Raw genomic sequence first — 114,542 nt, 5'->3', positions numbered from 1 at the left:
ACAAGACAGAGAATTGTGTGAATCTGCAGCTGTAGAAAAAACAGTCTGAGTGAGTCACTGTTTCACAGGCTCGCTATTTAACCAGACCCTATGACTGTAGTGTTGATGGTTCAGTGGATGAAACCATGAATTCAGATGGAAGTCTGTTATGTAATGCACGGGTCCACACATGGTTCTGTCTTGATCCTGTGTACTGGCCACCCGACTTCCTCACCAACATGCACCAACGCCATCTGCCTGCTCCCTCTGAACACAACATACAGATCAGCCACACACACAATTCATGGGCTCCTCTAAAGGTTACCTTGGCAACACATTTTCTTGCATTTTACTACCCTTCAGAAAAGAAATGAAGGCTGAGAGTTGAGCTTGATGTTCAGTGTTCCTCTATGACCCAAATCTTTGATCTGCCTGAGTGGTTAAATCTGTACTCTCTCTCTTTAATAAACACACACACACACACACACACAAAAGGAACTAATTTTATCTCTAAAAGTTCAGCTGTATTGTCGCTCCCTGACTCATCTTTTATCAGCTTAGTTGTGTCGCTGCTGAACTCTTTTTGTGTCTCTTTTGTGTCAAAGATGAGTCATTTGTTTTAATTTGTCATTAGTGAGGGTGAGCTGACAGAAAAATGGGCCTGCTATTCTTTCGTCAAATAATGTGACTTTATTTAATCAAGCAATGATCAAACTACTTTGAAATAGGAAAATACAGCACATTACCAATCCTTGTTTTAAGTTACAATAAGTGCTAAATACAATACACTTTAAATAAAATCAAAGTAAAAAATTAATGAGCATCACATAAGTCATCAAAGACATTAACCACATACATTAACCAAAGCTTACAACCGGCAATATTAGCACTTAGGGATGAAAAATCAACAAATTCAGATTTGGCCCCAAAAAATTGAGCAAAATCATGAGGAAAGAAAGATGAAAAGACCAAAAGCAAACAGTGAAATGAACAAAAATAACTTCCCTTTCAGAGTTTCCATCACTGGATCTTGAGTCTCTCAGACATTTCTGTCTCAGGGGTTTGATATGTTCAGCATCTCTTCGGTTTGTCTAGTCCACCCCGTCTAGATAACTGCAACACACAGTATGATGGCAGTGCAGGTACACTGCAAACAACATCAGTCAGACACATCAGCTGTGCTAAACTGAAGGTTAACACAGCGAGGACTGATCATCCAACTTGTAGCCCCTTTAGAAGCAGGTTTCCCCTCCAGCCACAGATTCTGCTGCCTGTTACTTGTTCATCTACTCAGAGCCTTGGTGTAGTTTGGGGTTTTCTACATCACCGAGAGATTGTGGCAGGACTTGGATTTTAGCCAGAATGCCACACTGGGATTGTTTTTTGCAACCATCTTGTCAAGGAAGCGTCTGGCCTTCACAGGAAGGCTCTCACGGCGTCCATTAGAGTGCATGTGCCTACGACGTCTGTTGTCTTCTTTGGAGTCTCTGCGTAGACGCAACTGCCGCACGATACCATAGAAAGCCTCCCAGACATTGTGCTGCATGGCGGCAGACGTCTCGATGAATTTGCAGTCAAACACAGCAGCACACGCACGGCCCTCTGAAACAAGAGATCATGAAGTCAGAGATATTTAGCTGCTTTTGAACTTACAGTTAACTGAGTTCTTCACTTAAACAGACATGAATTGAGTTTCCTTACCACTTGTTGACACCTCCCTGCGCCGCACCAGGTCACACTTGTTGCCCACTAGGATGATTGGGGTGTGCCGAGCAGGGCGGAAGCGGCGCAAGTTTATCCGGAGCTCTGAAGCTCGTAGGAAGGAGGCTCGGTCAGTAATAGAGTATAACAGCAGGTAAGCATCACCTGTCTGCATGAAGCCCTCCTGGGTCCATTCGTGGCCAGTCTGCAAAGCACACACACTGTTAAATAGGGGTGAAGAGCACAGCATCCACAGTATTCTCACTGATGCGTACTCTCCTCTTATTCATTTTTCATCTTACCTCTGCATCCCATGTGTCCAGCACAATTACACTTGCAAGCTCTCCATCCACTTCGACTTCCTTTTCACATACTTCATCTGAAAAATAAATAAAACAAAATAAAAAAAAAGATATATTTAGGTGAGTTCATACAGCCAAGCAAAGGTTAAAATGCAGATTTTATATAGTGTTAAAAATAATTTAAACACTATAAATTATGAACAAGTTAACTTTTAGGTTTTTTTCTAACTTTACTTTTTTCCTGGAATCACGCCATCGCTCTTAACCAGAGGATTGCTGAACTGCTTATAGTTATAAAATATAACTATATATAACTAGAAATAATACGGAGCAACAACATAAGTCTCAAAAGGGTTCATTCAACAGTATTTCTCCTACCTCCGAACAGTTCGCAGTCATCGCTGTCCATGCTGTCCGCCGCACCGGCGAAGATGCTCGCAAACGCCGTCTTACCGACTCCGCTGGCCCCGAGGAGAACCACCCTGTATGGGATTCCGGGATCCACCGCCTCCCCGACGGAATCAGTGGAGATGACCGAGTCTGAGGACGACCAGCTCCCGCGACTTCCCTCAGATACCCCGGCGGAACTTGCGCAGGACTTGGAGCGGGAGATGCAGGCGGGGACCCGGGCGAAGAGGTTGTCCGGGAGGATGTGGCTGCCCGGGTCGCAGATGCTCCATCGGTGAATCTCATTCTGCAGGCGGAGGCTGTGTCGGCGCACACTGGATAGCATGGTGCCAGTGGCAAGAAAATAATAATAATAATTAAAATAAAAATAAAAAATAAAAAAAAGTTGAAGGGCTGGAACTGGACTGATTTTCAAAGCAACGTTTTCAGCTTTTACTGCAGGAAAAAAAAAGTATCCCTAAATGAAAAGCGAACGAATTGATCTTAAAAAGTGGCTTTCACGCCCTTTAGTGTATCTAAAGTGAGTCCTTAAATCAGGAAAGGACACTTCTTTCTCTAAACCATTCCTGCATATAAAGTCAGGAGTAAGTCACAACAAAGATGATCAAAAACTGATCCAACTGTTTGTACGACAGACTGACTTGAGACGTTCATCCAGCATTAAAAACAAAGTTTAGTTCGGGAATGGTAAAAAAAAAGAGGAAAAAAGGAAAAGAAAAAGACTGGTAAATCCCAGAGTGATTTCTACAATTTCTTGATCCGTGCGTGGCCTCCTATCTCAGTGGCTATCTCTGTAATCGCAAGCAGAGCGCGTCTCCAGTGCTGTGACGGGGTTTCCCTGTGGCCTATATAGAGGGAAGACGGGCGGGGCAGAGAGGGGATGTTTAGTGTTTTGATTCATGTGCACATGGCAAAGCAATGGGCCGCACTTGTGCCAGAAGAGACTGTGGGATTTAGGGCTTGAACAAACCATGACTTACATATACCCAGAAATAAATATGAGCCACAACATGCATGATAGGTTTTCTGCGGTGGAGGAAACTGATGTGCAAAGTTTCTGACATTGTGCTATATTTCAAACTATATATTTAAAAAATTCTAAAGGCTTTTGATAGAAAATGTATTTCCTTCAGGTTGCAGATTAAGATTTTTATTTTTCTTTGCATGCAAAGACTCAGTGCAAGTCCAGCAGATTTGTAAGTATCATTATCTTGTGAGTCAAACAATCTGTTCAAGGTAACCCTACACCTCAGGCTTGATAGCAACAGAAGGTATATCCCATAATCAGCAGGGATGGATTATGCCCATACCTGCTGATAAATAATGCTTATCAAAATGGCCATCTACAGTGTCTTGATCAATTTCAGGGTCCTGGTGTCCAACTTATTACCTGCAAAAACAGCATTGATAATGGTCATGTTGGGGCACCAAGCTGTTCACCTGACTGACAGGGTGTCCTATCAATGAAGGCTGTGGTTTCATCACTACTTGGTTAAAAGCCACTGGAATCAAACAAATCTTTAAAAAACAAAACAAAAAAAACATTAGCTGTGCTTTTCTACTGATCTAAACACACGACCAAGAATATGTAAATATTAATCTTATTAATGACATGTAAGATGAAAGCCTGTTATAAGATGAAGTATTCTTTCATTTTTGCACTTTTAAATATGCATGTGCTGCATTCTGGATTTAGTTGCATTTTGATTGTAACCCCGGTATGAACCCAGTCACCATCATAGAGTGGTATCACACACTGCTTTAGTCTGTAAGAGAGAGCAAAATAAAAGAGAGGCAGAGTTGAAAAAGTGTTTGGTGTTTTGTATCTGCTGTTCTGAGGTCTGAAAGTTTCTTAAAAACATATCAAGTCGGTATCTTGTAAAATATGACGATGCTAAATAGTTTCCATTCTCAGCATGTTTATCTGACAACCAAAATGCTTCTTCTGTCTTCAAATGATCAATTTAATTTCTTATGTCTTTCTCTTAAAGACATGTTAACAAGCAGCTGTATAATGCAGACATTAACTTTCCCATAAATCTGCTCCAATAGCAACAGGCACGTGCCAGGATTTTCTTTAAGTCCAAGATTACTAAAAGAGAAGAAAACCATAAGCCATTAAAAAAAATTTTACCACAAAATCCATGCTGGGATTTACTGATTTTTTTCCCTTATTCGTCCATTTACAAAGTTCATACAGTACTAAGATATTCAGTGCCTGCAATGAGGTTTTATGGAGCAACCAGCTCATGTTGCATGATTTCTATTGATTTTCCAACCAGTTCTGTTGATCCAGGTTACAGCTGCATAATATATGGAAAATGTATCATCATTGCTGTATCAACATGCACAATATCCATATTTTAAAGACAACTGCAATTAATAGTCATAAGATATTTAGACATAAAATAGGACTAGCACAAATACATTAATAAAGGTTGCATGTTCAGTTTTCACATGTTACCTGAAGTAAGCAGAATATAACAAATTTGTTTCCTTTTCACAGGTTATATCATCCTTTCAATATTTAACAATATTGTTTTCACTGTCCAGCCCCAATTAAAGTTTAATTAATTTAAATCTATAAGACGGTTTTTATTTATCTGGTCTTAAAAACTGCACATGTTTTAGTTAAATAAGATATTAAAGTCTGAATGTTTTGCTGCAGAATTCTGCAAAAGACACATGCCGACAAACCCTGAATGTTCCAGTCTGAAGCTGCTGCTATTAGCTATTAACTCATCAGTCAGGCAAGAAAAAAAGTTGTTACACTTTTTGCAGTGGTGAAAAAAGATGATTATTAAGATTGTACAACTTTAAATATGATTATCTCAAATAATTACAATTACACAATTGCTATTTGTGACAGCTCTATTTGATGCAATTACATCTTAACAGTCAGTTAACTGATCACAAGATTTACCTGCTTAAAAAAAACCCAAGCCTCTCTTTTAAAAGAGTGAGTAAAGGAGTTCCTCACAGGACATAATAACTGATCCACATCTCTTTTTCCGTCTGTCCACCCTTGCAGATGATTAACAGTTATTACCACACAAGCAAAGAAATAATAAGTTATTCCCATTCTCTTTTCTTGACCTGCAACAGGGGATGAGACCTTCACAGATGCCCATCATGAAGCCTGTCACATATTAAGACACATAATCTAAGAAGTTTTAAATTAAGTTTTGAAGTGTTTAATTATTCTGGAAGGATATAAGGTGCTACAACTTTCAGGAACATGTTCAAGACCAAATCATTTGTCTATCTTAGTGGTGTGAATTACTGCACTGAATGAAGCGGTGGGAGATGGGCCTTAAAATGAATGACAAGGTGTGGCTCATAACTGATAACTGAGTTTTATTTCAAGTAATCTACACACCCTGAATATACAATAAATTGAATTACCTTCAGTTCACAGGGGTAGTGTCTGTAGATTCTTATCTTTGCCAATTATAGTATTTACACATGTTCCTCACAGGAATAAGCAAATAAAAGCTTCAAGAGGAGGCTTAGTATTTAAGACTGAGATCTTCTGGCAGCAACACCAGCATTACAAAATGCTGAATTGAGAACAGTCACTATTTTGTGAATGACCCTTCTATCAATGAACACTTGCCCAGAGATCCTCCATGACATCGCAGGTTCATTCAGCTTGTAAACATGAGATTTATTATACATCTGCAAAAGCACTTAGAGGGCAAGAGAACAAACGGCAGAGTGCAGGGAGAGTTATTAGAGAAATTGCCAGATTATTCCGCTTTTTGTTTTTCCAAGACTTCTGCATCAGGCTGTGGCCTCGTCTGTGGGCCCGGCTGCTGTGTATTAAAGCTCTGATCTGATCGGCTTGACAGAGCCACATTAAAATCCTTGTTAAGTGCTGGAATGGGATGAGTGTCAGGAGGAGGGGATGGGTGCTCTGGCTGGCTGCAGACTAGCAGGGTGATATCTGGCTATAGATGGCAGCTGAATGTGAAGTGACCTCTTTTATCCCCCTTGTCTAGGACAAAGCAGTGTTTTGCAAATGCCCTGGCCAAGGCCATGCATTTATACACTTGAAAGCAGTCTAACTACAGTTTGATCCGATGTCCAGTTTTACATAAAATAATCTTCCTAAAGGTTTGACTACAAGCCAACCAAGAGCTGAACTGAATGAAAATTCTTTGGAAATGATTGAATGTTGAAATTTTAGTTTCAGTGTAAACGAATGTATGCATGAAAATAAGTAGCCAAGAGTGTGTATTTTGGTCTCACATGGATCTCTTTCTCAGAAATGGTTAATTCCCAAGCAGCTAGTAATTCATTTCCTGCCAGGAAAGTTGCAGACAACTTACAAAGGGAGTGGCGAGTCGAGAAGAGGGAAGTTATGTTTTGACAAAGGTCTCTTTTTGTTTCATTTTTCTTTTACCTCTTTCAGTTCTTATGTTAACCAAGCATATTGTTGCACAGAAGGGTTTATTTTCAGAGTGGGTGCAAAATCAGTGTCTTTGCATACAGTAAATTAATATACAGCCTGTTAGATCTGGTTTTGACATTAATAAGTAATCATTTTCTCTTGAAATCTTTACTGTAGTTAAGATTGAATTTTCTGTCAAAATAAATCAAACGTGGCAGAATTTTACAGAAAACATTTTTGGGATTGTATTGTATGGCTTATGAACAGGTTTTATTTTTTATCATTAGTTTTTAGAGTATACTCTTGTTTGATTGTGAGCAGTATAAATTACTCGTAGCTTTATGTATAAGGACAGCTGCTCTGGTGTTAATGGAAGATTTGTTAACATGAGTTAATAAGAGGACAAATGTTTAGAAATTGCTCTGTACTGGCATGATGACCGTTTGCTCATGTGATGCTTTATGGTTTCAAAAGCTGTTGAAGAGCCTACAAACAATGATGTGTCTTAAAATCAGTCTGCATCCTGATCAAGGCTGTATGAGTCAACTTAAAGGCTCTTTATCTGTTAAATTATCAGATAAATTTGGAGTTACTTGTCATTTTCTCATAAGCCCTGATTTTGTCTTGTGTGAGCAGTTATTCTTCCTGGCCCTTTTTTTGTAATCCAACCATTTACTTTTTATTTTTTGCAAGGTCTTTTACTTTGAGCAGTTGATTGCTACTGTTACTTTGTCCAACTGTGTTTTTCTTCTTTGTGATTCCACAAGTGAGACCATTTTTTTTTCTCCATTTCACTGCTGGTTTCAGTTTCACGTTCTGTAAAATTGGGCTACTTCTTTGTTGATTTTTTCATTGTTAGGTTTATTTAGTTGTGTTACAAACTGTGCTTTTGCATGCAAATGACTTACCAGTAGAGTGTCTGCATCCATTTGTGGCCAAGATAACAATGGAAATCAGGCTTGTGCACACTACAATTCATAAAGCAGAACCATATGTACACATGGTTTCATAAATATGGTAAAAAAAAAAATTGCATTTGCAGTTCTAATCATGAAACTAAACAGTTTTATGCGTCTATTTCAGCACCTGGTGCTCACATCCTGAAGCCCTGACGTTTTCTGTTGTATTGTGAGCACTTCCAGCTTTATTTCCTGGAACTCTCAGTTTTAAAATAAAAGATGTACAATTGTGAACCCAGTAGGGGTTAATGCAAAAAGCTTGGCTGTAAAGCTTTTTGAATCCATTTAGATCTTCCAATGAGGTCCTGGGATCAACATCGGCCATATTCGAAATAAAGCTCCAAAACAACTGTATAACTTCCTCCTCTGCAGCAAAGGAAAGTCTTTGAGCTGTGGAGCTGGAGCTCGGCTTAAAAGAGTGACTGTCTGTACAGCCAACAGTGGTTAGGAGCTTTACACAGACACAAATTCCATCCCATGCACACACCAGCACATGGCCCCTGAGACCATTAGCAATGTGATTTAAATCAATAACCTGCTTGGACTAGTGACACTCATCTGTCAGGCACATGCTCAATGACAACAGCAAATGAGTGTAACAAAAAATCTGATTGCTCTGGAATAACAAACCTCTTACACTGGTAAAGCCAAACCAGACCACAAGCTGTACTAAGTTGTTTGGTGACTGTTGCTTAGACACCACTGGTTTTGTCTTAAACAAATCTTTGCAATGAACCTCCTACCATTAAGAGTTAGTTCTTAATTAAATGCTTTACTGTAAAATTTTGTACAAACACCTTTTGTAACCTAGAGTCAATCCTTTGGATGAACTGAGACAGCAACAGAAGTTAGTAGTGTTCAGAGCTGAAAGGTCATGAGACAAAATTAAGGCGATCACTATTAAACCTGCTTAATTAGTTTATTTCAATTGACAATGGGTGAATAATTCCAGACTTTTTTCTTGTATTTTTACCTTTTATTTGGGCGGTAAGTTGAACAAAATACAAATTTTCAATATGGGGCTTTTGGGTTTGTTAAAGTCAGTCCTGGATTTTTTTTCTCTTGCTACATCATGTTAGCTTTAAACTTGTAGTAGCTCCAAGGGAGAAGAATGTATAACCACAAAAAGTAACTAACTGTTGTAGCCATGATTATAACAGGATGTTTTTTTCCCCATTCTGAAACAGAAGATATTCAAGAACACAGAAAACTTCAACCACAAATCAGAAAGAAGCCACATGAAGATAATAAATATTTAAAGAATCACTGGCTTTGTTATTTTGCTGCAGCCAATATAAAAGCAAGAAATATTGTGATTTTTTTCCTCATTAGTGTCAGTTTATTTGTCAATATGCATCCATTCCTGAAACACATTCCAAAACAGGTTCAAGAGCATTTTAGGGCTAGTAATGAGGTATAACAAAAAAAGAAAAATAAGAAGTGGCTGCAATCATAATTTGTTAGAAAAGCATTTTCCAGCAAAAATCTCTGAGAATTCAAGGGCAAAGGACCTCCACTTTGTCTACTTTAATAAAATTATTTCAAAGTTAAAACAGTGTACCATTGTGGTGGTATGGTGTTGTATAAGTGCCATATCATTTACTCTATGTTGGCAGCATGAATGCAGAAAAATATATTAACATTTTAATGGGGTTGTACATGCTTAACTTGTGTACAAATTAGAATTAACAAAAAACTGAACACTTTGAATTAAACAGTAGGAAATATGTTAAACGTTTAAATTTACAGTGTGATCACAGAGACATGGTCGGCATCATCACCATCGTCACGCAGTCTCCAGCAAACCAGTCATAAAGGCAAAGTCCCAGAGACCCATTTACAACAAAGTTACTTAACAATCACGCAGAGAGGTGATTATCAAACAAATAATAATTACGCCATTTGTGTACAGACTCATGTTGTATTGAATCCTGGTTAATATAACAGAGCTGAACACAAATCATACACGTCTCCAGGGTGCGGGCACACATACACAGATACACGCAACGACATGCTGTAACTCCCACGCAGCAGCTTTGTGTTGAAGGGCATGAACAGTCCAGTGTTATCCAAAATAACAGACTGAACAGATCGCAGTGTGGCCCACATTTAAAGCCCAGCAGATTCACACAACACCAATGTGTAAGGTCATTGCATAACAAAATGTGACATTAATTTACAACAATTTAAGCTAAACACACTGGCCTTGCCTACATTCTCTGGGTACCAAGCTGACATTTGTAAAGCAGTTCATTTGAACGACTGGCTAGATACAGCGTCTCCGAGACCAACTCAGCAAGCATATAAACCATTAATCTTCCACTGATCCAGTAAATATTACTCTATATGGACACCAACATACCTCTGTGTCTGTGCCTTATCTTCAGTATGTGGAAATAACCATACCTGCCCCACAAACAATGCTGCATTCACACATGTACATTTTATAATCTCTTCATTCCCTCACAAGATTTTTTTTTACCATTCTGCTTAATAATTCATTTTACTCATTTACAGCAAATTACGGTAGTCTTTAATAAAGAAAAATATTAAGAGGTTTGTGACAACATTACAACACTGTGGGAGTATTGTGTTTTTACCAATTGTGTTAGCAGGGAGACTAAGTCCAGAGAACCTGACAACAAACATGAAGAAGATATATACGCATGTGTGTGAGTTCATCCATGAACTGAATCCAGTGTTTATGTAGTTGTGTGAGAGATGGTGGTTTGGAAAGCAAAGGTGATGTGGCTTTGTGCACAATCAAGGTAGGGGTCTGAGAAGGTGTGTGTGTCACCAGAGAAGTGTCTCCACTGCATGAGCTCGGACATGCTGAGATGTTTCTGTGCCGCGCCCCTACGATCACCTTGACGACCGAGCTGGCACGGCCTTTCAGAAACGAGCTCCTCCTCCTCTTCTATGACATCTGATTACGAAGAGAAACACGAGTAAACAGGTTTAATGAATGATAAGCCTCAGTTTAATCGTACAATAGTGTGGCGCTTTGAGGAGCCTACCGCTTACTGTACCATCCATATTGCAGTTACAGTTTAGAAGGTCATGCGTTAAAGAGGATGTGTCCGTCAGGCTGAACAGATCTTGAAGTTGATTGGTGGAAAAACTTGTGTGCTCAGCCCCTTTTCCCACATCAACCACTGTCCCAGACAACCCCTGTTTGGATACCTGTCTCTGAAAGATGCGCTCCTCAATAGTACCTGAGAGGAAATAACAGACACACACACACATAACTCTTCAAATCAGTCTGGTTATACTGAGTTTTCTGGGTTATGATGAGGATCTTTGTATTCTTGCCTGCAGTGAGAAGACGATAAATGTGCACCATTTTCTTTTGCCCATCTCTCCATACTCGAGCCATGGCCTAGACACAGCAGAGGCAAAAAACACAGACTCAGAGCCATCTGGCGGTTATGGATGCAATTTGTTTAGTCTGCATAAAGAGGAAAAAATGATCCACTGTTGCAGATGTTTAAATGTTGTGTGTGCTTGAAAATGACTAATAAGAAGCTCATTTACTAAATGATTTTGGTGAATTGTACCATGTGTCATCAAACCTAACATTTCCTCTACTTCAACTAGCATACATAAAGTCAGATTACTGTGTTTTATTTAATGGTGGTTTCTGTATTCAGTAGCAGTGTGTCATTTTAATGTACATCAACCATCACAAAAATCTGTAGCTGTTTTCTTTTGCTTCCAGTTTGCAATCTACACCAGAGTCCCAGCAACAGCTTTCAAATCAGACTCCAGAAATGAATCAACTGGCTAACAAAGCAGAGTTAATTATAAAGAATTCAACAGCTTCATTGTGAAAGTCCATCAAACATGAGTATGTAGTTTTGAAAGATAAGACGACATGATCTGGATCGAAGAAAATATGACAGACTTTGAGCTTTGATGGCACGTTTGTGACTGTGAGTGTTTCTCACCTGAATGTCATTGGCAGGGTTCCAGTCGATGTCGTAGAGCACCAAGTGGGAAGCGCCGATCAGATTAAGTCCCACCCCACCTGCTTTAGAGCTCAGCAGAAACAGGAAGTTCTGAGAGTAGGGGCTGTTAAAATTGTCAACAAGTCGTTGTCTCTGGCTTGTGGGGGTGTGACCATCAAGTCGACAGAAGGTATAACCCATGTGTATACACAGGTCCTGAAGCAAGTCAAGCGTCTGAGTGTAGTTGGACACCAGGACCACCCTGCAGGGGTAACGTGTGCTTTGTCAAATTTGTACCATGTGTGACAAAACTAAACTCAGATCAATGCAAATAGTCTAATCCAAACACACCTGTCTGAAGGACTGATCTTTCTGATAGCACTCAGCAGGTCAGAAAGAACCAACAGTTTTCCAGATTCCGCAGCACTGAATCCTACTGAAGAATAAGATTCTGGAAATAGATCTGCCAGGCCCTCGTATAAGGAACTCTCCACAGATCCACGATCTGTTCTCTCCTGCACACAGATCAACAACATGATTCAGCCAAAACACTAAACATGCAGATAAACACAGAGCTTGATGTTCAGTAAAAAAACTACAGATCACATACAATAATTATAATAACTAAATCTTACTTCTTCAAAGACATGCAAATATACAAGAGTGTAACCTTGACAGTGACGTGGAGCAGACGGGGGTGGTTACAGAGCTTCTTCAGTGCGGTGATGCAGGCCAGGTGTGTGTTGGTCTGAGTGGAGCCCTGAAGGCAGGCTCTGAAGACACGGTGGCAGAGGAGATGTTTGTACAAGTCTCGCTGCAGAGGAGACAGCTCACAGAACAATGTCCAGTCAAGACGAGGAGGCAGATAGCAGTTGATAATCTCTTGCGTCCTCCTCAGGATGAACATGCCCGTTAAACAGGAAAGTTCAGCTGCTCGCTCCTCTCCTAAAACTCTCTCCTCCTGGTGGGAGTAGTAGAAATGAGACACAAGATAAAGCTGTTTGGGGACATCAGAGGTGACTATGAGGGGACAGCACTACCTCTGTGTAGGATGGCTGTCTGGATCGTAGGATCGGTTCCTCGTAGACTTTTCTATAGGCAGCTGATGACCCAAGAATCCCTGGGTTAACAAACTCTATAATTGCATAGAACTCCTGCAGATCATTTTGTACTGGCGTACCTTCAAATTACAAAGACAAACAAGTAAATCCACAGCAAGAAGTTGTCAGTGCCATACTTTTTAAAACATTTCCCATTTGAATTAAGTCACAAGCGAGTTTGAACCTGTGAGTATGACTCTGCGATTACAGCTGAGACTACTAAGGGCTGAGGATGTTTTGATGCTGCTGTTCTTTAGTCTGTGACCCTCATCACAAATTATGAGACCAAAATCCACTTTTTGTACCTAAAAATAAAAAAAAATAAAGATAACATAAGTTGATTTCTTTGTCAGATGCTCACTTATCTGTGAGACACAAGGCGAACAGACTGTACCTGCTCCACGCAGCGCAGCAACATTTCGTAGCTGATCACAAGAACACTTTGTAGAGGAGATGACACAAACTGTTCTATCCTGTGGTCCTAAACCAACAAAAGAAAAAATCTGACAGTTGAAATTCTGATCCATCATTTCTGTTTTGATGTTGCCTGAAGCCGGTATGTTTAAAAACACCCCAAGATCCCCTTTTCTCCAAACCTGATCTACAGTGAAAACGCTGATCCTTTCACAGCCCAGCCACTTGTTAAACTCTGCTCTCCAGTTCTGCACAAGGCTGCCAGGTGTAACCACAAGGATACGCTTAGCAACAGGTTTCCCACCATAAGGTCCCTGCTTAAGCAGTGTCCAGGACAGTGCCACACTCTGGAGAGTCTTTCCCAGCCCCATCTCATCAGCCAGGATGGCTCCATAGCGACCTACAGCTCTGAAGCACAAACAGATCAATATAATCCCAGTAAGTGGTGTTATACATCTGTTGTGCTAAAGCAATGTCATTTACAGTGTGTTAGAGAAGAATCATTACCTCATGCCCATGACACATTCATAGAGGAAAAGCAGACCATCTCTCTGGTGGGGTCGCAGGTGTGTGGTCAGATGTGGGTCAACCACAACATCAACCACAGGAAGCCCTGACTTGTTATTAAGCCACTGGTGGTTGGAAGAGGGGCGAGGCATCACCAGCGCACCTACAAACAACATTACTATATCATGGAAATCTCTTTATCCAAGAAAGAATCAAAATTTCATATTTAGTCTACATACCTGGAGCTAGTGGGTCATGACGAGGTCTGTGGGTCCGTTCTTCTGGTTTAGTTTCTGGAAGTCCTCCACAGCCCAACATGGTAGGAGGGCAGAAAGGTTTGGAGGCCATGCGATAAGAGAGAGGAGGTGCAGACTTGGTGTGTGACTCCGTTTGCTCCACTTGGACCTCCTGGAAACAACGTCCTCTGGCAAAGTCTTCAGCAGAAATAATTCCCATCACTTCCACTTCTTTCCCACCGACCATCAGAGTCTCTCCCTCGGACAGCGAGGCTAGCTCTGACACCTTGTAGCCACTACCTATAACACAAACACCTTCAGATTTCATTCATACTGGAAAAACGATCCAATACTTGTCTCCTTATCAGCTGAACACAAATCAGTGATCAACACTGAAATTTATAAATGTGATTTTTGATTACATCTGTATTAACACTAACATAAAACAGCCATAAACTATTAAATTACCACTGTAAATTTCAGTGATAACGCTGGTCAGGTAGTTTCAATAAACCAACAACAATATGTAAGCACAGGACAAGTAGAAAAAGTCAAACATAATAAAAATGTACCAGTAGCTGAGAGGAGCCATGTCATCTATGGTACACATCCTTTTAAGGTGGAGGATTTTTCTACGGGAGGGGGGGGGGGGCATCCACAAGAGCGGTTGAACTGTTTGTGTTTGAGCTGATGGCTCCAACTTCAGTTTGCAGAGGTTTGCCCATTTTAGGATTAATTTATAAAAACTGCATATTGAGTAGGCCTGTCACGATAACAAATTTAGCTGTACGATAAATTTTCTCAGAAATTATCTCGATAAACGATAATATTGCGCAAAGCGCTAATGTGTCATTTTGAGACCATTCTCAACTAATATAATGACATATGCCATAATAATGCAAGTACCCCTTTTGTAAAGGTCAATAAACTAAATAAATAAAAGCGCCTTTTTCACATACGCCGGGACACCGGCCCAAAAGTAATGCGACCCACTGGGAATCCTCCCAAACCTCTCGATTAGCCGGCATTGCTCTTAATGTGTATTTTGTCAAATACGCTAGTATATAGGCTGACTCTATTTGCGTAATGTGCCTGCGGATTACAGGGGTTATTACGGTAGACCAGGAAGTGGGGGCTTTGTACTGACGTCGTAAGCTAGAATGTGTGTGTTCTGCTTACATGTGGGGAGCAGCGAAATGATAAAAGAGGAGGTGCTTGCATCTATTATTTCTCCATTCGACTTATTTACATATTTTAGCATGAGAATCGGAGGTTTAGCGCGAGAGCGTGAGAAGCCACTTAAATGCGCAAGTCTCACGGCCATTGCGTGTTGGCAGCCCTGCAAAACAAATGCGGCTTACGGCTCGTGCTGCAACATGCTGCAGTCAAGTATGACACCAGAGAGATCACTCCGCAACAAACCAGAGCGTTGAGTCGAAATACTCCATAGTGAAACCTATTGTCATACACAGTCTATGGTAAAGGGGGGACTAATAAAAATTATCGCGGCCGGCAAACTTATCGTGCTCTTATTTTCTTATCGTTCAATTAATTGACTTATTGCTTATCGCGACAGGCCTATTCAATACATAAGACATATTTTTCAAATTTGGGAAAAATGTCCATTTTCAAAGCCGACACTTATGTTAGTCGTGGCATGAAAAGCTATTTAAATCTGCAAGACCTGTTTAATTTAACTAAATTAACTGCTTGATATGATAGGGTTGTTGTCTCAAAACACAATTAAATTGCTTTTTTGAACCTATACAAGATTTGATTTTTTTTTTTTTTTATTCCATTCTTAACTAAAACAAATCAATACACCATATGTTTCAAACACTTAAATGAAAAGGAGCAGAAAGAAGAAAATCTTATATAATCTGCCCCTCTCAAAGAAAAAATTAAACCAATAAGTCAAATTTATTTAAATAATAAAATTTAAATAAAATCAACTGCAGGACTTCATGCTGTTGATGTCTAACAGATACTTCCTATTTTACTCCTCATTTATTATCCCAAACTACCACAAAGCAAAACAGCACAAAACGAATTAACATAATTCATTACTTTTTCTTGTTATGGTGTCTTTAACAGTCTTTTTAAACACAGTAATTGATTTTGCTTCTCTAGTTTCTTTTTCCAGATTGTTCCATAAACTGACTCCGTACACTGAAAGAAATTGCTCCAACACTATTTCTGAATTGTTTTTTTTTTTAAACATCCTCGTCCTTTTAAACTATCAGTCTTTTTTAAAATGTTTTTTTTGTATATAGCTCGTCAAAGATCTTCTATAAGCGTTATGCATTAGCTTCAAAATACTATAATAAACTAGATCACCAAATTTTAACAACTGTAATTTAATAAATAATGGACCTAGTGGATTTCTGTATCTGCTTCGACTAATGATTCATATTGCTCTTTTCCATAGAATAAAAAAAAGATTAATGTATATTTTACATGAAGTTCCCCATAGCTCAATACAATAAGTCAGATGAGGGAATATTCCTTAGATATACTGAGGTAAAAATGTAAAAGGATATATAAAAACCTAAAAGCAGTATGTTTGAGCCTCACCCTTTCCAATATCCTTCCCCTCCATGTCTTTAAGTGTGACTGTGCGTCCTCTTGTAACCAGCACTGCATCACCTTCCCAGCGCTTGTGTTTTTTCTTACTGGCTTTACACCACACCACGCTGAAGTAACGCGCTCCCTCCTGCCTACAGCCAGAATCTGAGCTTGCAGGAGGCTGAGGAGTTTGAGGAGACGTAGGAGTCCACCGAGGGCTGTCATCTACTCCTGCAACACAAAGGCGTAAGAAAGTAGTAAACACATAATAAAACAGAATGTAGTCCTACACAAGTCAAACAAGCCACCAACAGAGGTTGCTGTTGCACTAAGTTGCTCCATGTGAAGAGGACACACATCAAACACTTGGCTCTCCTTCACTTATCACAAGAAACAAAAACAGCATTCATAAAAAGTAATCAGGTGTTTTTGTTTAATAGAAACAGGTAAGTATATAACTGGACAACATGAAGATATGAAACGGACAACAACCAGATATCAACAGTATAATACAAACAAAACAAAAATAGCAATAACAAAAATCAGTTTCACATCTCCCTTCTTTTATCTTCTTCAACTGGGCACTAATTCAGCAACTAGGGAAATTTCAGACTTTTAAAACATTTGACTTCACTTTAAACCATAAATGTTGAGATCGATATGATACTGTGTTAAGGCTTTCAAAAGATTAAATTGTGCTACAATCCTGGTTGATCTATTTTTTTTAATGGCTCTCTCTAATACTGTTCAGTTATGAAAGAGCTTGAAAGAAAACACCTCATATGTATGGCCTCTTCATTCCACAGAGGCCAGATATTTCATTTCCAGATAAGATCTGACCAAGCTCTCTGACTCCCTACACTTCTTTAAAAACAAAGACAAAAAAGTACAAATGACTTGCATGTGATGTAACACAACTTACACCTCCTTCCAAAATGTGGACCTTATCATTTAGTTCAACCAGTTAAAAGTTTTTAGGAATGTCAGCTTTTACTTTTGTCACCATGTCCATCAGCAATTTAACACTAACAATTTTTTAGCACTGACAAGTATTAAAAAAAGAGTGGCTGCAGTAAAAAGTTATCCTGCAATAAGCAAACAGGGTATCCATGTCTGTATGAGGCACTATTTTTGAAAGAAATTTAGGCTCTAAAAATAGCGCTCACACATTAATCTGATGAGTGTGATTGCTCATTAGAAACTCTGAACAGGTAGAGTCACTATTTTTCTAATAACAGCCACGTTACAATGTTATTGTTACAAAGGAATTGGCAGCCCATGTCTCAGTCGGGCAGCCTTTAGTTTCTCCACTTTGATCTTTGCTCTCAGAAGTTCTTCCTCCAGTTCCTGCTTCCTCTTCAGCCCCTCTCTCTTCTCTTCTAGGTACAGAGCAACCTTCCTGTGATTGGCTAACACCAGTTCATGCTCTTCTTTAGCCAGGTGGAGAGGGCGAAACCTGTCTGATTCATGATGAGGGTAGATGTCATTTGGGTAGAAGTTGTGACGCAAGGGCAGTGGTGAGGTAGAGAGGGGGATGTTTACAGAGGAGGGAGTGGGAGACAAGGATGCTTCGTAATCATGGGCACTACCCGAATCTTGCTCTCCGTCCTCCTCCTGGCCTCCATCCAGCTCTTGCTCCATGTGTGTGGTGAGGGTGGGAAGGTCTGCCGGTGGCTTTATATCCTCTTCAGGGTCCAGCTGAACCACCTCATGAGGGATACTGGGGATAGCTGCTGAGAAATCTTGCAGTCCAGTCAAAGAAGAGCTGCTGCCAGGATGCTCAACAGGAGAGTTATGCTTGCTGTATATTAATCTACAAATAGAAAAAAAGATAAAAACATATCAACTTATAGGACTTACAAATCATTTATATGTATTTAGGTTTTATGGGAGAAATGTGGAAAACTGTTCTTCTAAAGAAATGAATTGAAGGAATAATTGACCAAATCATTGTACTGACATGAAACGTAATCTTAATCTTGGTAGTTGCAGCATTGATTAATAAAAAGGAACTCATTCCTAAAGAGAATTTTAAGTCTTTTAACATTTTTAACATGTTAATCTCTCTCTCTCTCTCTCTCTCTCTCTCTCTCTCTCTCTCTCTCTCTCTATATATATATATATATATATATATATATATATATATATATATATATATATATATATATATATGTTGTTCTTACTCTCAAATTTAAGTCACTTTGGATAAACATGTCTGCTAAATGACTGTAGAATATATATATATATATATATATATATATGAGAACAGAAATGCCAGCTTCTCCTCTTTAACGAATTTAACTGAACAGTTTGGAACTAAATATGTATGTCTGTATGTTTTGTATATTAGAGCTCACAGGTTTAAGTTACACTGTACCTGCGCAGTGCCTGGTCCTTTTCATGAATGGGCACATGGTGAAACAGGTGAGGGATCATCTCCATAATCCTTCTGGTTGGCTCAGAGATGCTCGCTCTGTACTCAGGCTGGGCGTGTCTCCGCTGCATCACTTCCTGTTTAGCTGACTCTTTCAGTCTCTTGTAGAGGGTCCTGAGGCCCTGAGCAGTGCGGTGGGGTCTGTCCCCTCCCAAAGCATTATACTGCTCGGCCACAGTGTCCCAGCACTTGTTCTTGTCCACAATGACCGCATGCTTGTTTGTATGTTCCTCCAGGATGCGGATGTGAGGTCGAACCAGCTTCAACAGGTCCAGCTTTTCAGAAAGGGTGAAGTTGGACGAACGAGCTTTACCCACCATGCTGGACAGAAACACAGAACTGGACGCCATCTCATAGCATTGCAGGCTCACACAGATTACATCAAGCCTATGGCTGTCACCCTTCTGAAATCAAACTCAGTGCAGTTGCTCCTCCAGCTGTCTTTATTTGCACCCGCTCCGCTCTCCTCTTGGTCCACAGTGAAACACCAGTCTAACTCCCAAACATGCCTAATTTGCCTTCTTTTCTTCTCTGAAACAGTCTTAAGCAATGACTAACAAATACATGAATTCACACACTGCTCCTGGGTTCTCTCACAGCTACCTAGCACAACAAAAACAGGCTGTGCTGCACACAATAAGAATCAGGCTTAACTAGGCCAGCCTCTGTTAGGCCCCCGCCTACCGCGGAGGGCTTTGGATGAATTCCTCTCAGCTTAGACTGACGTAGTTAAGCTGCTTAAACCCAGCCCGACCTACTTACAGCTCGGTCTCTCTAAACCCCAAACCAAGCACAGCAGCACAGTCATAGTGTGTCTACTGCCTCAAATAAAATGCCAGCAACAGAGGGGTTGTGCTTTTCAGAGAGAGAAACTGTTTTTAATGTTGCATTGGAGCTTACGGGGGTCAGGGGTCTGCTTTCGTAAACAGAACGGAGCTTTTAAAATAACGCTGGCTTAACTGCGGGGGGAGGGTATGGCTGAATTGCGCATGCCCGTAAAAAATATGGTTCAACCTATTGCTTCAACCCGTTATATATTGTGTATGATAGATGCAAGGCAAGCTGTAAATCTCATAAATCCGCTGCAAACACACAATTGATAAAAGCACGTGCTCGGGGCGCGTGAAAACACCCTGTCGAATGAAGAGCGCGTATGCGCCATGAGTTTTCAGGAAGGAAAACGGAGGCACTAGTTGCTCGTGCCACAGAAGCGCGCGGCGGTGGCTCACTGATCCTGAGCACAGTTCTAATCTGGCTGCGCTCAGCCGCTAATTTGCATAATGCTAGACCTGCTGTCTCTTCTTCACAGCCCGCCTGGTTCAACGTCCATCCGCAATGATTGGGTGTGTTTCATTAGAGACGAAGCTATTAAAGCGTGCAGCGATCATTTGTGTAAAATTACTTCACAAACGAACAGTGTGATAGAAATACGTGAAATAAAGCGTGTAATCTAATGTGACAACAATTCCAACACTGTGTTGCCAGGCTGTGTAGGTAGGTAATGTGTAACAGACTGTCAAAGCAAGATAAGAAAAAGGCGGAGATTGGTGTTCCTGCGGACCAGAAACATCCTAAACGAAATGTTTTCTGAGAGAGAGAAAAAAAACAAACATTTTACAGCCAAAGTAGCAGGTATCTGTGCAAGAAGTGTGGACAAGACTGAGAAACAGGTTTCTATAAAAGTTCCTAAACCATCCTAAACCATTTCTTTGTGATCAACTTTAACATATAGTGTAACATTTTTAAGAACTGCTTAATATGTATTGTCATGGTATATCTAACAAACATTTCATTTGCCAATAGTGAGACATTTTGCTGACATTTTCATTTATTACAGAAAGCTTAACACTTTAACTGCAGAATAATATATAAAGAAAACTGCAATAGCTAATAGCAGTGACAAATGACTATACTACATGGATAATATTTAAAATAAACTAAATCATGGTCAAACAATATATTTATCAGTGGTTCCATTACCATTTCTTTTGCTCTCCACAGAGACTATCTAGGTGCACACAATTGAAACCTACTCTAATATGATTTGGACAATGTAAACTAGAAAGCTATCTGTATTAAAACTTTTGTGCTTTGCCAACAGATTTAGCATATGCTGTTATGCAATTAACCCAGGTGTAATTATACACAGGGGGTAAGTATGTTGTGGGACACAATTCTGAAACTGTTTTGTTAAGACTTGGGTTTAAGAAGTTAAGTTTTTCAACACATCTACAATTAACCAATATTTTTTTATTTAGATGCAGTCATCATGGGAGGAAATAATAGAGCTTGAAAGTTTTTTTTTTTTTTTTTAATGACTTTTCATTCCTGGTTGGAACAGAGAACCACTGATATTGTTTTCATTTCACTGGTCTTCCACCTTCAGGGTGATTTTTTGAGTATCACTGAAGCAGTGCTTGGAGATACCACCATAAGTACAAAGCACAATTATGACATGTCTCACCTGTTGGATTTTTGCCTTCTGTACAGTCTCCTGATCCAGTGTTTCGATATTGTGCGTCTGCCTCATTCTCGTTGCTCTCTGTTGCGCTGAGAACACGAGAAAGCACCCTGGACAAAGCTGGAGTATCCTGACTTGCTTTGGCCAGGACATTACATCCTGTTTTATTTAAAACTGGGGCTGAAAGACTTCTCTGGACCTGCAAAGCAAGAAAAGGAATTTCTTATAGTGGGAATGTTGTACAAAAAAAGAATGCAAAACAAGAATAGTGTACAGTCTGCAAAACACTGAAACTTACCTTGTCCAATGCATTGCCTAGAGTGGGTCTAGGGGCCAAAGATTTTGATTCAGCTCCAGAAAATGAAGATGTTGCTCCAGGTGGTGCAAATCGAGGTTTTTTCACTGCACTGCCTAAAAGCTGACTGGGAGCTCCTGAACGCCGCATTTCTCAAATGGCAACACGAAATAATCTTTGTGTCTTAAAACAGAGAGAGCAATGCATATTAGCTCAATGATAACTTTTTATTTTGTATGTCATCAAAATAGTTGGATGTTGTTCAGAAACACACGAGGATATTTCAAAGATCCCTAATAAAAAGACTGTCTGTCTGTGTGCCTAAATAAGTGTACTCTGCTCTTTTTAAATCGTATCTTTGACAGTCCGTGATTAGCTGCAAACCACAAAACGCTTATCATAAATTAGCTAGCTGCCTACATTCGTGGCTGTGACAAGTTAGCAAACTAGCTAGTACGTTTGAAACAAAGTCGTTAACACGGTTGATGCTGCCACAGCTCGGCTACACCATCATATTGGATAACCTGTTATACATACCGATACGAGTTAAACGTTTTGTAAAAAGTCTATAGATTACCTATTTGATTAGCTGTACTACAATTTCTCTAGAACTCGGTTTGTTTCTCCCGCTGAACGTTTCAAAGTATGATTGGATGAATGCCGGAAGAAGGCGTGGCCAAATTGTACAGTTGACGTTTTACAATTATGTCCCACTTAAATTTTAGCAACTGTCAGTCTCAGCTATATAAACTCCACCAGTGTTTCTTTTCCAACAAATGTCACTGGAAAATATTTTGTTTTCTTTTAATGTAATTTTTTGTTAAAATCTGCTTAAATATAACTTAATATTTTACTCTGCTGTCTTGTAAATGTTTGTGCCATAGAGGTTTGCACATAGACTGAATATCTATGGATTCACTCCTGTCCACTTAACTAAACTTTGTTTTTACAAAGCCTACTTTGGTACAACTAACTTAAACTAATCCAAAAGAGATATCAAATGAATGTAATTAAGCAAATTCACACAAGCGGTCTACACGTAATGTAATGCGGTAGTATCTTAGTTTTGTTCAATTGTCTAGTATATTGAAGCTAAAAAATTTTTTCAATACTTCATTTGCAGTTTTACATTATACTTTTTGCTTATTTCATCACTGAATTTAACATTGCAGATTATGTAGGGAAAAGTAAGATAAGTCTGGTCATTTGAGGTGACTTTTGATTCCTGTGCTAATGTATTTTTGTGCCATCTGATGTTGTGTTCTCTGTAATCCATCTCAGGGAGGGAGAGAGTGTAATCCATGTTAATCCGTCATTCAAAGACAGACAGAGAGAGAAACCACAGCCATTAAAGAGAGACAGAAACAGCAATGATCTATGGAGGCTATGTCACAACCGTTTTAGTGCTTAGGCAGTAAGTAAGTGAAACAAGCTGCTTCAGAGTTTTTGCTGATTTGACTGAGTGTTTCTTTTGCTGTAATTCTGTCTTTCTCTCTGATCTGATCTCGTCTGACAGCTGCCTGGCTGTATCCTGAACCTTTGTTGTCAGGGATACCTCTCCATAGAAACACTCTCCCAAAGGTAATGGGAGGGCTTTGAAAGAGAAGAGACCCTCACCTTTATGACAAAAAAGGAGATGATGAAGAGGGAGAGGCTGTAAAACAGAGGAAAAGATACCTGTGGTGGAGAAAGTGAACTCAAAGTCTGCAGAGGAAAAGAAGGAAAAGTTGGGTGAAGCCAAAGTGAACTCCTCAGGTAGGAATAATATTGTCAGAGAAGAAACAAATTAGCAAACACGGACAGGATTGCACCACAATTCCCTTCTCAACTTCTGCCATGTGTTGTAAACTCAGTTTAATTTTTGTATTTACAGGATGGGCTATGATCTGGAGAGGTTTGTTGGCTATGTGAATGAAGGTTTGCTATGCTGTGTATGTCGAGATGTGTTGGAGCGCCCCCTGCAGGCACCCTGTGAACATGCCTACTGCAGCTCCTGCATCAGCAGCTGGCTGCTCCATCACCAGTCCTGTCCCGAGGACAGACTGCCGCTGGATGTGAGCACTCTCAAACCACTATACAGGTCTGTCTTTACCTCTACAGCTGTGTAAATGGTATTCTCTAACTTTTAATAACTCATTAGGTTTCACAGATTACTTGTCCAACTATTCAGCTACATCATAAGTGTATGGTAATTATAATCTAACAGAGGGTTTTTGGTTTTGGATGTTTGATGACAGGTACATGCGTAATGACCTGAACCGTTTGCAGATCCGTTGTGTGAATGCAGGGCATGGATGTGAGGTGGTTTGCTCATTGGAGAGTCTGCACACACATGAAGATGAGTGTGAGTTTGCCTTCATATCCTGCTCTAATTCAGGTATGAAAAACACTCACTGATGGTTAGACTACATATAGTGTTGTTTGATGTGTTGTTTGAATTTTATATATAACAGTATTTGTAAAACAAAATGGTTATTTTAATAGATGTGTATAATAGAAAGGAAATGTGATACCTCTGTGTGGGTGAGCAACAGGTGGCTCATCTGTTGTCATGGCTGCCCTGTAAACATGTATACCTGTGGGACTGAAGACTCCAAAGACCTTACAAAAAATGCAATTGAGTTGCATAATTCTTTAATCAGCAATTCATAAGCCTGAATGTAAAGTATATATGATAATAATAATGTACTTTCATCATGTGACTGTAGCCTGTCATTGGCAGGTGGAGAATACATATGTTACCACTGTGGTAGGTATAATAACAAGGTGTGAACATGCAGTGTGGCTTTCTTTTGCAATGCTCGGCAGTACAGTCATGAACTCTTTCAGGTGTTTGTGCTGCAGGTGTGTCTGTTTGCTGTGCTATTTAAAAGGATTGTTGTTTCTGGTGGAAAACATCACAAATATTCTATTAATTTGTGCAGCACTGTCAGTGGAAATCATGTTTTTGATAAAAGTCACCTCTTCAAATTTAACTAGTTGTTTCATGTGAACTTAATATGACTCTTTGATCTCAGGCTGCCCTGTGCAGGTAGAGAGGCGGGGTTTGGAGGCTCACCTGTCAGAATGTAACTTCCGCAGCAGAGAGTGTCCCAATGGCTGCGGTCACACTCTCCACTCTATCGAACAATCACAGCATAATTGTGTAGCTGAGCTGCGTACAGAGGTGGAGATGCTGAGGTAAAAAAAAAAAAAAAAAAACTCAGTATTTTTCTATTATTGGTCTTTTTGATCTCATTAAATGTTTACTTCAGGGCAGAGATGCTGTGTAAGGTGGAGGAGGTGAGACGAGAGATGGAGTCTCGTTTGGACTCACAGAGGAGACACATGGTGCAGAAAGAGTCACAGCTGAAGAATGAGGTGGAAGAGCTCAAGGTGAACCAATCATCCACCTCTTTCAACAGCTCTATAAAAGTAGTGCAGAAGTACACATTTGATTCTGTTTACTGATGGTCTTCATACATTTACCTCAACATAAGATAAAACATATACACTTAAATTACCAGGCAGAAGAGCTCTATAGATGTAAAACAAAGCAATAGGTAGTCATATGTGTATATATACATATTTGACCTCAGCCTCACCCCAAGTTTCACTGAGTAGTTGTCAAAAGCTCTTAGTCACATCTCATGAGCTTCATCAGATCAAAGTTTCTGATGATGTGTCCACTCTGTGCAGAGTCAGTTATCACGTGTGATGTGCGACATGCGCACCCTGTTAGGAGCAGAACGTCTGAGGAGACAGGAGCTTGCAGAAGCTGAGCTGGAGAAGAGGGAACTGTTGGAGCTCCTCAGAGACCTGCAGCCCACCGGGAGTCAGCGTCTTCCTGAACAGCCAGACAGGGACCAGCTTCAGAGAGACCAGCAGACATCCTGCTGGGAACTGCACACCGAGCCAACATCACTCCAGCAGAGAGAGGCTTCTTTTCACGCCTCCAGCTTGTCACTGCATTCAGCTCAGGGTACTCATGCTGGGGGTCCACCTCCATCACCTCTGCTAAGAGAGGGAGTGTGCAAGGGAAGCACTCGGAGTCTGACTCTGGACTGCATCAAAAGGAAGAGCCGGGAGGTGACAGTCATCTAAATACACAGGAGCTGATGATTAACCTGTCTATAAAAAAGTGAAGTTATTCTTTTTGTGTTTAGCAAATTATTTGGAAAAGGGTTTAGAAATTCAAAAATGCTCTTTGTATATCCAGCTTAGTCATTTTTAGAAAAACATATTGACCAACTATCAATGAAAAGAGAAAAATGTAATTTTGTGAGACTTCAAATGAATCTATGAAAAACAGGTTGTGAAAGAAAACAACCATTTTGTTGTGCTACCTCTACTCATGAATTATTTCCTCAAGAATCACTGGTAAAACCTCATTGGATTTATTTTTATATTGTTTTCTTGAACTTATGATCAGGTTACTTCTATTATTTCATAACTATGCCACCTTTGAGGTTTTTGTTTTACATAGAAAATATCTGAAGTTTCTGGAAAAAAATGGCATCAGTTTAAATATTCTTTGACTCACAAATTGGAAGTTTTATTATAGTTATTAGATTAAAGAATACTAAAGTAAAAAAGCAAACCAAAATTCCTGAAGGATGACTGGGTTTTATTACAAGTTATACAATTATTTTTGAAATCCGATGTGTTTTGCCTGTAATGGTCTCTATAAAGAGACTAATATAATCTACATGTTCAAGTCTAATTGGGCTCAGTCATCTTGTCCGTAATGCACCTTTCTTTTTGCCAACAGGTTTGTATGTCTCTTCGAACAATACCCGAATACTCATTGTCACCTTGAGCTTTAATGTAAGTGAATCTTGTCACACCAGCTCTTTACTGTTTCTGAAGGACTTTTAGTAATGTGTAATTTTTACTCTTCAGTGGTAACAATTGGACACGTTTTAAGGATAATGTAAATAACTGCTGTGATGAAAGTCTGTTTCATGAAATGTCCAGAGTCTTCCCCAGTTCATTTGGTGTTGCTTGAAAGACAGACTCAAATACTACTGCCTTTATTCTCTGATTATGACTCATAACAAAACAATACATCAACACAGTCATTGTGACAATATTATACCACCACGTTTCCATGGAGACAGCATACATAACATCCTAATTAGTCCATCTGTAGCCATGACAAGCTGTAGTCATTGCCCAGGTGAATTTACCTGGTAAAGGAGCGCACATGTCTGCCCCTTCCACCGCCACTACCTCCCCCACCACTGAATTTATTGCCCTGAGATCCTCTTCCTCCTCCTCCGCCACCTCCTCCTCCACCAGCACCACCAGCACCTCCTCCTCCGCTAAGCCATGACAACCCAGCGCCTCCTCTGCCCCGTGGAGCTCGATCCCTAATAGCCAGCCGGTAAGCACCTGAGAAAGGGAAAAATTTAGTTGTGTGTGTAGAAATATGCTATATAAAACGTAGATAAATGTGAATATGCACGTTACATACTTGCTGGGAGTTGTCGTGAAGGAAGAGGTCCTCTTGTGAAGTTGCTCTGGCCTCCACGGGGTTCACTGTAGTTTCCTCTGTGAGTGATAGCTGGAACTTGACCACTCCACGATGAGCCACGACCTCCCTCTCTTCTAGCGTAGTTCCCTACAGGACCAAAAAGTATAATTTGTCACCCTCTACTGGTAAATTTAGGAAATACAGATTCAAGTAAGATAAAAAAAAAAATTTGTTATGTTTTTTTTTTAAGTTACTGGAAAGGGTGGCTGTAGCTCATAAAGTATACACTCTAATAAAGGTAGAAATATTGAGGGAAAAACACTCAGTCCTGCAACGTCCCTAATGTTTTCCTCAACTGTGAGTTGCAATGGATAACAGAATTTGCTGAATGAATATACAATAACATTTAAATTGATATAAATATGACTACTTCAGAAAGGATCATGTGCGTACACACCTGACAGCAGAACACCTTTAGGTTGTGGTGGAGTAAAAAAGCGTGTCTGGCTGTGGAAGGTAGCTCTGCCTCTACCAGTAAACAATCCTCTGGTAGGGGGTTTGGGAGCGCTCTTTGGGGGACGTTTTGGGGGCAAAAGTCCAAGAGGGGTGGTAATGTCTTTAAACTCCGCTGCAACAAAGTCATCCACATGCATACTGGGAGGACGGGAAGTGTTTTGTTTACGCAGCCGGAAAATGTCATGGGGACGGGAGACATTCTGTCCAAATCCTCCACGACCTCCACGACCCCGAGGAGCAGGCATAATGTGGGCTCTTTTAGCAGGTTCAACATAGTCAGATTTACCGCTGTAGAGACAAAAACAACATGACATCCAGTAAGCTGAGTTAAACTACGGTTCAGTATGTTAGTTCATTGAAAAGTGAAGTTTAACTAGAGCTGCACCTTGAGGTAATGAATGTCTCGTGTTTGTGTTTGCCCAGACGGAAACCTTTAGGAGCCTTGGTGTGACCAGGTGAGGATGGCTCAGACAGGAAGGAGCGCTCCAGCTCTGCCTTTAGGTCCAGTTCTGGACAGCACTCTTGAGCTAAACCCACCAGATCCACTTTCATCTGCCACAGACAAAGAGATGTAATGTAAACTAAATAAAATCACATGAAGGGCAAACTTATACAAGTTCTCTCATACTAGCCTTTAGGCAATCACTGTAAATATACAGAAATAATAAATTTACAAACACAGTTACCAAATCAAGATCTGTTTCTATGTCATCTGTTTGGAAGGGAGAAAACCACAGAGCCTTCAGCTGGTCATCCAGCGCTTCAGACAGAATGAACACTGTCCTGCAGAGAAAAATACACAAGGCCCATTCATTTTTTACATGGCTCATTGTAGTTGGCATGCATTAAGTTTAGCTATATTATTTCATTTTTTCTAATGGTGCAAAGATAACAGCTTCAAAACAATGCAGGACTAAAAGAAGGCAAAGGAAAATTAAAAACCTTATGCACATGAAACATTTTAATCTGTCACTAAAACATCATTTTATGCCACCCTGCTGACAAACCTGTGATTAAACTGAGCCCCCAATGTCTCTGGTGCTGGCAGAGTGGGCTCAGTGTCAGCTGCAGAAGGCATGTCTGTGGCTGCTTCCAGCGTCTGCCTCAGAACAATCACATTCTCCAACATAGCTTCCAGGGAATCATCTTCTTTACACAGTTTCTACAGACACATAGACACAGGAAACTGAATGCTCAGGCAGCCTAAAAAAAAAGAAAGAAATCTTTACAGATGTGTATTATATGTACCGTTATTAGCTTCTCTAAAGTAGGTAATGGATGTGACTCAGAGTCCTCCCACTGGAGAATAGTTTTCATGTCAGAGCCTGAAAGCAATCGTGGAGGAACAAAAGTAGGCTCCTCGCTGGACCCCTGACCCTCCTCAACACACTGGAGACAAAAAAAAGAGATTCATAATCATTTTAGATGAGCTACAAAAAGCATCAGAAAATAAGTAGTTATTACAAAGACACCTAAGGAAATAAATTATCACAAACACTGGAGATTTTTGGAAAGTGACCAGTAATGAAAAGCCAAATGTTGATTTACATACATAACCCACCCACAATCTTCTTTTAGGGATTAATTAAGCATTATACAAATTAAGTCAATTCAATGTCTTTGAAAAATGCCCATCAATGTAATGTTATAGCTTATTCTTTTCTATGATAGCATCTCTAAAGATTTTAACTTTCTTCTGTTTTTGCTAAACAGTATTTATAATACAGTTTTCATTTATTTATTTTTTAAATAACTTTTATCTATTTATAGGATATTTCTTATTAAAATGTAATTATTTATTTAAAATAAAGTTTATTAAACAGTCTTATTTATTAATTATATCTGTTAATGTTTTGTATCCTTTTGGTTGCTCTACTTTAAGTGCTTAGGCTGGAACTCCCTTGAAACTAGATGAACAGGTTTATTTAAATATAACAAAGCTGAATTTGCAGTACATCTAAGCAGTACTTACCACTGTTTCTGTGTTGACAACCTGCCTGAGGAAATCAAGCAGAGCTGAGAGCAGATCTGCTGAGTCCTTGTTGAATGAAACCACCAATCTTTTAAGCAACGATGACAGTCCTGTGCCATGTTTCCTCAGAGCACTGAAGCAAAGGTAAAACGTAGCAAAAGTCTTATTTATGAAAAGGACACAAGCTCTAACAGAAAGTAAACAGTGAAACATTTGCATTTACACTTTGAGGTGGTAGAGTCCATAGTTATGCTCTGTAAGGAATGTCAAAGTCCTGATGCAGGTGAGTAGGAGAGGGACGCTGCTCTCTTTATTCCCTAATACTTCCAACAAGGAATTACACACTGATGACATCATCTCTCGTCCCGGGAGTGCATTAGCTAGTTGTTCAGCCTCTGACACACAAGTCTCACCAGCTGGAGACACCACAAGAGATATGTCCTGATGAAGACAGAAGGCATAACATTTTTAGGGGTTTCCTCCTTTTCAAAAAAAAAAAAAAAGGCTTTCTAGTTTGATGTGTGTAATGGATCTTACCTGGTCACACAGTGATTGTAATATTGTTCCCACTAGAACACTGCACTGTTGCTGTTGCAAGGAGTGATCTGGTGGCGGAACAAGCAGAGATAAAAGCAAGGGGAACAGATCTGCCAGCTGTTCGTCTCCAGAAACGGACCCTGACAGCAGGTGCAGTGTTGCGCTCTTACAAGCCCTCTGCGAGACCAGAGCATCCTTCAAGGATAGCAGACGCAACACTTGGCCCCAGCTCACATTTTTCCCCTCTGCCCTGCAGTTAGAAGATTAGACACATCTAAGATACAGTTTACAGCATAGACACAAAAACTGCAGCGTGTTTGTCCGTGGGTGCTGTACTCACGGCTGCAGCTCCTCCAGCAGCAGCTCCAGAAGTGTCTTCATGATAAGTGTTGCTGTGGGTGAAGACAAGTCTGCTAGCTGAACACACACTCTCCTCAGCATGGCAAGGAAAGGAGAGCAGCTGGTGGCACATACACATTGTAATACTTCTGACAGCACTTTCCACTGTGCCCTTATGTGCATGCTCCACAGCTTCCTTGTGTTTAAGGCTATAGCAACATCTTGGACTGATATCACCTGTGGAGCCAAAGATCTAATATCAGTGTCCATGCCAAGGTGAGAGCCATAAGTACCTGAATGAAAGAATGTGAGTAGGTAATGAAGGATAGTGAGTTACCTGAGTGCTCTGCATTGGTAGTGGAAGAGGCAGAAGCTCAGAAAGCAGTGTTAGGCCAGAGAACAGACCTTCAGGAGCTTTTAGCAGTGATCCTAAAACCTCCTTTAACATCAGTGACCAAGTGTTACTGGCCAGAGTCTCTTCTGTGTGAGTGACCTGCAGCACACATAAACATAGTCTCACCAAAATGATTAACAATGACACATTCTGCATCATATTTCTTGATCTTAAACAGGTTTTCATTCATCAATGTACCTCTTCACTGACGCCCTGTGTAAAGGTAAGCAGCACATCAACTATAAGTGCCTGCACTCTGGTCTCCTCTCCATCTAGACGTCCTGATGCAGGGATGGAGCACACAATCATGTGGAGCGTCACTAACACATTGGCAACGCGAGTGTCCCTGAACTGGAAAGCCCCTCCACAGAGCAGCTCTGTCAGCATGGTGCGTAGCAACCTGAGTGTGCTGATGCATATACTGAGGATCATGCAGCGTTGCGGCGTTGGGCCCATGTGTCCGTGCACACGCCATGGTTGCAGTAATACACTGCATAGCTTCTGCAGGACACGCACACACATATCCAGACCTTCCCCAGAGAACAGCTGGACACCTGCAAGACTCCACTTCAGATCCCTCTGCTGACCTGCAGGAAGGATGAGGAGTCACTTTGGTACAATGTACATCAAACATGAAAAGATATGATTACAACACAAAAAAAAAAAAAAAAAAAAAACTTTGTAAAATTTTTGACAAAAGCAAAGACCAATGAGACACATTAGTATTTGGGTTATGTCATTTAAAGTGATGCAAATGCTATGGTTGTTGTTACCCTCTACAGCAGGAGGCTGACAGGCGATGTGACCGAGAACCCTCAGAGCAGTAACCAGCCCAGTTCCCTCTGCACTCAACATGTTCTCCACGTTCTGGTGTCAAAAGAAAGGTTTGGTTATCAAGATTTCGACAAGCTTAATAATTTCACCTGCTTATTTTTTGAGTCAAGACACAATTCTCTACAGGGACAAAGCAAAAACTGGCTTTTGAAGTGTTCAGTTATTCAGGCGTTCAATTAGACAAGGATAAGAAAACTGCCAGTAAACCAGAGTGACAGGATTGTGTCAAGTCATACATTAGGAAGAGAGAGAAAAAAGCATTAGAACATTTCTGCAGCATTTTAAGAGCCTAAAACCAAAGGAGTCAACATATTTGTCACTCCACTCAGACCCTTATGGTAGACTGGACTGTAGACTAAAGATTAGGTCATAATTCTTAATGCATCTGTAGAGGAAGCCAGGTACTGAGAATCACTTTATTATTACCAGCCATGCAGTCAAACATGGTGGTGGCAGCATCATACTGTGTGGATGTTCTTTCTGCAAAAAGGACTGGGAGGCCAAGCAGTAATCCCATGTGCAAAACCTTTTTCAGGGAGCTCAAGATCAAAGACTATACAAGAAAACACAGGGTTGGTGTCAGAAAAACCTAAAGTATTAGGGGGACCCTTTGGGTTTCCACAAGTGCACTCACCACATTCTGTTTGAATGGGCGTTGTCAGTCGCTTCCACAGATGAAGCCAACAAAGAAGTGCCAAAAAAAACTACACCAAAGTGCAAAGGCAATGGCTCTACTGATAAATTTCAAGCTTTCATTTTTAGTAAAATCACAGAAGACATGTTTTGGTTTTGTTATAGTGGAGAAATGTGTATTATATCTTTACAAACATGTTAATGTATGCATTTTAAGTCTTAAAAACTAAAATGTGGATAACTTGAAGGATTCTGAAAACTTTCTTTTAGACTTTGAGATGCTGTGTTAAATGAGAATATATAGCTAAATCTTTGACCTCAAAAGCAATTCTTTTCCTGTTAAATGATTTACTTATTTATCAGCACAAATATAGGATCAAGTAAAAATAGCTTAATGCTTAGGGTAAGGTAAGCCTAGATTCCTTCAATGACAGACTTAATAAACTAGATTAAATGTTAGAAACTGCTCTCAGGTCGCTGCTTAATTGCTGCCAAATTTGGAAGATTAAAATTTAAAGTAGTCCACAACTTAAAACCAAAAAACAAACTCTTCCAGCACCGTGTATGGTGAGTGAAATATCTGTACCTGCTTGATGTAATTAATGAGTGTAGGAATGCTGCCAATCTCAAAGCGGAGTTTATCCAAAGGCTCCAACCATTTATTGAGTTCTGAAGAAAAAAAGAAACCAAACAAACACAGAAGTTGTCAAATATTCAAAACCTTCTTCTACAAAATGTGAATGTGACATGGTAATATTTACCTTGCAATTTGGCATTGGTGTCATCTGCCTTGGCTATGGCGAGCAATGGAGCAGCATATTGTTCCATCATCCGCAGTTCATTCGAGGTTTGTACCACCGTTAAAACCAGCATACAGGCATAGTTGTATGTCACTGCTTTGCGAGCCTTGGCCTCACTGGAGAAAAAAAAAAAAGTAAAATTAAACAGAAATGGAAGCACAAAAAGAGAAACAAGCAAAAATCTAAAAAGATAACGTTACCCTTGCCCATCTTTGCTGTGGTGCTGGAGCAGAGTGACCAGACAGGACAAGTTGTTCTTCAGGCTGAAAACGTGAGCCACAGCACTACGACCAGTCTGCGTGAATGTCATGAGATAAAGCGCATGCAGCATGCCCAGAACGTCTGGGCTGTCACCTTCTTCAAGCCCTGCACCACCCTCTCCTCCTGTAGCCACATGGCTCATGAGTTCTGACACACCCTGGAGAGCATGTAGTGCCTGCATTAGCCACACACAAAAGCCCTCTTCCCCCAATCCTGGCCCAGAGAGGCATCCCTCTCCCCCTGTTGACGTGCCCTCCTCGCCCTCAGATTCTGCCACTGATGCCAGGAGACGCAGCATGAGGTTGGTTGGTGTGGGCTGGGCGAGAAGGAAGAGAAGACCTGACTGGGTGAGTGACAGGAAGCGTAACAGCTCTTTTACAGCTTGGATGACACCAAGATGGCCTGCTGCAGCAGCTGCTGACAAAACCACTGTTGTGCTCTCCAGGAAATGGCACGCATGCATGTACCTGAGAAGAGATTTGAAGAAAAGTATAAATTCAATCTATAAATCAAAACTATTAACTCATGAGGTCTGAGATAACTGATGCCTGAATGTGTACCTATACAGCGTTGGGTAAGGGTTGTCCCTCTCCTGAGGTCCTGTTATTCTAGAAGAAGTGGGGAAGGCTTTTCCAGGGGGCTGCACCATGCAGTGAGGGGCAGTCTCCAGCAGGTGATGAAGCTCTTCCAAAACTCCAGCAAGCCTATCAAGCTCAGCCTCACTCACAGGGGAGGTGCTCAGCGATGTTTCCTCTTCCATAGGGCTCTCAGCATCTTCCATCTCCTCCTGAATAAGAAAGTAAGCAATTATTAATGTAATAAAAAAAGAAAAGAAAATCTTAATCTTTGAAGTTTTGGTGAATGTGCATTGACACCTGCTGTGGTTCACTCCAGGTCGCCGCTGCATGTTGTAGGTCAGCAAGTACCTCATACATATGGCTTTTTTGTAATATGGCATTTCCAGCTGTTATGACACGGACTGTTTCTTCATGTAGGAACAGCTGGACTAGACGCTGTGAAGTAAATTAAGCTTAGCATCAGTATTAATAACAAATCATCATATTCTTGGATTAGTCCATTTCTTTTTGTAAATATAAAAAAATAAATGACCAGTACTGAGCTTAATAAATCAATCAATTCTATTGCTTTCAAACGTTATGTTCACTTAAAGGGAATCAATCATTAGAGCTGTGTTATTTACAATATTCTGTGCATTTTTGTTCTTTGTCACATGAACAATTTACTTTGTGTAGCTAACCTGATAGCCACTCTTCTCTGAATCTCCTGCATGCAGGAAAGCCTTCACCCCAGCAGGAGCGCTGATAAGACCATCCAAAGCTCTCAGGATGCTCAACTTCAGTGTAGAGGAGACGTGGTCTGCGTGAAGCAACTCTAGCAGCACACTCAGGGCCCCTTCACGCAGCAACACTTTGAGACCCTGTGGACTCTCCGCCAAATATGATGCCAACTTTGCACCAGCTTTTAATTGTCTGAGGTTAAGTGCAATGGGTTGCATAAGAGCAGTTTCCATTTTTAGAGCTTGGAGAGCCCAATGAACTAAAATTCGAACAGGATCCTCCGTCTCTCCCTGTCCTTGTTTCATTAAATAGACCAAACTTTTGGCAAGTAATCCAGGTGCCTCTTCCAGAGCAGTGATCCAGCGGGTATCTCTGTCTTCACCAATACCACTTAGTAGTTCTTTTAAGTGAGCAACAGCTTCGGCCTCCTCTCCACCTGTTGACCCTTCTGTTCCACTAGCTGGTCCTTCTGTTCCACCAGCATCCCTGGGCTCTTCCATACTGGCCTTCTCAAACTGGGTGTCAAAGCGGGTCTTGTATGGAGGGGTGAAATAGACCAGGGGTCTGAGTTCTCGTTCATATGGATCATACTGGACAGGTGGGACAGATGCAAGATCCTCAGGAGTGTACTCCATGTCAAAGCTGGGCAGTTTGAAGCTACCATTATCCAGGTCATCCTCATCACTGGAAATCTGCTCATACCCGTCATCACCTAGCAGGGCAAAAATTTATAAAGTTTTACTACATGATAAAAGTTATTTAAACTTTATTTGATGAATGAGTGAGAATGAGGAGGCCAGCAACAACTACATAGTCCCTTTTTGATACACAGATGCATACACTCACAAACCTACTGTCCCACGACAGCATCGCTCCAAGCATGCAGGGTTAGTTTGGCATGCATGATGTGATTACAGAACGCACTCGGCCATGGCTGTGAGGAAACATCAAGTAGTCCTCTACATGACCGCATATGACGGTTAATCAAAAGCCTTCAGAGTCGCCCGGAGCAGCATCCAGCGGTTGCAGATGGGCACAGCATGCCAGAGCAAACACTCAAGGTGTTATTCAGTCCCAAATGGACCCTGCTCCTGTAGCCCCCCTGCCCTTGCCCGTGACATCTGACAACCTTGTTTGGAGCGGAGTTTCTAGAACTGTGGGGTTCAAGGCTGAGGGTCCATTTGGGAATGCTTACTACCCTACTCTCACATAAGAACACCCCTACCTTCCTCCATCTCCTCTTCCTCGTCCTCACCCTCATCTTCTTCTTCCTCTTCTTCTTCATCTTCTTCCTGTGCGCTCCCCTCAGTCCTTGCATCTTCTTCCTCCTCCTGCTCCTCCTCTTCCTCCTCCTCCTCACCTTCTTCCTCTTGTTCAGCATCCGAGTATGTCTCATCGGCAGGCAGCGATCTTTCTGGTGACACGGCTTCCAGGTAGTCGTCACGGCCCTCACCTGGCTCATCTTTGATCACACCCACTGTAGAATTTCCAAAACAACATTTAAATTACACAGAAATATGTAATTTATAGTATAAATAACAAGTTTTCTCATGCAAAACAGTTCAGAGTTGTGCATATTTAGAAAATTATGTAACCCACTGTAGAAATACTTCAGACAAAACTTTACTTCGAGCTTTATGACCATATGACTGTCAGATAACATAGAAAATGCTGACATTTCACCCAATGTATCTAATTAACATCAAGGAGAGTTCAACTCTCAATCTTTCATTAAAATAAGCTAAAAAAAAAAAAAGAAATAAATGAATAAATAATAAATTAGAAAGTAAGCATTCAATAAAAACACATAACTCTTGCTGAAATCTCTAAAAGACAATATAATTTTATTACAAAACTCTGCACTCTTCAAAGATTAGTGATGGACAAAAACGGCGTTTCCGTCTTTGTTGAACATAGCTGACGCTGCAGTTGGAAAAATCTGTTTTGCTGTATCTCTAGAAATAAGAACTTTTTGTGCTTTGTTCCAATAAGTAATAATCTCTATTCCATATCTTTCTTGTTATTGAAGTGAATATATTCCAAATACTTCCTAGAAAAGGTTGAGCTGCTTTACACAGATTTGTAATAAATAAAAGAAGATGTTTCCTTTGAGGCGAAAAAAGTTAATTTTATCCCACAAATGAGTAACTGACAAGATTTCCTTACTCCAAGCTGATATTTTTGGCAATCAGGATTGCAATGAACACTGAAATCAAATGATAATGAAATAACAAGAGCTGTCTTTAGAAGTGCTGAGACAAAACAATTTAAAGGAAAAACAATGATGGATCTATTTAGTTGAAACGTTTTAGAGAGAATATTCAGGTTAAAAAATTATTGTTGTCATAATTCAGATCTGGACAGACTAGAATTAGTGAATTATTTTACTAGAAGGTATTTCATAGCAGACACTGTATAAGATGAATTTGGTTTATTTTCTTGAAAATAAATAGCAATTCATAAAAATCAGGTGTAGTCACTTTAATTATGAGAGGAATGTCTTTATTGATAAATATATGAAGTGGAATTAAAATGACAAGTATATAAGGAAAAGTTGCAGTGTTCTCTTGTATTTAAGATACTAGATTTGATACATTATTTTTGGTTGATTTTGACAAAACGCAAAAACACTGGGAAGATGTACAGCTCTGACCTGATATTGGGACCTGCTCCTCCTCATCGTCATCTGGAGGTGGAGGTCCAGGTGGAGTACGAGGCCCTCTGGGTGCTGGTCTGGGTGGGCTGCCATTGTACTGGTCATCTTTTTCCCATTCTTAAAATGACAAACAAAGACAGAAGTACATTAAGCATTCAACAAGTTGGTTAATTTGATGGTTTGCTCCCAGGAAGCAAGTGTGAAGTTAAGAGGGCTGATTAGTTTAAGTGTAATGGTGCCTACCCTGTTTAATGATCCTTTTGAGTCCGCTTTGTTGTTGGGGTGGTGGGGGTGGTGGGGGAGGAGGTGAAGCTTGATCATGGCCATGAGGACGCTCTGCACTGCCATAAACTGCCAAAGTTAGACTTGTGTACCAGCCACGCAACACCAGGCCATCAGTGTTTATCTGTGTGCACAATCCCATTCAAATATTCACATCTAACCAGACCAAAAAAAAAAAAACAAACAAACAAAATATCATGCTGTTTATTAGAATTAGTTACCTTTCCACTGGGTCTGAACACAATGGACTTGTTCTCGTCATATTCCAAACTGAGGGCAAAATCAAGACAGGGTAGATTAATACAAGAGTGCGAATATTAAACCGTTGCTGAAATATATATTAACTTGAGTATTTTTGTGGGAAATAGTTTGGCTGCTGTTAACCCTGATAAACCTCTTTCCGATGTCCACGTATTTAAGTAATTTAAAAGAAAATTAGAAGACAAGGGGGACGACACATTGAAACAGAAAAGGTGAAAAATAAAGATAAAAAGTAATTTTTCATAAGCAGCTCTGCTAACTTGTTACTTTTGTCAGTAACTAACGTATTAGTCTTTAAATAAAGTAACTCAGTTGCTGTTACCCTATGGTGCATTTGTCCATTACTAGTTAAATTAATAAGTCTTGGCCAACAGCTGTAAGATTCTTCCTGTTTACAGCGGTGATGCAGCACAACGTGGGCAGCATTGCAGAGTCCGCTTGTTGGGCTTATGTTGGGCTCTGCGTAGTACCTGGGGTTCCTCTGCTCCCCTTGTGAAGCCCTCCTGTTTCTCTCACAGCTGTCCACAAAGCATTTTTTTTCCAAATAATCATAGCAGGATAGCACCGGCCACAACAGATTCATAAAACATCCTAAGCAGTGTTTGGCAGATGTTAAACGACCTTAGCCGCCTCAAAAAATAGAGACGGCTCTGGCCCTTCTTGTAAAGTGCAGTAGTGTTCTTAACTCAGTCCAGTTTATTGTTAATATGCACTCCAATTTGTAATCCTTCACCACTTCCACACTGACGCCCTGTTTTGAAACAGGTGTCGCTGGTGTTTTGGATCTCCTAAAATCCACAATCAGTTCCTTAGTCTTTGTCACATTAAGCTGCAGATGATTCTGCTCGCACCATGTGACAAAGGAGTCCACAGCTGCTACAGCGTGTACAAAACTGTAATTAAGTTACAAGGATATTAATGGGAGAATTTTTTAATGTTCTAAAGTAATGTTCTAAAGTACCTAAAAAGTTGTTTGTAACAGTAACACATTACTTTTTAGTGTAAGTAATCAACAAAGTAACAGAGTTACTTTTTGAATAAAGTAACTAGTAACTGTAACTAGTTAGTTTTTTTTCCCCAGAAACTAGCACAACAATGGTCATAAGTATACAAGGGTGAACTGTGGCTTTCTGAATTTCAAGATGACAATGCATGTTTAAATATGCCACCCCATAAAACGAAAAAAATCTAAGTATCCTAACACGTTACAGTCACATCCATTTGGAACAGTTGGAGACTATTTTGACAGCAAGTCACACAATTTAGACAAAAACCTACTGCAAACATTATCAGCACATATATTAACTCAGGTGTATCACATTCAGACTTTAAAGATTCCTTTTGTGGAAAGTTTATTAAACACAAGTTTGCGCTCTGGTGCTACTGTGCACACCTCTGTTATGAGGCTAGAATAAAAATGCTTGATTTGAGCATTCCTCTTCTCTTCTACTTCAATAGGAGCTATTTGTTTTTGTCTCACTTTCAGCTAAAGTGTGGGTGGGGTTGGGTTTCTGGAGAAACCAGTTAGCCAGCACAGGAACAAAGAGACCTGAGCTAGGGTGGGTGCAAAACAAGTCTATGAGAACAGGTCTCAGATGCTGTTGTGACCAGTTCTACTGGTGAGACAGACTTCTTTATCTTATGCACTTTTGAGATCTGAACAGGAATTATGGGAATGAGGAGAGGTTTAAAGGTTTAAAAAAAACAAAATGAGAGTTGGAAGAGTGAAAATAACTGACCTGCCCAGTCTGTGGAAGGTGGGGCTGTTGGGTTTGGTGACATTATTAAAGAACAGCTCCAACTGGAAGGCATGAGGAGACGTTTCCCTGGAAACATAGTAGTGACAAAATTATGATTTGACTCCCACAAGTTAAACATCTGCCTTAAGATTTGCCAACTAAAACTATACAGACATAATAGCCATTTTATTTGGTAAACATATATAATCTAATGATTTATCATAATGAGAGGCCTAAATTCTACCTTTACAAAGATTGTCTAACTAAATTATAAAAACAAGTGCAATTACACATTTACTACCAAGTTAAGCAATAAAGAGGAACAATTTAAGGAAAAATGTTACACCAAAAGGGATATCATTCAAGATCCCGTTTTCATGTTAATCTCAAAATGCCATGAGAAAAAAAAAAACTATAAATGAGAAACAAATCCACATCTAATAACAATATTATTCAATAATAACAATAATTTGGCACCCAGAGGGTAGTTGGAGGATTAAGGGCATTGCTAAGGGGGCCATCCACAGTGGTTTCCCAGATGCTAGTCCAGAGACTTTCAGTTAAATTACATTACTCTCATTCATTAAAGATCTGTTCAACATTGCATCCCAGGTGGCAAATTATTTACTTCTTCATTCACACAAGTATTACTTTTTCCTGCAGGTATGTCCTAGAAATATATATCAGATATCTTTGGTGAACAAACCCCTCCAAAGACAAAATATATTAAGCAGCAACACTAAAGATTACCTGCATATAATGAAAGAAAATTAGTCAAATTGATTGTAGATTTTGTAGCAGCTTGTGCTCACTAAAGTTATTGTGGTGTTCAAACAAATACAGTGACATGAATAAACACAGGCATAAAAGAGAAATTACATTTAAAGTCTGCCAATACGGATAACTATTAAACACAAAATTGGCACACATGTAACTATAGTTGTTGCCTGTAATGATGAGGAAGATGTGTGTTATAAACAGAAAAAGTTGTTTGTTTGTTCAGTATTATTTACACAAAAAGGACATGCAGCAAAAGGACTGTCAAAGAACTGTATTGTACATCCTATTTGTATGACTGAATATAAGTCAATATGTTTAAATAAATTAGGATTGTGGTGAATGAACATCACTCTAAATCGGACCCATCAATAGCAGGATTAGAACACTGTCACTGTTTTTCTGTGATGCAAGGGTATTTTGTTAGACCACATTAATTAAAACTACTTAAGAAAATGTTTTTAGCCCAGTGTGTGCATTTTCAGTGTTTGTGTGCGCTCTTACCCAAATGCTCTGCTGTCAGGTAAGTTACTGTGTGCTTTAATCCCTGGAGGGATGACCCTCACCTCTGTGATCAGGACCCCGCAAGGAAACCGCACGACATCCACGTTGGTTAACTGAAGTGCAGAGGATTACAACTTAATACAGTATTTATACAAAACTTGACCACAACTAGCATCACGGGCCTTTACAATAGCTTTTTCCGCTCCTTCGTATGTAACCAGAGACGCCTTTCATCTTTAATAGTTAGCGTTAGCTACCAAGCTAACTAGAAAACGACCTATTTAATAATGCAAACTGAAGCAACTACATGAAGATACGAGATTATTTATATTAACCAAAGTTCAATTGATCTGTCCGAAATAGTTATTTTTGAATTAATACAAGTGTATCATATATTTAAGCAGTAAACTGCATCGTGTTAATTTAGCCAAGCTAACATCGTTAGCATGAAAGTTGAGCATTATTCTCCAAAATTACTGAATATAATCGATATAACTCCAGAAAGCATGTAAATTTGGAGAAAATATGCACGAGTGTATCGAGGCTTCAGAAACATTACCTCTGCACTCTGGTGCTTAAACGTATCTAGAAAAAGAAGCTCCGTTGAAGTGTCCAACGCCATAGCTTCCCCGCTTATGGACGGTCTAAAGATAAACTTCCGGGATGATGAATACTTCCGGTGCAAGTTCGACGGTCAGCGACAACCAAAAATATAAATGAGATTAAACTAAGTAAGTAAGTAAGTAAATAAATAAATAAATAAATAAATAAGACATCCATTAAACGTTTTAATAAAAACAAAAATACGTTTTGCGCTCAAGTCATAATTTTAATATATATTTAATAGTTGAAACAATACAAAAATCGATAATCACTTAATAAATACGTTATAAAATGGTCCACAACGGAGTGTCAACCTTTATGAATTTTGCTGTATTTTTTTTAGTGTCAAAAACGTTTGCAAAAATATTTTTGGGGTTTTATCTTCAACGCAAATTCGTCCACGTCTGCTCTCTTTTTAACATATACATTCATTTGAATTAATATATAAAGAGTGGGTTTTAGCTAAGAAGATTTTTTACTGAATTATTAAGCTTTTATAAAGGACAGGTGTGAGTACTTATCAAATAATCTATCAGTTAAAGGAGGTATGTTTGCTGTTGTTGTTTATTTATTCTTCAGGCCCCGTACAGAACATGTTAACTACAATGATTTTTTTTTTTAAATACAATTACTAATATTATTTACAGTAAATTTCAGATGCCTCCTGTGTCCTCCAAAGTTTGCCACGTCCTAATCTTTGAACCACCTGAAAGAGGGAGGGGGCAGGTAGAAAGTCACGTGGTCAGACAGGTAGACTCACTACAAAAAACGGGAGCGTTCAGCCATTACTTCGCGATGGTGACTGCGGGAGACATACTACCGTAAAATACATGCTATATAATTTTGGATTTCACGTAGGTCAGGTGTCACGGTGAAGGCTCTTCCATCTTCTGCCTCCCGCCTGTTTCATTTAGACTAAGTATCACTGTAGTCGCTGCCTTTCAGTGTTGTATAGTATTACATTAGGTTTTGTTTTTTTTTTTTGTTTTGTTTTTATTATTTTGCGTTCAGATGGCGGCGCAGGTAGACTACCTGGTGGTGGTTTTCACCGCCACATCTGGCACGAGCGGAGAGCTGCTGGGATCTGACGAGAAAGAGCTCGTGCAGTTGGTTTGGCAGTTGGTGGATGTAAAGAACAAAACGGTAAAAGCAAAGAAAAGTATCCTTATTGAACAGTACCTATTGTTTCCAAATTTTCGTTATTCCAAAGCAGGAAATACAATGATCAGTGATCAAGACTGAACTGAAACTAAACCAATACATAATGTTATAATTAGTTAATATAATAGTTAATAATGTGATTTGTCCAGGTTATTCTTTCTTCTGACATTATTGAAGAATTCTCCATTAGTTAAAAATAGTTTCCAAAGACATCCAGTATAACAAGATGTGAACTGCCTTTTCCTCTTGACGTGAGGAACTAACATAGGAGACTTTAGCCCAGTCATAATGTTTATGTAATTATGTTTACAATGAAAATCAATTCACATATATTCAACTCCATCATATTATCCAACAGCATGAGTTCCTGTGTGGGCCACTGTTTCAAGACTGACTTGTTTTCTTCTCTGAACCAGTTGGGCAAGGTGAATGAGCTCCTCATTAAACCTGACCTCTTAGAGTTGACAGAAGAAAAAGCAGAGGAAGATGTGGTGGAGGAGAGCCGGGAAGAGGAGAATGGGTCTGGAGCACATTGTGTATCCACAGCTACAAGTATTGATAGTGCTTTAAACCTGGTAATGATGTCTCTTGAGTCTCTAGAAATACACTATTGACTTTTAATTCTTGGCAAATAATAATATATTCTGATTAAAATCCCTTGTGCCAGATCATGTAATTTTTTCTCTTGTTAATGTATTATGTTTCCTTCTTCACAGTTTAATCTACAACTGACGAATGAGGTGAACAGCGCGGGCGCAGGCACGTCATTGTGTTTGTGTACAGACGGGCAGCTCCACATCCGTCAAGTGATTCACCCTGAGGCTGCAAGCAAGGTGAGCAAGCTGGGTAGGGTGAACACCTCGAAGCCAGGGCGGATGTTCACTTACTACTGCAGGAACCATCAGTGTTGTGTCAGCACTGTTCTCCTAATTGAATTAGATGTTAGTGTGAAACTGATCCACAGAACGGAGGCGCTCGTATGAAACTAAGCGAAATCCGGTGACAGAAGCCTATACACATACTGTACTTGCGCACACATAGCAGAGCTGATGACATTCCCCCACATCTTAAAACTGTTTTATTCAAACACGCACAGTGAAGAAAGCAGTGTATGTTTTACTAGCCTGAGCAAACAGTGTGATGACAGTCATAAAACAACAGCTGTTGATGAGCGACTTGTTCACATCCTTTCATTGAATTTCTTCCCTCTTTAGAACATCCTGATACCGGACTGTTTCTACTCCTTCTTTGACCTTCGGAAGGAGTTTAAGAACCACTTCCCCAGATCTGACCTCAAGGCTTTGAATGTTCACATCATGGCAAACTGTATCCCATTCATATATTCTGTATTTACATTTGGTGACCTGTTAACACTGTTGTGTTATTTATTGACTGTGTTTTTAGATTGTGTCGGTTATTGTTTTCTCCTTTCAGTCTGATCTTGTGTGCACATGGTGCACTCAAAAATAGCATATTAAAAGTTAACAAGCTAGGGTGTTGGCTGCAGAGTAAGAGGTTTTGAAATGCAAATAGGAAAAGAAAGGCAGCACCTTCCTTAGCCCTTGGTGAAAGAGTGTGTGCTTAACCAACAGGGCAAACCTCACCCACCCACTGGTACAGAAAAACTGACATCCCATGTTTAACACAATTATCCAGACTTGCTGTTTCTAAGTTTACCCCTGTCTTTAGATGACTCACAATATGGCGCCGCGGATGGCTGCCTCGATTTGTTGGTGCGCTCTGTTTTGTCTTGTTTTGTTTGTAAACACCGTTTTTTGTTTCGGTTCGCGGCTCTCTTTCACTAGAGAAGAACTCCTGAACATTCGGGAAAGAACTCCACGGGGTTTGTTTCCCGAGTTTCTGGCTCCTACAGCAGTTTTAGTGAACTTTTTAGTCAAAGGTGCCCTCACCTTAACATGTAAATACACTACTTTACTTATATTTTATTTTTATGTACATAATTTTTTATTTCCACTCTTATATAGTTTTTCAGTCTTAATGTTATATGTTCAGTTGGCTTGTTCATATCTTTATGGTTCATATTTATTTATTTATATGTAGGCACCGTCAAATCACAACAAATTCCTTGTAATGGAAGTTACTTGGCAATAAATCTGATTCTGATTCTGATTCTGATTCTGATTCTGAAAAATATTTTGAGCCTGTGTCTTGTTTACTTTTCTTAACTGGCTCCTCCTCAGCTCTTAGTATACCTGTTGATGAGCCCACCAGGTGGGATCCCTTGACTCCTCAGGATCCATCGGCCACATTGTCAGCAGAAGTAGCTGTGCAGCAGGCCCGGCTTATGTCCAGCATTGTTCTTGCACTGCTCTCTGAGCCATTTTGTGAGTACCACATATGAGGATTCATGTGAAGCACTTGTAATTAGTTTGACATTTATGCTCAGCTGTGTTTGTTTATAAATGACACACACCGTTAATAATGCTAAAATATAATTTCTTTTTATCAGAGGCTATTTTGAGTGTTTTTAAAGGAAACATAAAAAAAAAAAAACAGTGGCAGTCCCTGCCTGTCTCACTGGTTAGCCAAGTCAAGGCATAATTATGAATAATTTTCGTCACTTTGCTGCTCAATGAGTTAAGATAAGAAGCAGCAGAGTTATTGAAAATAAGTAAATGTGTTAGCTCCATCCTCAGATGAGTTGCTGTTTATATTGACTGCTTTACAAAGAAACTGTCAGTCTGTAAATCCAAGATTTCCTCTCATTTACACTGGATGCAACATATTATATGTGCATGTAAGACAAGGTGTAAACAAATGCTTTACTAACTTTATCATTAGGTCTAAGTGGGTGAAATTGTTGGAACAATTATTATAAATTGTCTCAATTTGTTTTTCTGCTACTGTTTGATAGCTATCTAATTTAGAAAACCTTACTTTCCCATTACAGGCCACACATTTTCTAATCCAGAGAGAGTCAGCGAGAGGTTTGAGAGTGGCACTTGGTGAGCAACTTCATATGAACAATCTTTATGTTCTTCACTTCTAAACTCAGCGCTGTGATAATTTCTGTGTGGGGTTGTGTGTGTGCAGCAGTAAGATGGAGAAAGTGAGCGACAACACAGTGATCAGAGCCAGAGGGTTGCCATGGCAGTCTTCTGACCAGGACATTGCTCGGTTCTTCAGAGGCCTCAACATTGCCAAGTATGACATAGATATTTCATAGGCATGCTCATTTATACAGATCTTTGTGTTTATTTGAACACTTGCCATCGTATAACTGATAATAAAGCTGCTGATGCTGCTTCATATGTTTTATAGAGGAGGGGTTGCCCTGTGTCTCAATGCTCAGGGGAGAAGAAATGGAGAAGCACTTGTTCGTTTTGTCAGTGAAGAACACAGAGATTTGGCACTGCAGAGGCACAAACACCATATGGGCAGCAGATACATTGAGGTAACCTGTCTAGACATTACTAATTAGGGAAATCTTCCCATTTATTTTCTCTTCATTTGTTTGTTTATTTTCAGAAACACCTGTAGTGACAAGTACTCTTAAATAAGCACCTTGTTTTTCTCTAACGGCAGGTTTATAAAGCAATGGGAGAAGACTTCCTGAAGATAGCAGGAGGTGAGATTATATTATTTTTATATACATTTGTTGAGGTCTTTAAGGAGTAATTAAAACTCTGTGGATGTGGTTGTGTTCTTCCAGTTCATTCCCCAAATTAAAAATCCTCATTATTAAAAAGTTCTAATGCTTTTAAAAAATGAAAACATAAATAAATAAAACTTTCTTTGGGAAAAAGGGGTCTTTTCTAAGTCTGTTAGGTGTTTTACATCCCTGTTGTCTTGAAGGGAAAATTATAATTCATAATTTGTTCAATAAATTGTCAGTTACAACTCAGCAATGCCATTTGTTTATTAATGGTAGCTTGGCCTTTAAAGAGGGCAGAAAGTTAATCAACAAGTCATTACTGACTCATCTGATGTGCATATTGAAGATTTTATTCATATGATGAAGGTTGTAGAGCAGCCACCGACTGGCCATCTGGCATACCGGACATTTTCCCGGTGGGCCGACATGTTTTTTGGGCCAGTATGATTTATTTATTGATCTGACTGGTCCATAAAAGTCGGTAGATCGGCAGCCCAACTAACTAACACTGGCCCGACCCACTCAAATGTTTAAACACCACCTCCTCTCACAGTGGTGCCTGTGCAAAAGTAATTCATTCATCAAGTCAGGGCAGACATTTCTTTCCTGGACATGCAGCCAATTTGTTCTTTACTTAATTGACATCAGACTCAACCAATCAGATACTTTAAAGCCTGAGGCTCTGAGCCAGTGGATGAAAAGTGATGAAAACACACCAGTGAAACATCTGTTTTATTGTCTGGTTAATGGTTGTTGTTGACTGGTTAACTGGTTGTGTTCATTTGGTAAAACAGCAAATCTTAAATTTAGCTATTTAATCTCTTGCTGAACTAAATCATCTTATTAAAAGTGAAGACATTATTTTCTATTCGTCAACATTAACAGCAAGTCAGCAAATTTCCGATTTTCTTTATCATCTGTTTTTGGTTGTGGGCTGTTAGTCGAATACTTTTAGGTCAAAATGTGTTAGAGGAAGTTTTTGTGTAGGTGTCCATGGCCAATAAATAAACATTTTAAGATTATTTATTCAGCCTACGCTCAAGTCCATATGTTAATACTGATGGAACTGTTTTCCTTTTTAACCAGAGTCCAATAATTCCGGGGCTGGCATCATTTTGGTAAAAAGAAGAAAACAAAAACTATATTCAGCCTTTAGTTAAACCTGGTTGAGATAACAGAAGAAAAGAGCAAACAGCAGACACAGAAACACTGATTCAACACATTAACTGAAAATAGTTTTCATGTGATCCATCACTTCTCATGTCTGTTCTGTTTTCTTTCTCCTTCAAACACAAAGTGGGATGAATGCTGCTCTAACATCCATCACTGTGCTGGAGTAAAGATGGCTACTTATCTTATTAACAAATTACACATTTTGGAAATATTTAACATGTCTATTCACACTGATTCCTGTTTACTAACTGCATAGTTTTAGTGGTTTCAAAGAGTTGCACAAAGACTGCTGGTGAACATGAATGTATATGGGCTGGTCTGGGCCAAAATGCCAGGGCAGATTTTTTTTTTTTTTATGCCCCAGTCCACTCCTGCTGCAGAGACAACAGAAATGACTTCTTCACAACATGTTTCAGTTTTTCATCACAAAGATAAAGATAAAAAGTTTGGACTATTACAGGCATTAAAGTTTAAGTTTAGCTGCATTACTGAAAATTAAAGATGAGCATAAAAAAGTATCTGTTACTCAAAGAAACAGAATATAATGCATTGATAACCAGTGGTTTAATGGTGTGACTGTGTCTTTGTACTGATCAGGTACTTCCAATGAGGTGGCGATGTTCTTGTCACGTGAAGACCAGCTCATAGTGAGGATGAGAGGTCTTCCTTTCACCGCCACACACGAGCAGGTGCTCGCTTTCTTCTCTCCGGAGGATGGGCAAAAAGAGACGTGTCCAGTCAGCGGAGGGAAGAATGGCATCCTATTTGTTCGTTACCCAGATGGGCGTCCCACTGGAGATGCTTTCGTTTTGTTTTCCTGTGAGGAACATGCTCAGTGTGCTCTGAGAAAACACAAGGAAATTCTTGGGAAACGATATATTGAGTTGTTTAAAAGTACGGCAGCAGAGGTGCAACAGGTATGTCAGTGTGCTTCTATATTCAGTCTGGAAAATTTTATATATATTTATATTTTTCATGCCCTTTAAATTAGTTAGGACACAGAGTGTTGTTTTTTTTTTTTTTTTTTCAAAACTCTCTGTATGTTTGGTTATATCTTATACTTTCTTGAATTATTTGAGAAAGGCTTCTCAGTGGGGACCTGCATTACAAGGTGCATGATAACTTGTGCATTTATTTCCTTATCTTTGGGGACTGATAATCTTACAACCCACATAGATATCTAAGCAGAGGCTTTTCCTCAGGCTCTTATGTATAATAGCATACAGGGATTTTATTGGTCCTTTCCAGAAACACAAACATGCTGGTGTCCTGTTGGCTACAAGCCAGCTCCTGTCTGACATTGCAACACATTTAAACGCAACATGGACTTGACTTATTGTACACAGGATAGTGCCTTAGAGGTGGCATTTCTTGAATTTTAACTACTGCTAGTGAGTTTTTTGTTTGTTTTTTTACCTAACCATATATGCTAAACACATAAAAGGCTGTTTAGAACCAGACAAGTTCCTTGACAGTGTTTGCTTTAGGCAGAGTGTGTAATTTAAAACTGTGGTTGTGTTTTTCAGGTGTTAAACCGGTACTCATCGGCCCCCCTGATCCCTGTAGCCCCAGCCCCCCTAGTTTCAATGCTACCCACAGTGTCTCTCTTGCCCCCTCCTGGCAGTGTGAGGGACTGCCTGAGGCTGAGGGGGCTGCCTTACACTGCAAGTATAGAGGACATCCTCACCTTCCTGGGCGAGTTTACACACGATATCAGACAACATGGTGTGCACATGGTGCTCAACCAGCAGGTACATGCACTAACCGCACTGACACACCCATTGGCTCACATACTTTCTGACAAACATTTATGGAATAATCTGTCATGATATGTGTTTCCAGGGCCGTCCATCAGGTGACTGTTTCATCCAGATGATTTCAGCAGAGCGGGCACATCAGGCCTCACAGCGGCTTCACAAGCACGTGATGTCCAGCCAGCGTGGGGCAAACAACCGTTATGTGGAGGTCTTTCCCTGCAGTGTAGAGGAGATGGGTCTGGTGCTGATGGGAGGCTCGCTCTCACATATGCACACACATACACACACCCGGAGCAGGAGTAGGACAGGGCTCAGCCCGCCGCCATGTAAGTCCAGACGTAAGTGCTGCTGGGAGCTGGGGGTGCTTCGGGACTGCAGGGTAGGTGGGCTCCTGCCGTGGTGGCAGAGTTGCTGGTTTTTCTCCAATCTAAAACTGTAGGAGGATGGGGATGAGGATTCAAAACTGTGTGTGTGAGTTTGTGTATATAAGTGTGGGTCCTCTTTGTCATTAAGTGTGATTAATTTACCCATCTGCATGCCCAGAGAAACCTGATGTGATAACTGTTCTGTCATTTTTCACCTGTGTTCACACATTCTGATTGGAAACTGTAGTGTAATTTTTCTGTGGCCTGTTTGTTTCTCATTCTTAATCAATGTCCCTTGCCATCACTTAGTCAATTCATAAACATCTGAAAGGGTTGGAAAAGTGTAAGCAAGACAATGTGATTCCCAGCAAGTCCACAATATGATAACATGCATATGGCTTACAACTTTTCAGTCTTATCAGATTGGTGGTGGTTGTGGAATTTAGCATTAATAGACCAGCACACCTAAGAAAGTGTGCATCTCCTATGCTTGTCTGATTGATTAGAAAGCAGTGTAAAAGGTGGCCAGAGCTGGTGTGTAGATGTGCTTTGTTCTCTGTGTCTGTAGTCAAAATTACAAATGGTCTAATATTTGTGAACTGTTGGGTTAACAAGTGTTAGTGTTAACATTAGTAAACAACTGAACTGTAATCATTTAAAGATTTAAAGATCATCTCTGTTCAATGTAAAGACACAAGTCCTAAGCCAGAATCGTGTTCTGGATTTAAGAAAATGTTCAGAAGGGAACACCAAAAACTAATAATATGCCTAAAAGTGTTTATATAAATTGTATCAACTCATTTTCTCTTTACGCAGAATAAACTTACCATTAGGAATGTGCAGTGTTGTTCTCATTATGCAAATACTGACCACAGATGGTTCAGTAGACTAATGTGTGCTTATGGGAAAGTAGAATCAAGTTAAATGCTGTATAGACTTGCAGCTGTTGATTCACTTGATTTTGAGACAGTCAAAAGCATGCCTTACAGATTGATGTAGAGAAATGAAAACAATGCAAGTTCTTCACCTTACAGACACAGCACAGGGCAGAAAAAAACTAATTACTACAGACATACAAATGTGTCAAGCGCTAATTAAAGGCAAATGATGGTCATTGTTTGCAAGTTTGCATGAGCATCTCTTGTAGAATCAAACAATGACCAGACTTCACCATCATGACTTTGTTCACTTCACTTCTTATGTTGTATGTGTGTGTGTGTGTGTGTGTGTATGTGTGTGGGTGTGTGGTTGTAATTTTTTTTCTTTGTTTCTCCCTCTGTTGCCTTTTTTGTAGGTCTATCTCCACCATCCTACACCTTTGCCCCTGTTCCACCTGTGTTGCCCACAGATGCTGCTGCTGCTCTCTACCCTCCCATTGGGCAGATGTTGCTGGCCCCTCGCCCCCTGCCACCAGGACATGCTTACTACCCTGCTTCAGCTCAGCTATACATGAACTACACAGCCTACTACCCCAGGTAAATTGTCATGGTTACATAATTTGAACAAAAGATCCTTCTGTCGGGTTGACATGTAGTGCAACTGGTTTAGTGGTCGCCCAATGTACAGAGAATACAGCTCCTTGGTGCAGCTGGACTCTGTTCAAGTTCCATTGCTGCAGGTCATTCCCCAATCTCTCTAATTCCCATTTCCTTTCTAGCTACTATCAAATAAAGGTCACTAGAGTCCAGAAATCCTTTAAAAAAAAGACCCCCCTGTCATTTTTCAATCTCACAATCTTCAGCAAAGTATAATGTTTTTGATTGTTGAGATGGTTCAATACTAGTTTATCGTCATCCCCATGGAAAGACTTTTTTTCTTCTCAGATAAATGTGACACATGCAGTTGTCAAATAAAAACGTTTTCCAAAGTCACTTTACATGAAAAGATCACTTTCCCTCATATAATAACCCCGCTACAACTAATAGAATAAATGGTCTGCAGAGTTTTCAGGCCTAAACTATGGCTAACAGTGTTAATTCATGGGTTGCTTGGTCCTGAGTAAGAGACTTAAGAAAGTACACTAGCACTGTTTTTTTAAGCTTGATTAAATGAGGCTTCTGTTTGCAAGTTTTATAGTGAACTGAATGGCATAAGTGCTATAAAACATTCTAAGGTGCATGTTTTGTGTATTAAGCCCTTACAATGTTTTCCAGTCCTGACTTTTTTTTTTTTGTAGTGTGCTCAAATTCTTTCACAAATAATTCCTACACCTGAAAACAAGTCTCCTTGTTTGGGGTGCAGTTATTGCAATGATAACTGTGGTAAAAATAAACTTTTAGATTAAAGGTTCGGTTTTTTTCAACAGGTTTCACTTTGTTTGCTTTTTATTATTTACTAAAAATTAAAGTTACTCATTGTGAAAAAGCAGAGACACGTTCTCTAATGTTGGAATATGTCATTCCAAGGAGACTGGGGACTGAAACAAGGGTAGTTAATAACTGAAGATCGTGTTATCAGAGAACTTGGTAAACATCAAGTGACCTCTGTTTCTCCCTGGTTAGATATTGAGACACACCTCAGACAACACCCAAAGTTACTCCCAGTCTTGTCTTGTGCTATTTCTGGCGGTTACTGCTATATTTCTTGACAAATGTCCAGCTTTCTATGTATTTACAGACCACAGTCTTGATTTACCCTCTCATTTATATCTCTACAGTCCACCTGGCTCACCTACGACTCTAGGTTTCTTCCCAGCTCCTTCCCTCTCTTCCCCTGGAGGGTTGGTACGAATGCCAGGCCTGCCTTACAACAGCAGTGGCATTAAAGACCTCATTAATGGCGTTCAAGGATACCAGGTAAGATATTTTCCTTCAAATGCACCATGTTTGCTTTATAATTTTACCGATGTAGTGCTTACTTACAATCACTGTGTGGATTTAGAGTCCACATACCTCACTGTAGGTCCCAAATGCTTTATTCAGATCTCCTCCTATTATGGGTGTGTGTGTTGTCAGGCTTCCATTGTGGTTGCCCTGAGGCTGTCAAACTAGTTTATCCTGTCTACTCTCCCTGTTCTGTCACACATGTACTGCTGCTTGCTTCAACTTGAACTGGAGGAACTCAAGTTGTTATTATCTAAATGTAAAATAATATGTTGGAGTTTATAGTCAATATTAAGGCAAACTTGGACTAGAAATGTAGTTATCATATTATTTCATGTCAGTTCTGGATTTCTTCAGCCCCACATTGCTGTTACGTCATTGTTTATAGCTATATGTTTCTGTCACCCCCCATGCAACAGTATGCACCCGAGGATGCTCTCATGCAGGCCCATGGGCTGATGCATGCTCACGACCCGGCTAGGACTCTGGTCCCGCAGCCCAAAGAATGGGTGTGTATTTGAGGTGTCTGAGGCAGGTGGCAGGTAAGGATTGGCTGAGGGCTCAGTGGTTGAGGGCGACAGCAGTTTTAGCTATTGTTTAACTGGTCAGCAGGGGTTACTGGGCTCAATATGACAGTAATGTTTCCTACATAAAGAGGACATTTTCCACCAACCCCACACAGCAGCAACAAAGGAATTTTAGTTAATCTATGGATTTTGTTTTTAATCATTTTGACTGGGACTCTGCTTTAAATAATACTTATCAGTTCACTTCTGTCCCCTTAAGAAAGGATTAAATGATACGATAAGGAAGAGAATCAACTGACTGTTCACTAACCTTCCTCCCTTGATACAGTGATTGTCCAGTCATAGCTTAACACCCATAGCAAGGCAGGATTGTCAAGCTAAGTGTTATGTATGTGTTTGTAAAAGCATAAGAAACAGAGTAAGCACTGTTTGTCTTCAGAAAAATAAGCTAGAATTGATGTAATGTCTGGCTAACTAACCTACAGTAACCCAGTGTTACTTTCAAAAGGATTTATTATTAGCTGTTCTAAACTTTCACCACCTGCTGGAAACGCATGAGAACCAGCTTGGTTCAACTCGGCATTGGATGAATTCAGTACACAAGTGAACAATTTTAATCAGCCAATATTCATTTAAATGACTATACTGAATCAACATCCTCAGTGACTGATTCAGGAGCTTTTAGCAGCTTATCTGTGATTCACGGTGCCTCACTTTTTAATTAAGAGCTTATTCAAAAGCCACAGAAAAATTATAATCTTATATCTCAGTCACAAATAATAGCACGTTGAGCCATTAGCCTAATGGACAGAGTACTTTCGTACTGTAATGACTAATAGACTGGACAAGCAACTGCGTGCACATTGTGCTGCAGTGAGCATTTGAACAAAGAGCAAACCAAGTACAAATTATCAGCAAGAACAAATGCTGGAAGTGAACTGACATGGGATTTGAATCGGCCAAATTAATTCCACGTATGCTGCAATCTGCTCTTATTCTGTGCCATATTGAAAAGCTTGACATGCATAGCAACAGTAACTAAGGGGGCAGGGTTTAGGAAAGTCAGTTGTTGGTCTTGAAGTGGGACAATGTGGATGGGTCATAAGAGGTGTCGCCTTCAGGCATTTGAAAGGGTGATGGGTAACATCTGGTGTTGGTATAAGGGTTCCTTTTATTAATGTTTGTTAATTTTGCATTGCAGTGATACTCTTGTGTCTTTCTGTCTCCCCTTCACTCACTCCTCCTGGCCTCCCACCAGGGTCCCGTGGAGTCAGTTTCTCTTGTGAACAGCAGTCTGACCAGTCAGTCCAGTGGAGGAGATGGTCCTCTCATGTCCCTTCCTTCTCTCATGGCCAAACCAGGAGGGCAGTACATGGATCTGACACTGCTGTAGAGTCACTCTTATACCCAAGTCATGTAACAACTTGGTATGTGTCAAAGACTTGTCAGTTTTATTTTAGTTTTAGTTTATTTTTTTTGTTTGTTTGTTTTTATAATCTTTTAGGTATGTTATTTATATCTTTGAGATACAGAGATAAATGTATTTTATAGCTAATTCATTATGGCCTTAGCCCAAAAATGGCATTTTTTTATTTCTTATATTGCACAATGTGTACATTAAAAGCTTTATAGAGATTTTAAACCTGTTATGTTCTTGTAATCAATATGATATATTTGCTAGCATAACTAGAGAAGAATGACTAAGTAGCTACTGAGCTAACTCTTTTCTTCCATCTTTTCTGTGAAGAGTGAAAGTGAAAGTGTGAAAGCCATGAGAATGAGTGTCATGCATGTTTATGTTGAAACATTTTATGCCCTTATCTGTTAATGCAATACATTTTAAAAGTTTATAAACATGTGATACAGTACACAGTGATTGTATCAGAAGCTTTAGTGCATGAAGAAGTTAAATAATAAAACTTTGAGATGTTTACATAATGCCAAATATCAATGCACTGCTAATCAGTAGAACTATAAATGAGTATAATAGCAGTATCTTATGAAAACACTTGTTACACTTGTCAGACAGTCTGAGCTTTTCTGCAGACTTCATTTACAAAAATGTGACAACTCACATTTCTATAGCCCCTTGTCTCTCCCTCTTCTGTCCCATCAGTAAGTTTCAATGTTGTGTTGTTGTGCCATGCCATTGGTGGTTTTGCCTTTTGTTTTGGGCTTACCTGAGCAGTGGACGGCACCGATTCATAGTACACAGGTTTGCATTCTTCCAAATGACTCAAGTCACAAGCTCTCAGCTGAAGTGGGTGCATCGAAGGAGTTCGATGGCATTCATGACCAATTTGATTACATATTGTACTTAAGATTTAGCTGTCCCTCACGGTTTCCTTGTTTTCTCTCTTACATCTATACTAAAATTGTAGAGTATGTTTGAAGAAACAGCAGAAATCTGTTCACCATATCTTATTTAACCTGGCAATTTGTAGATTTGTAGAGACATTGAAAAGCAAAAGAACTGAAGGACATGTTTGACACATGCCATGTGAATTTTATTGTCATTTGTGCCCAGCAGAGTTAATGTTTTGGTTGTGTGTATATGTCCTGTAGTAGTTGTTGTTTCTGCTCAGGAAGTCCCATTGCAGCCATGCTGGGGAGAGAAAAAAAAAAAAGAAAAAGAAAAACAATAAACATAAAATGTCAAGTTTCCAAGCCTCCTTCTGCTTGATTTCACCATTTGCCTTACAAGCACTTCACCTCCCCCTGCTGTGCACCTCAGAAGGGATTTGAAGTGTCACAGCACAAATATCCAAGCGGAGTTGTCTGATGACAGAATGCAGCTCAAGGCAAAACTGTGGGAACTCCCTCACACGGTTCTCAGTGATTACCTCTGAGTTTCCCACATGCGCACATACTACAGCAAAGAAGCCATTGTTACTTAGACACACTAAACATATTATAGGACCGGATGACTTTTTTTCTCCACTGGGTGGAAAAGTGAAGAATAGGGAGAGCAGGAAGTGGGAAGAAAGAGGGAAGACAGACAAAACTATGTCAGACCCCCTTGGGGCAGAAGTATTGTGAAATTCAATCCTAAGCACCCCGCCCAACTTGATCCCTTTTAAATGCACTCACTCATTCTCCCACTCAAAAAAAAGTTGTCTAAACCAGCATAGCAACAGCATTACCTAACAAAACTCAAACTAAGATGTCTTATTAAGTTCTTGATATTTCTTCATGGCAAGCTTATTGTTGGAAAAGCGGTGGCTTTATTTGCTATTTATAAGTACAAAATCTGAAATAAGTAAATTTAATTTAGCATGATTTTAGCTTATTTACTTGGATCTCACTTTAAGATTAGCTTGACTTGATATTAGTTTGACTATCTTTCTGATAAAAATCAATAAAGCAAATTAAATATGTGATTAAATACTATCAATGAGCTCTTTTGGAGTGATAATTACTTTAATTTTTCACTTTAAGAATTGCTTAAAAAGACGAGCCAAACTTATCTGAAGATTTCAAAGCCCTAGTATGCCAGTTTGAGAAACTGTGAATCCAGATTGTCTCATGGAGCAACCACTTTCCCTTTATGCTGCAACAACAGAACTACAATTAAACTAAAGGCCATCACTTATAAAGATGTTAAAATTTTAATGCATGTTATTTTGCATGTATGTCGATCCTCACTCAGTGGTTCTGTGGGTGCAACAAAAAATAAAAAAAATTAACTTGCCCTTAGTTTAAAAAATTATGGAAAAATATTTTAGTATGTGTAAAATGCTATGCAATAACATTAGGATTTATTTAAAAAAACAATGAACTATGATGTGGTTTCTTTTAGATAAATGGGAGTTTTGTAAGGCAAACAGTATAGTTTCCTCCAAACTCCATACGCTTGCATTTAGTTGAAAGCTTTATCTTAAAAAAAAAAAACAAAACAAAAACAAAAGCAGAGTGTGATGTGTTTTTGAATGTCTTTCAGGTTTTTGCAGAACATTCCTTCACTTCTTTGTTCACTGATGAAGTATTATCTACTGGTATGTAGTTCACTTAAGAACAGAGCAGAAGTGCAATTAATGGTGTGACTTATTCTATTGTATCTGCACTAAGAGATGTAATAACAGATGAATCAGTCTGATCCTTTGCCACATCATCCCTTCTCAAGGAGGCCTCGAGCTGTACTCAAATTTAACACACCAGCACGCAGGGTGAGGTTGATCCACATTCCCATGTCAGAGCACAGGTGAAAGGTGTTGAACCAAAGCTGTCAAAATGATGATCTAGCCTTTATTAAGATCCAGCTGTTGTCAGAAAAAACTCAGTCAAGTAATACAGTACAGCAGCAAGCCATCTGCTGCCTCAGTTGTGACAAACAAGGTCAGTAATAAAGTACTGGAGCATTTGCTCTTATGCTTACTAACACTTTATTTCCAAGAACATGCTTTCTCAGACCAGATTTGCATTTGACCTGCAATGAAAACTGCATGTAAAAAAATAGCAAAGTGATCCTGCTCCTTCATGACAGCCTGTAACACAGTAGCTTTGATTTGTCTCCTTCTAGTGGGCAGGTAGACATTTACACAGCTGCACAGTTTTGCAGCATAATCCACTCTCAGCACTTTACACTGTCAACTCGCTCACTTCAGGATGCTTGTTTTTAAAACCACAAATGCTGCAAATGTTTTCAGCATGTAAAATTGAATATCTCAGAATACATATAGTACGGAAGTAAGCATTTACAATGCCTGTTTTGTTGTCAGTACATTAATTACAATGTCTATTTACACTTTGAACAAACTGATTTGATAGTCATTTTCTCTTATGTCCTGATCAGTGCTTCAACAGTCATTGTCTGAAACACAGTTTAAGCATCAACGTGGACACAATGATAGTGAAATCACATAAAACCTAAAGATAACCCCAAATGAAATCGTATAATCATTTAGGTAAAATATTTATCATGCAGGCTGCAGCAGCACATCTGCAGTTTGTCTGCAATGAAGAAGTCTCCTTGATTCCATTTCACTTTTTACAGTTTCAGATCCCTCTATAACAATGAGGCAAATATGACTGTTGTCATTGGGCAAATATGTATTTATAACTACTTAATGTCGTGCAAATATATAAATATTGGTTGATGTCAGTGAATTTTGGACTTTGTTTTAGCGTCCTCCTCTTTTGCTTCCGATGTCAGTGAGGTCACAGAGTTCAAGGGTCAAGGTCTCAGAGTTCGGTCATCAGCAGGGCTCTCATGATCTTCTCTCTGTCCAGCCTGATTTCCTCTCCGCTACAGGTAAACACAAACACACAGGCTGTATATTACAGCATATTTAAACGTAGCCAGTTTTGATTTATTCTGCTTTTATTTATTTATTTGCTACATTGTGAAATTATTATTGAGTATAAAACCATTATTTTAAATAATAAATACAAATACAAATAATAAATACAAACTAATCAACATTAGATTTCCTTTACAAAAGTACACAGTAAAATAATTCATTTTCATTTGGTCTAATTAAATTAAGATACAATAACCTACAGTATGTTTTGGATATGCATCATGGCGCCACATGGAAATCTGGTAAATTTCACAAAAGGATATAGTAAGATCACTGATCAACTAAATATGAATGGAAACACGGTTGCAGCAAGAAACGGGAGGTACAGACCAAGACAACATGCCACTATAATCAGAGCTGCAGGGGTAAAACAAGGACACCATAACTCACATAACCATGCTAAAATAAATAAATATCTGCTTCATTTTTGGCCCAGGAGGCATCAGTGGAGTTTCAGTGAAAACTCAGTGTAAAGGACTGCATAATGTGAACCTCTATTAAAAAAGTGGCAAAAAAGGTGCGCTTTCTAACAATGATCAGAGATTAAATTTTATCCTTAAGAACATAGAAGGAAGTCTGATGCATATTCTTTCTGATGTGATTTTAAGACAAATGAGTTTTGCTTAGAATGACATCAGCGACCAGCTCATTTGGCGTACCTGGCCACCACCGTCACAGCAAATGGCTTGTTGCAACAAAGAAGCACAGAAGTGGGAGTGTGATGATATGGAGCCACATAAGTGCAAAAGGTGCTAAAGCTGATATTTATAATGTAAACATAAAAGTCAATTAAATTACTACTTTACATGAAAGCAAAGTGCCCTCCTGCTCTGTTTAGAAGTCACCTAATGTAAACACCTTTAGTCCAATTATGGATGATTTGACAGTAAGTAATATACTAATATACTTATATCTAAAATCTGTTCTTGTGTCTATTCATTCAGCCTTCCTGTCTGAGGCTTGTTAACTTGTCATAGCTCCTGATTAAAACAGCCTTATTGTGTGATATAAAGTAAGCAATACCACAACAATATTGTAAATGTTGATTCACATGAATCAAATGCTGGAAAGATGATAACTACCTCTTAACTAACAATGCTAGCTTTGATATAATCTCAATGTTTTGTATAATTTTTGTCTGCATTGTGATTGTGATGTGTAAATATAGTGTTTCCCGCATTATGGTGTACTTCATCAAGCATGGAGTGAAGGTGTGTTACCTTTCGTTATGGGCAGCGAGGTAAGGGACGAGGTGAGGAATGGAGCTACGGTAGTAAGAAGGGGAAAGGTGAGGGGAAGGCGAAGGAGAGGGACAGCATGGACTACCCAGCTCCAGTGCTGGCATATTATCCACCTGAAATACACATCAGTGTATGCACAGACACATTCCTCTGTTTACTTAAAGATAATGCAGAAACAGTGAATTAACCCCCAAAGGTGATGAATAGTGCACTACAGCCAATAAAGCATGCATTATTAAGAGTTTTTACAGTGTATGTGTGTGGGTGTTACCTGTGGGTATATAGATGGCTGTATCTGTTTGTCCAATGAGCTGCTAGATCCTAACTTGCCTGCTCTCTGAGAGGAAATCGCTGCAAGTGCTTCTGGCAGATTATCTTCATCTTCATGGTTACTGATGAGGAACAAAACGGAAGCGTGAATGGGTTACACAACCTGCAGACTGTGCTGAACAAAATGTCAGAGACTGCTCAGCTTTTGTTAGAAAGTACTCAGAGGGTATTTATCTCAGACAGTTACCCACCTTTAGAAACCCAAGAACTTATTGAGAGCACCAGCTGTCAGATACAATCAGTTGGTATGTATACTCACAAGCTGAACTGTCGGACGAGGCGTTTCCTGCGGTTGGAGCTTGGATTTGCCTTGGCTTGCAGTTCCTCTTGTGTTGAATTGCAGTCCTGCCTGTGGGGTGTCTTATCTGTTGTCAGACTTGATGCAGCTGAGTCTTGGGATGAGCTCTTACACCTGAAAAGCAGAGGCGTCACACAGGAGGGTAAGTTATAGTTTGCAGAAAGATGTGTAAACATGGAAGAAGAGGGGGTGGGGTACCGGCCTGTCACTGAGGGTCTCATTTGAATTCTTCCCTCTAGGCGTAGTTGGGGCATCCTTCTTCATTGTGCAGGATAAAAGGATAGAGACATTACCTTTGGTGATGCTGCCAAAAATTTGAAATGGAGATTTAAAAAGGTAATTGGTGGGAAGTTAGATTTGGTATTCACCCTGAAAGCTGCTTCCATCTGTGCCTTGAGGATATTGCATTTGAGGTGGTCAGGGAGCATTGCTGGGGAAGCAGGAGGGTGCAGAGACTTTTCAGACAATTGCTTCTCCTCTCCCTGCCAAGAGAACACAAAGAATGGTGATAAGACCTGAAAACATCTCATTGGGACATAAAAATATCAAATGATAAAATGGCTAACCTTGTTGTCAATGTTGACATGGAGTGAGGGCCATGGAGGAGAATCACTTTCTGACTCCAGAGCTTTAAGCAGAGACTGAGAGATGTCCAACTCATCTGCAGGGCAGGGAGGAGCTCTGCGTTCTAAATAACACAGTGTTTAGTAAGACGTCTCTCCCACAATACTGGACAATCACAATTTAATTTCCCCCACTGGACTGAGATATGCTAGAAGACAGATTTATTAAAGGTCCGATGGACATATGACATAACGCTGATAACGTAAAGGGAATGGTTCCATAATTGGATAACTTATTGAACCAGAGCACTACTTTGAATCAGACACTAACATAGTAGACAACACTTTTACCAAACCTCTTTCCAGTTTTTGGAAGATACTTTAAATAGTTGTACAGAAATAAGTCAACTGCATGTGACAAGGCAGCGATCAGTGTACAGGACAATTATCAGTCATGTGCATCCTGAGCCGACAAAGGCTTCAAAGATGACTGATGATGATCTGAGTTCTTTTTTTGAGATACAGTAAAAGCCAAATGAGACCTGTGAGTCCCTCATAAATGTAAAGATTTGCAGAAGGAGAAGATAACACATCTCCTTCAATGTTATTTTGGAGCCTATGGTTGTTGCTTGAACAAAAGTGAATCTTGAACAGATCAAGTAAATTGACCCTCTTAACAGGAACGGTTTGTAGCAGTAATTGAAAAGGAGGCTGGATAAATTAGAACGTTATTCAAAAAGCTCTAAAGGTCATTGGTCAATTTTTACATTACATTAATTATGCTTGATCATGCAGAGATTATTTGCGAGGATACCTAAGAACCAAATGCTTTTCACTGACAACACTGTATTTGCAAAAGAATAGAATTAACTCTGACAAATGCAGTTTAATGACTGTGTAATCTGGGTGAACTGAACTTTTAAATTACACAGCACTGAGCAAGGAAAAGAGCATCGGCATAAAGTCCAGACACATTTATGCATCAACCTTTCTTGGCTGACAGTACTCACTATTCTTGGTGTGTGTGTGGCAGAGAGTGTCCTGGCTGTGAGTGTGGCGGCGGTGATGATGGTGGGTCTTGCCAGAGTATGAATTCTCATTCTCTGATGAGCTGTACTGATGGTCTGTAGCAGGACCACTCAGCGGGAAACTGTGGAAGACACATGGAGTCAAAACAAGCCTCTAAATAGAAAGTCTTTTGCATGTAACAAACTGCAAATATCCAAATAAATCTACAAAATCTAAGCTGTAAACATTCTCATTACTCAAAAAATTCATATCAACAAAACCCCCACTACTAATGATGAATGAGACAATACTGCAAACATTACTGGTTTTCTTTGTTACCAACCCCTTAAAGAGGGAATGCATCTCCGTATTTCATTATTCACATTTTTTGGCATCTTATTATTTTTATTTTCCACTAAGAATTTAATGCACTGGGAAAAAATATGAAACACTGACACAACCTAATAACTGAAGTAATCTGTCACATCAAATATTTTAGCAATGACTCTGTAAAACTGATTTAGTTTAACCTGAAACTTTTGACTTAATGTAAACTCATAATTTAATTTCTTTCAAATAAAGAATCCAAATCACTATGATTCAATTTAATAGAAAGTTAGCTTGAAAGATTTAAGTTGTTCCTAACTAAATGTTTGTGTTATCCAAAAGCAAATTCATACTCACATTTTACTAAAAAACGTATGTTTTTAGCTGCACACTTTACCACGTCATTTTATTTTATTAATAAGGAGAATAATACTGCAGCATGTACAAATGACAAATATCCACAGCATTCTGCCCCTTCGTTTCTACCACTTGTGCAATTCAAGTATAATCTAGTGATGGATGTCTATTCTTGTCCTGTCCTTCACAGTCATGGTGCCAACTTTAATATTCAAATAAAACAAAATATTCCAACAGCATTATCTAAATGTGAACATAACACATGGCAGTAAAGCACACAACTCAAATTTATAGGGTCACAAAAGGTCAGATTTCTGCTGAATATTAATTTCTCATGAGTCTTTAAACAAGTTGAATCTTTTAAGTTGACTTTTTAACTAAACTGAGTCAGAGTGATTCAGGTTCTTTATCTGAAGGAATTTGAATAAGTCTGACTGCTGAGTTGAGCTAATTTGATTAATTAACTTGGACAAACTTAATCCAATCATTTGTTACAAATGGAAGCAGTTTATTTAAGTTGATTCTACAATTGTCTTGATTGCAATTTAATTGAATCAACAAAAGTAAAGTGTTATCATCAACCAAAAGAATTAGGCAGGATTAATGTAAAAAAGGCTTTAGATGAACCACAGGCCAAATACACTTTTTAAAAACTGTTCAAAATCTTGAGACACGGCTCATTTATTTCTATTTTGCCTCCAAGCAGCCTCTTGTAGTCTTTTAAAGTGGCCTGGAGCAATTTTCCCCGGGCTTTCCCAAGAGATTGGCCGACATGGTTGTCACTCATTGTGAGTCTAGTTCTTGTACCTGATCCTTTTCAGAAGAACCAGTTTTTGTCTTTGTCTCTCTTTTTTTTTTTAGGTAAATTTTTGGTAAGTTATTTACCACTGACCTTTGGATTTTTCAAGAATGTAAGTATATCTAAATCAAGTGATAAACCAGAGTTGTGTTTACAATAACAACTTAGCAATGGTATCTAGGAATCTATTTTAAATAGTGTCTTTAGGCACTGTGGTTGCAGAGACAGTTTGTTTGCATTTGCATTTGTTTGCAATCCAACAAAGACTCAAAGCAGGACTTGAGAGATAAATCTGAACCCTTCAGTTGCTCACTGAAGCTTTATCAGAAACAGTCTTTGTGGGAGGGTGGATGTCAAGAAGCCTTTCATACATAAGAGAAACGGGGAGAAAAAGCTGGGAACGAAAACTGGACTGAAGATCAGTGGCAACAGGTCTTATGAAGTAATAAATCCACCCCAGTGCTTGAACAACAACATCTTTGGAACAGTGTAGGATCATCTCAACAGAGAACAGAACAACTTCAACTTCAAAAGAAGAGCTTAGGAAGTCCTTCAGAAAGCCTGGAGAACTTTTCCTGAAGAACATTCAGGCTTAGTTAAATAATGAAATTGCTCATGTCAAATATTGACTTTCAACCTTGTTAGAACAGTAAAAACTCTGTTTTTGCCTTATTGATGTTTGCGCCTAAATTGATGCACCTTCATCCTGCTTTCCTTGCAACATATACAGGAATGACGGGCAGCTCAAGACCTTTGCACAATACTGTAGGGCTTGAATGATTTGCTATCATACCATTGTGTTTTTATTTACATTTATCAGTGTTTCAGTTTTTTTTTTGCAATAGTTTGTAGGAAAGACCTTTGCAGATTTTGCATTTTGAGCTCATAACCTCTTTATTTATTTTAGAAGCAACATGGCAAGATTCCTAAAAGTAAAATGCAATATGAACAGACTTAAAAACACAGAAGGGGACACACAACATTGGCCTCATTTTCTGTAAACAGTTAAATTATCAAATAGATAACCTGATGTAACATTAATGTAATGTTTCGTAAAAAAAAAAAAAAAAAAACCTACTTTGAAAGCACAACACCACATATGCAGGACTACTTTTCTGCTTCACACTGAGCTATGAACTATAAACAAAGCAGCATAATTTCTAAACCAGCACAGACCATATTTGCAGCACTGGACCCCTTCCACCTGCTGAGAATTACCTCATTCGGCACTCTAATCTATTCATTTCCCTTGCATTTGCAATTGGGAATAATTTAGTTGTCACAATATTTTAAGCCATGAAAACAAAGTCACATTAAAGGCAGATTTGAGATCTTGCAGTAAACATACAAAGAGATTAAAACATCAAGCTTGACTACATAAAAAATATCTATATACAAAGCAAGGCACAGGTCTGTTAAAGCTGTCTTCATCTCATTTGTGTTCAGGTGGCATTTTTGTTTTAGTTTATGTCCATGTTTTAAAGGAAAATATCTGTACTATGCACCATACATCTGTAGCTGAGATGACACAAATACAAACTGATGCAGTATATTTGCTCAACTTTCTAAAGTGGTACAAGGTTGAGGAAGAGGATTTTATGTAACTTGGAGTCATTAAGTTAAGCCTCATAAAGTGTAAGTCACACTGAATCAGAAATAAGGCTGTGATGAAAACATCCTTATACTTTACTGAGGTATAACCATCAGAAGGAACGAACTGCAGCAGCTGGGGTGATGAGTGGTTCTGTAAGTGTCAACAGTGTAAATAAGTCAGAAGAATCAGCAACTCAAACTACAAAAAAGTAACTTCCTGCAGGTTTTAGAACATACACTGGTCCCTTTCATTTTATACCCTTAATTCTGCCCAATTCTCCCTCCATGTGTCCCTCTTCAACTTCCAAAAACTCTGGTCAGAACAATAAGGTCCTTTACACTGTGAAGAAGGTGGACACAGACAAGTAGATGTGATAAACGCATGGAGACAGAACTGATGAGGATGAATGAGACGGGTCCATTAGCAGAGCTTCTCTCTTTGTGGCGGCAGTCTGTGTTGGTCTCAGAAATCCAAAACCGATTCCCAGGTGAAAGAAAGGTCAAAGAGCAGTCATGACCTTATCCCTGTAAACCAAACTGGCAGATCCTTTCAGGGTGCTGGTGGTTCGTTCAGGGACGGGAGGATGCCTGGACACTGGACTCGCACCCTCAAAGGAAGGTCTAAACACAATGTGTAGATGGAGGATCACACACACAAGCATGGAGGTAGACAAGACAAGAGGGAAGGGGTATGAGTGACATGAAGTATGATGAGAAACAGATAATGTGGAGTATGGAGGCTCTCTGCATGGTCTGTGGGCTTACCTGTGCGATGGCGTGTGGCCGGAGGGGTGCAGGTATACTGGGGGTGAGAGTGCAGAGTGGGGCAGATGCCACGCCTCGTGACTGATAGGAATGTTGTGCTGGTACTGAAGGGGGAGGAGAGGATTGAAAAGGAACTCAAATTAAATGTTGCCACAAGCCAGATTGGTTGCTGTCATATGTGTATCAGTGCGTGTGTGTGTGTGTGTGTGTGTGTGTGTGTGTGTGTGTGTGTGTGTGTGTGTGTGTGAGTGCGTGCGCGGATGAAAGAGGGTTATCTGAGGTTGCTCACCGCATGCAGGCTGGGATCAGGGCTGGCATGAGAGCTGCAAAAGAATGTCAACTATCACTGAGCAGATATGCACAAAAACTGATTTTACACACAAAATATTATTTTAATCTTTGTGCTGTACAAGCTAAAGTTCTAAGAATATAGAAAAACCTACAAAGTCAAAACACTTTTACTTGTCGTTTACAAAGAGCTACTTTTTTGTGTTAGAGTAAATCCAGGCAGTTATGTGGATTAAGGTCAAGGATAGGGGATCAGGAATGAATGTAATAAGGGGAATGCCCTCACAAAGATAGCAATGTGAATGTGTGCATTCTGTCTGTTTGTGTGTTTCTGAGTGTATGTTTTACCTGATATGTTGAGGCTTGGCTGGAGAAATGGAAACTGGTAGGGAGATGTAACATCAGTTAGCAGAGAAACATGCAAGTAAGTAAGGCATTTCACCTTAATTTATGCCATTTATGAGTCAGTCCAGACTCTGCAGATATGTTATTACTCTGCTGCTCAAGACTTGAATCTTTGAATTTACATAGTTGATCTGAATGATAGATGTGAGTCTAAAAGGTGTTGGGAAATAATTGCTGAAAGTCTTGGGGTAAATACAGGCTGTAGTCTACATTTTCATCTTTTGTGATGGGTAGCTTAAAGGGAGGTAGTTGCACATGAGCCTGTCAGGTCACTGCAGCTGTCAGAAGGTGAGAATTATGGAGTGAGAGTACAACATGTGTTTTTGACAAAGAAAGGTGATGCTCATGCCCAAAAATATGACCTTTACTTTCAAAAAGAAGCAGAGCTGTTTTGCGTTTATTAGACGTATCAAATTACAACATAATATTGAATATTTTAAGAGAGCCACCTTTGAAAGGGCTGATGGTTTCACAGGCTGAAAGTTTTCTCAGCTTCATGCTTTTATGGAGCAAATTTCAGAGTGTAAGAGAAAACATTGTGCGACCTTTATGATAACACAAAAGGGCTCATAGAGGACAGAACAGGTGTTATTAGTCATCCATATTTTCTATGTGCTCATAAGACTCACCTTTGCCCAGTGATTGTGTGCGGGAGGGGTACCGTTTGCTCGGCATTCTCTCAAATGTGCTGGCTCGCCTCAGTCTGCCTCCATGAGTGGCCTGATACTCAGTCTTTCCACTGAGGAAAAAGCCATAGATGACATGATGAGTGAGAGTTATTATTACAAACTTAGTCATAATCTTTGCCAAGCTGCAGGGTTACTGAGTTTGTAATGTTTTACAAAAAAGAAAAATGGGGTTAGAAAGAAAAACTCATTGATGGGCATAATAAGAAATTTTTTAATTAGTTCAAAGGGCATCATTATTTTTGATGATGAATCACTCATTCAAAATCCAGCATTAGCAAAAATACAAAAAGCATAAATGACGAATTGAGATCGAGATTCAACGTAAAAACTGATATGAGAGAAAAACACTGCCCAAGTGTTTGTTTTTGCTTCCACCATCTGTACTATGAGTGTTTATCCACTGACAACAGAGCACCTTCACACAATTTTGATTGAGCTGCTCCAACAAATAACAGGAAGTGCCCTTCAAGTGTGAGAATTAGCTTTGACCATCTCTGATAATAATCAGAAGAAAACAAACAATATGAAGGGAACATCTCAGTCACCATAGGAACAGATCCATGTAACCATAGATACAGTGTAACCATAGATACAAAGGCTCTGTTTTATGTGACAGATTATTCCCCATATGCTGGTAAGTAGTGCTGGCCACAGCTACCTGAGCCTGACGATGTGAATTATCCTTCTTTACTCTCAGTACAGGAAACTGCTCTGAGACTACAGGGCAGGTGTGAGGCAGCCTCTGTGCTTTACCTGAATCTGAAGCGGGACCCCAGTCGTGTGAACTCGCTGTGGCTGGCTTTTCCTGTGGTTGGCTGGCGCAGACGGAAGAAGGCATGGCTTTCCACAGCGCACTTCCACAGGTGTTTGCAGCTCTTGGCGCTGGCTAGCTGGAACACAAACGTGTGCTCCTGCTCACGACCCTTCACGGTCAAAGGAGCAGATACAGTCAGTCCCCTTCTGAAATCATTATGGGAGGGGAGTTTGGGCACATTTGCCACTGGAATGTAAAAAGGAAGCAAACCTGATCATCGTCCTCCACCACCACCAACGTGAGGCGACTCTTTCTGAAATCTAATCGTGTGATTTTGGGCCTGAGTAAACACACAAAGAGGCACAAATGAATAATAAAACCAAAGACTTTCTTGACCTACTACCACATCCAGCCACATAACATAAATGTGTTTGAGTTTTGAATCCCTTACCAAAAGAAAAGGCCAATTTTGTTGGAGCCTTCAAAGACCAAGATGCCAGTTGGAGTGAGACCCAGTGCATATTCTCCTCCATCTCTGCCCTGAAGACACAACATCACACACATCTTTTACTCTAACACCACAGTGGAATATAGAAATTGATATCTGTGGTAGTAAAATGTACTCGCACACCTTGACAAAGTGCATATCTACGCCGTAAAGTTCCAGCCACTTGCATTTGTTGAGAAAAGAAATCTCTGCTTGAGACGGACTCTTTCCCCTGAGGGCGAAAAAAAAAAGAAAAAGAAAAAAAGACACAATGCTGTGCTTTCACAACAAAAATATCGCTTTGGTTCTGACTGATTAGCAGCTCAGCCTCAAAAAGAAACAACACCTGCTGCTGCATGACCTCTGAGCTCCTAAGTAAAGAATGGGCAAGTAATTATCAGTGTGCATCTCCAGCTCAGTCTTGCAGGTGTGTTGTAAGGTTGACCATAACCTTAGGCTGCCCTTACATGAATCCCCCGACCCTGTGAAGTTCTGCATACAGTATATAAGTAATCTAATCTGAGATGGGCACAATCAGAGCACAGTTGGGTTAAATAATGCCCAGAATCAATCAAGACCCTTCAGAGATTAATCCCATAATCCTTCACGCAGACCAGTGATACAGAGGCTGAGGAGGAAGAGGCGAGTGCAGAGGGATGGTGAATTGAGACACCCTTGTCAGAGAAAATGCTGGTGCTGACATGCGGCAGTAGAATGACTTCCTTTCCTGCCCTGTGCGCTGCTTTCTGCTCTCGTTGTTTCATCCACTACGAAGAGAAACCTGCTCAGGTCAAGTTGCCGGTCACTGGATGCCCTCCAGTAAGCCAATTTGACAGTGTGGAGGTATTTGTGGTAGCACACGAAGGCCCCCTTTTTAGGATGTGCAGAAGGAACACTAAACTGCTCTTTGATGGAATTTCATCCTTACCTGAGCTCCAGCCACCTGCCGAAGATGTCTGCCTCCATGGCCTCGCTCTGTTTGGGGGTGAAACGAAACTCTGACACCAGCTCAGGAGAGTGTTCCAAGGGGTCGCAGTCCCCCAGCTCACCTGGATGTAGATGCACACATTCATAACATTTATTCTGTGCAAATTAAACAAAAAGTTGCCATAAGTTTTGAAAATAATTTAACAAAATGTGACTGGTGTGCCCCCTCAGGATGGTAAATCTCATTATATAAACAAACCTAAGTTGATAAAAATTTTTTACATACTTTGTAAACAATAAGCCGCCAGCTCCACAGACACATCATACGGACATTTTAACCTGACGAGAGAAAACCAGATATTCATGAGCAACTGTTTGTGCACTACACAAATCAAAACATGAGTTAACGTGTGTAGGAGAGACAAAAAAAAACATCTAAATGCCTTACACTGCGTGTATGTGTGAGAGAGCGTGTCAAGGAGGAAAAGAGCAACCCTTTTCCTAAAATAAGCAGCCCTCTGCTGTTCTTGATTTTGAGCTTTATAATAGAGTTGGACTCAGGGGATCCGTGGCCCAGATACAGGCGCTAACACACTGTCTGAAGTGTGTGTTTGCACAGCCAGGTCTGTGTTTGTGTGTAAGAAACAGATGTTGTTGTACAAACGTCCCCCAAAACTCTAGCGGAGATGACCTGTGTGCAGATGAGTGTGTTTATTCAAAAGGTTAATGTTGCTGATGAGACATGGACGTCCTCATAAATTATGATGATGAACCTGAAAGTGACTTGTGGGGATGTTTGTTTATACTGTTGCCGTTTCTGTTTCCACTCTTTCTGCTGAGCTATCACAACACAAGCAGAGTCAATCTTCTGATCTAATTCTTGACAGAAAAGCAAATAATTTCCTAGAATATGCAGCAATACTGCAATGAATATGCTATTACTTCAAAGCATAAATGGGCAAGAACATTAAAACTATCTAGCTGTTAAAATGCTTTGTAGGCCCTCTTTGTGTGTGACCTGTGGTGTTTTGCACTACATAACTGGCAGCAGAGTTTGGAAGCCGGGTCAACAACTTTCTTTGTGTCTGTGCTTGACTACATTGTTTTGATCTCTGTAAAAAAAAGCCTCCTTTTTTTTTTGTAGATTAGTGTCTCATTTATGAGGATAACAAAGATGGCAAGATACAGCTCTGTGGTCAGAAGTAGAAAAAGGTTCAATTTTAAATGATGAAATGATCCTAAAATGTATATACTTGTTGTAATGTATATATTCTTGTTTGAATTCATGCTTGTGTTGTTCTTCCTCTCAAATGTAAGTCGCTTTGGATAAAAGCGTCTGCTAAATGACTGTAGAATAGAATAGAATAGAATAGAATATACTGTATTTATCTTAGAGCAAAAATAATAATCCAATGCCTTAGCAACCAGATCAATGATTATCAGCATTATTCTTTTCCTGCTTGGTGTAAATAACGTTGGCATGTGTCTTCATTTTTTTGCGTGCAAAAAAGAAACTTACTTGCCAGACAAAATGTCTTGTCGAAGCTGCAGCACAAACAGATACCTGTCAGTTTAACAAACAAAACAAATGAGGTCACAAGATGATAAATCAATGGATGTATCACAGGTTTTTCCTCATGTCTGACACATAATTTGCTTTAACAAGTCTCTGTCCATTTGGCCTTGATTTGAATTTGCACACAGAAGCAAAGTAATTAGCTTATGTCCCCTTTAGACCTCTGTGCTGGGCTCTAGAGAGCTAACTGTGCATGTATATCTCTGTGTGTGTGTGTGTGTGTGTGAATTTTACCGTGTAAATTCCTCACGCAGGTTATTTGGCTCTGAAGAGTAAAACTTCACTCTGAAGAAGAGTCTGTAAGGCTGGCCGTCTAAAAGAAATGAAAACAGACCAGAAAGTGTAAAGATAAAGACAAGGAGCACAATGAAGCAGTAACTTATGGAGATTAATTTAATAAAAATAAAACCTTCTTATGATTTATTTTGTCAATTTAATCTCATCCTTCCACTGTAGCCTTTCCATCTGGCTCATTCATCACTGTCATAAATCTAGAAGAGTCTGTTCACTCACATTTCTCTGATGCTTTACTCCTTCTTTCATGTTTTATGTCAACATCTATCAGATCCTTTCATGCTACAGAATAACAATAATATTCATCTCTCTCCCCTCCTACTGCACCATTTATTCCTCTGATAAAAACTGGAAAGCAAATAAGGGTATGGCTCCTAATGCACGTGCTAATCACTGTGTCAACATTAGATAATGCTCCACCTGCTCCCCACTTACCTGCTACCACATGCACATACAGTAGGTTACACAATTTTCTGCACACACACTAATTAGGAAAACATTTGAGGCATGGTGAACGTACCTCTGATCTGTTTCTTTATAGGTTTGGTCATATCCAGCCAGTGCTATTAGAACGTAAAAGTAGAAAGGTTAGAGCGACTTATATCAGCATGTGGTCCACACTTGAGATAAGAGCTTTTTACTCACTGAAACTTGATCTGTGTCCATGAACTGTAATCCAAAGTAGTCTGTCTCAACCAGATCAATGTGATACATGATCTGATCAAAAAGGTCCTGACCTTTGGATTTGCTCTAGAAAATAAGAAAGAAAAAAGAGAATTATTATTTTATCTGCTGTTGCAGTTAGGAAGGGAAGCAAATGTAAGAAGGTGCATTGATGAGATAGGCAAAAATCCCTGAGGGAAACGCCCGTATTCAGGCTTTTGACATAAACACACAACCAAGGACACATGTTGGCACAGTAAAGCACAAACTGCAGCATATTGTCCTGAACTTCTTGGGAGTAGTTTATGAGTAGATGTGACTCATTGGCCCATAAGAAGACATAACCTGAGTCTGACCCATATAAAACACAGAGGGCATGTAGAGAAATGACAACCTTGTACTTTGGATCCTGATAACAAGTCGAAACTTCCCTGTTGGTGCGAATGTGTGAGGAAATCAGTGGTATTAAGGGATTGAGGACAGAAGAAAAATAGCTTGTGTTCATTCTGCAGCTTGTAGTTTAGACAGGCTGATTGGAGTCATAGCCTTTATCATCTTAACAAGCAACCAAGAGGAATAATTTACAATGAAGATTAAAAAAAAAATCTCTGTTGTGTTTTGGCTGTTTTCAGCTTGAAATGACACACTAATAGCCTTTAAAAGGTGAGTTTCGGCCGTGCTTGGTGCACCTGTAACGGCACCTTTGGGAAAACAAGAGAACATGAACGAGCTTGTTCCAACACACCTGTGACTAAGCCACCAGCTTGACAAGTCATGTGTCATTTTAAACGGTAATACCCAGGAGAAGCTGTGGCTTTGTTTTATTTCTATGATCTCCCTGCAGCAGGACAAGAGAGAAACTCTCTGGCCTGATAACCCACAATACACTAACTGAGAGTTTTAGAAAGTGACGCACGCAACAGCTTCAGTGACACACACACAACCTTTAAAATGAAAACATCTTATGAGGAGCCACTCACGCACACATGCCCACACACTCACTCATCATCCCACCTACCCCTTGCATGCTCGTCTGTGGCACAGAGTCCCCATAGTGGTAAATCAGATCAGGGAGTCAGGGAATAGAGACAGACTGAGAGGAAGAGGGAGATGGAGATGGAGGGAGTGCAGGAGGAAAGAGAAAGAGATGAAGGAGGAGGAGGAGGCAGGGAGTGAAAGAATAAGATGATGAGCAAGGGAGAAAGGCCACTGAGGGAGTGTAAAAGAAGATTATGAGGGAGGATGGCTCAAGGAAGGGAGCCAAAGCATAGATTGCTTGAGGAAGATCAGATGTGAGCAAACAGAGTGGAAAAAAAGTGGAGAGAAGATGCCATAAATGAGCAAACAGGAGGGGATCTGCTTCAGGTCTGAACTAGTTAAGAGTTCCCTGCAGTCAGAATGAGGAAGCAAAGTGATAAAGAGCAGCATCTGGAGCTGCACCTCTCACTACAAAGAAAGACATACATATTACAAGAAGAGATACACACTGTTGGCACTGACAGTCTGGTGACAGGTAACTCCGGATGGATTCCTTTTAAGCACGTGTAGTCAGTTAGAACTTAACAGTTAATCACAACGACCAATCTGTGTTTAGAAATATTTAAATAAAAATTAAAATAACAGTGCTTCCGATTTCATGATGGAGTCTGATGTGACTCATTTAATTTGACCTTAAGTCAAAATAAAATAACATTTGCATTAACAGAGTCATTAAAGCTCCCAGCATTTATTCAAACACATCTTCAAATATTCTGTGTAATAAATCAGCAGCTTTTTTTTCACTAAACGCTGATTACAACTTTGCACTTGCTAAATTACTGGAGAAGTAAAACACTGATCTAAATAATCACTTCTCACAATCAACCAAACTTTCATCATGTTGAAATTATAGCCTAATTATAAACTGAATTTTAAAGGCTGTAATTAAACTTAAAGCAGCCCAGCCTTGGACATTTGAAGGTGGAAATCACAAGGAAGACCCAAAAGGACTCCACAGTGCCCCCCGTGCCACAACTTGACGCACAATGACCTGAGCTACCAACTTGCCCTGCCACTTGCACTCTTGCTTAAACACTCTGGACAGTGAAAACACGCAGCGTTCAGGCTTCAGTGCACTCACAGGCAAATCCACGTTGACATCCGAGCCGTCCAGCAGCAGGACGCGGCAGGTGATGGTGGTCCTGGCCGTCCCGGCCGCCGGGATGTGGACCGGTGCTCCTCCGGTCACCACAGCGGGTGCGTGGACGACCTGCTGCTGATGGGGCAGGAGCAGAGGGTTCCCGGTCACCCCCCCTACTCCTCCCCCCCCACTTCCTGCTCCCCCTTTACCGTCCCGCTCATCTCTCTCTCTCGTCTGGAAGCGGCTGCGGGACCGACGGCTGAATGTCCGGCGCAAAAAGCCCATCATCTTTCTGATCCACAAGGCGAGGAGGTCCGTGTTGTGTCCGTCAGAACTGCTACACAGAACAGCCGCGGCAGCTGGGGTGCTGCTGCTGTCGCCGCCGCCTCCTCCTCCTCGTCCTCCCCGGGGCGAGGAGTCACTCAGCAGGCACGAATGAGACTTCAGGGCTGCCGATCAGTCCTCGGGCTGGATGTCAGCAGCAGCGGGGGACTCCGGCCGCATACTAATGAAACTAACACAGATCGACTACCGAGGCGCCAACCAGTTGATTTCCAGTCATTCGGTCCGGTATGATGGCAGGACTGTCACGGAAATACAAGCAACCCTCCTCCTCCCCTGTCCTGTCCTCTCTCGTGCACCTGCCTCCTGCTTCGCTCGCTGTTGCGCACCGACTCTAAAATCCCGGAGAAATCCCGTCCGACGCTCCGCAGTAGGAACCCTGAGTCACACGGGGTCGGCGAGGGAGGGGGGATATCTTACCACCTCTGGACCGGACCGGACTTCGGTGGTTGTTGCTTTTTATTCCCACCGGAGAACCGAAACTATTAGTCTACCTCACAGGTAAAAGTCAACCAGCGAAACTGGACAAACAGCATAATCTGCGCCTGCGTAAAAACAGCGCAGAACAAACTTCTGTTCCTCCCGACTGGCCGACCCATTAGTGCCAGAGATAGAGCGCCACCTATCTGTCACAGGGACCTGCCTGCCCTAATGCTCAATATTTTTGGTTCCCAAGCTAGGGAGTCGAGGAGCCGAAGGGCTTCTGAAGGGTTTTCCAGAGGCCCACAGCGTAGTGATGAAGATTAAGGTCAGTTTTCTTCTTAAGCTTTAATTTGCGTAGCATCTTTCGGGCAGGTTTATGCAAGTTAAAATGCTTTATAGATGCAGCCATTCAAAATGCACAGAAGAGGGGGAAAGTAACAAAATTTTAAAATGGATAAAGAAATATCTAATTACAATTATGATTATGATTATTATTATTTCCAAGCTGAAACATCCTTCTGCTACATAAAAAATGTATGTCTTATTACATCACCTAAACCATATCTCTTTTATATCCAGCAACTTTTCAGGACTCTTTCACCTTTTGAGAAGGAACTTCTAATCTGGCAGTTCTTAAGAATAGATTTTCACACAATTATTCATTTCATCTGGGTCAAGTCCATGTATTAAATTTTAACTACAGAAAGACTGAAACCATGACCTTGGTGGAAGCAAATGGAAAACACAAACTCTCAGATGTGCACATCCAGGACAAAATGTCACTTAACCCTTTACGTCCTCCTTAAAATTGACAGCCTTCTGGACACCTTCATGGCAAAAAATGTGCATGCACAAAAAACTGCTATTAAATCATCACATATTAATATTTTCTTTTTTTTTTCACAAAACCACATTTTTAATCTCATTGAAACAAAGAAGTAATATTTCACATTTTTACTATATTCCATCAGATTATCCTGTTTTTCCATTGTAGATGCATGAAATTATTTATTTTTGTTTTACCATGGGGCCTCAAGAGTGATTTGTTTGTGTGTGTGTGTGTGTGTGTGTATGTGTGTGTATTTTTTAAATTAACATCTTATTAATCCTTATGAACATTTATGTTGAACACTGCAATGACTTTGGAAAATTCAACAATAAATAAGAAAACAGAAATATCCAAGCTTTGAATGTGTGATGTGTGTGTTTGAGCGAATGAGATAAATGGATTGAGGGTGTGTTTGTCTGTTTGTGTAGTTTACTACATTTCCAGCAGCAGACTAGCAGGTCTTGCATGTGACCTGGTGCTCTCTGCAAATGCACCTACACTCTGTGCAGGTGGTAGAAGACTTCTTTTGTAGGCTTGTGCACAACAAACACACACCCCTCCTTCTGGTCAAGCTCGTGGCAGCAGTGGCAAGTTCCATGTTTATCTTTGGCCGTGAAAGCATCCAGGTGAATAAACACACTAACAGTTGCTTTTGAGTACAGCAAAAGGCAGAAGGCCACATTTTTACTCAAGCACCTCTTTAAAGACACATGGCATCCATAAAATGATGCTTTTTTTTAACCCCTGAAATGATGTGTGTGCTTACAGATCTACACACTCCCTCTGTCACACATAAATAAGATAAAACCTGGGGGCTCCCTGGTAGTCATGAATAATTAAATTGGCATTTAAAGGGTTAAAACCCTGAAAATGACTAAATGTTCGGAAGTTTTGAGCAAGTCAGGTTTTTTAAGAGATTAAATGTCTGATGACTTAATAGTTTTTTGTTTTTTGTCTGTGTACATTTTTGTCACAAAGGTGTCCAGAGAGTGAAAAATCCATCAATGAGTGTAAAAGACAGGACACTGGATCTAAAAAAAATCTGTCAAAAAACAAAAGAAAAGAAATAATTCCTGCAAAAATCCATGTTACAGGCTCCAACAGCCAAAGTGATCACCAGAAAAAAACAAAAATTAAAAATGAAAATGTACAAATGTGGACAAAAACTGCATGAGAATTAAACGTGGAGTTTTCCCGCCGTTATCTTGTGGTTTTAACTATAATCAATGTAATTTAAGGGGCAGAATTTGTGCTACCAAAGAGCTTCACAGCTGTGAAGGCCAAACCACTAATAATTTGCTGCATAAATACCACAGTCCTCAGACCACATTTTATCTAAAGTATAACCTAATTATTTGGGCTGAGATGGATTCACTGATATGATACCAACTTTAAAGGCACTAAAATGAAGGCTAAATAAGCACTGCACTTTACTTCAGTTAGCATCTTTATTCTGAAGGAGAATTGGAAAAAGACGTGATGAGACATACTGAACTAACCGAGGAAATGACAAAGCAGACACATCAGTATAAATCAGTGTGTTTATTTAGTTTCTGAATAATTTAAAAGTGATAAACATTGGATTTGGTGCTCCCATGGAAGACAGCATTCAGTCTGCAAACCCCTGACTGTACAGTATCTGCTGTAGTGATCTAAAGTCAGCTTTGCTTCTCCTCTTGGGAGATAAACTAAAGATTACAACAACCCTAGTCAGTCTCTGCTGCCCTTGATGGATCTATGGACTGCGAAGCATCGGTCTAAGGCACACGTAGTTTAATAAGAAGTATCATTCTTGTGACCCCTCTTGCATGAGAATTAGCAGCTCACGTCAGTCTTATATTAGCCTCTACAGAGACAGAAGTCTCTATAAGCTTTATGCACTTTTAGCAAATACTAAGGCTGACAAGGTGTATGATTCATACCCTCACACAGCCACACAAACCACAGACAGCTGTGCTCTGAAGCTTGTTATACCGTCATTATCCAGTCCATGTTCCAGTCCTATAAGCTTAATCTGTTTGAGCTCTGTAGCTTTCTGTGCAAGTCGCCTACTATGAGTTGAGGCAGAGAGGTCTGGTCTGGTTCTGTTGATGATTTGGCTTATGGTGTTGTAGACTTCTCCTGTTTCTTATTGTAGACTTGAAGAATGGCCTCACACACAAACTGGAACTGACTCTGAAACACATAAAACATAAGATTATTAATTACTGAAGAAAAGACACAACAAATCTCATGAAAAGATCATAATTATTTGACACTCCTAACAGGTCTAAACATGCGGTACATTTAATTAATCCATAGTCCTTTCTGTCACTGGTGAAAATAATAATTGGTACAAAAGTGTAAATCAATTTCATGGCAACCAGACTAGTGGTAAAATACATTTTACTGGGAAAATACAGTATGACATGATGGTGACATTAGAGAAAAAGATCTAGCCATCATCAAATTAATAAATGTCATCCTCTGTGAACCACAGATGTGTTTAAATTTTAACTGTTTTCTGTCCACTAGATGTGAAGATATTTCAGTCCATACGGACAGAAGGATGTTACTGTGAGCAGACATGTAGCTTGCGCAGTTAATAATTACAACTGGAAATCTTCCATCTGCTCAGGAAGAGGTTGTGACATGTTGGAAAGCTTTTCAGTACAATTACTGGGTAAACCCTTTGGTAGGACTGATCTGTCATTTATACATTTTTGACCTGTTTCCAAATATATACATAATCATGTGTAAGGTGATGCACCATGGATGTCAGATAAGATGTCAGACAGACTGAAAGATGGGATTTTCATAGGATTTGTAAAAGAAAAAGAAAAAAAAATCCCACAGAATTATGCCTGGCTTATCCCACATATAAATAGGATGTCCTCTGACTGTGCATGTTTTCTGATAGACAAACATGTGAGGGAAACCTGAGGAAGCATTTTATCAGCATATCAGAGAGATGAAGCCCCAGGGGCCTGTTCAAAATAAGGGTAATGGTGGTAGCCACTGAGCCAACGAAACAGGCTGCCATATTCCCAGCCCTACCTCCTAATGAAATCATGAGTAACACTTTCCCATTCCTCACTGACAGCCAATGAGGTGCTACAGAGCACGGCTTCCAACCTCAAATACCCGAGTGGAGCTACTCATCATCACCAACAATATAATACAGTGGCAGTCAAGGATCTGTGAATTGAGGATCAGAGGCAAATGATTTTCTTTCTGAAAACAGTGCAGTGCTTTACAAGGTATTTTCAGAAAAACATTGAGCATGCAACTATTTATTTATTTATTTTTTGCAGGGGTTTGCTATTAAACTAAATGTGAAAAATCTAAACCAAATCCACAGTCAGGAGGTCAAGTAAAGAAAAAACAGTGTCTTCCCTGGAGAAGAAATGCCCAGATGTTGAAATACATTGTCTTAATTTGCAGCCTTGTGTTATAGCCTTGAACATACGTATGTTCTCTGAAATAATTTCCAAATCTCATATTCAACTTCGGAGCAAAAAGTTTTTTTTATCTGAAAGATACTGCCCAATAACATGTCTTGCAGTACAGTGAGGACATGTTAGAGAACAAGCAGTCACACAAATCAGCTGGGCCACTCCGTTCAAGCAAACAGGAATGGAAAGCAGCTTGGGGTGATCATAATGCAGTACAATAAAAGATGTAATGAGGCAGACAGCATTATTAAACAGAATCCCTCATTCTGTTTCTCAGTACCGTGGTCTGAACCATCATAGCCCGCTGATCTCTCAGTGTTTTGACAATGTCCAGCGGGAGTACCGGCCGACCCTTATCCAACAGTGTCAGGGCTGTTTCCATGGTGATCAGAACACCTGTCCGTCCAATCCCAGCACTGAAAATATTTAAAACAAACACGTGTTAATTCTAAAAGACATCACGGAAAAGTATGTGCTCAGTCAGACCTTGGGTTTGTGTACGAGTTACCTGCAATGTACCATTAACGGCTCTTCACCTCTCCTTCTCTCCCTCACTGAGGTGATGAACAGCAGAAAGTCAGAAGGGTCGTCTGGGACGCCGTGGTCCGGCCACGCGACATACTGCAGGTGTGTGACTGCTCGTTCCTCACCAAGCTGAATGCACACGTTTATAGGGGAAAGAAACACAACAACGGCAAAGTGATGGGTAATGGTAGAAAATGACAGCATTGCATAATCAGTACTCAACATGATGAACGTGTAACCTTTAGGAAATATCACCCACATGAGACACTGCAGAGCTGCAGGCTCAAACACTGACATTATCCAGAACGTGAGAAGACATAAACCATGAATAGTGCAGTGGAAAACAGAGCAAAATATCCACGTGACCAGCAGGTGATACTGAGATTATGACAGAGATGAAAACAGGTGGGGTGGAGAGAGGGTAGAGGAAAAGATCTGAGTTAAAAAAAAAAAACAACCCACCAAACAAACAGTGAAGGCTGGGAGGAGAATGGCTGACTTTAGAGTTTATAATGGGCATGTGGCCTGTGACTCCATGCAGGGATTAACTCGCGCCGCCAGAGGAACAGATGGGCCCACACAGCAGTATCTGTGTATGCATGTGTGTACATTCATACTTCATGTCTCCTTGAGCATTATCTGTTCATTTACCTGTTTACCATTGAAGGTGATGTTGACAACAGCAGCACCTTTAATCTGATGACCTACCACGACACAATTGACCAGATAACCCTGTCAGAAGCGCTCACACCCCTGCCCACCTGCCCACACAGACGGGCTGCAAAATTAGCTAACATGCCCAACCCCGCACACATGCAAAACCACACCACCCACACGGAAGTGACTGACTGCTGGCTGTAGTTAGTTTGCCAGGAGTGGCTGCTGCCTGTAGTGAGCTTCGTTGTGTGACATATGGCAAAAACATGTTACATGCCACTGCAACATACAAAAAAAACAAGGAAAAAACCTGCACACCACTCTTCCTCAGTGTCACTATTTAACTAATTAGTTGCCAACCTTTTTTCAATTAATCAGAAGGAAACTGTTTTAAAAAAATTCCCAATAGATTCTTCCAAACTCCCTAAATATTACTTTTTCCCACCATACCTGTGTGTGTTTCAGGGTGAACTGCCGAGTCACATATGCCAGGTTACACTCCTCTGAGTGGCACTGCACTCTCATGTTTCCATAATCCTTCACTTCCGGAGGATGCGGCCAGTACTGGTGACACTTGGTCTGCAAATTGCATAACATAACCAAAATATTGCATTACTTCTGATGTTAGTCATCAGTCTGGATACAGTTTATTAGTGCTGCTAAATCTGCTGTGCTTTGACTCTCAAGAAATCAAACTCATATTCAAGAACCTAGTCTATTACACAGGGAGGTCTGAGGAACAAAACAATTCATCAGGAGCAAGACGTGAACTGAAAATCGATATGTGTGTGCAGTAGGGACATACTCAGAACACTTGACGAGGATCAGGAAAATGATCGATTAATGAGAACATCTGGTTACCAAGCAACAGGCAAGCTGAGACAGAGATGTGTTCATTTGACAAGACCTTGATACCTTGCTACCTTGTGTGAATGCATCTTCACCCTCGAATTATTTATCACTCTGGAAAACGACTCACACTTTACATTTAGCTGTTTCCTACACTGAAACCCTGTTATTACTCACAACTGTGCCAATTGATCATTTTTTGTGTGAAAACATCTCCACTGAACCCTCTAATTACTGTAATCATGTATCAAATTAAACATGACACAGCATGTAATAATGTGCCAGTCGTGCTGCAGTAATCACTGTGTTAAGGCCTCACTGATAAAGAGTTGTGTAATTCCAAGAGTCCCCATTTCCAATAATTTAAAACTGTGGCTGTTTACAGTAAGCTGGAAACAAACTATAGTATACCCGTCCCCGCTCTGTTAGAGTTGTAAGCATGATGATGGTGTGTATCTGTTGCTCCCACACGCTCTGCCAAAAGTGAGTGCAGGTCTGTGGCAGGGGACCCTGAGCCGCAATATAACGTAAACATACACCAGACACTGGGGGCGCCACCTAAGAGACATACAAATAAACATATACAGACACCACACACACACAGAGGATGAGTTTACATTTAAAGTCAGACAGCGAAGAGAGAGACACAATTTCAGATGCGTGATGTTCACCGTGATATGGCTGGCATTGATGTAGTCTTCCTGACCCTGCAGTACCACTCTGGTAGCATCATCTGAAAACAGAGCAGTTCACCAGCAGGTGAGGGTCAGAACACAGCTGTCAGAGCACCCCAGGCTCACCCCATTAAATTTCATGAGGACCTACAGCAGTGAGATCTTTATCAAGATTGGAAAGGTAGCAGAGTTAGAGGTGGGAAGGAGCGTCAGGCAATCAAGGGACGAACAGCATGGCACATGCAAACAGATAGGCATGGTAAGATGCACTTACAAGGCAAAACATCCCTGTATCGATTCTTGTCCAGGTTCTCAGGAAGTCGGGCACAGCTTAGTGACAAACCATGCTTTCTTCTTTGTAAATTCTAGGAATTACAAGCATGCAAACAACACAAACATGTATGCAAAAACATAGAAACGTACACAAACAAAGTAAAAATTCCTGGCCAGTCATTTCCAATAAAATACAAAGAACTGAAGATTAGGGCCAACATCTGTCCTAACACTTAAGAGGCTCATTATGATTCTACACATAACTGAGTGGGACAAACTAAATCCTGCTTATAAAAAGGACAAGCACAGTCATTTGTATTTTGTTGCTGTGTATAAATACACATCCGCTCTGGAGGTCCCACTTGCATTTTAAATACCTCAAAATGGAAGCACAATGTGCCAGACTGTATCCCTTTTTCCAGCTGTCTCATCGATTCCTCCAAGGTTTTGACCTGCTCTGACTGGCCAGGTGACTGTGGGTTCTTTTCCTGTGATTGGTCGGTGAGTGTGAGGGTGGGAAGTAGCTGCAGCAGGGGTGCCACTCGGCCAGGACCTGGATTATAAGGACAGTTCAAGGCTGTGATAAATATTCATGCAAACACGACAGAGCATATTTGGATCACTTGCCACTTCACCATTTTCTCCTGCAGCAACACACCTTTACGTCTGATGAGCAAGGCCAGCTGTCTGGAGTGCGACTCTCTACTGGCTCGGATGAACATGACAACTTGGTCATGTGTGTGCTCAGAAATGTCTCGACCATTGATGAGCACCACCTGGTCACCCTCCAGTAGCCTGGGCTCAGATCGACCTGCCTACAAACAGCACAAAAGTTAGATTCATATTTTATTTATCTGCCTGAAATAATCAATCCTTTGTCAAGTTTTAGCTATTTATTTTCAACACAGCCAAAATGCAAATTTGACAAAATGGCTCTAGTGTCTTCTGAAGGTTCATTTAAATAAACCCGGAAAACTAAAATGTCAAAACAAGAACACGTGATATTTTTTTCTTACCGGGGAGTCCGGTTTAACATGGGATATGGATAGAGGCATCTTCTGATCCACACCACCCTGGAAGGAGTTCAATAAATACAGCAATAAAGTAAATAATAACTGCAATAAACTTGCATGTGCATTAGGTTAGACTTACTTTAACGTTAAAGCCAAACTTGCCCTCACAGTCTGGAGTGATACATATTAACATCAGGTCACCGTCGCCAAGAGCCCCCTACGTAAAGAATTTATCAACACATTGAATGCACAGACACGAATGGATATGTAATAATAAACATGCTTAGAGTTGATGAGGTAAGATAAAGCACCTTTTCATAGTGGGGCGGGCTGTCCTCCTCTCCTATGCTGTCATCGGTTTGCAACAAAGCCCCATCTGGTCCTAGGCTGATTAAATAAAGGTTTTTTTTTTCCACTTTCATACCACGTACTGGATAATCTTTGTGCACTGCAATATTAATATCTTATTTTTCTCATGTTAAGATAAATACCATGACACAGATTTTACAGGATTTATTGCAGGATTGCTGTGTCAGATTTTCACTAGAAGTCCTAAATAGACTATAAATAGTTTCTGTTGTAAATTATACTAACTGTTGCGATGAGAAGTCTCCTTCACTGTCCTTGCTGCTGCTCACAGAGACCCTGTATGTGTAGAAGACATCCTCCCCCTCTGACATGTCTTTCAGGTCATTGTTGAGCTCTACCGAGGATGGCCGAGGTTTACGAATCCCATGGCGAACTCTGGGACTTCGCCTGCCACAAAATCAAGGCAGCAGTCAGATTTAATCAAAATACCAAGAACAATAATCAAGGTTGGATTAATTCCTGAGTGAAGATGACGTCTTTGACAACAACACAGTTGGGTATGATGCTGGCAGTTATACCAGTTGGGGGTGGATGGGGGAGATCTGGAGGGCAGACTCTTGGTCTCGAGATGCTCTGATGAAAGTGACCTCCTCAAGACTGGATTCCAGACCATCCCTCCGACCACACGCTGGCACACTGGACCACTGCCATTGAAGAGGCAAAAGTCAGACAACAGCAGCATTTATGTGAAGAACAAGTTTATAAACAGAGAATGAAAAGCTCACGTTTCAGTTTTACTGTTGCTGAGGCCAAGATGTTGTGTTATCAGCTTTCTGTAGGTCTGAACTGTGCTGTTCTGTTTGAGGTTCCTTGCAGTGCGGTTGGAGGAGAAGAAGGAGTGATGATCCACACAGGACCGCCACAGGCTCTTACAAGTCTTGGGACAGGGCAAGACAAAAGACACCTCACAGTCTTGGGTCTCCCCCTGCAACATAAAGAGCTTGGGTGTCAGTTTAGAGGTCATATCATCCCCATTTTGCAACTTGGGATGAGCTTGCATTTTTAGCCGGCAAAGAACAGTATATTGTCTTTTTTTCTAATGAATGATGTATTACTTGTCTCACATGGAAACACGGAAGAAAATGCTTCATAAATCTTTAAATTGCTGCCATATAAAGAGCAGAAATGAAAATATTGTGGATAAATTCCCATGTTTCACAAAGAGAGGATTTACCAACCAAGCTTACAGAGTGATTAAAAGTGTTTATTCAGTGAGCAACTCAAAATAAATAGAAGACAATGAAAAAGAGGGACTCACATGTTTACGTTTCAGGTGAATGAGGAAGCGTTTCCTCTTAAATGAAATCTTGATGATGTTCTCCCTGCATGGGAGAATCACAACTGGTCAAAGTATGATGAGATACAAGAATAGACTGACTAAAGGGAGGCATCATTACTCACCAAGGAAAGAAACTGGAGCAAATCATGTTACAGAATATTGCAACACCACTTGAGGCCAAACCCACCATGAGAGGTGCATTGTTGATATCCTGAGAGAAAGAAAAATAGGTGGAATTAAAAGAGGTTAAACTAAAACATACGTTGGTCATCACCACAGATTGATTCAGGTCTGATAAACAAGGACCCAGTTTGATTTGACACCAAATCATTCAGGGGTATTTCTGTTACAATGTTTATTTCATGTTGGATATAAAAGCAAAAAACAAGACACCTTTGTTGCTAAGTGAATTGTTGAAGATACAACTTACATAACATGCATACATTTAAATATTAATCTCTGAAAATATAGGGCTAGTACAAGTGGAAACTCTAACTTTAACACATGATTATTAAACTATAATCCAATCAAAGGAAACACATTACCATGGCAGCATGCAGCTCCACTCCATACAGCTCTAGCGTCCGTGCTGTGTTGAGAAAACACAACTCTGCCTCACACTGCTTAAGCCCCCTGTGAACACACAAGAATACACAGTCACAAAAACTGCACAACAAATTTCTTGTTTTTCAGTAAAAGTAATGCACTGTCTGAATTACTTGTGCTGTGGATGCAGATCTTCCACTTTAGATAAGAAGTCTTCATCCTGTTCGGGGATGAAGTGGCATTTTGAGAGGTAACCATGGAGTCTGGACGGACAGTGATCCCCCATCTCCGCTACAGGTGATGGAAAGAGACACTGAGCATCCGCACAGAAACACAACCACCAGCACACATCAGTGTATACTGACAACATGGTGCCATAAAACAGCTGCTAAAGGAGAGAACTGAGGGCATCCTCCAGGAATAATTACTCACACAGTTATTATTAAGTCATTAATCATTTCTTTCTCTGGGAAGACATGATACTTACACTGCACAGCATAAGAAGCCAGCACTACAGCTGCACTCAGCGGGCACTGCAACCTGCAATCAGATACAATGATTACATAGTCCACGAACGACAGCTAAACAAATACTGTGCATGAGGGCATGTGTGGTTCAGTTTGAAGTTGTGTTATTTACCGTCCTTCTCTAATGTCGCTCCTAATCTGGAGGAAGTACAGGTGCCTACAGGGACGTGACAAGAGGAACTTATTTAACCCACACATGTTTTTCTTTAACATCCTGCAGAAACCCCTGACTTATTACTGCTGAAAGCCACATCGGGTCAGCCAATCAATCCACTGAACACAGTGCTTTGATGTTTTCTACACACATTTGTTACCTCTGGAGGACAAAGTTCAAGTTTATCCTGGACTGATACACAGTTCTGCACAAGCATTTATAATATTCAATGCACACAATACTAAGTACACAGCAAATTAAGTTAAGGTGATAAATATGAAGTGCAAAAGGATGAACACTCTAAGTCACTATATAGTAAAATAAAGTAAAATAAAAAAGAATAGATGAACTGGTGTCTTTAAACACACAAAGTTAAAGATTAAACTTATTTTACGATATCTTTTATTTTAGTGACAAAAAGGAAAAAAGCTTTGCACAACTTTTAAAATGTCTCACATCTTAATTAGCTTATTATGGTTGTGTTATGTTTGGAGAAAACAGGATTGCATGGTTTTATGAATAGAACACTTTTCCTACTCTTAATCAATCACACGTTGGGCTTGACAATCATTCTTTGTATCAGTCACTGGCATGATGAGCATTTCTTTGGTAAAGGTTAAAAAATATTCATTTAAATACCAGTAAATTCAGGAAGCAAACCCAATACAATCTCTAAAAATAGCCAAAGATGGAAATAGGATTGCTTCAAAACAAGATAACGAGTCTAGACACATTGAAAGTCCAGTCTTTTTCCATGGATTTCATATTTAAACTACTTTGCTTATCTTTAAAAAATTAGAAAATTACTTATAAAAACAATGCATGGAAAGAGGGTGTTTTTTTGTAGAAATAATGGGTGAAAATTTGGCACTCAAAGTCCTCAAAATATGAAAGAAATGAGTCCTGTCCTTCTACTCATTTGACTATTCACAGTGAAATAAACATTGACAAAGGTATACCAAAATCACCATCCACCTGCTAAATATCAGCATCAGCATGTCAAAGAGAGTAATATTCATGCTGCTAATAGCATTTAGATCAAAGTTGACTCTCAAAGAGTTGCTTGAATGAATTACAACTTTCATCCCTTTTATTTGGAGCAGCCACTGTATCACAAAAGAACTAACGTGAACCAAACATTGTGGCAGCTAAGAAATGTCAATCATAATCAGATTATAGTGTTATACTGCATCACTGCTGTGTCATGACAAAGACGTTTGTGTACTAACCTTGTCTGCTCATACTGCAGAGAATTAGGATCAGAGATGAAGAATCGTACTCTGAAGTTTAGATAAAAGGGGGACACAAGACCTGCAAAGAAATGTCATGTTGTCAAAAAACGGCCTATAACTACAGCCACAGCATAACTTTTAATCTTTTACAAGTCCGTTGTTATCTCTTCATTTAAGTTCAGAAATGTAATTTTCAGTGAAGACAGTGAATTCTTCTAAGCCCGAACAAGTCGGATACCTTTAATCTGCTTCTTCAAGGGCTTCTCGGGCTCCAACCATCTCTGGAGGAAAGAGTTTCATTAAGCATAATGGCTAACTGGGGCTAAAAAAAAACATTTATGTAAGTACGCCCCGTGGTTATCATCAACTGAACTGCAATCAGCTAGCATGAGACATTGGGTGAGACAATCTCAGCCCAAATGTGCATCAGATGAAGAGTAAAGAGTGAACTCACAGGAGAGTGTGTGTTGGCTGTGATAGAGGCAATGGCTGTGCTGGATTCTCTGATCTGCAGACTGAAGAGCTGCCTCTCCTGCAAGCCCAGGTGGTCACACACCAAGTCCAAAAGAACTACACCTTCATCCTGCTTCTAAAAGATGGAAACAACAAACATTATTGCCAGCCAAACTTCTAGACTGCTTAATTGTAAGCATAAATGTGCTGTTAAGAAATATACATGCTGGTGGCGTTTTATATCCAGTCTTAAATCTGACTTCTGGAAGACCATTAAAAGCAAAATGCTTCAGCTTTATCATCATTGTTAGCTTATCTGTAACATCTCATTGCTCTTTCCACTTTCTGTTACCGGAAGAATGACCACATCAAAGGAGGACCTTGTTTACAGTAAACTGCAGCAAAGACTGTCTTCTTGGAGCAGGAAACAGAATCATTTTGATGTGTATGGATACACAGTCCTCTACATCCTGTGCCTCCCTTATTAATGTATCAGTGCAAATCTGTCTCACAAGAAGAACAGAGACAGTAATGGACAACTTAATATCAGTCTTTTTGCACATTATAACCACAGCACTCTCCTGTGGTTCACATAATAATGCTGCACAGAGGCTCTCAGAAAGATGTGTGCATGCTTTTCAGCATAAGTTGAAAGTGTATGACATGACACTGATAATTTTTAAGGCTTCCAAAACTGATGAGTATCTACTGTATTAGCTGCAGGAGGTGAGTGTGTCCTTGAAACAGTGTGTATGAGATGTGGATCAATGGGAAGAGGAAAGAATAGTCTGCCACTACATCACGCATGACAATACGATCATTAGCTGAGCACAGATAGGAGCAACATATAATCTCCTGTGTGTGTTTATGTCTTACGCACGCTCACTCTGAAGGTCTCAATGGTGCCGTCCAGCAGCTGAACAAGGCAAAGTAGGTCTGGTTTTGGCATGTCTGTTACCACGGTAACTCTGCCTCCCTCTCAAGACAAATACCCTGTCCTCAGTTCGTCACTGAGAGGGGACCTGGAGACACACAAACACAAAACAGTGTCAGATGTTTCCAGACTGCTGTCTTACAATGAAAGCACCTCCCTCAGGATGACACTGTGTGAGGAGTAATACATGTGCTGGATGCAACATCGGCCTGCAGTGAGTAATACATTGTGAATGCGAAGGAGTGACTGTGTGTATGTGTTTGTGTGCGCGCTCTTTTGCGTAATCTCTTTATTATTTGGCCTGGGTCTGAACATGTCCCTTTCCTCTCCCTGCTGCTCTCCCTCTGCATCTCTCTGCCTTTCACAGACAGCTGAATGATAAGAATGTTAAACATTTTCAGAGTTGAACACGCCCCATCTACACAACTACAACTGGTCTTAGATCAGTCAATGGACACACGCAAATACGTGCACTACATGAACACCAAGACTAAGAATATCAACGCTTCTGAGCATCTATAAATGTGCATGTGTGTACATGTGTCCTAGACTGAATTTCCAGGTGGGCAGAACTGGCCAGCTTGTCTTGCACAGATTCTGAAAATACACACAATGTTTGAGTTAATGTTTGAACACAGTGACACACTCTGAATATATTAAAAGAGAGCTTGTCCTAATGGAATGACTGTTTTTCCATAATAACCTTTTCACAGGAGGGATAATAATGAATTTACAAGTAAATGTAACATTAAAAGTTTGCTAATCATGATGTGAATTTTACAACCTCATTGGCAGTTTTGCACCTATTTTGGATAAATTGAAGTTTGTGTCCACAAATGTGGAAATTCAAAATTGATTCCTCTAAGTACATCATCTCATATAAAGTTTTTATCCCCGTATAACTTCATCCGAGTAAGTTAAACGGGAATGTTTATTAAATACAGTTACAATCAATACTCAAACCTATTCAAACCTTGTCTTGTTTGCCGTACTTTATGTTGCATACCACGGGGCCTGTCTCAGTATTAGGCCTATAATTTTGTTTTCCGATAATCCCAGCCTATCGATAATAAACTCCGCCGTGACTTCGCTGTACTTTGAACCACAACGCGAACAAGGGACCTGTTGACAGCCTGATCTTTCTTGAAGCTACACCAAAAAAAAGGAGGAACACACCTCGGGTAAACTTTCCTCCAACCACGGCGGTCCTCGTAAAAACAGCTTGGTCAAGTTCATGTTTTCTATGAAGAAAATGTGTTTAAAGAGAAAAAAGCGTAACTACCTCGGTCTTCTCGCTTCATGGACGGATCATTTCCCACCTGGTTGTCCGCTGTAAGGACCTCGGAACGGACCGCGTCGGTAAACCCAGGTATAGTTAGGTAAATATCCGGGACAAGTTTCTCATCCCTGGCTGCGCTGACTCCGCGCGGCCCCGCCCCTTCGCCGCGCGCGCGTTCCCGCTTGGATGCGCGAGAACAGGGGATATAGGGGGCGCGCGAGCGAAGAGCTACGCAACGACTGAAAACAAGCAAAAATCCTGATTTCAAAATAGTAATTTACATGTAATAATGGAAATCTCCCATAACTATTATAAATAAAAAACATAACATAACAATTCACCATATATTTTTTTTCCAAAATCATTTATCAAGTTTTTATGTTATAGTAAACAAACATATAAACATATACATTTAAACACCATATTTATATCGTGTATATATATATATATATATATATACTTATAGCGCAGTTGTCTATACAGATAAGTCCACCATGAATTGTAAAAAGGGTGTCCAGATCTTGTAAAAATCTTCAACCCTTCGTTTAGCCAGGCATGTCTGTTTTGGCAACCAGCAACACAAAGTGTTTTACATAATAAAACCAAAGTATTTAAGTATATAACACCAACAAAGCAATGTAAAAATGCACAACTCATAATGATCTCCTTCACACACACAAATACAATAAATAAATAAATAAATAAAAATAAAAAAAAGCACAATTAGAACACAGACATGAATGCCAATCCCTAGTTTCTGTCTCTTAACTGAATGTAGATATAAAAATGTTAACAGAAATAAACCTCTGGCTTATGTGTCTTTGAACAAAGTAAATGAAGTTAAATAATTTTGCATCATGTTATGCTAGAATGTGAATCCATCTTGACATTGAGGATATCGGTGCTGCACAAACTTTCTACAAACAAATTTTCTGTGATTGATCAGAGATAAATGTTTTTTAATTCTCTTTGCCAGAAAGGGTGCTGTGTCCTTTGAATTTAATAGCAACATACTTGTCCACATTGTAGTTTACTTGTTTTATTTATTTATTTATTTATTATCAGAAACACTTTTACAATTTCGGCATTGCCTACTGGGAGTCATCTCAGTAGGCCCTATTTTGTGTTATCCACAGGCATTCATTGTTTGTTGCAAGAAACATTTATGAGTCATGTCTGATATGATTGCTCATTAAATTGATTGTTTTTTATCTATTCATATAAACACAATATAACAAAACTATTACACAACAATGTCATCAGTTGGACATCTCAAGCTGCTTTTTAACACTCAACATTTAAAGTGTAGCCTTTGTGAATGAGCATACAGTGGTTACTAAGGCCGGTTATGATCCTTGCACAACAATGAGAAGTTTTTTGTTTGTTTGTTTTATCATGCCTTCCATCATATCTGGAGTTTATACATATTTCAGGTACACTTTGACTCAGCACAGCTCACAGCATCTCAGATGACATAAGATCATGACTGACTTGGTAATTCCAAAACATGACATTTCCTTTTTTTATCAACTATTTCATGTTTATTTCCTTCAATGCTTCGGTTATTTTCTTTAATCTCGTAACATTTTCCTCACCTGTTCAAAGTTAAAGAGCTGTCGTGGAGGTTTTGTGTAAAACTGAGAAATAATACTATGTTTTTAAAACTTGTTTTTCCTTTATGGAATCCCTTAATAACATTATTTAATACCATATTTTGCTCATAGTGGACATAATTTAAACTCTGAAGATTTTTGTTGTGCTTGCTGTAGCTGGGTTCCTTTCCCCTATTTGTGACAGGAACACACTGTTATTAGCACATATCCAAAAAATTTTTCATTACTTTTTATGAACAGATAATCATTTAGGTCTTTAGAAATACATCAGCAGCCTTTAACAACATCATGCACCTTTAAAAGTGTAAAGGTCAGGAAAGCTGTGATTGAGGCATGCTTCAGCCCAACTGAGAGGATTTTATTTAAAAGGAGGAGTATTCTCACAACCTACTTTTCAATTCTTATGTCTTTAATTTTAACTTTTGACTCCAATAAAATGTTCTAAACCTAAAAAGAGTTTTTAAGAAAGACAAGAGAAGTAGAACATTTTTTTTTTTTTTGTGGTGGCTTCATCAGACTGGATTTGTCTATAATCATGACTAAGGTCAAACAATTCAGAGGATTCAAAAACTAATGTTTTGTTTTGTTTTTTTCCTAAAATTTCACGTTATTTCTCTAAGACTTTTTGCAGATAAACAGCCTCATGTCATCACACTCCTACTTTTGTGCTTCATTATGGCAGTGGTTTATCCACTGTGATAAACAGCCAGGTACATGACACACATGCTGGACCCCACCTAAGCTTAACAATCTTATCTTGGCCTTAAAACACATACCCCCAAATATTCATCACACTTGTTTTTGTAATCATGCAGCAAAATTTAATCATACAGTTTGTGCTGAAGAGGCATTTGGAGTTTTTCTGTTGGGTACTGTCTATTACACAATCTGTTTGAGCACTCACAAAAATGCTGCTTCCTGCACTTGCTAATCTGTTTTTCAGAACTACTATTATAAAAGTACAACGTTTCACTTCAGGGAAGATGGACACTGCAGCTCTGTTTCCTCCTGATTACAACTGCACATTTCATGTCTAATTATCCACTGGTCTCCCTGTGCCCTTTTCCATCTAAGTGAAATTTCACAATCATACTTTTCAATGTTCAATGCTTTGTGTGACATTCAGATAGACACAATATGCCCCGATCTGAGAATGTTTTGATGTTAACAGGCCTTTTTATAATCACGTCTTTAATGTCACTTCAATTGGAAATCACAAGCTTGTATATCTGTGATCACACACTTTAACTTTTGTTTCTGTGATGTTCGTTTTGACTTATACTTTGAAATTCCAGGTCTGCTCCTCCTCTTAGCCCCATGTCTATGTTTTGCAGAGGTAAAGTCCTCTTTTTTATTTTAGGAATCAGGGAGTATTGATCATTTAGCCATTCAAACATCCAGTAACGCCCAGACTGAACTCCACCAGGCGATAGAGCCAAAGAGAGGAACTGGAATTGGGGAAAAAAGTTGGGATTGGGAGGACAAAAAGATTCTCACATTGACTTTGACTTTCATTTATTTCAGATAGTATGAACCCAAGATATTTCATTCTTTTCTTGTCAGCTTCATTCCATTTGTCATTACACATCTACTTTCTAATTTCAGACCTGCAGCACAGTAAAGCTCTTTCCTCTCCCAGCCTTTAAGAGAAGTTTTGGCAAAAAGAATACTAAGCAATGAAACGTTTTAACTTAAATTTTGTGCAATTCTAGTTGCAAACATTTTCTTTTTTTTTCTTTTTTTTTTTTTTAATACTCCTCACATTTTAAGTTGGGGAGAGGTCACGATTGTGCTAGTCCAATATCCATACCCTGTTCATCCTCAGCTATGTCTTTGTAATGTGTGCAGAATTTAGTCTTGCACTGTCTTGTTGGAAAACACATGGACTCCTAGAAAAGTATTGTTGAGGGCAGTATATGTTGCTCTAAAATCTCAATGATTTTTGGTTGATTTTTATGGCTAATAAAAAGCAACAGAACTTGTCAAATTAGAAATCTAACAGTTATTTCATTTAGCATGATTTGATTTGATTTCAGCCATGATAGTTTGTTGCCGTGCCCTGTTTGTTATCATTAAATATTTAATTCAAGCCAAATACATATATTTTATCTTATGCAAATTCATTTGTAGATGTAGAAAATCACGCTACCTGATCTAAGAAATTATTTATAAATTGCATGTGTCGGGTTGGCTTTATACCGCTGATTAATCGTTTGAACTGAATGTAATTTTGATAGAGAAAAAGACAAAATTATCCAAACTTTTATGTTTACAAATGCTTAATAACTATATTATTTATATTTTATATAAATGCCTATGTTTGGAAAAATACATTTGTAGATATTTAATCCAGAAAAACTTACATCTGTGCCCTACATCTGTTGTCACATACAAGAGTGCTGCTGGATTGTTTAGATGTGTGAGATTTTGTTGAACTCCTGAGGTGTAAAACCAGCTTGGACCAGTTCCCCTGCAGTTGGAGTGATGGGACAACAGGTTTAAGACTGAAGGCAGTCAGCCAAACCAGCAGAGACTGGTTTGTGATAGAGTAACAGAGGGAAGAGGGGCTGTTTCTTCTCTCTGGTTTCCGCCACAGACATCAGCACTATAAGAGACAGGGACCTCCCCCTGTGGCTGTCAGAGGATCAGTTTTCTGCAGCAGTAACCAAGACAGCTTGTACCCTGTATGCCCTGAACTCTGAAGCTCCAAATTTAGACCCCAGAGACACAGGGACAAACCTGATGTTATTTCAGTATCTGTACTTTATGTCCTGTCTGATTCACATCCACTCTAATCTCAACTTGCATTCCTCCTACGCTTCTACAACTCATTTAAATTTTCAGATACGTCACGTAAACTGATGCAAACCTTTGAAAGTATTAAATCCTGTTAAGTGTCACTAGCTTCTTCCAAATTCCTCAGTTGTCTCTACTCCTCTCTATATCACTCAAGAATTTGTTTACCACCAGCAGAGTCAGACTCATTCTCCTTCTCTTTCCATTCATCATGTAATAAGGCACTGGTGTCAAAGTTTGATTATGCAGCATAAATCTCAATCAGAAGCTTTTTGATGCCAGTGTGGTCTATATGTGTAAAGTCTGTTTAAAAACAAACACAGAAGAAAAAAATAATTGAAATGACATTTTTGTGTTACCTAGGAACAAATCCCTAATATCTACAAACAGTGAAGGTCCTCTGACCATGACTGTATTGTCATGTTGCATGATCATATTATAAAAGTAGCCCGGAACAAACAAACAAAAAAAAAGCCTTTTTTGTTGTTCTAATTTTTAGTGGCTAATATAGTTTCTCGCTCTCAGAGGGGAATGGTGTGGTGGGAGGCAAACCAAACTTCTTAAAGATTTGAAAAAGAAACATGATTTGAGTAGGATTCACAAGACTCTTGCCACGCACTGGACAAACTAAATTGTGAGTGCATTGATTGTGTTTCCTGCAATAAAAAGCGTGAAAAGCTGGACATTTTAACTTTTCAAATAAGCAAACGCTTCATCTATTACCACATCAAATGTAAAACACATCATACATTAAAATAACATCTGTGTAGTAACCACATTTAGTCCACCCGTGTAGTATAACTGGAAAAATCCCTTCTGATGATCTGTATCCCTCGAGAAGTTGCTTAGCAGTATCATTTGTCTCTCAACCTACTTCTGAGCAAATGATCAAAATAATGAAACAAATTTTGATGAGGTGATATTTTGATGTTGAAACTGCATCAAAACAGATTGAAAAAGTAAATAAATGGTCAGACTTTATATCACCCAGTTTTAAACTAGAAATCCTGGAAGTGATGTATCACACTAACTGGGTCAGTAAGGGTGTGGACAGGCCCTGTCAATCCTCAGTCGTGCAGCAGCCATGGCACATGTTGACAAATGTTTGGAGTGCTATCAGAAGTTTAAATATGTAGTACAGTTTCCATGACTCTGTGACCCAAAACTATACTTGGGTAAGGAAGGAAACTGTGAGCAAAAAATCTGGTATAAAAATAATAATAATAAAGAACCTCATTTCTACTATTTGATTTTATTTTCGTTCCTACCAAAATTACACGAATCAGTGGAAATGCTTTATTCTGTAATGAATGCTAGAGTTGCTGTCATGTTGTAGAAATGGGCTGACACGCAATCCCATATTAATTCAAAATGTTCTACGGTGAGTGTGGCCTCCAATTCCCTGACATACTGGGCCATGCATTTCTTCTTATCACCCGACAGTAATACAGAAGAAAGAAAGAAAGAAAGAAAGAAAGAAAGAAAGAAAGAAAGAAAGAAAGAAAGAAAGAAAGAAACTTTATTAATTTCTTATGAACATCTCAAAACTTGACCGTCCCCATGGTTAGAGGCCATCGCAGTGTTAACTGGAAAGCTCTGGTTCTTCTGGCGCTTTTCCAGTCAAACACGCTGCTTTCAGGCGCATAGATAGTTTACATACTTGCAAATACAGTATTCGTCACATATGATAAACTGCTTTGTATTGCCACTTAAATGACTCGGTTAGGGCTGTAGAAAACACATGATTTCAGCTAAATTTTTGCTGTGCGAAGTATGAAGACTGATTCAGATACTAACATGAAAAACGAAAGTTAATTTGCGCTTTTAAGTGCACGAGTAGTGTAATTTTAGTATTTCCGAGGACACTTGAACTCAACTTTGCTGGTAGTCACGTCTCCTGCGTCAACTGTCCTTAAGTGAGCAGCAGGACAGGGGAAGTTTGAGAAGAGTGGGACGACTCTGCTGAGGGCAGTCTGACTCCTTAATCAGCTGCTTGCCCTGCTGTCTTTTGAGTTTTATTTTTCAAAAGCTGTCATCTGTCAGACTTCACCCAAATGACAGTTAATCAAGAAAGGCCGATGACTTACTCCAAAATGAGAGGACTTGTGACTTTCCTTTCAGGTAAGGGTGGGAAATGGTAGAAGTAACCACCAGCTATAGATAAAACTTTATCTTTAATATAAGTTAAAAGATAGCGGTTAGCCCCGGTTATTAAAATGACTCAAATACTTTTGCTTTCTTCAAAAATTAAATCACAATCAGAAAATTGCTTACATCCAGAACTGCTGGATTAGTTTTGTACACTGAGGTTTAATGGAGCATTAAAGTCCCGCCACTGATTCATATAATATAATACAGCTGTTGGACTCTTATGTAATGGATTGAACCCCCTGTCTGTTTTACAGCTCTCCTCAAGGGGAAGAAAGTAGGATTTAGTGAGTTCATTCACAAACATGTTTCCAGTCAACAACTCTGCCAACAGTAAGTTGGAAATAAATCATTCATTTACTTTTTGTTAAATCCAATAAAACAAACTCCAAATCCACATTGACTGTATTTGACCTCTTGATTTAAGCCTGGACACTCAGAAACTCCTGCAGCGTCAAAGCAAGCTGAAGCGGGCGAAAGGGGGAAAAGCTACCTTGGTGAGCTCAGACAAAAGAAGTTATTATTATTTTTGTTGTATTTATTTAGTTTTTAAGATTGCTGCATGTTGACAGGAGATTAAACGTATGGCCATCTTACCCATATCACTTTTCTTTTCTTAGAACTCAGTGAACACTGAAGCCTCGCAGTAAGTAATTTCAGCCCTGACACCCACAACTATTTCTTGACAGAAGAAAAGTTTTGCTTCACATTACAGAGCAACCCTTTCTTTTTGTAGCAGTCTTTTGAGAAGCACTGGCTTTGACAAGGTCCATGGGAGGGTCCCCCTAATTGGTTCCTAACTTTGTGATCCCACATTACAGGTTAAGGCATTGGTCTCAGAGTGTATTATTTATTACAGGGATAACATGCAGGGTTCGTTTACATTAATGTGTGGCCAAAACATGGCATTCCAAAAGTTTTTTAATGTATTAATTCCTCAATATAAATATTCATGAACTCTTACTTAACTGCAGTAATAAATCTTACTTATCACTGCCCTCTTCTCTTTCATTGAACAGGATTAAACCATCAGACTTTGACTACCTCAAAGTTATAGGGACCGGAAGTTTTGGAAAGGTGAGTTTTAAAAAAAAATGTATTTATGCATTTGTTTTCCTTTATGTAATTATTTATTAATGTAAGTGTATTGCTGGGAAATAAAATAAAAAAATCTGTTGCAGGTGCTGCTGGCAAGACACAGGAAACAAGGAGCCTACTACGCAGTTAAAGTTCTGCAGAAGCAGATGATCATCAAGAGAAAAGAGGTCTGTCTATCTATCTATCTATCTATCTATCTATCTATCTATCTATCTATCTATCTATCTATCTAACTATCTATCTATCTATCTATCTATCTATCTATCTATCTATCTATCTATCTATCTATCTATCTATCTATCTATCTGTCTGTCTATCTATCTATCTATTTATCTATCTGTCTGTCTGTCTATAATCTAACTTTATTCATTGGTTGTGTGGCTGCAGCAAAGGCATGTGATGGTTGAGAGGAGTGTGTTGGTAAAGGGACTACAACATCCATTCCTAGTGGGACTCCATTTCTCTTTCCAGACACCAAACACTCTCTATTTTGTCCTGGACTATGTTAATGGAGGAGAGGTATGGGAAATTAAATGATGAAAAATCAGTCAAGACTGTGTTTTTTTTCCAATCACTTTATGAGTAAAACTGAATAAACCAACAGATTTAAGGAAATCTTCTTTCTCTCTCTCTCTCTCTCTCTCTCAGCTTTTCTACCACCTGCAGAGGGAGGGGTCATTTCCAGAGCCTAGAGCTGCTTTCTACAGCGCAGAGATGGCCGCAGCATTGGGTTACCTCCACTCTCTAAACATTGTTTACAGGTGTGTATACATACACACACACATATATATATATATATATATATATATATATATATATATATATATATATATATATAGCTACACAGATTTAGACAGCCCATTATAAAAACCACTTTTTGTGTGTTTCTTGCCCCTCTGCTTGCTTACTTTCTTTATTCATGATTAATTTAAACAAGTTCCACATATTTAATTTATTCATGCAGCGTAGTCCCAATGAAGTGTTTCTACTGAAAGCAACCATGTCCTCCAATGCTGCATTAAAAAATAAGGATGTTAAACGACAAAAAAAATGTATCCAAAACTCCAAACAATAAAGAAAAGAGCAGTCAATATAAATTTTTGCAGACTAAAACCTCATTTTTGTCCCATGTTTTTCTGTGCAGAGACCTTAAACCAGAAAATATCCTGCTGGACAGCGAGGGCCATGTGATGCTAACAGACTTTGGCCTTTGTAAAGAGGGTGTGGCCACTGGTGAGATTATGCACACCATCTGTGGTACTCCAGAATATCTTGCTCCAGAGGTGCTACAAGGCCATCCATATAAACCAGCTGTGGACTGGTGGGGACTCGGTGTTGTGCTTTTTGAAATGCTGTGTGGACTGGTGAGTGTAGGTGAAGTAATATTTTCCCTTTTCATCATCTGTACCTTCATTTTACATCACCTCCTCCATTCTGTCTCCCAGCCTCCTTTTTACAACCACAGTAAAGTACAGATGTTTGAGAACATTCTTCACGCTCATCTGCAGCTGCCCAGCACCTTGTCTGAAGGTGCTTGCTCAGTCTTAAAGGGCCTATTAGAGAGAGATATCTCCAAACGACTAGGGGAGAGCCGTGACATTGTAAGTGCACTCTCAAAAGAGAGCAAATAATATAAAAACACAAAACCATGTGAGGGTTAACTTTATTGTGTTTTCAGGAAGAGCTGCAGGAACATCCCTTTTTCACTTTCATCAACTGGGATGACCTTGTGGCAAGAAAAGTTAAACCCCCGTTCATCCCAAATGTGGTAAAAATCAATAAGAAATTAGAGCCTGTATTTCTTTTCTTTAACTGAAAGCACAGTTTATCTCAAGTGTGTGCTTACTCTTCTCCCCCATCAGTCTGGTCCTTGTGATATCAGCTACATCGATCCTGAGTTCACACTACAACCTGTTCCTACCTGTGTGAATGAGAGGTGCCAGGCAGCCAGCGAGGCCTTCCCTGGCTTCTCCTTCATAAACCCAGCGGAGTACATGGCAGTTCCTTAACTGTATCAAATCCTCTTAGAGAATGCTTGTTCAAAGATTTATTTTGTTATGTATTAATAAATGTATTTTTTAAGCACTTGGGCAAAAGATTCAAACTTTGAGATGCCGTCTACGACATGTTTCATTGGTTGCACTTGATTAAATGATAATATTTTTTAAATTTAAAATGTTATGTCAGTGTCAGTACATTATATGAGATAGGCTGGTCTCTATTTCAAGAGTGCATTAACGTATTCCAATGAACAATAAACACGTAGATGTTTTTTTAATGCTTTGCATTTTTATTTTTAAATCTAAATTGTGTATTGCACAATTCCCATTTTGCTTTTATGTAATACATCTTACAAAGCTATTGATAATATTTCACTAGCTTCCTTAATGGTGCATAGTGACGGTGTGCATTGCAAGCAAAATACAGAGCATCTATTTGTGGCATTTACTTTAATACAACACTATGCCAGTCTATTGGCAAATCTTAAAGACAAACTGCACCCAGCTCTGACTTTATTTTTGATGGTGAGCTTTTTTTAGTGACCAACAGGAAAAGCCCATCAATGCAGCGAATCGAATGGGTGTCTCACAGAAGAGAGCATCTGCTCTGATCCTTTCTACCTCACTACAAGATTGTTTAGAAACAGTTTACAAACAAAAGTGTGTCAGTAGAGGCCGAAGGTAGCATAGTTCTGCTCACTTTGGCACATGAAGTAAGCGATTAGCTGACCATTGCAAATCATCAGAAACAAGCCGCTACCTATGGAACAAAAAAGTGAAAAGAATTATATAAAAGACTTGATCAAAATCAATAGCACAAGTAAATTGCCAGTGATGTTTGTATTACCTAAAGCCAGCCACCACTGCCACACCATGGGAAACTCCAACATGACTGTCAAATGAAAACAAAACATGCCGTTAAACACGTAAATCACATTTAAAAATGGACATTAATAAACTTACTGTTGGATTTCTGCTCACCAGAGCTAGTGATGATCACATGTAGAAGAGTGACAGTGAAGGCATAGTCCCAAACCTGCCTCCTCACTACTGCAGCAAACAAAAGGCCACTACAAAAGTAGGTGAGCTCCAGGGATAAGAGATTCACTGAGGGAGATAAGTAAAGTGAGAAAATACATTATCTGCAAAACTCACACTAATTGCTAATTATAACATTGGATGTATTTCATAGGCTCACCCAGGTATTTGGAGTTGGATTCAGAAGGTTCAGTCTTAAAGTCAAATGGTATCAGTCCGTCAAAATGATCCAGCCTGAATGACAAAACATTATTAACTAGAAATGCATGCCAGTGATTTTATAATTTATACCTGTCATAAGGTGAAATTATGTTGAATCACTGGGTGTGGGTGAAGTTATAAAAACGCCCATTAAAAGAAGAGCTTTATGTACAAACTGTACACCACACAAATAGGCTTTATTCTTTCTAAAAACTACTTAATCAGGAAAAATGTATCCTTTAAAGTCTGATTTGACTTAGCTCCTCTGACTCCTGTGCTTGAGCGCATGCGTGAGGGTACTCACCTGAAGGCACCGAAGCACACACTCCCAATCATGTAGAAAAAAGAATAAAATATGACCAGACACAGCAGTAGATTGAACAGGACGGTCTGCGGAATGATAAGGCAGAGAAACGGTGTTTATTTACAGTATCTCACCTGTCAGTCTTCCCTCTAACACCGACCTGAGGCTGGGTATATAATATTATAGGCTCTCTATCAGGCGGCAGTGGGAGGGATGTGTTGTTGGCAGGGAGACAGGCAATTCTATCATCAGCAACAGAACCAGTTTCTAGATCAAACGTGGAAATTATTTAATAATATTAGACTGTCCACTGTTGTAGCCAATTCATTAGCTGTTATTCGTGCCCATCTTTACCACTGTCGATGCGGACATACTCGCAGTTCACAAAGATGCCGCAACATATGATTTCGGACGAATTACACCATATAGGAATATATTTCGTCTTCTTACCTTTGAATCGACCGTATTGCCTTTGAATGCCATCTCATGGTTTGTACTTGCTGTTACATTGTAAAATAACGCTTACAATAGCAGGCTGCACGAGCCCGTTAATCCTCTAGAAACTAGACTCCTTCTGCCATCTAGCGACAAAGGAGCACAAAATACAAAGCAGCGCCGCCGCTTTGACATCCGAACTCAACTCGTTTCACGGTGGCCTTTGTTGACAGGGCAAAAGAAAAAAAAAGACTTTTAACATGTACCAGTTAGTTATTATATCAAGTTATATTCATTGTAGTGTATTAAATTTTATTTAAAAAACCTGCGCGCTGACCATTTCCAGAGAACTATTCAGAACTATGCCATGTGTGTATCCGAGAAACCGCCCTATGTGGGAGGGAATACTGCAGATTAGCTGCTGATATATATATATATATATTTTAATTGGCACCGAACATTAACTCAAAAGACCCCTACCAAAAAGTAAATGAGTAATCGCTTACTGAATAAAACTGACAAGCTGTCAAGCTAAACATTAAAATGTGCGTTCAGTAATCTGAGCACTATCGTGGAATTTCACGGTACCCGGACTCTTTTTTCTCCAGATATCAGAAATATAACCTCGTGGCGTTATTTCGATGCATTAATTCGTCGATGTTTAAGTAGCTAAACTCTATAACGCATTCATGTGGACAGACTTAATTTTGTGGTTAAGACGGACCTCGTGCACAGCCACCAACATGACGACAGACATGTTAGAGAACCTAAATCAGTCAAGAGGATCCTGTGTTACTGTAAAATGTAATGTTTTGTTTAGGTTGCAGATGGCATTTTGTGATCGTACAGGCCTGAGCGCTTAATTCAACGTTAGCACCTGTGCGAAATAAATAAATAAAAAACAACTAAAGTCACATATCTTGGAGTCATATCAACACAACACTACCAATAAATTGTTGTGGGGTGCTGAAATCTGAGATACAAACAAATTACTTGACCACAGAAGAACAAATCGCTCAACAGCGGTTAATGGAGACACTGTGGTCCCTGCGCCCCATTGATACCCATTTGTACTGCATGTTTTTTTTTTTGTTTTTGGTGGGGGGTGGTAATGCTTCATATACTGGAAGAAAAAAAGAAATACGACCCTCCGTCCAGCGGGCAGTATGCGTTATATCGGAACCGAACAGAGTTTTAGGCGTATTGTAAGCTCACAAAGGCCTGGTATCGACCACCGATGCTAAACTGAACTTTTTCGAGACCCAAAGTTGTCAGGCATCGCATCTTGCACGCATGCGCATCATTCTATCCAGCTCTAAATAAGAGTTAAAACAGAAACGAGGTGAGTTCCACAATTTCTAAACAATACGGGCGTTAATACTCATTTATTGTCGTTAACGTGGGCAAAATTAGAAAAGCCGGTCTTTGGTTGGTAAATTAGCGTTTGTTCACGATATTTCCACTCTGATTTAAAACGGCGAAAATAAATCGTTTTTTCAAGTTTCTATTGAAGAAATTTATCAAGCAACAATGGTAAAGATCATAACAGTAGGGTGTTGTTATTATGTGTGTGTGTGTAACATTATCTGAGATATCAGGGTTTTGCAAATGCGTTTTCCTTTTGTTATTAACCGGGAAACTTATTTATTACAGATCGTCCTTAGCTGGCTGCATCCAGTCATAATGCTACGGCTAGCTGTGTAGCAGTCCTCCGTTCATCTGTACAGAGGGGCGCTAGCTGACTGTTAGCTCATGTCAACGCTAGCTACTGTAGCAACCTGGGCTGACATTCCGTGACAAGGGGAAAGTGAAGAAAAATGAGCAGAGTGAATAAAAACACAAACTCGGGAAATTACACAGCAAGCGTTTGCTTTTGTTCGACGCATAGCAGCTTTGCACGATTTGTTTAATTTGGTAACTTGAGTAATTAACATAGTTTAAACGTGTTGGTGGCCTCTTCCTATGCTCCGCCATTTTGTATAAGACGAATGCTAATCATGGGCGCTCTTACCTACACTTTATTTATGGCTAGAATAAAACTGAGGTGTCAAGTGCAAAGTCAAACTTAACCAAGACCCTTTAGCTTTGACTGTTGTTTACTTTGCACAATGTTATTCGCATGGTCCAAACAGAAAATATAACCTTAATTCAGTGTTGAACATGCGTCAAGCCTAAAACGTTTTATCGAAATAATATACGTTTTAAAACGCTGATAAGTTTGGCTAGTCAATGCAGAAAACTGTGTTCCTTGTAAAACTAATAATCAAATTACCCTCTCGCTTGCTTGTCACCAGACAAACAGACGTTTTTAAGAGATACTGTTAAAACAAGGAAAAGATGAACTAATGTGGTTAACTTAAAGTTGAGACATATTTCGTCGTGTTTGTCAATGATATTAATAAGGGTTTATCCCAATGGGGTCGTTTGTACGCGTATTTCCCCGTTAGTTGACCAGCAAAACAATATTATTATTGACTGTTTTGTCTCAAATCGAAGTGCATGGTGTACCCTGCAAACCAGCACACAGTCGCCATCTAGTGGTGATGTTGCGCAATGCTTTTTACAAGTGCAGGTAGAAACTGCAGTTTGTAAATTAAATCACTCTGGAAGAAAAAGAAAAAACAAAAACCAGGAAACATAGACGTATCATACTCACTGCTGATGCAAATTCAAGGCAGTATAGTTGAAGCTGTAACATGATGGAAGCTAGACATATAAACTAATCCTATTTGTTGTACTCTTGAGCAGTGTTCTTGGCTTTGATGTGTTCGTTTTATTTTTCTATATTAGTCATATCAGCGGAGTGGGAATGACTGATACTCCACCCAGTGATGGACCCTCCCAGGGAGCTGAGTTTGACATGATGGGTGCTCTGGACTGGAAGGATGGCATAGCCACACTTCCTGGCAGTGATATCAGGGTATGGTAGAGATTAGTTTGTGTTTCTTTCCTTAATTTTACAAATGTTTTTCACAGACACATGAAATTTTTTACCTCTGGGTACTCCACTTAGTTAATTATTGTTGCTAGCACCTAGATGTTGTCTTATTTATTAAAGTGATTAGAAGACTAAAAGCATCTTCATATCTTTCTCTCAATGGCTTCCAAATGGACGAGCCTATCTGATTATTTTTTCCCTTTTTGTATTTCAGTTCCGTATGACAGAGTTTGGGACTCTTGACATTGTCACAGACCTAGAGGTCAAAGGCCAGGAGACAGAGCGAAACTGTGAGACCTTGGACCCAGCACCGGCTCATACTCCCACCCCTCCACCAGAGGGCCAATCACAGACTGGCACAGCCAAAGCCCTAACGAATCAGAGTAAGCCAGGATCATCGCAAGCTAAAGGTATGACAGCCTGTGTTAAACATTGCTATGTAAAGAAGTGTAGTTTCAAGTGTTTAGAATCTACTCATGTTTTGTACAGCAAGCACCTTTAGTGTCAGCCCTTTTTTTTATCTCTTCTGTCTTTTAGCTCTTTTGCTTTTGTCATTTTAGAGGAGGGCAGCAGCATGGAGGGCCCCAGCATGGAGGTTGGTCCGAGTGCTGAAGTAGACACAGGTCCAAATGGGGAGCTGTCAAGGTGTCAGGCTTGTGGTGGACGTGTTTCCGGTGATGCCCTGTTGCATGGGAAGTTCTGTAGCACCATTTGTGCCCAGCCCTCCAGTGGCAGGTAAAATCACACATTGCTGTGATGAATTGGCTGCATGTTGTTTTTCAGATTGTGTTGGTGTTTTTCAAAAAATGAATAATCCCCCCACCCCAAAAAAGATCATCTCCAGGGGAAGCACGGGAAAGTCAGGTGGTAGAAGGGGAACGACTGGGAAAACGTGTGCGCAAAAAGAGGAAGATCTATATGGATTCTGGTGATGAAGAGGAGGACAACCAAGAAGAACCAGAGGTGAGGGAAATATTCCTAACACCAGAACACTCTTATTTACTTTCAGGGCTGTAGGGCCTCTTTGCTTATATTTAGCATTATTATGATTATTTATTATAATGTAGACATATTACTAAAAAAAAAATAATGGATGTTAATAAGATTTTCCTTTCAGTAATCTCTTTTATCTTTTACTAGGAAAAGACTAAGAGTACCAAAGGCAGGAGGGGAGCAAAACTAGCTAAGCTGGGTATGTTTGTTCGTTGCTGTTTTCAGTGGAAGAAGGAAATATGTGAAGGAATATGTTTAACTTTTCTCTGTGTTACTTAAATCTTTGAAAGTCTAGCATTTTGTTTCCTAATCTGAAAACCTTAAAAGACCATAAGCTTTTCCAAAAACAACATTTATTTACCTTTTAGACTCAGTTTTGTGTCTTTAAAAATGAAGGTCTCTCGTAAGATTCAGTGAGTGTTATGGGCAAGTTTTCACATGTCCACAACATTTTAAGTAATACATCAAAACTCTAGTAGTTCATTGTTGTTTGAGTTCATGTGTAATAATCATGATTTACTTGTAATGGAGATTACTGGACTCTAGTCGCAGTGTATATTTTTTTAAATGTTTTTTTTTTCAATCTTTAGTGACTGCCCCACCCAACAAAAAACGGGCATGGAGCTGGCCTGCTTACCTTGAAGAGGAGAGGGCTATTGCTGCTCCTTTGAAACTGTTCAAAGAGGTATAACCCTCATATATCAACAACTTCATGCTGTTAGGAATAACCTGGTGATCTTAGTTATCTAAATAGTGTCATGGTGTGCATTTGTCTTGCAGCATCAGTCATTTCCTCAAAGCAGGAACAGTTTTAAAGTTGGAATGAAGCTGGAGGGGCTTGACCCATCCCATCCATCTCTGTTCTGTGTTCTCACCGTTGCAGAGGTATGAATGCTGCTAATATCTGTGCATTTGGTTAAGCTAAAAGCAATAACAATAATAATAATTTGTGTTTCTTGTTTGCTAACATGTATACCATCCCTTTGCCATGCAGATCCAAGGTTACAGAGTAAGACTCCACTTTGATGGCTACCCAGAATGCTACGACTTCTGGGCCAACGCTGACTCGTGGGATCTGAAACCCGCAGGCTGGTGTGAGAAGAATGGACATAAGTTACTGTTGCCTAAAGGTAGTCACACCGTTTACATCGCATAACTCTTATGCATGATTTATTTATTAAATGGAAGTCAAAATTCTCGTTTATTATTGCACGTAGCTGTTGTGATGAGGTTTATCTTATTGTAGGTTGTAAAGATGGAGAGTTTAATTGGAGCATGTATGTGAAGAACTGCAGGGGCCAACTGGCTCCAAAACACCTTTTCAAGAGCCTCAACACGGTGAGTACTATGCTCACTATCAAGTACTGCTTAAGAGTTAGAAGTTTTTTTGTTTGATTTAGGTATTTTTCTCACTCAGGGTATTTTTCTTATTATTTTTTTTTTTTTTTTTTATAGTCCGTGACTCCATCTGGATTTAGAGCCGGGATGAAACTGGAAGCAACAGACAGAAAGAACCCTTTGCTGATTTGTGTAGCAACGATTGCTGCTGTTGTTGACAACCGCCTGCTCATTCATTTTGACAACTGGGATGACACCTACGATTATTGGTAAGAACTAGCTGAAAAAAATGTTTATTTTCCAATTTTTTTTCCCAATACCTAAAGGGCTTCTGAAGCTTTTAATTAGTCTGCAGTTGAATGTGGTTTAAATACGGTATATTTAAGTCTAATAATATATGGACAAATACGTAACTGTAGAGCTTCTTTAATATGCAGTAAATCCAAAGCTGTATTTATCACATGACTGCATATAAATTCTTAACATGTTATTATTCAGGTGTGATGCTAGCAGTCCATACATCCATCCTGTTGGTTACTGTGAAGAGGCAAAGTTAACTTTGACCACTCCAGCTGGTAAGATGCACAGCAAGCCACATGGGCCCTGTACTTTTTCATATTCATAGCCCAATATGAAAAATGAAGCATGTCACGTAAAGAATTACAGTAAATTTTTGCCATGATTGTTGAAAGCATTCATTCTGTCAAGAAGGAGATACAAAATACTTAAATTTTATTAAATTGAAATGAAAAACATTAACAATAACGTGCACAGTGTTACGTCCTGTGGATTCCCATTGTGTCACCTGTTCTGAATCCTTGACATCAGTTTCATGTGGATGTATGTATGAAGGATAAGTCCACATGAAACTGATTACTCTAATATGTTGTTTTTTTTTGTCTCCTTAGATTATAAAGAACCTAAGACTTTCTCATGGGAGAAATACCTGGAGGAAATGGGGTCACAGGCTGCTCCTGCTCGAGCTTTTAAACCGGTAAGAATCAGACAGACTAATACTGATAGATGCATGTTTATTGCACTGTATGTCGGTCTAGGATGGGTAGTGCTATAATTAATGGAATTAATGTTACGATTTGATCATTTTCTCAACATGAACAAAAGACAGTGGATTAGTCAGAAATAGCTTAAATGTGTAATATTACTGAAATATCGATGACGATAAAACAAATCATATTGATGTATTTTGCCAAACAAGAAGTCACAGCCTTAATTAAAAATCCGTCCATCGTTTGCCTGATATGGCACAAGACATACAACAAGATAAAGCCTCTGCAATTCCATTCATGTAAGTTTTTTTTTCCTATCATCCCAACAAAAACTATCTTATATTTTTTTATGAAAATCAGGGCTTGTGTAACTTCCTTCCACTGATACCCTGTCTTATAATGCAGCCAGAGATTCTGATTCCACTGCACGCTCTGCTTTCTGCTGCTGCAACAGGTTTGTTGCGTTGCTGCTGCTTTTAAATCCATTTTGCAAACATTACATCGGCTTGTTCCATGTTGAAACTTTTCAAACAAACCCAGTTCCACGTTCTTTAGACGGCATGACTGCCTTTCACTACTGAATTAAGTTTCAGCAACTGTTGCTGCCATCGCTGAAGGTCATTTTTGAATGCTAGGGCTCATAAATGGGAGCATCTCAAAGGAAACTAAATTTTGCCGCATTTATTTATTTGAAATATTGTTTAAAATAATTATTGGGATTAATTAAATATATGACCAAGACCTCTTCTAACATACACTGTGCACTACATGCTCTGTACAGGCTAAGTATGCTCTACATAATTGTATTCCAGCATTAAGATAATTTTTTAAAACATTTTTTTTGCAATTACTCTTTGTGTTTGCAGCGACCTCCACATGGCTTCCAGAGTGGGATGAAAGTGGAAGCTGTCGATAAGAGGAACCCCATGCTTATTCGTGTTGCTACTATAGTGGATACTGAGGATCACAGACTGAAAGTAAAAACAAATATCTCCTGATCAAATGCTTTCCACTTGCTCTGTGCTCAGTTTGTCTAATTTTTCCCCCTTCTTTTGATATAGATCCACTTTGATGGCTGGAGTTCAGAGTATGACTACTGGGTTGAGACAGACTGCCCAGATCTGCACCCTGTTGGGTGGTGCCATAAAACAGGACACCCACTACAGCACCTTAATAGTGAGACACACTTGTTGACTCTCACACATTGTTTCTCTGTCTTGCTCTCTATTCAGGTTGTTGTAAATTCATCACCTGAGTTTGCAGACATTGTTGTACCAACACTCCCCCATGTGTGTATGTGTGTAAATTTCAGGCACAAATGATTTATTGACTGCCCCGGGACAAGGATGTCCCACTCCCGGATGCAACGGGGTTGGACACATCAGGGGACCTCGCTACGGGACACACTACACGTTAGTTGCCCATACTCAGTTTGCTGTCACATTCTTTATGCATTACTCATTTAAAAAGCACTTTTGGCTTTGTTTTGAATAGCAGATTTAGTTTTACTGTCTTGGTGCAGGAAAACATTTTGTATTTCACAGTTGCTTCATATTTTAATCACATTTTTACGCGTTCAATATAACTGCTTTTCCCTTTTAAAAAAAACACCTTCTTAAATATCTCACTTTTGAAAATGACATCTTGAAATGACACTTTTCTAGTTTTTTTGTTTTAAATCATATCAGCACTTTTACTCATAAAATTCAGGGCTAATGTCTTTCTGTTTTGTCATTGCTTAGAAACTGTATTCAGCCAAATAGAGCACAAGAGACTCGGTGTTCTCAAATGTCATTTATGTTTGTGTGGGTGGCTCTGTCTAAATGTGTTGCTACTGTGTGTGTGTGTGTTTGTGGGAGTCATGGTAATAATGGCTGCTTTGCCTTCCTGTTTGTTGTAGCCTGTTAAAATGCAAAAAACTACAAGCAAAAAGTGAATTTCTTTTGTTTTTTGTTTTGTTTTTCTTAACATGAGAGTAAAGTTTCTGTCTTTGTGTTTCCAGTCAGGTGAGCTGTCCTTACTCAGAGGTGAATCTGAACAAGGATGGTTTGCTGCCAGACCGTCTCAGTGGTGAAAGACTTCTCACCCTCAGTGGGCCTCACCAACGGGGACGACGCCCCGACATCACAGCACAGTCCACCTCAACGCCAGATCACGAAGGAGTTGTAGACTTCCAGAGCAGGTTTGTCCTCCAACACCCTCAAGAGTCTGTTAGTCCATAAAGACAACTTGAAAACACTTCAAAAACTCACCAACATTCATCCAGATTTTACATGCAACTCTATGAAGTGGTTTGTACCTTAAAGTGGAATATCTGTGTTGCTAGGAAACCAGTGACAGTGGATGCTGAGCATCTAGGATGCAACAACCAGCCAGAACCACTGGGTGGGGCCAGTGAGCAAAGTCACAATGGAACGAGGCCTAAACGGTACCTTTCACCCACAATTCCCTCACACAAAGCTGAGCTGATGTGGAGCTTTGAGGATGATATTTTGTGTCAGAAAGTTAACTTATAACTTGTATGTTGTTTTCTTTAGAATGGCTCCAGTTCCCAAATACCTAAAAATGCACTATGTCAAGGAGGAGATTAGTGATGGTAAAGGTGAGTGGAAAAAAAGGTGTAACATAGTGAAATAAAGCATGTACATCACTCTTGTATCCCACTGACTGCTCTCTTCTCTGCTCAGCATCTCCAGAGACCATCTCTCTTCAGCAGGCCCTCCACGAGTCTGTGTTCTCGCCCGGCATCTCTGCCTCTCCTCCCCACCGGGTTGCTCTTTGCTGGGACAAACACTGTCAGCTGCTGCCTGAAGTCCTGGGAATCACTGCCAAAAGAGTGGCCACTTGGAGCGCTGAAGAGGTCGGCCATGTTTACACACTGCATCAGCACATGAAAAGCAGACTTATTCACTTCTCCAACATAAAGACTGTTTGTTCAGATTAAGTGCAACAGTGCATTTGTGATCAGAAAGAGCTGTTTGGTTAATATGATTCACAGACGCATTCTCTCTGTCAAGTTAACAACTGAAGCTCAATAAAGGCTTGTGAATAATTTTGATTAGTATATGAGAATTTATTGATTTGACATACTGTTTAGCTGACTGCTATGTTTCTCTGTTTATCAGGTGGCCAGTTTTGTCAAAGGACTCCCAGGATGCAAAGAGCATGCTGCTACATTTAAAACAGAGGTCAGTGCTCAATTATTTTAATCTACTAAGAAACACAACAAGATAGATAGATAGATACTTTTAATGATCCCAAAGCTAATTTCCCAAAGCTGGGAAATTAGGGTAACAAATTTGAAAGATGTTACTTTCCAGCTGTAATTAAAGGGTTAACTCTGATTGGCAGTTTTGTTTCTTAGTGGCCAGTGAGAAACATGACAGCGTGTTGTTATTTTCTATTATTTTCAATATGCAAACATTGTGATTTTTATTGTGTAAAGCACTTTGTGCTACACATGTATGAAAAGTGTTGTATAGGTGTGCATTGCAACTTTAAAAGTCACGCACATGTGCATACACACAAACTGGGGCACAGTAGTGCGGTCAAATACAGAGTTACTCCCACATTCTGCTTTATGCAGCTGCTACAGTCAGAAAAATGTTGTATAGGAACGGAAACTTCTTTTAAATAACAAAAAAAGCAACAAATTAATTGGTCGCTGTTAGGACAGCACACAACAAACGAGGCTGTCTACGGTGAATAAATAAACAGTTTGTAAAATTTAACATATTAAATGAATAAACACACAAAGCTGAAAATTAAAGCATTTTTTTTCTTAAGAAACTTTGGGTTAAATTACAAATAACCTGAAAGCCACTTAGTGGCTGGGGTGGACCTCGTCTGCTTTTTGTAATTAATTACCAGCAGGTCCTGCAGCATAGCTGGTGCTCTCTAAAAACGCACCTGATAGATTTGTGGGGGTAGAAGGTGGTAGTTTTTTTTTATCTTTTTTTTAGGCCTGTACACGACAGTGCTCACCTCTCCTGGTTAAACTGGTGGCAGCAGTGGCAAGCTACATGTTTATCTTTGGCTGTGACAGCAGCCAGGTGTATAACCACGTTAATAGTGGGTTTTGTTTTTGAAAACTGCAAAGGCAGGACGCTGTTTTTTTTTTTACTGAAGAACACTGTCAAAGATACATGAAACATCCCTCAAAATCTGCCTTTTTCCACCCCTGAGGTGGACATTGCGTGCTGACAGATTTCACACAGCCTTACACACAGGCAACACAAGAGAAACACAAAATCTTGAGGGCCCCCTGGTAACACACAGCTCCATAATATAAAAATACAAGAATTTCATGCACCTGCCTGGAAGTTAATGAGGCATTTATGGCCAAAAAGGTATCCAGAGGGAGCAACTGACACTACACAAAAACACTAATGCAATTTTTTTTTTATTATTGGCAGCCTATAACTGATCAAAGACTAATCACCACTAAAGTCCTGCCTCTCTATTTCTTATTATATGGAAAATTATTATTATTCATTTTTTTGTAATAAATAATTGACTCAAATAGTCAAACTGGAAAATTGAAGGCTTACAATTCTTAAAGTAATTAAATATTTGATTTTTTGATCAGAGCTGTAGCTGATTAAGGTATTTAAACAAACACAGAAGTCTCTCTATATATTTCGACATGTGATGATTTGAATTTGACTACATTTTACTCAATAAAGAAAAAAGAAGTTGAGTAAATGTACAAATATGTGCAAGGAGGGAACAAGGGTTAAAATACTGCAGCTGTGTATTTTTGTGTGTGTACATTTTTTATTAAACAAATATTTCTCTTTAGCAAATAGATGGTGAGGCTTTCCTGCTGCTCACCCAAGCAGACATTGTCAAGATCTTGTCTATCAAGCTTGGACCTGCTCTGAAGATCTACAACTCCATCCTCATGCTGAAGAACGCTGATGAAGAGTGAGACCTGACTCCTCAAGGAGTAGCTTCCTCCTCCTTCAGTTTCAGTTCAATCTTCACTCACTTTAGGACATTTTGATAAAATCAGCCAGAACAAGTTAAAGTCGGCATGCTCTGCTGTGGTGCAGCTACAGGAGAGAAGAAAGAGGAAGCCATCATCTCAAATGTCCCATCTTTCCCTCCACTCTTCTCTCTATGATGGACAGCACTGGCCAACCTGAGGGAGAGTTTTTCATGACACAATGAAAATTCCCCAGATTGTACCGTATTTGTTTACTGAATCATTTGAGAGAGAGAGAAAAGAAAAACTAAAGGCACCTTCAAGGCTTCTTAACATTGTACAGTATGAATTATTGAGTTATTGTCACAATTGTTGCTTATTCTTGTTTTTATCTGAACTTTAAAGAAATGGTGCTTGAGCTCAGAACAGATGGAACAAGTGTATTTGTGTTGCTGTTTACTTGGGAACAGACTTTTCCCTTTAAAAAAAAAAAAAAGATGCAAAATACAATCGTTAGGTGAGAAGGTCTGAAATGCGAAAGCATGGAGTCGAAGCACTATGTAGTTCAGCTTTTTTCCTGTAGGTGGAGAAAGATGGCCGCTCAGCGGGCTCAAAGAGCATGCGTTATGTTCATTTGGAGTTGGCTGGAGTTTGGATTAAGTGGGGATGGTTAAAACTGTGTCTGTGCGCAAATATAATTAAGTGTTTGAGAAATGTGGATGCAATTTTTTTTTTCTCTTTTTTCTGTGTGTGTTGCTTTTCTGCTTGGAGGATTGTTTTGTGAACAGTAGGGCTAAGGGCCAACTGGTAACTTAAGAGTTAGTTGTTTGCTGTCTTTTAAGGTGGAACAGCCTTTTTTTGAGAGAGAGAACGGACCATGAATATGAATGTTAAACAACTGTAAGTTGTTTATTTCTCAATTCAAATAACCTCTATCATTCATAGTGTATATACTACAGAGCTATTAAAGGAGTCTCGCTCCCTACCAGAGTTTACTCTTGTTCATTTATGCAAAGGCTGAAAATCTATCCATACAGGGAAGGACATTTTTACAGTGAACTGAAAAAGATAGGACTGATGTCAATGATTTTTTTTTTTTAAACAAAAGAACATTGTCTGTGTCTGTAAATATGCGTGTACTTCAGCAAGTTGGAATGTGTACATCAGCAACTGTTTATATGCAAACAGCTTTTATTTATGTATTGTAAATTAAGGGATAATGGTACGCTGTTCTGGCTCTGAAGTAGCTGTGGTTGTTTGATGGAATGTGTGAATGGGAGAAAATAAATGACATACACACTGCCTTCTGCCTCAAGTCATTTCAAAACAAAGATCATCTGAAACTGGGGTCTCTATGTAAATCTTTTTTTTTTTTTTTTTTACCCAGGTTTGCTTCATTAATTTGCATCATTAAGTTAGCAGCAAATTGTTTTTCCTTTCTTTTCTCTGTTTCACTGGTAGCAGTTCTGCTCTTTAAAGAGAGAGATTGTAGTTTTTTACATCTTTAATTCTCTGAGATCTGTTTACAATAAAACTCTTGTGGGTCTTCTGCTGACAAACAAAATCTTTTATATGTTTGCTGGCACGTAAGAATAAAGACAGTTGACTAATTCAGTAACATCAACTTATAGGAGAAAAACAAATAATCAGGTCTAAATTTAAGGCAAATTCTGTGTAAAAGTCCCTAAGCACCATGATGAATTAAGGTCACTTCTCTCCACTTTTACCCAAAACTAACTTGCTGTGAGCTGCTGTGTACACATGCAAACTCACCCCCTAACCAGTATTTTGTGTGGGCCACATCCGGCACATATGCAGCAAGTTAAAACTCAAAACCACCTTGCAATGTGCAACTCAAAAAAAAAAAAAAAGTTGCCTGATGGTTTATGTTGGCCCAACATCTGGCCCAGTCTCCCACAAACTGGGTTACATAAGACTAACAAATCTGATGTGAACTATGTTTTTCTTAACTTTAAGCTCTGTCTTAACCAAGAAATCCCCCATAACTTCATAACATCGATGAAAAAACGTATTCTTACTTCCATGATGTGACGAAGATTCAAAGGGTGCAGTTTTGGGGCTTCTGGGCTGATCAAACGTAAAGAGAAAAAGAAGAAACAATCTGTGTAACTGATTTAAGTTAGTCAG

At 39.6% G+C, this 114,542-nt stretch overlaps 11 protein-coding genes across 25 annotated transcripts; 4 read left to right on the top strand and 7 right to left on the bottom strand.

Annotated features, from left to right (window-relative positions):
• Nucleotides 1-677: 677 nt before the first annotated feature.
• On the bottom strand, nucleotides 678-3,822 carry gem (GTP binding protein overexpressed in skeletal muscle). The gene is made up of 4 exons (XM_041988220.1): nucleotides 2,361-3,822; nucleotides 1,983-2,059; nucleotides 1,681-1,885; nucleotides 678-1,581 (listed from the first exon to the last, which is right to left on the bottom strand). Exons 1-4 carry the CDS (start codon nucleotides 2,713-2,715, stop codon nucleotides 1,298-1,300), a joined length of 921 nt encoding a protein of 306 aa, XP_041844154.1. The 5' UTR covers nucleotides 2,716-3,822; the 3' UTR covers nucleotides 678-1,297.
• Nucleotides 3,823-9,460: 5,638 nt separating this feature from the next.
• rad54b (RAD54 homolog B) lies at nucleotides 9,461-22,346 on the bottom strand. 3 transcript variants are annotated; one of them, XM_041987035.1, is made up of 16 exons: nucleotides 22,239-22,346; nucleotides 21,705-21,884; nucleotides 21,410-21,605; nucleotides 16,521-16,742; nucleotides 13,950-14,246; nucleotides 13,711-13,873; nucleotides 13,386-13,611; nucleotides 13,184-13,270; nucleotides 12,974-13,094; nucleotides 12,730-12,869; nucleotides 12,360-12,650; nucleotides 12,041-12,204; nucleotides 11,690-11,951; nucleotides 11,055-11,121; nucleotides 10,760-10,957; nucleotides 9,461-10,668 (listed from the first exon to the last, which is right to left on the bottom strand). In XM_041987035.1, the coding sequence occupies exons 2-16, from the start codon at nucleotides 21,849-21,851 to the stop codon at nucleotides 10,445-10,447; spliced, it is 2,805 nt and encodes a 934-aa protein (XP_041842969.1). In that variant the 5' UTR covers nucleotides 21,852-21,884; nucleotides 22,239-22,346; the 3' UTR covers nucleotides 9,461-10,444. The 3 variants fall into 3 exon arrangements, with proteins under 3 accessions (XP_041842969.1, XP_041842971.1, XP_041842970.1); XM_041987037.1 differs by having other exon boundaries at nucleotides 12,730-12,791; XM_041987036.1 differs by having other exon boundaries at nucleotides 22,279-22,331.
• Nucleotides 16,924-20,129, bottom strand: LOC121641110 (fibrinogen silencer-binding protein). Its single transcript, XM_041987040.1, has 2 exons — nucleotides 18,889-20,129; nucleotides 16,924-18,324 (listed from the first exon to the last, which is right to left on the bottom strand). The coding sequence occupies exons 1-2, from the start codon at nucleotides 19,293-19,295 to the stop codon at nucleotides 17,769-17,771; spliced, it is 963 nt and encodes a 320-aa protein (XP_041842974.1). The 5' UTR covers nucleotides 19,296-20,129; the 3' UTR covers nucleotides 16,924-17,768.
• Nucleotides 22,347-23,023: 677 nt separating the features above from the next.
• rnf41l (ring finger protein 41, like) lies at nucleotides 23,024-26,507 on the top strand. Of its 2 annotated transcripts, XM_041987038.1 has the most exons (8): nucleotides 23,024-23,115; nucleotides 23,218-23,456; nucleotides 23,575-23,781; nucleotides 23,939-24,078; nucleotides 24,719-24,881; nucleotides 24,956-25,076; nucleotides 25,380-25,769; nucleotides 26,452-26,507. In XM_041987038.1, the coding sequence occupies exons 3-8, from the start codon at nucleotides 23,576-23,578 to the stop codon at nucleotides 26,497-26,499; spliced, it is 1,068 nt and encodes a 355-aa protein (XP_041842972.1). In that variant the 5' UTR covers nucleotides 23,024-23,115; nucleotides 23,218-23,456; nucleotide 23,575; the 3' UTR covers nucleotides 26,500-26,507. The 2 variants fall into 2 exon arrangements, with proteins under 2 accessions (XP_041842972.1, XP_041842973.1); XM_041987039.1 differs by lacking the exon at nucleotides 26,452-26,507 and having other exon boundaries at nucleotides 25,380-26,336.
• A 190-nt stretch (nucleotides 26,508-26,697) lies between these two features.
• virma (vir like m6A methyltransferase associated) lies at nucleotides 26,698-41,618 on the bottom strand. 2 transcript variants are annotated; one of them, XM_041987033.1, is made up of 27 exons: nucleotides 41,519-41,618; nucleotides 40,960-41,072; nucleotides 39,679-39,765; nucleotides 37,900-37,948; nucleotides 37,640-37,802; nucleotides 37,394-37,513; nucleotides 35,966-36,217; nucleotides 34,701-35,452; nucleotides 34,318-34,455; nucleotides 34,003-34,229; nucleotides 33,382-33,909; nucleotides 33,143-33,297; nucleotides 32,968-33,050; nucleotides 31,688-31,781; nucleotides 31,113-31,501; nucleotides 30,858-31,013; nucleotides 30,522-30,757; nucleotides 30,182-30,431; nucleotides 29,868-30,085; nucleotides 29,645-29,777; nucleotides 28,921-29,061; nucleotides 28,680-28,834; nucleotides 28,359-28,455; nucleotides 28,058-28,224; nucleotides 27,614-27,960; nucleotides 27,157-27,303; nucleotides 26,698-27,074 (listed from the first exon to the last, which is right to left on the bottom strand). In XM_041987033.1, the coding sequence occupies exons 1-27, from the start codon at nucleotides 41,579-41,581 to the stop codon at nucleotides 26,866-26,868; spliced, it is 5,469 nt and encodes a 1,822-aa protein (XP_041842967.1). In that variant the 5' UTR covers nucleotides 41,582-41,618; the 3' UTR covers nucleotides 26,698-26,865. The 2 variants fall into 2 exon arrangements, with proteins under 2 accessions (XP_041842967.1, XP_041842968.1); XM_041987034.1 differs by having other exon boundaries at nucleotides 35,996-36,217.
• Nucleotides 41,619-42,345: 727 nt separating this feature from the next.
• esrp1 (epithelial splicing regulatory protein 1) lies at nucleotides 42,346-55,067 on the top strand. 4 transcript variants are annotated; one of them, XM_041989025.1, is made up of 16 exons: nucleotides 42,346-42,705; nucleotides 43,140-43,298; nucleotides 43,440-43,556; nucleotides 43,938-44,049; nucleotides 44,925-45,068; nucleotides 45,635-45,689; nucleotides 45,778-45,888; nucleotides 46,006-46,138; nucleotides 46,270-46,312; nucleotides 48,110-48,429; nucleotides 49,039-49,263; nucleotides 49,355-49,607; nucleotides 50,929-51,109; nucleotides 52,291-52,429; nucleotides 52,876-52,965; nucleotides 54,242-55,067. In XM_041989025.1, the coding sequence occupies exons 1-16, from the start codon at nucleotides 42,574-42,576 to the stop codon at nucleotides 54,374-54,376; spliced, it is 2,349 nt and encodes a 782-aa protein (XP_041844959.1). In that variant the 5' UTR covers nucleotides 42,346-42,573; the 3' UTR covers nucleotides 54,377-55,067. The 4 variants fall into 4 exon arrangements, with proteins under 4 accessions (XP_041844959.1, XP_041844960.1, XP_041844963.1 ...); XM_041989026.1 differs by having other exon boundaries at nucleotides 42,347-42,705; nucleotides 49,355-49,595; XM_041989029.1 differs by having other exon boundaries at nucleotides 42,347-42,705; nucleotides 49,355-49,595; nucleotides 52,876-52,998; nucleotides 54,242-54,376.
• Nucleotides 55,068-57,208: 2,141 nt separating this feature from the next.
• Nucleotides 57,209-74,694, bottom strand: epb41l4b (erythrocyte membrane protein band 4.1 like 4B). Of its 3 annotated transcripts, none has more exons than XM_041987623.1 (23): nucleotides 73,767-74,694; nucleotides 71,630-71,734; nucleotides 71,505-71,547; nucleotides 70,925-71,003; nucleotides 70,634-70,678; nucleotides 69,401-69,453; nucleotides 69,116-69,236; nucleotides 68,332-68,419; nucleotides 68,152-68,240; nucleotides 67,971-68,040; nucleotides 67,700-67,869; nucleotides 66,887-66,996; nucleotides 66,201-66,234; nucleotides 65,854-65,887; nucleotides 65,565-65,668; nucleotides 61,726-61,865; nucleotides 60,719-60,840; nucleotides 60,521-60,634; nucleotides 60,355-60,407; nucleotides 60,114-60,266; nucleotides 59,796-59,916; nucleotides 59,504-59,637; nucleotides 57,209-58,228 (listed from the first exon to the last, which is right to left on the bottom strand). In XM_041987623.1, the coding sequence occupies exons 1-23, from the start codon at nucleotides 74,052-74,054 to the stop codon at nucleotides 58,165-58,167; spliced, it is 2,334 nt and encodes a 777-aa protein (XP_041843557.1). In that variant the 5' UTR covers nucleotides 74,055-74,694; the 3' UTR covers nucleotides 57,209-58,164. The 3 variants fall into 3 exon arrangements, with proteins under 3 accessions (XP_041843557.1, XP_041843556.1, XP_041843558.1); XM_041987622.1 differs by having other exon boundaries at nucleotides 60,355-60,410; nucleotides 73,767-74,693; XM_041987624.1 differs by lacking the exon at nucleotides 59,504-59,637 and having other exon boundaries at nucleotides 60,355-60,410; nucleotides 73,767-74,692.
• Nucleotides 74,695-76,887: 2,193 nt separating this feature from the next.
• Nucleotides 76,888-89,713, bottom strand: ptpn3 (protein tyrosine phosphatase non-receptor type 3). 3 transcript variants are annotated; one of them, XM_041987696.1, is made up of 26 exons: nucleotides 89,562-89,713; nucleotides 88,226-88,367; nucleotides 87,347-87,481; nucleotides 87,131-87,173; nucleotides 86,890-86,971; nucleotides 85,619-85,663; nucleotides 85,467-85,519; nucleotides 85,153-85,270; nucleotides 84,979-85,066; nucleotides 84,556-84,644; nucleotides 84,413-84,476; nucleotides 83,880-84,079; nucleotides 83,673-83,798; nucleotides 83,380-83,541; nucleotides 83,097-83,172; nucleotides 82,925-83,002; nucleotides 82,789-82,845; nucleotides 82,431-82,587; nucleotides 82,150-82,325; nucleotides 81,774-81,864; nucleotides 81,497-81,558; nucleotides 81,237-81,383; nucleotides 80,427-80,555; nucleotides 79,303-79,448; nucleotides 79,075-79,210; nucleotides 76,888-77,535 (listed from the first exon to the last, which is right to left on the bottom strand). In XM_041987696.1, exons 2-26 carry the CDS (start codon nucleotides 88,292-88,294, stop codon nucleotides 77,461-77,463), a joined length of 2,604 nt encoding a protein of 867 aa, XP_041843630.1. In that variant the 5' UTR covers nucleotides 88,295-88,367; nucleotides 89,562-89,713; the 3' UTR covers nucleotides 76,888-77,460. The 3 variants fall into 3 exon arrangements, with proteins under 3 accessions (XP_041843630.1, XP_041843631.1, XP_041843632.1); XM_041987697.1 differs by lacking the exon at nucleotides 89,562-89,713 and adding an exon at nucleotides 89,456-89,478; XM_041987698.1 differs by lacking the exon at nucleotides 81,237-81,383.
• Nucleotides 89,714-95,902: 6,189 nt separating this feature from the next.
• On the top strand, nucleotides 95,903-99,491 carry sgk2b (serum/glucocorticoid regulated kinase 2b). 2 transcript variants are annotated; one of them, XM_041988375.1, is made up of 12 exons: nucleotides 95,903-96,088; nucleotides 96,373-96,448; nucleotides 96,543-96,612; nucleotides 96,736-96,761; nucleotides 97,135-97,192; nucleotides 97,297-97,380; nucleotides 97,601-97,732; nucleotides 97,862-97,974; nucleotides 98,358-98,577; nucleotides 98,659-98,814; nucleotides 98,892-98,981; nucleotides 99,076-99,491. In XM_041988375.1, exons 1-12 carry the CDS (start codon nucleotides 96,022-96,024, stop codon nucleotides 99,220-99,222), a joined length of 1,239 nt encoding a protein of 412 aa, XP_041844309.1. In that variant the 5' UTR covers nucleotides 95,903-96,021; the 3' UTR covers nucleotides 99,223-99,491. The 2 variants fall into 2 exon arrangements, with proteins under 2 accessions (XP_041844309.1, XP_041844308.1); XM_041988374.1 differs by having other exon boundaries at nucleotides 98,358-98,583.
• On the bottom strand, nucleotides 99,483-102,180 carry LOC121641961 (transmembrane protein 244-like). Of its 2 annotated transcripts, none has more exons than XM_041988378.1 (6): nucleotides 102,107-102,180; nucleotides 100,757-100,842; nucleotides 100,412-100,485; nucleotides 100,195-100,320; nucleotides 100,061-100,105; nucleotides 99,483-99,973 (listed from the first exon to the last, which is right to left on the bottom strand). In XM_041988378.1, the coding sequence occupies exons 1-6, from the start codon at nucleotides 102,119-102,121 to the stop codon at nucleotides 99,879-99,881; spliced, it is 441 nt and encodes a 146-aa protein (XP_041844312.1). In that variant the 5' UTR covers nucleotides 102,122-102,180; the 3' UTR covers nucleotides 99,483-99,878. The 2 variants fall into 2 exon arrangements, with proteins under 2 accessions (XP_041844312.1, XP_041844311.1); XM_041988377.1 differs by lacking the exon at nucleotides 102,107-102,180 and adding an exon at nucleotides 101,207-101,502.
• Nucleotides 102,181-102,257: 77 nt separating this feature from the next.
• On the top strand, nucleotides 102,258-113,696 carry l3mbtl1b (L3MBTL histone methyl-lysine binding protein 1b). 2 transcript variants are annotated; one of them, XM_041988372.1, is made up of 22 exons: nucleotides 102,258-102,533; nucleotides 103,982-104,111; nucleotides 104,344-104,539; nucleotides 104,690-104,864; nucleotides 104,963-105,092; nucleotides 105,270-105,321; nucleotides 105,713-105,807; nucleotides 105,903-106,007; nucleotides 106,117-106,252; nucleotides 106,369-106,460; nucleotides 106,578-106,729; nucleotides 106,959-107,035; nucleotides 107,369-107,454; nucleotides 108,334-108,444; nucleotides 108,529-108,643; nucleotides 108,780-108,879; nucleotides 109,470-109,649; nucleotides 109,794-109,895; nucleotides 110,005-110,069; nucleotides 110,155-110,327; nucleotides 110,593-110,655; nucleotides 112,269-113,696. In XM_041988372.1, exons 2-22 carry the CDS (start codon nucleotides 104,001-104,003, stop codon nucleotides 112,395-112,397), a joined length of 2,445 nt encoding a protein of 814 aa, XP_041844306.1. In that variant the 5' UTR covers nucleotides 102,258-102,533; nucleotides 103,982-104,000; the 3' UTR covers nucleotides 112,398-113,696. The 2 variants fall into 2 exon arrangements, with proteins under 2 accessions (XP_041844306.1, XP_041844307.1); XM_041988373.1 differs by lacking the exon at nucleotides 102,258-102,533 and adding an exon at nucleotides 102,571-102,724.
• The last annotated feature ends 846 nt before the right edge of the window (nucleotides 113,697-114,542 follow it).

The sequence above is a fragment of the Melanotaenia boesemani genome, chromosome 6 (assembly GCF_017639745.1).
Source record: "Melanotaenia boesemani isolate fMelBoe1 chromosome 6, fMelBoe1.pri, whole genome shotgun sequence".
NCBI classification, from domain to species: Eukaryota; Metazoa; Chordata; class Actinopteri; order Atheriniformes; family Melanotaeniidae; genus Melanotaenia; species Melanotaenia boesemani.
Note: the sequence above shows the minus strand (reverse complement) of the source record. Positions and strands in the feature narration are given on the sequence as shown.

Bases quoted from the DNA above. Each gene is read 5' to 3' on its own strand.
- gem (XM_041988220.1), bottom strand. From the start codon at position 2,715: ATGCTATCCAGTGTGCGCCGACACAGCCTCCGCCTGCAGAATGAGATT. The intron at 1,886-1,982 runs GTAAGATGAAAA...TGTGCTTTGCAG, and splicing joins TGGACACATGGGATGCAGAG to ACTGGCCACGAATGGACCCA. The intron at 1,582-1,680 runs GTAAGGAAACTC...CTCTTGTTTCAG, and splicing joins CAGGGAGGTGTCAACAAGTG to AGGGCCGTGCGTGTGCTGCT.
- LOC121641110 (XM_041987040.1), bottom strand. From the start codon at position 19,295: ATGGCGTCCAGTTCTGTGTTTCTGTCCAGCATGGTGGGTAAAGCTCGT. The intron at 18,325-18,888 runs GTACAGTGTAAC...TTCTATTTGTAG, and splicing joins AAGGACCAGGCACTGCGCAG to ATTAATATACAGCAAGCATA.
- sgk2b (XM_041988374.1), top strand. From the start codon at position 96,022: ATGACAGTTAATCAAGAAAGGCCGATGACTTACTCCAAAATGAGAGGA. The intron at 96,762-97,134 runs GTAAGTAATTTC...TTCATTGAACAG, and splicing joins GTGAACACTGAAGCCTCGCA to GATTAAACCATCAGACTTTG. The intron at 98,982-99,075 runs GTAAAAATCAAT...CTCCCCCATCAG, and splicing joins CCCCGTTCATCCCAAATGTG to TCTGGTCCTTGTGATATCAG.
- ptpn3 (XM_041987696.1), bottom strand. From the start codon at position 88,294: ATGCCAAAACCAGACCTACTTTGCCTTGTTCAGCTGCTGGACGGCACC. The intron at 85,067-85,152 runs GTAATTCAGACA...GTGTGTTCACAG, and splicing joins GATCTGCATCCACAGCACAA to GGGGCTTAAGCAGTGTGAGG. The intron at 83,173-83,379 runs GTTAGTATAATT...TTATTTAATCAG, and splicing joins GGAGACTTCTCATCGCAACA to CCTAGGACCAGATGGGGCTT.
- LOC121641961 (XM_041988377.1), bottom strand. From the start codon at position 101,239: ATGGCATTCAAAGGCAATACGGTCGATTCAAAG. The intron at 100,843-101,206 runs GTAAGAAGACGA...ATCATTCCGCAG, and splicing joins GCAATACGGTCGATTCAAAG to ACCGTCCTGTTCAATCTACT. The intron at 99,974-100,060 runs GTAATACAAACA...TTTGTTCCATAG, and splicing joins GCAGTGGTGGCTGGCTTTAG to GTAGCGGCTTGTTTCTGATG.
- l3mbtl1b (XM_041988372.1), top strand. From the start codon at position 104,001: ATGACTGATACTCCACCCAGTGATGGACCCTCCCAGGGAGCTGAGTTT. The intron at 104,540-104,689 runs GTATGACAGCCT...TTGTCATTTTAG, and splicing joins AGGATCATCGCAAGCTAAAG to AGGAGGGCAGCAGCATGGAG. The intron at 107,455-108,333 runs GTAAGAATCAGA...TTGTGTTTGCAG, and splicing joins CTGCTCGAGCTTTTAAACCG to CGACCTCCACATGGCTTCCA.
- epb41l4b (XM_041987622.1), bottom strand. From the start codon at position 74,054: ATGATGGGCTTTTTGCGCCGGACATTCAGCCGTCGGTCCCGCAGCCGC. The intron at 70,679-70,924 runs GTAAAATTCACA...TTAAACTGACAG, and splicing joins CTGCGTGAGGAATTTACACG to GTATCTGTTTGTGCTGCAGC. The intron at 69,237-69,400 runs GTATGTAAAAAA...ATCTACATCCAG, and splicing joins GGCGGCTTATTGTTTACAAA to GTGAGCTGGGGGACTGCGAC.
- rnf41l (XM_041987038.1), top strand. From the start codon at position 23,576: ATGGGCTATGATCTGGAGAGGTTTGTTGGCTATGTGAATGAAGGTTTG. The intron at 24,079-24,718 runs GTATGAAAAACA...CTTTGATCTCAG, and splicing joins CATATCCTGCTCTAATTCAG to GCTGCCCTGTGCAGGTAGAG. The intron at 25,077-25,379 runs GTGAACCAATCA...CACTCTGTGCAG, and splicing joins ATGAGGTGGAAGAGCTCAAG to AGTCAGTTATCACGTGTGAT.
- rad54b (XM_041987035.1), bottom strand. From the start codon at position 21,851: ATGCGGCGTTCAGGAGCTCCCAGTCAGCTTTTAGGCAGTGCAGTGAAA. The intron at 13,095-13,183 runs GTACAGTCTGTT...TTTTATTTTTAG, and splicing joins TGCTGCGCTGCGTGGAGCAG to GTACAAAAAGTGGATTTTGG. The intron at 11,122-11,689 runs GTGAGAAACACT...TGCTGTGTCTAG, and splicing joins ACCCTGCCAATGACATTCAG to GCCATGGCTCGAGTATGGAG.
- virma (XM_041987033.1), bottom strand. From the start codon at position 41,581: ATGGCGTTGGACACTTCAACGGAGCTTCTTTTTCTAGATACGTTTAAG. The intron at 33,298-33,381 runs GTAACGTTATCT...TTTTTTCTCCAG, and splicing joins CACAGCAAAGATGGGCAAGG to TGAGGCCAAGGCTCGCAAAG. The intron at 30,432-30,521 runs GTGAGTACAGCA...TTCTAACTGCAG, and splicing joins CTGCTGGAGGAGCTGCAGCC to GGCAGAGGGGAAAAATGTGA.
- esrp1 (XM_041989025.1), top strand. From the start codon at position 42,574: ATGGCGGCGCAGGTAGACTACCTGGTGGTGGTTTTCACCGCCACATCT. The intron at 49,608-50,928 runs GTAAGTGCTGCT...CCTTTTTTGTAG, and splicing joins GCCGCCATGTAAGTCCAGAC to GTCTATCTCCACCATCCTAC. The intron at 52,430-52,875 runs GTAAGATATTTT...CCCATGCAACAG, and splicing joins ATGGCGTTCAAGGATACCAG to TATGCACCCGAGGATGCTCT.